This window comes from Ptychodera flava, chromosome 8, assembly GCF_041260155.1.
Source record: "Ptychodera flava strain L36383 chromosome 8, AS_Pfla_20210202, whole genome shotgun sequence".
NCBI lineage: Eukaryota > Metazoa > Hemichordata > Enteropneusta > Ptychoderidae > Ptychodera > Ptychodera flava.
In genome coordinates, this window is record NC_091935.1 from 27,632,359 (window position 1) to 27,758,856 (window position 126,498).

General features: G+C 37.5%; 6 protein-coding genes across 6 annotated transcripts; all 6 read right to left on the reverse strand.

Moving 5' to 3' along the window:
* Positions 1 to 6,981: 6,981 nt before the first annotated feature.
* Positions 6,982 to 8,253, reverse strand: LOC139138058 (probable G-protein coupled receptor No9). Its single transcript, XM_070706280.1, has one exon. The coding sequence runs from the start codon at positions 8,251 to 8,253 to the stop codon at positions 6,982 to 6,984; it is 1,272 nt and encodes a 423-aa protein (XP_070562381.1).
* Positions 8,254 to 21,721: 13,468 nt separating this feature from the next.
* LOC139138934 (receptor-type tyrosine-protein phosphatase mu-like) lies at positions 21,722 to 95,034 on the reverse strand. Its single transcript, XM_070707556.1, has 11 exons — positions 94,927 to 95,034; positions 94,563 to 94,666; positions 93,707 to 93,885; positions 93,145 to 93,291; positions 26,896 to 26,995; positions 25,140 to 25,219; positions 24,634 to 24,768; positions 24,205 to 24,312; positions 23,777 to 23,925; positions 23,544 to 23,679; positions 21,722 to 23,322 (listed from the first exon to the last, which is right to left on the reverse strand). The coding sequence occupies exons 2-11, from the start codon at positions 94,591 to 94,593 to the stop codon at positions 23,242 to 23,244; spliced, it is 1,146 nt and encodes a 381-aa protein (XP_070563657.1). The 5' UTR covers positions 94,594 to 94,666; positions 94,927 to 95,034; the 3' UTR covers positions 21,722 to 23,241.
* Positions 31,656 to 40,770, reverse strand: LOC139139438 (receptor-type tyrosine-protein phosphatase mu-like). Its single transcript, XM_070708352.1, has 12 exons — positions 40,556 to 40,770; positions 37,930 to 38,158; positions 37,542 to 37,611; positions 37,028 to 37,134; positions 36,534 to 36,726; positions 35,588 to 35,717; positions 34,506 to 34,755; positions 33,745 to 33,790; positions 33,302 to 33,416; positions 32,659 to 32,760; positions 32,197 to 32,375; positions 31,656 to 31,795 (listed from the first exon to the last, which is right to left on the reverse strand). Exons 1-10 carry the CDS (start codon positions 40,768 to 40,770, stop codon positions 32,715 to 32,717), a joined length of 1,401 nt encoding a protein of 466 aa, XP_070564453.1. The 3' UTR covers positions 31,656 to 31,795; positions 32,197 to 32,375; positions 32,659 to 32,714.
* On the reverse strand, positions 43,269 to 45,752 carry LOC139139439 (uncharacterized). The gene is made up of 3 exons (XM_070708353.1): positions 45,505 to 45,752; positions 44,004 to 44,282; positions 43,269 to 43,609 (listed from the first exon to the last, which is right to left on the reverse strand). The coding sequence occupies exons 1-3, from the start codon at positions 45,584 to 45,586 to the stop codon at positions 43,269 to 43,271; spliced, it is 702 nt and encodes a 233-aa protein (XP_070564454.1). The 5' UTR covers positions 45,587 to 45,752.
* A 218-nt stretch (positions 95,035 to 95,252) lies between the features above and the next one.
* LOC139137943 (angiopoietin-1 receptor-like) lies at positions 95,253 to 110,104 on the reverse strand. The gene is made up of 14 exons (XM_070706184.1): positions 109,947 to 110,104; positions 109,511 to 109,645; positions 108,628 to 108,783; positions 107,308 to 107,586; positions 106,353 to 106,682; positions 105,809 to 105,879; positions 103,415 to 103,667; positions 102,573 to 102,802; positions 102,199 to 102,268; positions 101,722 to 101,828; positions 101,250 to 101,442; positions 98,667 to 98,796; positions 97,599 to 97,848; positions 95,253 to 95,382 (listed from the first exon to the last, which is right to left on the reverse strand). Exons 1-14 carry the CDS (start codon positions 110,068 to 110,070, stop codon positions 95,308 to 95,310), a joined length of 2,403 nt encoding a protein of 800 aa, XP_070562285.1. The 5' UTR covers positions 110,071 to 110,104; the 3' UTR covers positions 95,253 to 95,307.
* Positions 110,105 to 110,853: 749 nt separating this feature from the next.
* LOC139138059 (uncharacterized) lies at positions 110,854 to 120,358 on the reverse strand. The gene is made up of 4 exons (XM_070706281.1): positions 120,169 to 120,358; positions 114,894 to 115,205; positions 111,234 to 111,485; positions 110,854 to 110,927 (listed from the first exon to the last, which is right to left on the reverse strand). Exons 1-4 carry the CDS (start codon positions 120,239 to 120,241, stop codon positions 110,854 to 110,856), a joined length of 711 nt encoding a protein of 236 aa, XP_070562382.1. The 5' UTR covers positions 120,242 to 120,358.
* Positions 120,359 to 126,498: the final 6,140 nt, after the last annotated feature.

Genomic DNA, 126,498 nt, shown 5'->3' on the forward strand with positions numbered 1-126,498 from the left:
TGGACCCTTAATTAACTTCACACATCTAAATGCTTTACAACACAGTCAGATATCTGTCGCATAAGCATCTGCAGCAGATTTCATCAAATTTGGTGCATTTGTTTCGGAGTTATATGACTAATTACAAAACTTCATAAAATATGCAAATGAGCTATTTATTAACTTGACACTGCCCAATGCTTTTCAATACAATTAGATATTTATCAGCTCAATATCTGTAGCAGGTTTCACCTAATTGGGTGCCGTAATTTCAGAAACGGATTACCTTTTTTTGGCTTAACTCTTAAAAATGTGTCACTTTTAAACCATCTTTACAACATGGCAGCTTTGTGGGCTTTTGGATTCTTCTAAGAGCGCACGCGTTGCGCCTGCTCGGAAACAGAAGAGGAGTTTAGACTGCAAAAAAAGAGTATTTTGAACTTTGACTACATAAGAGGCGTCAATAACTCGCATCTTCCCGACTTTTGTATTTGCATATATCGCAATGGACGTGATATAATCAAAAAGGCGTACTGAATGATAAAAAATCAATCAATTGACAAATCCTTCCCCATTGCTTTGTATCCGAGGAGATACAACTTCATTGTGTTGACTTGTTCAACGTTCATACTTTCATATACGTTGTCATTTGCATTGGAAAAGAAACATATTAGGACAAAGCCGTCACCGTCTTTGTGTTTATATTACAACATTTGCAAGGATAGGAGATAACTAAGGATAAGTGTATTTAGATTCTCTAAAATACTTTCAATATTTTTAAAAGTTGGGAAAGGCGATTCTATCTCACATTTCATTACGATAATACTTAAAATGACATTGGCGCCGCGCATTGTCTTTTCAGAGAAAATATTTGTATAAGTAAGATATATTATTAATGTACACAAAATAGATGCTCTGACAGAACGTTGGAAGTTTTCACAAAAGATTGATTACTGTCAAACTAAGGTAGTTTACCGATTCAAATTTTGCTGGACACAAACAAACCTAATTCTTGCTTGATCCTTCCGATACTGGCGTGAATATGTTTTATGACGTCGTACGGTCTTAAGCGTTTACCACCTTACAAAAACATAAAAATGGAATTCGCTTTCCAGAAGGTTACCATTGGATAACTAGCAGTACAAGTAAAATAATTCTTGAGAAAAGTATGTATCGTAGCCTATACCTGAATGTAACAAATATGAGAAGTCAGCAAAACGTTGTTTGTTGTGCCAATCCCTAGAAGAATCCTTCTAATCCATCGCATTTGTAGGACCATGGCCTTGGCACATTTGAAATTAGTGTCAGCCTTCGCATCGCATTGAACTAGAATTCTACGATAAATTGGCAAGCAGATATAGCAAACAGATCAGAGAGAGAGAGAGAGAGAGAGAGAGAGAGAGAGAGAGAGAGAGAGAGAGAGAGAGAGAGAGATGGCACAAAGTCTCATGTAAAGAGACTGTTGGTGGCGCTAAATCATTTCCGCCAGTATCTTCTGTCCGCCAGGCAAACTACACAATGAACATGGATTGAAGTTCATGCATTCAGGTATAATTAACAGCGAGAAAGGATGAAAGAAATCTACATATTATTAAAAAAATTCATATTTTGGGAAATTTATCGCCGCAAGTATTCAAAGTCTTCTTCTTGGAACAATTATATTTGTACGTCTTTAGAGAGACTCTAGAATGTCAAAGTTAGTCAAATATAGATCTTTTAGGAAGAATTTGCTCACTGTCAGTCCAGTATTTTCTCTGAAACCTAATATTAGATAATAGAGAGCATATTCAATTTATATAATGGTTAATAAAGACATTATCTTTTGCTTTGTCTGAATATGGTATGGCTAGATTAGAGTTACGCTGTCTTTATAGAGTGTGTGCATGAAGGACTCGAAAATGGCACTTAATTTATTACCCAGTATATTGAAAGACATGTGAATGCTTTCATGTCATAAATTCAATATTTTGAGAATGGAATGGAGAAATTCACTTGAAATGATTTCTAAAATTAATCCTTGGTGTCTTAGCCGAAATCCAGTCAAAGCCCTGATGAGGGCGCACGACATAAACGATAATATTCAAAACCGACCTCGAAGTACTCTGACGCAAAACTTATGCAAATCGAGGGTGTATTTATTTGATCCTTATCTTCGCAAAGCAGTGCAATCTTTTATAGGCAAATGTCACTGATATATTGATGCATGACTGTGTGCTTGCTCAAAGGTTATCTATTAATAATATTTTTCTCCAGTAATTTAGTTTGAAGTCTGTTTGAAATGGTCGAATGCATGCAGTAGTACTGCTCTAAATCAAAGAATAAATCTAACATCAAAAGAGATCGGTATTCATACGTTCGAAGTTATTAGCCATATGAAAAACAAACACAGTCCTCGTTTGTCCGATTGCGTCAATTGATGCTTTTCTAGGCACCCGCATTGATCATTATGTTCTTACAGCATTTGTTTTGATATATATATGATATGACAGATTGTCAAATAACCTCAAAGCTTTAAATATGTTTACAGGGCTGTTGGCAAGGCATTTTAGATGGTATTTGAAGTTACGATAAGGAACTCAGTCAGAAAATTATAAGTCACAAAAGGTTACGGCTGATGTAGATTTATTAATTTAAGTCAAATCATTTTTGTTTGGTAATATTTTGTTATACATGTGACCAGCGCAGATTTATTCAATGTCAAAGTCAATTCACCTTGTATTTAGCGTCTAGTTATTAGGTCGCCATGTAAAATACAATAACCGTCGGCAATGTTTATTATCAAACTTCTTGACGTCAATCCTGCAACAACTGCATTTCCATGGAACTTCTGAAAACCAAAACAAACCAAAAGTGCTCGTAAAATATTGCAAAGTAACTTAATTACCTATGTACAATGGTGTCACCAGTACATCTGACATTGATTGCATGTCGCTTGTATAATTGCAAGAAAAAGTCATGTCGGTCTTTAGATGAATACGTCAATCAATAATTTTAGAAGGACACTCCTTTCTCAAAGATAGCAACGTGTATGCTAATCCGATAGTACGCGTATACTAATCAACAGCGGTGTCTCCAACTTCTATGAAATTTCAGAGAAGAGTGGAGATACCATTTCCATACTGTTACTTCACAATCTTTGCAAGTGGCATGAATGTGTTCTTTCCTCCATTTTTGTGGTCCTAATAGCCCATGAGAGATACTTTGAGCATAGTTACCTTCTGAAAATGAATAAGATCGTGTTGTCGTAGAAGATATGTTGGAACGCACGAACGGGGAATATTGTTCGTCCATATTTCTAGAAAACTGCGTGTCTCGGTTCTCTTTTACATTATAATTCTTTTTGAATCACGATGACAGGGGGGAATAACGTGATATATTCAAAGAAGATTAAGATGAATATAAAGGGAAGCAATAAATTAGTCTGAAGGCGATGCCTTGTTCAAGGCAAAATATTTCATACACGATGAAGTGCAAAGTACTAAACTGGTATGCTTACATTGTTTACAGCACAACTAAAAGTTGTACAATTTTATACAAATGTTGCAGATAATGAAAAGAAAGATGTAGATTTCTTTCACCTTTTATCGCTATTAATTATACCCAAATGCATGATTTTAACCCACGTTCATTGTGTAGTTTGGCTGGCGGACAGAAGATACTGGCGGAAACGATTTAGCGCCACCAACAGTCGAATTGAGACAGTTTCGACAAGTCTGTCTGCTGGGGTTTCTTCAATATGCCAGTGGCCTTTCTGCTAACAGTCAACAGGCTATCATCTGTCCGGATAATTGTCCGACTCTAACTGTTTTGTCTGTTTACATGGGTATTTCTCTCTCTCTCTCTCTCTCTCTCTCTCTCTCTCTCTCTCTCTCTCTCTCTCTCTCTCTCTCTCTCTCTCTCTCTCTCTCTCTCTCTCTCTTGTCGATCTCCTTGGTATCTTTGCTTGCCCATTCATTGTTCAAACCAAGTTCAATGCGCAGCAAGGGCTGACAATGATTTCAAATGTATCAAAGCCAGGGTTCTACAAATGCAATGGATGAGTAGGATGCTTCTAGCGATTGGCAGAACAAAGAATGTTTTCCTGATTCTCATAATTGTCACATTTAGGTAGAGGCTACGATAAATATTTTCCCAGGATTCTTTTAATTGCATTAATATCATTATTCATGTCATGATAACCTTCTGGAAAGCGAATTCCATTAACACGTTGTTTGTAAAGTGTTAAACGCTTCCAAAATGAAAAACTGAAATCATTACCTCAAACTTTACTCATGAAACGTTCAACCATGCTCTTACCTAATCGAGATTAAACGTCAAGGGTTACCAGCATAGCTAAGTACTGTACTAGGCAAACAAATTGCTTAACATCATTAGAGATTTGACATTCAAAATGGACGCAATCTCCGTCTTATCTATATGGGTGAAAAATTAAGTTTTCACTTGTCGAGAAACTGAGGCGGTGAAAATGTCGTTTACTGCAAGAGCTTTAAAATGACCCAAAAAAACTGGTAGACTTGAGGAAAACTATTTAAAATAATTGACAGTCTGAAAATCTGGTCCCGATGAGCATTTTGGCTTAATGAAAGTCTCAGTAAATGAAAAAAGTAAACGAATCCTTTTGTACAAAACATACAAAAAGTAAAAAAACACAAAACATAGCTTTAGGCTTAATGGAGAAAGTTAACATGGTAGTGAGCCAATATTACGAAGCGAATGTCAACTTTGAATTTGTTGAATATCTTAAAAGGAAACTTACTAGAAAAGACTGTACAACGTCATTAAAATATTCAGACTATCAAGGAAGAGTATGTTTGTGTCCTGCAATATCTGAAAATTCAAACCACCTTAGTTTGACAGTAATCGACCTTTTGTAAAAACATTCAACGTTCTGTCAAGAGCATCTATTTTGTAAACATTAATAATATATCTTACAAACATTTTCTCGAATACGTCACTCATAAAAATGTTCGAAATGTTGATAGAACAGATGTAATGTACGTATTATGAGCTTATTAAGAAAATACTACAAAAGACTTAAGCGCAGCGTATGGTGCGGCGCGAAGCGGCAGAGGGGAGGGGGATGTGCGTGTCGCCAATGTCATTTGCAGTGTTATCGTAATTTATCTACAATTTAAAATTGCTATTGTGGATGAAAGTAAATGAATGAAATGCAGGACTGTGATTATAAACGTTTTGGTAAGCAAATCAATCTGTGCGCTCGGTCAAATGTTTATGAAAATGTTTCGTTAAACTGAGCAACTGTAGATGAATTATTAGTAACATTCCGTGTGACCACATACGGGTGTAGACTATTCTCCCTATTTTGATAGCGTTGCCTAACTGGGAAGGTTGGGGAGATGGAGGAAGGATAACACTCTTAGTTAGCAGCGTTTCCTAATGACATAAGAACAGGGAAGAAACTTTGCTTTCTCAGACATTTTATCCTCCGCTGTAACGAGCAGTGATTATGACGTGGATAAAACTGATACAGTGGGTGATGCTCTGTACAAGGATGACAAAAGTCCTTGTTCTAACACGTGTATGTCGAAATGCTTTGTGACTCTTACAGCGTGTGAAGAAACCGTCGCTATTGAACCATCTTTGACAAGTGGGGATTTTGTGTAATGACAGATCTTAGTTAGGTATAGAGAAAGACGCAGAACGTTTTTGGCTCGAATCATATCGATAATTTACCGAATATTACTTCCCGACCGCCCTAACATCTCGAAAGAGCATATTTCCCATCCAAAATCACGAGTTCAATGGTCTGTCTATTCATCAGCAATATCCAAGTCATTTTGAAAGCCATTTTCAAGACTTAAAAGGACCACTGTTCATGGTTCAACAAGATTTATTACATGAACAGCAGATGAAGTTACAAGAGCTAACACGAATATTGAGAATGAAGTCGATAATTAATTCGTTATATACAAGTACTAGGCAGTAACAACTATGATCACGGATAGAACAATTCAATCCTAAATTTTTTAGTCATTTGTTGAGAGGAATTGCCTTCCTCCAGACGGAGAATGTTATTAATAATGTAGTCGTGTGATTACATTTACAAATTGAGATAAGTACAAATAAATGAGAAAACTGAAGGAATCAACAGAAGGAAAAATTTCACTGTACAAAGGATTCAATATCCCAATGATGCGCTGGTCGTTTTCTGAGAAAATGTAACATCTCTGACTATCACAATCCGTACTTTAATCTTTATCAAGTATTCTTACGTCTTAATCACGCTGTGAATTATGACCAACTATCATGATCTAAATATAATTTTGCATGATGAAATTATTTTTTTACAGAAAGCTATATATTTACTCTCAGCATATATGATATAATAGCATTTGTAATATTACCTGAGAACGTCACAGTCTGTTATGTTTGACTTTTATACAAACGACTGACCGAAAAACATCAAGAACTTCATACCAGTAAGATTAAACACCAACTATTGCGACAACATGTATGCTGGTCAATATGAGTGTTGTTGAATAGCTTGCTACCATGCATTTATACCTTTGAGCGCCAGAGTCAAGTTTTGTCCCCTTATAAAATGTACCTCAATCAACTTTTATTAGGTTTTTGCCAAAATTTTGATGAAAAGCTGTGGGCAATGAAATGCTGTGTTCATTTGGTTCAAAATTATCAGGTAAATTACAGAAAAGTTCATAAAAATTGTGGAACTTGTACTAAAATTTTGGTGGGAAAAATACAGTAGTCAAAGGGTTAAAACTGTCTGGCAAGAAATGAACGGAAGATGCATTACAGAAACAAATACGAGGAATAAATCAATATTTATAATCATTGTCTAGCCTATCTATTTCTGAAGATATATGATTTTTAATATGGTCTATGATATATACCTATTTATCTTAGAATCGTTCGAATACATGATGTGCACAGTCATTCTTCTGAAGTATTGTCGCCAGCATCTAGCACATGACGCTTTCTTGAGAAATCAGTCTACATTGGATGAATTGAAGAAGAAACTACTTAACAGAAGCAGCAGATCACCTTTTTGTAAGCTTGCCGGAAATCTTTATTTTGGGCATACAGTATCGGATTAACAGCCGAATTAGCAAAGCCTATAGAGACGGTTACTGATAATGTACGCTCAAACTGCAACGGACAGTCGATGCAAATCCCGGCTACTGTAAGTGTTGTGAAGAACGGTGCCCACATGATAAAGAAGGATAAGATGACAAGTCCAACTGTCTTGATTGCTTTCAATTCTGTTTTGCTCACTCGTCGTATGCCGCTTTGAACACTCACCTGCGGTTGATGGTGTGAGTTGGCTCGCTCAGAGTTAAACTCGTTAGCTCTTTTACGGTTCTGCTCCTCGTCAGGTTTCCTTGATGTATCCGTTTGGACATAGTCTGCAGACGTCTCTTGGCGAGTAGGTACCGCACGGTGTTGGTTGGAATCTGGGCCATAGTTTGCTGAATCTTCATTGAACGCCATCTTCACCATTCCTTTTTCAACGGCAACCTTGCCGTCTACTTCGCGTGGAATTTCGACTTCCTCAATAGAAAGGTTTTCCTGGCCGTCCGTGAGATCACAAGAAGTAGTTGGTTCGTTGTGTTGAACACGCCCACGAGGGTTTTGGGATTCTATTTTCTTCAACTGATCTCTGACTACCTGGAGAATATGAAATCCGCAGCGAATGATTATTGTGCCTGGGATGAAAATGAAAAATACAGCAGTTGAGATTACGTAAGTTGGCTTGATCGGAAAGCATAATGGTGGGTAGACGTTCTCCCATGCGTTTTGTTCACGAATTTCGTTCAAGCGAGTGATCGTTGGGAGACCGGCATAGAGAAAAGTACAGACCCATGTGATCACTACAACGATTCTTGCCCGTTGCTCGGTAACAAGCTGGTGGTATCGCAGCGGGTGTATCAAAAATATGTACTTATCTACAGTTACAAGAAACACTCCATACGCAGAGGTCGCTGCGAGTCCGATGTGAAACACTATGTTGAAGTTGCAAAGAGCTTCACCAAAAGTCCATCCTCCCGCCACATGAGCTGCTGCCATCAAAGGTAATGGAACAAAACCACAGAGAAGATCCGCGAATGCTAAGTTAACTATGAAGATATTTGACACTTTATCCCTCAGGTTTCTAACAGTCAAGTATGAAGTGATGACTACGATGTTTTCAATGACGATGATGCATGATACTGCTATTTCAAAGAAAATTAGACCAATGTGCTCCTTTATCGAAGACTTTTCGATGTAGGTATCATTTGATACGTTGTATGCCATCAGTTTAAAGTAGACAATATACTTATGCTGATTTTTTGAAGCTAGGTTATTATATATAGGCGTTCTTAAGTGAATTGAGAAACTGAACTGTCAAAATCTGCGCATTCAGAATGTTCGGGAGAAAACAAGCTTGACACACTTGAAGGATTCTAAGTAAAGCTGTTACAAATTACTGTAAACTGTGAAGATATTACTTGATTGGAGACGTCTTGTTCTGCGGTTCGCCGATCCACTTATGCTTGTCAACTTAACGCAGACTTTGTTGGAGAGTTGAAGAGACTCGACCAGATATGCTGCCGTCCGCTGGCTGAATCTATATGGGTAATTTAAATGAATTTAGGTATTTATCTTAGGAAGTGGAAATTCTAAATCATTTTTGTAATCTTCGATACTATTCGTATCATGCATCCATTGGTTTGCATAGAAAATGACATTGTCCGGTATAAATGGATGGGCGGAGCCGTCATTGTTATGCCTGTCAGGTGTTGTTCAAGGTTTCTAACTGACAATATAGCTATGTCTATAAGGTATTTTCTCTTCAGAGATGCAACGAAAATTCATGATTGTTAATTAAAATTATAAATGCACATGCAGCAGATTACAACGTTTTTGCTAGGATCGGGATTTATAAAATTTCCATGAAACATAATGCATTAATCAACAGATTAAACAGTTAACATGATAAATGCAGGGGAAAAGTCACAAATAGAGAAAACACCAAGACGGGGAATTTTTCAGTCCGATCGATTAAATTAAGGGTGTACATTAGCCTAGAAACTGACATCCTATTAAGACGCAGACTGATTTTAAACAAAGCAAAATCTCCAAGTATGTTGAGGTGATTTACCACCTTTCCGATTAATTTTTTACATATTTTAAAGGATAAAAACGGAGTGGTGGCCTCAATAATAGTCGTCCATACCTGTACAGAAATTAAGGAAAATGTTCTTCAGTGGTTGTAATTTCTGCATGGCCTTTGAAGTCTAGTGTCAGAATCACTGGAAAACTCTGTACAAAGAAAGAAACAGTAAGTTGCACGAACATATTAAGCGACCGCAATTATTGAAACCCTTTCTGCAGCCATATGAATTCATGCCTCCCGACCATGCATATTCTACCAACTTAAACCCATGTTGATGTCACCGAATTCCTTTTCAAATGTGACTTAAATTGTCTATCAAGTCTTCCAAAATACAGACGATAGAGCTTTTCCTAGAACCGATTTTGCAAAAAAAACCAAACAAACTCAAAAAAATCCAAACATGTTTCCCACTCATTCCTTAGTGCTGATCATGACAATACGGCAATTATAGCCAGGCATACATTCAGGAAAACTTGGCTAAACTCTAACGACGATTTCGTAATCTCAACTGCTGAATTTGACCTGCTTTAACGTTTACAAAACCCTTTCAGAGATGTATTTCAAACGCTCGGCAAATATGCAGCAATGTTCGGAAAATGGAAATATATGCCAGTTTTAATAGATTACCAGATGTGAACTGAATGTGCTTACGTATTTTACAACAGGTTAATTACATAGTAGGCTTCACAAAACAACCAGATATCTGTCTGATCATCATGTGTAGCAGGTTTCATCAACTTTCGCACAATACATTCGGTGTTACATCATTAATTACAAAACTTCATTTACTATGCCAATGAGCAATTATTAATTTGACACTGCTCAGTGCTTCATGGGGTAATAACATATCTAGCAGGTCAACATCTGTAGCACGTGTCATCAAATTTAATGCTATAATTATTTTGGAAGTAATAGCAATAATTACAAAATTCATTAAACATGCAAATTATTTGATAATGCTCAGTGCTTCATGCGACAATTAGATATTTATCAAATCAATATCTGTAGCAGGTTTCACTAATATATGCCATAATTTTGGAGTGTATCACTAATCACAAAGTTCATAAATGAACCCTTAGGTAAAATCACTACCAATGCTTCACAACACAGATATCTGTTGGATCAGTACCTGCAGCAGATTTCATCAAATTTGGTACAGTTATTTCGGAGTTATATGATTAATCACAAATCTTCATTAAATATGCAAACGAGCTATTATTAACTTGACACGGCCCAATGCTTCTCCGTACAATTAGATATCGATCAGATCAATATTTGTAGAAGGTATCATCAAACTTAGTGTAGTAATTTCGGAGTTATATCACAAAGTACAAAAATTCATTAAATATGCTAATGAGCGGCTAATTGACATGACACTCAGAGTATCATCAAAGTGTTCTGAGATTGCCATCTGTGGAAAATTACATGAAATTTTATGCAGTCTTCATTGATATATGTCGACACTGTCATTACTGTCTCCATAGGAATTGTATGAAAAAAAATGATAGTTCATAAATTCATTAATATGCAAGCTACACTAACCAAAATCTAACCAGTTCTTGCAACTAGCATACAGTACCTGTCTACCAAATCTGACTTGAACACTTTAGCCGTTTTTGAGTTATCGTGTAAACAGACAGACAGACACACTAACACACACACACAGACACACTAACACACACACACGGGCAGACCTACAGACATCGGTACGACATCAGCTCAGGTGTGTGAACACGTGTGCTGAAAACGGACTTTTTTGAAAAAGTTTTAATACCATGGTGACAAACTTTGCTACCTATTGTTAATTCCTTTCTTTAAGGTGTTCAACTAGCTTGTACGTGCTGTGTTGGCGGTGCTGTCTTATTGATAAATGTCATGAACACACTTTTGAATGCTTTAATTTAATTACATATTTGTCCTTCGAAAATCGTCATCTCAAAAATTCTACAGCAGCACGTTCTGCAGCCAAAAGATCACAGGGTTAAAATAATATGCTTTGTGTAGACGTATTACTTTGTTCAGAAGGCCTCCTATATTGCTCAGCCGAATGACGATTATGGATTGACTGCTGGCAATGATATCTACAGTGTGCAAATACTTGATATTTATCACGTGCATATTAAAATACGATATGAAAGGCTGCACACTTTGCAACAATATGGCATTTCTTCGATACAATTGTGCAAAGCCAATTCATAACATCGGCTCGTGATTTTGACGACTGCAATCTAGAAATCGAAAAAGTAATGAATAGCATAAGTCTTTATTCTGAAATCCTTTCTTGTTTTAATTTATTTTAGCAGATTTTCAGTATTAATTTAAAGTACTGTTTTACGCTGAGTTGGAAGCAGCTAAATGTGCATTCAAGTTTTCATAACGTTTATCAACATCAACAGTGCGCTTTTCTCATAACAGTGTAACTCACAAACAAGGAAATTTTCGATTGAATTTGAACTCACGACCTATGGTGCCTATTCACCTAGCGAAGACATCAGCTATCTCAACTTCTCAAGCTTTTAAAGGTAGTCCAATAACCGTGGTAGGTATAATATTTCTTCCCGCGACCCCTGTACAAGCAGTCTCACTCAGTGGCGCTCTACGAAGCCCTCGCGTATACAAATTGGCATCACATAAAACTCGCCCAAAGCAATGAGTACATCGACAAGATGGGCTTCAGGTAGCCTCGCAAACAACCAAGTCTATTTCCAATAACATAACCACCTACTCAAGGCAAAAATTTCGGTAAATTCTTATTGCTATTCGAACATACAAGCTACGCTTCCAATTCATATTGCGGAGACGTCAACCGTCAGGATCGCCGTGGCTTGTTCGGAACAAGGTAGAAATTTGTTTAAAAGGTGTCAATGCAGTGATCGAGTATAAAGCAGATCGAAATGACAGTCGTTGTGCCCATAAGATGTAAAATGCCAAGTAAAATATTTTTGACATAAACTGTTTGACAAATAATATCCCGAGATATATGAGATGACCACCGTCATACAGAACACTTTGTGTGATGAAGCCATTGAAAGGAAAATGCATGTTCCTTCTATTGTTTTTCCTGCAGTTTTATTTCCTTGCATGGCTTTTGCAGAAACTTTAACATTGGTCTACTAGAATTGATGAACCAGGCAGAAAATGAACAAATAGTTAAATATTATCAGACATACACCAACGCCTATACGTGTATGGTTCAATGCTGGCGACTCTTACCGAAAAACGTCACATCTGATATTTTACATTAAACGCAGCTATGTACACATACTACGTCATCATACTTTGAGTGTTCCAGAACTCTATGTACATGCTCAGCTTGCAAGAAAGCAAAGCAAACAAACAAATGGCTGCCTCACTACGACAACGTTGCAATATTTCCGACATAAAAAGGCGGGCTTTAAGAAATTGAAACTTGTGAATGTTATACTATGTGATGGTACTTCCATTGAAGTTCTTGTTATTTTTTGAAAAAAGCCCAAACGAATATTCTACGGTTCGCGTTTCGCACAATACCGCATGCTTACCTGACTCAAAAATGTCCTGCGGACATACGCCATGTACACTTTGAATATTACCATGTTCCTTGTGTTTCCTTAAATATTGCGAATTGAATGCAAAATAGTTAACTCTTCAAAACGACCTGTGCTCCTAGTGCGTAATTACAATGCCGAATCTTGGTTTTTGTGGCATCTCCATTTTCATACACTTGTAGTTGCAAAAGAGAAAACATGCGCGTCGCAGTTAGACACAAGAACCGTTAAAAAGAGTAAAATTCTTTACTGGTCTAAATTTAAATGTAAAAAGTATTTTTTTTTCAACGTGTTGTTTTCTTGCAACAGAAATGTACTTTGCCCGCAGGGCTAACACGGTTAAGAGCCCCCGCACTGAATTTTAATGATCGACTTATTTGATGATAATTGTTTTGTTGACCATGGAAGAGATTCTACTTAATGCGAGAAAATAGTTTCAAACGGTATAGGCTAAATTTTAAATTTTCCCTCGTGAAAAATTTTCACTTCACGGTCATTCTAATCGCAGGAAGAACAGTGATTTTCTGTAATAGGGATATGACTTGCCAATGCCATCTTAAATTACCAAAACACGTACTAATACCCAGAGGAAAATTTGCTGTCACATTGTATATCAACTATACGTACACATCTGAATGAAGGTATCAAATATTTTTTTGAAACCTATTTTCAATGATTGTTTGCGCCTAATCCAATACTCGAAAGGAGCATAGTTTCGCTCAACGTAAGTGTAGGAAGACTATTAGCTCCCTGTTAAGGGATATAATACGTTCAATGCCATGTAAAATTACCAACAACACGTATCATCGTAGATGTATAGAATGTGATGTATTGTCAAGTTGAAACTCGAGTAAGAGAGAGAATCTTGAATTATGATATAATGATCTCAAGAGCCTCAAGCCATGTGATTTTGCCGACAAAATTTTACAGTCATTGCCTCGCACCACTTATAACACTACGCCACCCTCAATGCAGCACAGCCAAACAACAGATTCTCGTTCAAGGAGAGAGGCTGTTCAATGAATAATAATACTGATAATGAACCTCTATAACGATAACGTGAAATGTTGGTAACGTCCGTTTACAGATATTGGTTTCCTCTGTAAACGTCTCAAATACCTAGCATGTTCATTAGATTATTACTAGCCTGATGCATAATTTGTTTCCAGTGGGCGTTATCATTCACTATGCATACCTATTAAGAACTTGATTAACGTCTTCGCTTTCCCGTTGTCTTATCCAGAGATGATTCTCGCACAACCAATACCTAGCATAGTGCTGTTGATTTCTTTTAGCCCCAGCCTACACCGTTCAACCTCTATCGACATTGTTTCTCATGTATTTAAATAGCCATTATTTGTAACTTTTGACCATTTTTACCTCGAAAAATTCCATGTTGGAGGCTCATATTTGTGGCAAAATGTTGTTTTACGAAGAAACAAACATGATTAGTGATGTTATAGCCACATAAAACTGCTAATTTTTGTTCAAACGTGTTGCCCTTCCGAGCTCGTTTGTTGACGTCGGGCATGCTCAGCGTGCTGGGGAGAATGCAGATATGGTGACGCCGCGATCATGCGAGATGTACAAGTTCACGTTTATTGCGGGATCAAACAACATCGCGTCGTGGATTGCCAGACATCTGGCTACGCAACGTGCTGGGACAATGGACTACGACGTAAGTACCGGGCATAAGTAATGAATATTTATTTTGAAATTGCTATAAATGGCTCGCGCAGGTGCAGAAGAATGCCTACGTTGCAATCCGCGTGTCAACACAGTTTGTATTTCTGTCCGGACAAGAATTGAAATTTTCGTTGTAAAATCACATGTTATTTAGTTGTAGGGCACGTAATGTTTCCGAATAATATGCGATTCTCTGTTATTTGAAAGGCTATTCAACATGAGCCAGTGATCATTTCAATCAAAACCATTCGAAAAATCGCCAGAAGATACAGCTAATGGAACTTTAAATATGCACAATTTCCATCATTACAGCTTTCCTCACACAGATTTCGACGTAGCCAGAAGTGATTGTCAGAACCGAGAGTCAAACTGTCCACGTCCATTGTCAAACTGTACACGTCTATAAGACTTAGTTTACTTTGCTCTGCCATAATACAATTGACACCAAAAAGTCAAAGGATGACTCTTAAATTATATTGGTAACCCCTACATACACCTCTTAGCTGACAACATTTTGAAAATAAACTTGAAATCATTTTTAACTATAAAATAACTGGACTGTCCTTTCCCTAGAAAATTAAACTGCATCCTCATTCCCCGTTACAAGCCACGAGGTAAACAGTATGTCAGCAAAAGTAACTGTTATGACGTGTTTCGTGAAAGATATCAGAAACACTGGGCTGATCTGACATTTGTCGATAAACATTGATTCAAATGCTGTTATCCCAAGCAGACAGTTTCTGTGTGGGGAAAAGTTGGAGTGTATGACGCTCGAGTTTATCGCTACTGAAACTGAAAGCAATGATGTAGTGAGAATCTGAACTTCGCTCTTTTCATGCACGTGGCTTGCACTAGTGTGGCTGATGAACAGATTGAGAATAAGTATCGGCCATTGATTTTCCGCCTCCGCTCGACAAATATTTACTTCATGGGGATTTCCAAGACACTCATTTGGGCGACCGAGCCTGCATGGTTGTGCCTTCATTGCACAGGCAAACGGAGCCCACGGCGGGAGGTCAGTACACTGTTGTGTAAATTTTGCTCAGCTCATAGGTATTCAGAGCAGTCAGCTTGCCATGGCGTCTCCAACGAAACTTTGCAGTAATATAACTACTTTGTTTTGTTGTTTAGAAGTTATTAATGAGTAACAGGATGTCTAACATTAACCTGAACAGTACATAGTCCTAGGGGTTCATACAATATGTACAAAAGGTTAACCTCTTTGACCTACCAGGTTTACATTTTGGAAAAGGTTTCAAAAACATTGTTCAGATATATCTATTGTAGAATGACATCGAGAACAGTAGTATTAGGTGATGTTTCATAATCCAAGCCATGCCAGTTTCTGTGTAGGGAAAGTAGGAATCTATCATAATTTCAACAAGCATATGAGAGCAGTTGGACTGTGAGATTCTCGGAACATAGATGATTTTTTTGTGAGCAAAGATTGCAAAAACAATACGAACTTTTACATCATATTTCAAAGTAATCTAATAAGCGGTTTTAGATTTAAAGAACGGGGAAAATTTACCATAACAATCAAATAAGAACATTCATGCATATTTTTGAAAAAAAATTTACTGAAGTAACCAAATCTTGAAGCAGTCGGTCAGGCGGTTTCAGAGAAGAATGTTTGAAGAATGTTTGTGATTTGCACCAAAAGTGGTAAAATTTGCCCTCAAAAGACAAATATGCATATTTTTCCACAAGTTGAATTACTCTGAGTCAGGTCGCCCCCAGCAACCCGCATACCATATTTAAAAGCAAGTAAACCGGCGGTTTATGAGAAGGAGATGAATGTTGACAGACATAAGACAGACGAACACCGACGGACAATCCATCTATCTGATAGGTTCCGCATCATTGACAATGGAGCAAAAAATATCACCAGCAGAATTCACCAATTTTACATGCTGGCTAGGTTTCATACCATGATTCTCGCGTAGAGCGGTTGGCGGAGTAGCCGGAGAGTGTCTATGTTCATGATGGCGTAGCTGGCTGATTGGCTTGATGTCAGTGCATACTTTGCAAAGCATCGCAGTGGATGTTGAACATACAATGACCCCATGCAGAAGTGGTCCAAAGTTGACCATGATGTCCTGGCAAAGCAGCCTTCTATAATGTCCACCTGTGGTGATGCAGATTCATAACTGCGACTTTGAAACTGATTGATTACTTTTTATGACAACCAGATGTAGCTGTTGCAATATGCAGATTACTTGATCTGTTAGTTCCTCTTCACCTCAACTGCCACACTAGATATGTACAATCTACAACACGACAATGAAAATAAATAAAAACACAATATTGTCACCGACACATGGCAACATACGTCAATGAGTTTCACTGTCACAGAGATTGCACAACATAATGCATTTCTTGACGATGGATCAAATTTTAAACTTTTATGTTTCTAAGAGGCTTAGACATAGAAAAACTTCGTCACTGACTCTCATATTATTCTATATTGAACTTTTAAGTTGCTCTTAAGTCAATGTTCATGAAATTTTTCAATCTTAATGCGATGATTTTTTGTTACACTTTCAGTGCTTATTTAAACATACTTCGGGACTGCTCAAAGTTTGAACTTAATTGGTCAAGTCCTATACCCTGTTGTAACTTTGACAGGTGAACTTTTGACCAGTCTATAGCATTTAAATATGATATGTAAAATCGTTAAAAGGAAAATAGGATCTTTTGAATTCAGTGTCTCCATTGTATAGCTTCAACTGTCAATGAAGAGAAACCATGCAATGGCCATGAATTTCCCACCTCTCTCGTATGGATTCACCCACATATTCGCTAACAATGGTATGCGGTTGGAGGTAGTCACCGTCGCCTATGGCGAGGTAACTATGAAATCGTGTTTTCCACTAATTGCAGTCATCCTTTCCGCGGAGACTTGTGTGCAGTGACGTCAAGACGCCGAATGTATCTCAACACATATCTATCACGTGCAATTTTCATTGGCATAGAAAAAACCGAAAATGACTATTGTTTCGTTGAAGTTCGGTGAAGCTGTACATACAAATCTCGAATTTCTTTGTTGTTTAAGTGTGTGGAAAAAACCATTGAAAATCTTTCAACGCAAATACAGTGCAAATCTAATAACCCCGGAAGTACATATATACATTTTACACCCTTCAGCTTTGAGGCTTTCATGACAAAGAATAAAGAGGCGGTGTGTAACTTTAATCTTTTCCCTCATTATAAGAAACGTGAATTTCGAAGCCGTATCGAAAACTACTTTTAGTGCGCCTAAGTGATGTCGCATTTTATGATTCATAAAGATAATTCTGAAGGTAACATAAAGACTAGATGAGAGTTCGGTCCACTTATTACTTGAGGTAGGCTCAATCTGGCTAAATCAAGCAAATAATGAGGACATCTGAATTCGTAAAAAGTTAAAGAGTGTCATGATATTTCATTCCGCACAAAGGGGGTGTCACCTGATTTTCAAAATGTCGACCAAAACAAGAAGCTTTGCTTCAGTATGTAGATATATAATTTTCAGATAAAAAGAATTCCACTATAACTGTGCAATAACTGTTGCGGTAACCTCATTATAAAGTGGAAAGCAAAACGGGCAAAAAAATAAACATCGCACAACCCATCACTGTTGCTATATAATTATGTTGTTGGCCAGAAACGGAAACCCTTTTTTCTGGACGCACTCTAGAATGTGTCACTTTTGAACCATCTTTACTTGGCCTCGAGATTTTTTAAAGTGTATATGTTACGCCTGCTTGGAAACAGAAGAGAGATTTAGACTCCGTAAAACCGTACTTTGAACTCTGACAAATGAGAGGCAACAATAAATTTCTCCTTTATTTCCCACTTTTATATTTGCACATTTGACAATGGACCATTGGTATCATTTAAAAAGGCGTACCGAATGATAAATCAATCAACTGACAAATGCTACTAACACCATTGTTCAGTATCTGAGAAAACGAAATTTCATATGGTTGACTTGTGCAAAGTTTGTACTTTCAAATATAGAAATTTCGATTTTCAAAAAACTAAGACGGTGAAAGCGTTTCTTTCTTCAAAGGGCTCCAAAATGAGCCCACATAAGTGGTTGATCAGAAAAGAACTGGAAAAGTTTGAGAGTCCAAATATCTGTCCCCGAGGCGCATTCTACCTTAAACAACGATATGCACAACAATGTTTACAGGTGACAAGACACTTTGAATTTGTCAATGAAGTGACCGAAGTAAGTCACACAAACATAAAGTCGCAGCGTAGATTTACAGAAATTAAATATACCTCATCTTTAGCTTCTAGTAATAATAGCGCTTTGTAAATATGATAACTGGGGGTAATTTGTAAAGACAAATTTATTGACGTCAATCCCGCAACAACTGCGTTTCCAAGGAACTCCTGGAAGAAAAACCGAGAGCGCACTTAAAAATTGCGCATGGTATCACTAGTACATCTGGCAAAGAGTGCCTTTTGTTTGCATAATTGCGAAAAATTAATGTCGGTCTTCATGCAGGCAATTTTGTCAATCGGCAATTTTAGAAGAACACTCCGTTCTTCATTAAAGCAACGTGTATACGAATCTGATAGTACTCATGTTATGAAAACTGAAATATAAAATGCAAACTTGGCTTAACTGTAACAAAAATCACGATTGGCAACAGTATCATTGAATTTGACCAGCTGTAACGTTAACAGAGCCCTTTCAGATATATATTTCAAACGCTCGACAAATGTGCAGCAATGGTCAGAAACGGGAAAACTATGTCAATTTACATTAAAACATACTTTTTTGAAAAAGTTTAACTTTGCTATATATTGTTAATTCATTTTAACGGTGTTCCACTACCTTGTACGTGCTGTGTTACCGGTGCCGTCTTATTATTAAAGTCAAGAACGCTCTTTTGACGCTTTCATTTAATTGTGTATATGTACTTCGAAAATCGTCATGTCAAAAACTCTACAGCAGCACGTTCTGCTGCCAAATATCCACAGGGTTAGAATAATATGCTTTGTGTAGATATACTACTACTGTGTGTAGATCTATTACCCGTATTGCTCTGCCGAGTTACAATTATGCATTGACTGCTGGCAAGGATATCTGCAGTGTAAAAGTACTTGATATTTATCACGTGCATATTGAAATACGATACAAAAGGCTGGATACTTTGTAACAATATGGCATGTGTCATTATTTCTTCGATACAGTGTGCAAAGCCCATTCACAACATCGGCTTGTGATTTTGACCACTGCTATCTAGAAATCGACTTAACGATGGATTATTTGAAAAGTGATGAATAGGATAATAGTTATTTGTTCTTTAACCTTTTTCTTGTCCTAATTTATTAAGCAGTTTTCAGAATTAGTTTAAAGCAATGTTTTACACTAATTTGCAAGGATGTCAGTGTGCATTCAGGTTGTCATTAAGTCTATCAACATAAACAGTGCGCTTTTCTCATGACACTATAATTCACAAACGAATAAATTTTCGAATAAAGTCGTACTCGCGACCTATGATGAATATAACATTTACTTTATCTTCAGAAGATAGGTATTTCGCGGGAATGAGGAGTTACAAAGTAAGGAATTTTATCTGACTGCAAACGTGCAGACAACACTATCTGTGGTGGAGGTCAAGATTTTATCAGTCATGCTGATCCTCTGCCCGAGGCTCCAAGCAAGACTAGCATTTCTACCGCTCTACGTCGTGTGAGCTTGAACAACATCCACCTCCCCTCCTTTCCACCGCAGTTGACCATTGATTTTTGTGTGTTTGGGCCACCCCACAGCAAGATTGGAACAACATTAAATGCGTTACCTATGTAGGTGAATTCTTTAATAGACTGCTAATTGGCCCGCTTTGTGCGTTTCACTCTTATGAGTATGTTAATCATTGAACGGAAAAATATTTTGTGAGACACTTTCTTTAATTTGGCACCAGTTTTGTAACCTTCTCGATAAAGTTCACCAGTACAACTTTATCGCAGGTATCAGCAGATTATTTATTGTAAGGGCACACGTTTTGTGCTATGCTTTGTTTGTAACCAATTTTGTGGTCTGCATTTTTCACAGTTACAGTTTTTCATTAAACGGCCACCCATTTTGTGGCCCTTTTACACCAACGAAGACATGAGTTGGATATTCCTTATTTTCATCAGTGTTTGCAGCTGGCCACACCATTGCATTGCAACCAGTGATGTAGGCCTTGGATAGGGGGTTTGGTGTTCAAACTAAGTTATCATACCTTTATCAATAAATAGCTGCACTGCACGTTTTAAATAGCAGTTTTTTTTTCTCAAACAAAAGAACGCTCAGTGAACTATTGCCAGCAACATAACGTTTGCTGTAATACACATATAATTGGGTCTAATTATAAAAAGGTAACTAAACCAATACAGTATTATCCTTGGATGGCTTTTTCAATGATGGAACTTGGTCGCCACGTTTTACGAACCACGCTTTGATCACAAAAAATCCTATTGTGGCAAAATCTCCACACTGATCCCCTTTGTTGGTGGCGCTGTTTGAAGAATGCGCATCATCAAATCATCTAGTTTTCAAGCAGGGTTTCTTATTAACCAACAGTCTTTGGCGATTTCTTTCCAGCTGTCAATATTACATGAAACATGACTTCAAGCCGAACCCGCAGTCTAACACGATCACTACTACTAACAAAACAACATAATCACCATCACCACATCTTTATCACCATCATCATCATCATCATCATCATCATCATCATCATCATCATCATCATCATAGTTTTTCTTTAGCCTTCCTTATATCACCATATGCGGTTGGCCCTCTCTATGAATAAATCGATTAACCACTTTAATTGCGCAGAGGGTTGACTTGGTAATGATAGAATGTCAGGGTGTAAGACCTGATTAGGCGAAAACAAATAAATTATGCCGTTCCTATAACATGGTTTTCAAAAATACGGTAGGTAGGTCGGCAGAAATTTTTTTTCCAAAATATTTTTATTTTTAAAATATGCATTTTCAGGGTTTTACTGCGGTTGAACACTGGCCACAACATTTGAAGAAAAATGTATCACACATATAAAGGAAAAAAACATAAAAGATGTCCTCGTTCAAGCAAAAATCAAATGCCAAGTAACGAACGCGTGATTTTACGGTTTTTTCTCTTTCTGTGTTTTTAACTTCAGTGTTAACGTAGCTCTAAAAAGTTTGGGGTCGGTAGGCAAAAAATAGGGTAGGTCGGGTTATCTGAACGGCACAATTTTTCTTGCTTGGCCTTATCCCGTATAGATTAAAATTTCCTTCAGACACTTGCAGTTGCTGTACTCTTTGGAAAACTTAAACTACCAGCTCAACAATTACTCAAATATATTCCTACTAGAACACACATGAAAAAAATCAAGCAAAGACATCAGAATGGTTCTATTTATTTGTCAAATATATCGATGCTACAGGTCTGTCTGTTGGTTAAATTTGCATACAGTCACTTGCAACAAATATTTTGCGATTTATTGCATAGCGTTGATGCTTCGACATCTGACCTGCTACCGATGTAAAGAATAATTCCAGAAATTGCATGTATCTTATTCAATGGAAATCACGACGAAATTTGTGAGTGAAAACGTTTAAGACCGAGTTTCTAACCGACAGCATTTTTCATACAATTAGGCAGATATATTCCTGAAAGTGTTTGGCACTTTTGCCATGAATCGACATGTCATTCGTATAGACCTTTCACTACATGTACTTACGTTTCCTCACTAAACCAGTTAAAGATAAAAACAAATGGTTAAGTCAATATATAAGTATTTAGTTCTTCTGATGCTTAATTAGCTATTTATTTTATTTATAAGTACATATGTTTGTTTCTCGTCAAAAGAATGGCACGGACAATAAAACTGAATATTATTTTCTTTAGGAATGAATGCTGAAATCATAACTGTGTCGATCTCAAGATTAATGAACTACAAAATCGACATTAAAGTAACTTCGAATATATGACAGAGTTAGAAATATCTAACGAATAGCTATGCCAAAGGGGCACTGCCGAACAAACAATCTGTTGTATTCCTTGCTTACTTTAAAGTAACTGTAGCATATACTTTATACGTCAAGTGAGCATTCAAAGACTCAAGGTTAAACAGATTTAAATCTCTGATGGTGAAATGTTTCTGACACTGCTTCACAATGTCGACTCTACGTGCTTTACTAAAGCTGTTTATGGCACGAGCTCTGAATTGAAAAAAATCTGAATATAAAAGCACATTTTCGTATGACTCCTTTGTTATTAGTATGACATTTTCTTTTTCATATACAATTTTTTTCTTATTGCTATGCTTCGTATAATAGTATACAAGTATGACACTGCAATATAGTAACACTTTTTTGACATTCGACAAATTTCTTGTATCAAATTGTCCTTCTATGAGATAAATACAATACCAGATTATAGAGAAGGACGACTGATTTTTCGGTTATATCCATGTAGTCCTCAAGCAAGTTTGCTCATAAAGTCACTGTTGACATAAAAAGTACCGTCTACAATCACAAGATTAAAATATCAACATACGTATATTCTAAATATACAAGATTTAATTAACTCTCATGATTCAAAGCTATTTATTAAAGTATCTTGTATATGATAAAATTCAACCAGATTGTGAAGCAAAGGTGTTCATATTCAGCCAATAAATCGTTGAACATAAATTTAATGGTTAAAGACTTGTTCAAAATTTTAAACTAACATATGTATCTAGTATAGCGTTGCAGTTATATGTAGAATCAATTCACAGAAACAGTCGTAATGACGTAATTCATTCAAGAGACCCAAACTTGGCCTACACGAGCATCAAAAATTATTATATGGTAATTTTTTGCTCAAACTATCCATGATAAAAAACGGAAATGACAAAGTAATCAAATAGATTGAAGAAGTATATCTTCAAACCATCAGGCCTTGAGATTATAGTATGACGGAATGTTGGTCTCACAATACAGTTTCATCACCTCATAACAAAGTCGATATTGCTCCTGTGAAAATAGAGACATAAAGATATTAAAAGTCGTTTTTAATGAGGTTGCATACAATTAGAGGACAATAAATTACATCAAGAGAAGATGACACACTATATCATTTATGTATGTAGTTTTCTGCGGTCTTTTTTTCTTTTCAGTAACATTCTTTTCGCTTTCAGAGTGCATAAACGCATGATGTGAACTGCATCAAATGGCAGTTTTAGTATTAAACTTACCAGTGTTTCAACCATACGGGGTCGGTTATTTCTCAGAGACCTCACAGCATTGAAAATATCCACCACTTGATCTGCCCTGATTTTTTCACAGGCGTAGAGAATTGCACAGAAGACACCACTTTGGTCAATACCATTGCTGTAAGAATAGTTGCGGAGGGCTCTTTAATTCGTATCACTTTTCGAAAAACACAATTACACAAACGAACCCAAACTACAGTTGTATTACTACTCACAGGCAGTGCACGGTGAATGGCCTCGTTTCGGTCTCTATTTCTTCAGTCTTTGTTATTAACTCCATGATTTTCTTAGCAAGATTTCCATTGGCACTCTCACGTCGCCATCCATGAATTTGGAAGTGATGTATCACAAATGACTCCTTTCCCTATTCACATTGAGAATGAAAGACGGTAAAATGTCAAAAATACTCTAAATATCCTTTATTTAGTTTCAACCTCTAAGAAAATAACGTCAATGGACGAGATTTATCGCATAATTTACCTTTACGGCGTATTGTATATACAATACACTTTGAGAGAGTACCCACACGTGTTCTATAAATCAATTGACGAACACATATTTCAAATAAGGTTATTGGAATTTCAAAACCCCAAAGAATTGTGTCATACAGTGAAGCAGTACTTTACGTAATTTTCAAACTTACCATGGATAGGGTCAATTTTCTTTCAGTGATGCTTCCTTCTGCTTCGACACTCACTAATTTCAAGGCAAATGATCCGCATTGTCTTACGTCATGCGCTGGCGGCAAATACTAGTGAGGATCAACAGGAAACAAAACAAAAAAAATTTCCATTGCAAGGTGCTCATGATGAAAGTCTGTACAACACGGTATGATACCAACATAGTCTCCTCTGCCATGCTCGCTTTGGACTCGAAAAACTCCCGACGAAAAGAACTTAGAAAATACTTTCAATTTTCTCGACAGTTACCGAAAGCTGAACAATCAATCAAATAGTAAGTCGTAAAATTTCGTCTGTGTTATTCATGCTCTGTAACTACAAGAAGTCCCCTGTATTCGATCAAACTTTTCTAGCATGCTAGATTGACGATATCTAATAAAGATGTCACTCACAGAGTCATTTCCACCCTCGTCGTTGAGCATGACAATGACACGTGATTTGTGGTCGTAGACCATTCTCCAGAAATCAACCTCAGTGTGAGGTAACGGCATCTGGGTTACTATGAACGCATTTTTCGTCTTGTAAGACTGCAAATGAAAATAAATAAGTAAATGAAGGAATAAAGTTTAATTTTTAAATGAATTAATACATGCATGCATAAATAAATAATTTTATTTATTCATTCAACAACAACAAAGACAACAACAACGACGACGAAAACAACAATGACAAAAACAACAACGACAACAACAACAACAATATACATGGCTGATACTATCTTGTATTTTGATTTTTGTACAAAAATACCATCTGTTTTACTAATCGTATTGCATAATTAATGCTATATAAGAGTTTAAGAAACAATGATTGTAGACGGTACCTGAAAAAGAAAAAGCTTTGAAAATTACTGCAATGGTTGTTAGGTAATCACATGAATGTTTTGCTGTATAATACTCACATCTACGAAACTTGCGTTAATGTAGCCTGTTGCATCACCATCTTGCATGAAACTTAATAGCTTGGGACGATATTTATCGACTGCAATATTTATCAAAAATCATTCATATAATTATGATAATTATCGTACTTAACTTGCCACGTTTTTCCAGTCGCTCTTCGGACACAACTACGATAATTACAAAGTTACAGACGTAGAAATTTTATAACCTGTATCATTTAGAATTTCGGGTTTGTTTAAACGTCATAGTAAAATATGCGTATTAAAAATATAAATTCATTTATACATATAATACGGTCTTAACACATTTATAAGTTAATTGGATTTCTTTCTAGTAATAAAAGGTGCTGAATTACCAAACTTACTTGGAATGTTTGACTAAAAGTAAATGAATATTTTGAGCCACATTTCATGTAATTTCGTTTAGATGACATATTTTCCGCCATCACAATTTTCCATCGCAGATGACAATCCTATATTCGTTCACAATGCGCGAACGTATGTACAATAGATATAAAGTTAACTTATCAAATTAACAGTTATCCAAACTGTTACATGGCTCAGTAACAATTAAAAACTATTAATCGGTAAATCAAATTGGTCCTTTGATTGTATTAACATAAAAATATGATGCACATGACCGTAGATTGACAAATCGCAACTGGATTTTATGAGGTGTACTACAAACAGAAAGGAAGAACAAAGTTGCATGACATAAGGCGGCGTTTCACCCAATACAGTGTATTTTGCTCAATAATATTTTTTTGCAAATACCAAGATTAAAATATTGGTTGGGTTCACCTTTTAGCTTGTCAAGTAGTCATAAGTGACGTGATAATGAAGTGTTAATCTATGCAAATGTATGCAAATCACCCGATTTTCTGTCTTCTTTCTTCGCCCAATTTCAAGTTTTTCAAAGCACGTAGCTCCACTCTGCCTGGGTCAAATTTTCTTAAATTTTCATATTATGTTTCTTGAATGCTGTATAAAAACGACTATTCGTTTGGCAATAAAGTTCTTATATTTTGAATAAGAGGCATTAATGTTGTTACTCATGATTTTCATCACTTTTTTAAGTGTCAGTCTTTCAACACTTGCCATTTTAGGATGAGGATAGATGATGCATAATAAAATAGTCGTTTCTTTTCTACATATACTCTTCATTCAAGTAAAGTAATACATTTCAGAAAATAGCATCAAGTTTTTGACTTAATTATTTTTTGTCATTAATACCAAAATTGAGGTTTTACCCCAAATATACACCCACTTTATCCTTCGAGTTAACTGCTGCTACCATACTTAACTTTAGAGTCCGCTTTTTGAAAGTATATAGTATGAGGGGTTTCCTTGTCATCTTTAATGAGAAATATTGCTTTAACAAAAACTTTTTTGGCAACATGCAGCTCCACCATAAGTATACAAGATACATTAGCGCAATTGTACAGCATAGTCCTTGATCAAGACCACATAGTGCGTGCTAAACATAAAAAATCAACATCCTCCAGACATGCACAAATCTTTGCATGGTGTCAACTTGAAACTACGTTTTGCAAAGCATTAAAATTTAGATCATATATCCACACCCAAAATACACGTTTGAAAGTTTCGCACCATACAACATACTACTTTTACGGTCACATCCAAATTAACGGATAACAGCCTCTTATACAACGTGGCCTTTGGCAATTTGTATTCATTTTTTCACTTTTGTAAAAACTCTGTCATAAAGATGAAAATGTTAATTTGTGTAACTTACAAGGTAGAACGTCCCTTGATCTATTTTTCTCCCTATTTTCAGGGAGTCGCCCATCTTGACATTCTTCTGGTCTGGGTTTGTAGCTGCTTTCATTCAGTTTCTGTAAATAGGAACACAATTGAATTTCAATCATGAATTGCCAAAGGCAAAATAGTATCTGGAAAAAACCCTTTTAAGATTAATTTCCTGAAACAAATCACAATCACAACAACTGTACACAGAAATCGAAACATGGAAATTTCGCAGTAATTTGAAACATTATTAAAGCCCCAGTATTTGTAACTTTTAACCTTTTTTATGTTCGAAATTACATGTTATTCTCTTACATCCATCGTGAAATGTTGTTCAGTAAAGAAATAAGGGGTGGACCATTTGATATCCTGGGGGGGGGGCTTGGAAGATTTGGGGGAAAAAAAGATGCCAGGTGGAGTTGCTCGAAAAAAAAATCTGGCTTTAGGTGGCTGATGGAAAAAAATTATGGACCATTGCGACTCGGAAAAAAAAATCTTGGCAATTGTTCGATGCACACTGCAGCATCAATAAAAATCAAGCAGTAGCTCTAGAGTTTTATAAAGCATAAACCGTTTCAAGCTTGAGGAACAATAACTGAATATGAACAATTGTACAGTATACATGACCTTCTGATTAGAGGAAGTATTCTGAAATTGAAATTGCTCACCAGTGTTTTTCCAGAAATGTGTAAATCTGAATGTAAGGATTTTGTCAAAATACCACAAGAAGAGAGACAGCCTGCAAACATTTTACTATTATCGTTTGCGCATAGAAAACTCATAACAATGAAAAAATGCGTAGAGACTCAATCCAATGCGTAATATTATTACGCATTGGATCGACTCTCTACACATTTTTTCATTGTTATGAGTTTTCTATATACGCATGTTTTATTCGTAAATGCGAACACTGTTATAGTGAATTATCTTACCAATGTTTTTCTTAACAAAAGCGAATGTGTTTTGATTAGAATTGAATGAGTTTGATGGTTTTGGGGAAACTACTATGTGGTAATGAAGAATGGAAATGGGCAATGAAATGAGCAGACAGCAGGTGATTTAAGATTAAATGTTACATCTTCACTGCAAATAAAACCATAAGTGTGTCATAAATAATACAAACAAAACAAAATCATGTTTGTTTGTTTTGTTGTATGTGAGCCACGTCTAAGACACACAACAAAAGTACTGTTTCAGTCAGTAAATGTCACCTCAGATGCCACCAGAGATAACCATTTCCACTCCAAAATTTCATTTTCGCCTTGCGACAGGGGGACACCCCCCTCTCGCGCTCTCCCCCCCCTCGTTCGCTACGCTCACTCGCCACTCAGTCGCTTCGCTCCCTCGCAGTCCAACCGTCTACTTTCTTAAATTACCCGGCTACTTTCAATGTAAGGACAACAATAACAAGTAAATGCCATAAATGTACATGATTTTACAAATATGTTTTTGTAAAGTGAATCAAAAATGTACATGTATTTACATAACTTCATTTAGTTTCTTGAATATAGTCTGTGTGCGATAGAACAGCATCTTGTTACTGGGTGTGAAAAACCAAGCAAACAAACATTGCACCGAAATTTGGTAAAAAAAAATATATCTCGAAGAAGGAAAGTGAAAAAAAAAGTTGCCAGCATATGCCCTGCAGAAAAAAAATAATTCATGGTGAAGCACGTGGGAAAAAAAATAATGGCTCTCCACCAATCTTCCAAGCCCCCCCAGGATATCAAATGGTCCACCCCTAAGCCAAATTTGTGCTCCTGTAGTGACATACAAACGCTAAATATTGCCCGATCGAGTTGGATTGCCGCGCGGGTTTGTTGACAACTTGTAGGCTGTGCATGTGACCGAGAACGCCGATACTGATGACATCCATCGAACCTGCAACATTCCTGGGGCCATGCCATGCCCCGCCACACTGCCCATGGTCGCCGGCTGAATGACCTGCGAATGGTTTTCTTTTGTTTTTCTCTGTTCAAATACGTACTGCTACTGTGTTTCAGAGGATACAGAACTTTGGCAGAGGAGCTGACATTCTATTCTGGTACAGTGTGCGCTATATACGGATTATTCAAACTGCAAGCGGCAGTGCGCCGATGCACACCCTGCAGTTGGTCACTCAGAACTCCCGGTACCGATTTAAAATCAAGACGACACTATATACACTTGGCTCACTTCTGTAGGCAAATAGCTATCAAAATTGAGTAACTTGAAGTAATAAATTTCAGCTGATTGTTGCTTTAGTGGCAAGGTGATTGCGAAATCGAAGCAACATAGTTTGGCAATGTATGGTAGGCTGTCGAATGCAGTGAACGCGATGGCCTTTGGCAGCAAGTAAGGGAACCGTCAGTATTTACGACCTGGGGGTCATTCAAAAATTGAAAGCTAATAAGGGGGTGCTCAAAATGTTTTTTCTTTGTCTTACTCTGTCCTCAATGACATAATGATTAGTTGATAATATATATTTTACTCTGATACATGTTAAATAAAAAGAAAATAAATACTTTAACAGAACAATAAATATCAACTAGATGAAGCAAGGCAAAAACTACAATACTTATTATGAAAGAGAAGATAGTGACGATGAGAATGATATCGTTGTTCATGTACTCAATGGCACCAGCGACAGTAAAGATGAGGATCGACAGTGGTGATGATGATGTCACACAGTAGTTTTCTACAGTCGTTACCAGAGGTGAAAGGAGAGGCTGGGTCATGGAGAAATGTTCTCGACAGATATCAATATAAGTGCACAGGATCTAGGACAAAACTGAACTGTTGTGAATTCATCCTTTATATTATCATAGAAATGTCAATTTTAATTGACTTGAGTTCAACAACCATTTGGACATTTAACCATACCATAATGACATGCTACCCATCCAAATTTAACAATACTATATGATCGGAGACTGGTTATTAGGTGAGCTTTTTATATCTACATATTGTTACATGGGCTCAGGTAAGCCAAAATTTCTGTTAGAGTGGGGTTACTCAAAGTCATCATGGTTGGCTGGGGCGTGAATCAAATTTCGGAGTTTTTAATGTAATTCCTCCGACCCCAAGGTTGTAAATAATGACGACTCCCTAAACAGCTGTGAACGCCCGAGTCAGAACAACCGGGACCAGTATACGCACGCCTGATATCTCAGCGAAAATTTAGAAAAAACAATGGAGCTACTGCTAAGAAATTTACGGACTCTTGGCTTTTGATGCATCAGTTTTTGAGCTTTTATACTGTTACATGTAAAAAGGCATTCTGAATACAGCGGTAAATTTCCTCCCAAACGCGAAAGGCGAACACGCGGGCATTCTGCAATGGGCGCTGTCAACTTTAGCTTGCTGCAGGCCCCTCGCCAATCCCAGCCCTGCCCCGCTGCACTTGTACAGTCTACTAGTACTACCTCCATGAAAACAGCCTTACAGGACTAGTAGCCAGCCAAACGCAAAAAAACCCAAAAAAACGTCGCAGTGTAATATCCGTAGGTCAGAACCATTGATCATAATTTTCAGAACCAGTGATGTTTAAAAGTTTTGTATTGATCACTTCATTTACGCTTATGTGAATGACTTTCTCATCGAGCTGCGTGTATAATTGTCCCGGGCATTGTCCATGCAAATTTGGGGCCTGCCTTAGCTCCCTCCGATCGTCTGTAGACTACAGCCAAAATCACAGTCCGAAGCAAATTGTACAGTTGTGAAAGTCAGATATATGTATCATGAATTTTATACAAAAAATATGTAAACAATAGAATCAAACCAAGAGGTTAGTTTGCTGTCGGGCCGGGTGCGCAGGGGACGACTTTGCAGTGAGGCCGGGATCTCTCTGGTGTTCGAACTTCTACCATGCCTGGAGCTCCATCGCATCGCAGCTAGCCGATAATTGTACTACTGTAGTCCTTGTGAGGATTAGATACCCGTTACGTTCGATATTATTTGGAAATACTTTTAAATTTAATAAGTAAGACTTTTGTACTGCATTCAAGATATAATTTTTCCTTTCTGAGCGTTTTCAATTACGGCAACGATATGCGAAGTTGATAGGCTGTGTTGCCTGCAGCGTAGCCTGGCTGTACACAAAACTTCGTTTCAGTATCAGTCCCGTCATTTATTTTCAACGAAATTTTCATTATACTCCATAATGGAAGAAACAACTAGTTCAATGATTACAATGGTGAAGTGTTGAATTTTTATTCATATATGTTTTTCTCTCTCAATTCATTCACCAAACTTGATCTCCGTACCGTCGGTCACAACGTGCAATGCAGTGCATGAAGCTCACAATCGACTGCCTCCATCGTTAGTTTAGCTGTTCAAGACGTTTGTTTGCACGGCTCATTATAGTCGGAACAATCTGTGAACACTTACATATTTATATCTTTCCGGTATTTCACCCAACTTTCGCGCGTTTTTAGCTGAGTCTCCAGTTTCGATGGACCAGACCTTTTCGAAGAGCGTAAGTTTCTATGGACGCCACAGTAAACTTGCATAGATGTGGTTGAGCATGCGCGGTGATGTGATTACGTTTCGTTTCGTGTGTCAACAAAGCCTGACTTCTGGTCCGGACAAGAAGTCATTTTTCACTCCTTTTACTGTTAATCGTGAGGCGGGCTGGGCATGCAAACTATGCGATTCAGTATTAATTATGGTCTACTTTCACATACTGAGGATGTCATTTTAATCAAAAATATGAAAAAAATTGTTAAAAGTTACAAATACTGGGGCTTTAAAGAGTAAACTTACCTGCCATTCCAATTCAGGCGTGTTTTATTGTGATCTAGATCTTCCTTCAAAAGGTCATTTAAGACCCTAGTAATATTTGGAACCGGAATAGTCGTATCAGGATACATTGCTTCGGGATCCAAAGACGAATAAATGTTGTCACTTTGCTGTGAAAAGATAAGGTGGTTGTCATTTAGTCTATTGTGTACTACCTATATAGTCTACTGTATAGTATGAACAGGTGAGTAATACGGCGATTCAAACTAATGCCGAAATAATTTATCCGACCCGAGAAATACTTTGTGGTCATGTAATTGACCATGATTCTTTACCAAGAGCTGACTACCCAGTGCTCCTTAAGACTTTATGAGTGTTTGCTATTTAGTGGCAGATTATGAACGTTATAAAGATACCAGCACAGCGATAGTATTAACATCTAGCATTACAAGTTGAAGCAAATTGATGAATGAGCAAAGATTTAAAGGATGACGAAATCATTTTTAAAAACTTCAATCTGAGAACAATCAGAGATAGAGAAAGGAATTGATGTATCGTTATGTACGCTTACCGTTTCCAGCATATTGCAGTACACGTTGTTTTCCCCTGACTTCTTAACATGTCCTGGTTTTGGTTTTACAGCTGGTTTTGTCACTGAGGTTGCAGACTGAGTGACTGCGTACTCATCGCCTTTACCGTGCATTTTTCGTTTTGCTTGATGCTCCGTGTCTGTGAACTTTGATGGAGGAGCTAGTATAGAGTAAACAGGAAAAAGATAAAAAAACATTGATTTGCTGAACACAAGACATTTATTACGAAAAACATTTAGCTTTTGTATAAGAACAGCCAGACCAGATAAAATCAACTACTTAACCTCCTGACAATAGCCACTGCTCATCTATGATGGATAAATTTTTTCATTAGTATTGAAGAAGATTGAAGATATGAAGATGCGTTGTATGTGATATAACATTTGTGTTTGCCGATATAAAGTCATGTTCACAAAGGACGCACAAGGAAAAAATATAATAACCTTGTTCTATCCCAAAAGTCTTATTTCCCGTTTTAATTTGGCTGTCTTCAGTAAGTTCAATTCGTCGTGATCTTGTTCTTCTTTCTTCGTCTTGATTGAATCCTACAGTGGAAAGTAATGAAGTTTAACTTGTTCAGAACATGGCCGACACAATGTAGGCTTGCTTGTCTCTGTCAATTTAAAGATTTTAGCGATGAATTTCTAAAGAGAGGTTTCTGGACAGTATGTCTGAAGAAGTGATCGACCCTTCTTTACGAATGGCCTTCAACATCAAGGTACTGCTTAAAGCAGTGAAGGGTTCCTTTGCAACAAAGTCAGCGTGTCAGACCACATATTTTTAAATTTATCAGTACGCTTCTAAACTAACCACATCGACGCAAGAGAAGGAATAATTTGACTTTTGAAACTGCAGGATTGACGCGATAGTAGAAAAGGGTAAACTTTGTTATCACTGATAATTTGAAGAGAAAGTTAAACTTTTCTTCTAAACTCGTTAACTTGGCTATTTTAAAAATGAGAGTTTGTGGTCTCTTGCGGAGACATTTTTAAATCAGAGTTGATTGATTGGTTTACGTTTACACGCTGACAACGAAAAAGGAACATTTAACTGGTTTCAGCTTCAAAATTGCCGTACACTACTTACCATTTGAAAACAACAACAAAACCACCAATAATCAATACAGATAACACCACAGCCAGAAAACCACCAAGAATGTGTGAAGTACGATGATTGCTCTCAGTAGATGTTGTTCTCCCGGCTGCATATAAAAACAGTATACATGATTTTACAGACAAATGGCATTTGTTTACACATTGCAATAGATAACACGACATAGATACATACATAGATAGATAGATAGATAGATAGATAGATAGATAGATAGATAGATACATACATACATACATACATACATACATACATACATACATACATACATACATACATACATACATAGACAGGCAGACAGAAAGATGATAAACCTACTATATCTAAAATGTCATTTCAATAATTATTTTCCGCTGTTCTCATGTAATTTGTTTTATTTATTTGTAGCGATTAACAGATGTCTGTTGGTAATACGTTACCTAAAAATGACAAAGAAGATTTTTCATCTAGGTAGCATGCAACTTCCTGCAATAAGAATAAATAAAACGTCACATTGTAACTCGCCAGGGTTTTAATTGCTCAGAGGGTCAGTGCTGTTGGTAACGTACCAGTAAAGGTATGGCAGCTTACCTTGCCGTATTAAATAACTGATAGTACAAATCGTAAATAACTTAATGGGTGTTCTAGCTTATACTTATAGGAAATATCACTTCATCAAATGGGTTAGATGCAAGTCGTAACGGCTTCTTATGATTGCAGATGGTAATGGTGATGAAATCTTGATTGTGTGACCATTCTAAATATGACATAAGTATTAAAAGTATTAATATATTTGGCACACGTAGGCCACCGTTACCATATTCAAAACACTTGAAATCACTTCGTGGTTCTCGTCTTGCCAGGTGTTACACATCTTTTCCTCGTAACTTTGACCTTGTTGTGTATTTTGTTTCTGAACTGCTTTTTGTATGCATTACGGTTTTTTGTAGTTTCATCAACTTGGTTAATCTGACTTTTGATATATGGACTTCAAATGCTTGATAGCTATAAAAGTTGTTATATTGTTGTATGAGGCTAAGGCATAACATCCTTTAATAGTATTCACTTTGATTCTTATGTAATAGTCTCCTCCTCTCCACTGTCACCACCTTCTTGGTTTTGCACTATTCAACAAGGGGGGCCTTTGCATTACAAATATGTTGTAATGAAAACAAGATTATAATAATATTAAATATCTCACCCCTGTATAGGAAGTCGCTAGACCATAATATATATTGTATCGTCTTCCACGTTCTAAAGGAGCGTTCAAATAACCACCATAGAGACCGCCACTTCCGACGTTAAAAGTGCTTGGCACATTGTCAGTAGTGAACAAGGCAGTTATATACGGTTCACCACTAGTGTTGTAGCCCTTTAACATACTGGTGTCAATTTCTCTTCGTCTCTTTGTACCTTTACGTTCATCATACTCTACCACTACAATGAAATCTCTGAAAATATATAATTGTCCAATAAAATAACAAAAAACGTAGTTTCGTAATTAGTGTGTGGCGTATGTATGTATGTATGTATGTATGTATGTGTGTATGTATGTATGTATGTATGTATGTATGTATGTATGTATGTATGTATGTATGTATGTATGTATGTATGTATGTATGTATGTATGTATGTATGTATGTATGTATTAATGTATGTATGTATGTAGAAATGTATGTAGACATGTGTGTAGACATGTATGTAGACATGTATGTTTTCATTCAGGCAGGCAAGCAGATAACTATAATGTACGTAGGTACACTGTAGGTAGGTAGAGAGGCATGTAGATACGTTGGGTATGTATGTAGGTAGGTAGGTAGGTAGGTAGGTTTGTTTGTGGTTGGATAGGTAGGTAGGCATACGCACAAGAATCTACACAATCATACATATAATCACGGTCACTCCACAAATCTAAGATGTAATGGATTCTTGAATAAATGTATGTATGTTTTGACATAAGTAATATTTTTTCAGCGTAGTTTTTAACAAGGAACGATTCGTTCCAGAAAGTGTTGATCGAATGATAAAATTATGGTAAAATTACGCTCTTGTTAAAGGTGCCGACACTAATAATTTAATGCAACTACGATTCTGTAACGGTCACACGGTTATGATTCTGCCAACCGATGTTCTCGCTAATTAACCTAGCAATAATCTATGTCATAGACTGTACGTCGGAAAACTTAGTTTTGCTTCTAGGTAGTTTTTGAAATATTATGGTCCAACTGTACTTATGTTTGTTCTTGCAAAAGTACTTGTAAACGTATATATTTATATACTTACAAAAGTTCACTGTCAATTGATATCCTTGCATCCGATGCAAATGCGGGCAACCTTACCAGTACAAGTGTGTCTGACTGTGAAATTGGTTTACTAATGTCTTCATTCACGGGGAGTAATTTTGAGATGTCAACTAGAGCGAGACAAAACGAAGCTTGTTTGCATACTTAAAACAATCGATAGGCACTCCTATACACGTTTGGATCACGATCAACGTCAGTGAATATGTACCATGAATCAAAGAGTTCTATCTGCTCAGAATCAGAATACAAAATGTGTGAGATTTTTACTATTATTTCACAATCAAAACCATGTAAAGCGCATCCAACTATGAACATGTTTTTTTAGTGTGCCGGTTACTAACCATTTTGGACATTATATTTCAAGCAAGGTTATAAAATTTTTTTATTACGATACTGTATCTTATAGTTTGACCATAGACCCTCGTTTTTCTCGAGGGTCTATAGTTTGACACTCAGGGCGCGTTATTTAAAATTTCTCACTATATAACTCCTGTCCAGGTTTTTTTCATAATACCAGTAAGCAATGTATCTTCAATGTTGTACTTAAATTGTAAACGATTTATGGCTAAAATGTAAAAAATTTATTTTAATATATATATATATATATATATATATATATATATATATATAATATATATATATATATATATATATATATATATATATATATATATATATATATATATATTGTCGCATGCGCATCGAATTATGCCCCGTTTTCACCACAAGCAGACTTAATCTCGTTGAGTATCAGATATCACAAAAAATAATTGTAATGGTAAAAAAGGTCCTGACAAATAATTTCTGCCGGGCCACTTTGTGTTTCAGTGCTTCCAATCAAACCATGGTACTACTGATTTATTTATTCTTGTTTTGCAGTTCGTCAAACGTACAAACAGTGTACATACTATAGTAACATAAAATACCTTCGAATGTTGTGCCTGTAAGAAGTATTCTAGGCTCTCCAAATCCAACTAATGTACTTGCATTAACCGATATTTCATATTTAGTTCCTGGCTGTAAATTAACAAGCTCGTAGGTCTTCATTGTTCCAATACGTACTGCACCAGAATCCATCTTCGTTTCCGTGAAAACCGAGTCTGTCGATCTGTATGAAATCTATATCAATAAATAAATTGTAAGGACCTAAAGATTCACAAACGTATAGTGAACTGCGAAATGAAATTACCTCGAAAGAGTTTCGGTATATATGCATGCAAATAGCTAATAGTATATTATACACATCGACTGAACCCTTCTGAAAATGCCATTGTATTATATCTAAGAGAAAATTGGATGACATTTTGTGGCAAACTAGAGATACAAATACAAAATTACATTTATTGTAAAATCGAAGACAGATGTGGTTATCTAAAGCTACGTAAAACGAGTGAACTATGAATTTATTAAACAAACATACTCCATATCCTATTATGTCACCGCTGAATAACACAGGGTCCGTCCACATCAATGTGATACTCCCAGTTGTCACTTCCTTGACGTTGAGAGATCCTGGCATTCCCGGAACTGCAAGAAAATGAGCAAAGCGTACCGTCTTCTGTTTGTATTTGCAGATAACGTGTTTGAGATATACCGTTCTTAAAATAAACTTTTAAGACAAAGCTTATTATACGTTTCGAGGTGTTACATAATATACTTTAAAAGTAATCACAAGTCTCCGCAGACTTATCTGTCCACCACTGTCACTCTCCATTGTTAAAACCACCTACGAGCTCATGAAAAATTATTATCACAAACGCGCTAAACTACACTCTCAAAGTTTCAATATTTGAATTATGTTTGTCGAAAAGTCGGGTAGTTTACAGCTCTCAATGTCTATACGATTTGAAGTCTGTTTCGGTTTAGAGAAATTGTAACATCCATCAGAAAAGCTAAGAGTTTTTTCAAAGAGTTGATAATGAGTAATTTCTTACTTGCAATCGCTGTTCGCACGCTTGCGGCATCGCTTTGGGGTCCCGATCCTGCACTTGTTGCAGCTTTTACCTAAATGGCATTATTGGCGAAAAATTAGCAAAGCTCCATCTTTACCTGACACTGTGTTCGATATTTTCATTAAAGAGGATAACAACTTCATTCTGCTCCATGACGTGACACTTTTGAATATAGATTGTCATCGAGGTATATTTGTGTGATGTTTGGTAATTATCAGCTGTTGAATAAAAGAGATCCTTCTCTGACATGAAACAGGATACTAGTAGCTACTGTTAGTTCTCCGAGATGAACAATCGATGTTACTCATCCTAGAACGTTCTACCTGAAGTTACAAGTCAGTAACGTAAGCGACAAACTTCGAGAACATACCTCGACTGTGTACATGACACCATATTTCAGTCCTGTTATAAGAAACGTGTTAACATCCTTTAGGTTTACTGCAACGATGTCCTCTTTCCTTGTTCTTAAAGGTTCATCTGCTTCCCAATAACTTATTTCATATCTCTTGACGACTCCATTCGTTGGATGAGGAATGGCCCACTCTACTTCCACCGTAAAATACTTGGGCTTCAATACGACATTCCTTGGTTCGATGGTACTTTGAAAAACCAAACCGTTATGAAATTGTTATAGTAACTATATCACTTAATGCACTATCCAGTATTTTTACAGTATTTGGCTAAGACTTTATCATATGGGAGTAGATTTTAGGAGGAAAGGAGAAAACATGTTTAGGGAGATGCAATTCCATATGACTCCTTGTGATATTGAGTATTTTGGATACACTTCAGTTTAGAGCACATTACCGACTTATAATGTTATGTAATTCTTCAAGAATATAAATTTTTGTTTAGCACGATGAGTTTCCGATGCCCGAATTGGTCAATGACAAGGTTTTAACCAATTTTCATGATTTCACAACATTAAACGATATTGTCATATCTACGGAACGCCGTAGCTGTCATAAATGCATTTTAAGCATATTATCTTTTCCAATTTCAGAACATGATTCGCATTTTCATAATATGCTGGACATTACTCCTATGTCACTACGCATTGAGATGAACATTTTGACATTTACAATAACGTTATTGGCATTCAATAAATCATGTTAGGCATTTGCAATACATTTGTACGCATCCAGTTAATCATGCTAGGCATTACTCTTACGGCATTAAGCATTGAGATGGTCATGTAAGGCATTTGCAATGGCATTATTCGCATTCAGTTAATCATGTTAAGCATTTGCAAAAACATCATTCGCATTTAGTTGATTATGTTTGGCATTTTAAGCAACATCATTTGCATTTAGTTAATCATGATAGGCATTCACAATAGCTTTGTAGGCATTCAGTTATTTATATTGGCATTTTCATAAATGTTACAGAAAATTTAGTTTACTGTTAAATGCATTCAGTTTGTTATTTTAGGCATTTCAAACACTGATATAACCATTTTTTTAAAATTGTAAGCATTTTTATTACTGTTATATCCTTGTGACTGATTTTTGAGGCATTTATTTGGTCATTTTACGAACATTTAACAATTTGATAGGCTTTTAATTAATTATTTTACCACTTTACAAACGTTGGAGTCATGTAAGTAATGATTTTAAGAATCAGCGAGATTTTTAAGGCGTTTCATTTATTATGACAGGTATCTGTAATAATGTAAAAGTTACTTTAGACACTTCGCCATTTATCTTAGGCATTAGCAATACAGGCCTTGGCAATAGCTTTGCATACAAGTATGACATCAAGGTTGGTATTTTTAACATTCCGTTGAAGTATCTTTTTTTCAAGGAGGGATGACCTCTAACCTCAAATGATTCTATTTTTTCTATTTTTTTCGCGAAAAATGATCAGATCAACTTACAAAAACGTATGAAATATCTTCTTTTAGGCTTTCACATGGTTGAAACTTTTATTTTGTGACTCTCAGACAGGAATCACCACAATGTAAGTCACATGAAAAGAATATAAATGATTTTCTAACAATGCATTGCTTTCACAGCAAGTGTAAGCTCACTGTACTGACCTAGAACTGAACTGGTACTAATATCTATTCAAAATGAAGACGATGGCGGAGATTCTTGCCTCTCATAACCTTGGGGACGTAATTGATACTTTTGAGGGACATCTTGTGGTATCTCGATCTGTGTGTATACAAAGGTCAACGACATAACAGTGAGAAAATACTGGACATAAGAACACACACGAAAACCACAGATACGTTTCAATTCCTACATAGAACATCATGCCATCCAAAATCTACCTTTAAAGGCCTGATCAAAGGCGAAACACTAAGGTACATCAGAACTTGCAACAATGAGAATGACTTTAGTGCTAAAGTCAATTCATTCAATGCAAGATTAGTTGAACGTGGCTACAAACAGGATGAAATCTCTAGAATTTACATCACAAACAAAGTTCGCCACCAGAATTACGCAATTACAACACCAGCGAACAAAAAACAGAACGAAAAACAACTTGTGTTCACAACAAGATATAGCCCATACATAAAGACAAGTGTAAAAATGGGATCACATAGAAAAGGACGAAACATTAAGGAATTTATTTCCTAAACAACCGATCATCGCTTACAAAGAAATACGAACATAAGCGACACACTGATTAAGGTTAAAAACCATTGCATCAGAAACAAGTCAATGAACGAACGAACACATTACGATCCAAACATAAGCATTCTGGCTTCACTGCTAGAAGCACAGGAGATCAACAATATCGACATGACATAAAACAAAAAAGATATGCACATATCTTGGCGACTGAGGAAGAGACCGCTCTGGTTTCGAAACGTGGGGATAAAAAAGAGTCACCGCTGTCAAGGACACATCTGACTGCGCCCACGTCTCGCCATCGGACTCGTTTGTCAATTTCCACACTAACAGCCAAAACACAACTCAGACACTAAACACACCAAAGCACATACAAGACGAGATGGCTGATGTGTGAAGCCACTTTCCCTTTATTACACGGCGGCGTCACCTTCACTTTCCTGTGTTTCTGCTTGAATATACGCCTGGCATAACTGTTTAAGACGTAGCTGGAGACCCATTGTGCCAACTCCCAGTCGCATGAGTTGGCCCTCACTCATAGATGGAACAAGCGTTGGATCGATTCGCTCAGCTTCAAAATTCGAAGCCAAAGTACTGAGAGACATTTGTTCGAGGATTCGTTTCATGGCCATGGCGAAAAGTTCGAGCTCAATGCGTACAATATCATGCGAATGCCTGTTGGAGACGATAGCAGTAAAAGTGGGTTAAAAGTGCGCGGAATTCGCGTATGCACTCTGTTGTTTCGGACCTATTGCGCAGACTCGGAGTTGAGAACAGCGCCCTCACAAATGGGCTCTACAATGATGAAAATGCCTAAGACGATGAGCTGAATGACTTTGACTGTATTGTGCAAGCCTACCATCGACATGGTAATGAGTTGGTCAATCTAAAATAACAGAACAGCGCCCGCACAGTACTATAACAGTATTGCAAACGCCGAAAGTGAACAATCGAGTGCCTTCAACAATCACCTTAATTGTCTATAACATTGTTTGAAATGCCTAACACGATCGTTTAAATGTCAGTAATGTTATTGCAAATGCCTAAAATGATAATTTCAATGCCTATAACATTGTTTGAAATGCCTTACACGATCAGTTGAATGTCAGTAATGTTATTGCGAATGCCTAAAATGATAATTTCATGCCTATAACATTGTTTGAAATACCTTACACGATCTGTTGAATGTCAGTAATGTTATTGCGAATGCCTAAAATGATAATTTCAATGCCTATAACATTGTTTGAAATGCCTTACACGATCAGTTGAATGTCAGTAATGTTATTGCGAATGCCTAAAATGATAATTTCAATGCCTATAACATTGTTTGAAATACCTTACACGATTGTTTAAATGTCAATAATGTTATTGCGAATGCCTAAAATGATAATTTCAATGCCTATAACATTGTTTGAAATGCCTTACACAATCAGTTGAATGTCAGTAATGTTATTGCGAATGCCTAAAATGATAATTTCAATGCCTATAACATTGTTTGAAATGCCTTACACGATCAGTTGGAAATTGAATGTCAGTAATGTTATTGCAAATGCCTAAAATGATAATCTCAATGCAGAGTGACGTAAGAGTAATGCCTAACATGTTCTAAAAATGCGAAACAAGTTCTGAAAATGGGAAAGAGAACATGTTTAAAATATAGCTACGGCGTTCCATACATATCGACAACACTATGATAGTAGCTCATATATTCATTAGACATGCTGCACATGATTTTTAAAGAAGAGTGTGCAAGTAGAAGGCGTTTTTTGTTTTTATGATATCCCTTGCGGGCGTCGGCATCTTTGCATTGATTCCATTGCTGTACTACTTAGGAGATTTTCAATGTGACACGGACATGGACATATATACATCGACCGACAGCCTGAACAAATTTCACCAAGGTGAGGTTTTTCATGATAAATAAACTAATTCTTTGCATTTCTTACCACCTTCAGCTGTCCTGGTGATGAGTGGTACACTCCAGGGACTTTGCTCATCTTTATTATGGAACGAAATAATAATTTCATACACAGTGTAGGGCTCTAAACCATCGATGACAAGAAAACTCGTAAATCCGCCTGGTCCAGATTTTTCCATGAAACTGTCTTCAGAATGTGATCTCCTGTATTTCGCTGAAACGTTTTCTATGTAGCCGTTAGTGTCATCGTGGTTACATTTTATGCTTGACGGTGATGGTACCTATGTGAACATAGAAGGTAAAATGACACTTCATGACTGTGTTCCTTTATCGAGTTAGATTAAGGTGGATATGAAAGTGACGTTCAAGTAAAAATGCTATCTCATATCCCTTATGTTACAATTGCCGTGTTTCTGTCATGCTTTGTTTGCAAATACAACAACGTTAGGGCAGTCATGAGGTCTGTATGTCTTCCTGTTACTGATTTGCTTTTCTTTTTTACACTATTTTACATTGTCCACTGTCTTCTTTGAAACCATTTTTTCGAGAAAATAATACTGTACAAGTTTTCACAGAATGCTCTTATCTTTGATCTCACTAAATTTTAAGTCTTTTTAGATTTTGAGACAGTCGTATTCAGAATATATGTTTTGCACTTTTGTTTATCGAATTTCACTAACCTCAATTTCAAGCTCTATTTCGTCTGGATGTGTCGATGATGAAGATTTGATTCCAGGTGCTTCGGTGGGTACTGTAAATTAAAGCATTTATATGCCGAGTATAGATTTTAGGAATTCCTATGGTGTCAGCGAAATTTGTTTATATTTTGTATCATAGATTTGATTGACTATGAACTTGTTTTAACTTTGTTAGGTTAAGTATATGGTTCACCAACAGAAAACCAAAAAAGAAAATTCAAAATGTAATATATAAGTCTTTTAAGCACATGTTCAAAGTTTGTCTCTCAAAAATAACCCAGTTCCCCGGTAAAACCTTTGGTATTATTGTTTATTAAATTAATTTTACATCCATGAATGGTAAGATAAGTCGTGTTAATGGAAATTAAAAGAAACGTTTGACCATCGTTTACTCCATTTCCACCATTCCAAAGACATTCAACAAACAAAACCCTTAAGTTGAAAAGGTTGTTACTCGATTATTCTGCATATTCACTTTCACACTAACTTAGCTGATTGGATAAGACTATCCTATTCACCACTTACCGTCACATAATGTAGTAGCTGAGGTAAGAGTCTCTTTGCTACCCTCTCCTCTTGGTCCAGGTCTCTTGACGGTCACTGTGAAATCATAGCTAGAAGACCAGTCTAAACCAGCAATGACTGAATTGTATGTCACCTGATCTGAATTTTTAACAGCAACGCTACGATGGAAATTCCAATTATCAGAATCGGATTGTTTGTAGTAAACTTTGTAAGCTTCAGCAGGTCCATCTCCAATGCCATCTTCAACAGTCCATCGCTGCCATGTTACAGTGACCTGAGTTGCTTCAACTTCGATTTGTGGGGCCTTTAGCTGGTCTAATCTAGGCAAGGCTGCAGAATTATGCTTATGGTTAGTAAAAGTCAGAAATGTGAGACTTTGTTGTCACCCTACTCTGCATTGAAGCAAATATTGGAGTTTCTCCTCGCATTACAACTAAACGCACATATTATTACGTGTTATAATACAGGCGAAATTCTTCTCCGAGGCTAGGGCAGATATCGTTTTGACAACACGCTAACTGTCAGTCCGGATACAGAAACAGTGCATTACCCTTTGGACATGTGTATAAATGCATCAGTTAGCTTCTTTCCAGGGTCATACATAGGTCAGCGTATTAGCGTCTGAGTGGCAGGAATTTACTTCTTCATTTTCATTGAGCATCGCCAAAAAGGTACCAATGAAATTGAACAAGTCAATTAGATATATACGAACACCGCTACGTACCATAAAAACTGAAATTACTCAGTTGTAATGACACTCCACCAGAGACACGACATGTGAATGACATCCCATTATCTACAAATATGCTGCTGAAGTTACCCACGAAGAGATATTTTCGATCGATAAGATATGATGTCAAAGGAAATTGCAATCCACTCTCGTCTAATAGAGCTACATCAGATGAGTCTATGACTGGATTCCCACTGACTTCACAGATAATAGATGATGGTTCACCAGGATTGACTTTCGTGTTGTATAGCAATCTGATCTTGGCATTTCCATCTGTGTAAAAAATAGAAAACACTCATACTAATGATATCAAAATTTCAATTGGCTTTAGTAAAATATTAAATATCACAAAGTACACAAAACCTCAGGAATAGGCAACTCAAACTCTTCTCATGTCATAAATAAACAAATTCAAAGTAAAACTTGCTGTTCTGTATGACCAGTGTCTGCTTTTCTGCTATCATGAAGTCGCTATTGCTTGTCAAACCACTGTGGGGATTAAACAAATGTTGTATGGTTAGCAGGGGTTTAGCGTTGAAATGCTGCAATGAATTGCAAAATGTTTCAAGTAAAGCAATACGGTGTCTTCAATCGGGTTTCGAACCAACAACATACGGGATCCAGTCATCTAGTTGAGAAGCAACAGACAAAACCGCTCGGCCAAATCCCCACACTCAAGAGGGGTTCAATACCATTGCAACATTGAATATTAACATAGGCTATTTAACCCCTGATGAAGGCCTTATCAAAGACAAATACCGAACAACAAACATTCAAATGTAACCAAACACGTCGGTTGTTTTTGCTACCATTGCAAAAGAAATGGGCACTGCTACAATCACAGTGGAGAAGTCATTGTAGACTATTAGACTTTCACAATGTATCTTTTTGTAAGAATATCACAGAACGTCAACGAAATAAAAGGCATGATAATTTTCTGAGTTACAAAATTTTATTTTAGATTTAGAGCAGACACTATTACCGCCAAAGGCATTATAAAAGGAAGGTAACCAAACCAAACAAAAGTTCAAAGTTTTAACTAGATACGTCATTGTTATGGAAACAATTTGTCTACCTACATTTCCTGAAGGGGAAGCCTGTCAGAAAGCGTCCCAATGTGGAAATGATCATGCGTCTACATATTTGTACCAGTAGTGCAGTCTCGCACTCAAAGCAGCAATATCTCCCTGGAATAGGCGTATACCACCAGCAAAGGTGGCTTAAAGGTATACTGTAACCTGTTCCAATTTTGTCACAGTTACCATGGAAAGATAATATCTAACCAATCACAGATTTTTAGCGGGAGGCCGCTTTTTAAAACAGCGCCCTCACATGCGCATTTTGAATACCGAGGAACGCCCCTTTGACCATATACGGATATATTTAGATTATAGGTTACTGTATACCTTTAATATGACAAAAAAGAATCAATGCATCTGGTTCTAATGGACAAAACGGATGAATAGGAATGTGACGTTGTGTTAACCGACCTTACCTTGCTGACAGTCAGTTACATCTACATCAATCCACCCCGAGGCGCATCCTGCATTTGAACTTTTCCAGTTGTTTGATTGCATGCTGCGTTATTTTTACAGTGACAGTTGTAATTACACAGTTCACCGTAGAAGCCATCGGGGCATGAATCTGGGACTGAAATGACATTAAAGTAATATATTAAAATGCCATTGGTGAAACACTGCGGAAATTGCATGACAATTGACCTGTCCTTGGTAATGTTCAAATTATTACCTGTATGCATGAACTTGTCTACATATAATGAAAACCAGTCACAGAATAGATGCTGGGGGACCAGATGGTAAGAGGAGAAAACCTCGCGCTCTGAAGCGAATAAATACCGACGATCCGCCCATGTCATTTGTAGAAGTCTCACGAAAACATGCTATGTGTTTTAAAATACAGTTTGAATTGAGTGTCTTTTCAACAGAAAAATACCGGCAACTTTGTAAACAGTATTTCACTTAATGAGCGGGTGGACATATGTTTGCCCTGTATCACACCCCAGAGAAAACAAATGCTGTCTTGAGCGATCGAAGTAGCTTCTATAACTCTAAAAACCAATGATAATAGACCTACACACTTTTATAACTTATAACTACGTAATTGTACAGCAACTGTAAGTGTTGTAGGCGAATTTCCATGGACGTCTATTAGGAAATACTAAGAAATTGCAAGTATTTACATCTGATGAATGAACGAACATAAGAAAGCGTTAAACTGCCATTGTGAGATTTCATGCCTTCACGTTTCTTTTCAAAGCGAACGTTATTTATAATCAGTGCTCTATCGAAGGGCGTCAAAATATGAAACTGTTTACAAAAACGATAAGAGTTAAGTACCCTCTAAATTTTAACTTCAGACTTACTGTTGCACTTTGGTCCATTCCATCCCATTTGACACAGTGGGTCGCCAGAGGTACATTCACCAGTGGCCTTATTACATCCATTAGAGCAATGACAAGTCTGAGAGCATCCAGGACCATACATTCCATTTGAACAATCTAAGGAGGGTGATTTAGTATCTGTAACAGCTATATACATTTGATCACACTATGATAGGGCTGAATATTAATTTATTACATGTACTTTAACAAGCGACCTAACGGCCGACACAGCTCCGCTATTTTTTATGTAGAGAATAACTATTTTTGACACATGTTGATGAAGAAGGTGGAAATCTTTGAAAGCTGATTTCAATGGCCAGAAAAAAGTGGCTAAAATAGCTGCAAAAATACACAATTGAATATTTCATCATAATTTCAATATTTCACATTGGATCTACCCTGAGAACATGTCAATTACAGCTATCTGACTGGTAGTTTTGAATAAGAAGATTTTTAAAGATTTTTTTACCAAAAACGACAAAAATTGCCTTAAAAATACAAATATGCAAATTTCACCACGATTTGAACAAAGTTAAGTGAGGTTACCCCAAGTGAACTGCATATAAAATTTCAAAGCAATCGGACTTGCGGTTTCAGAGGAGAAGGCAATTGTTGACGGACGACGGACGCCGGACGACGACGGAAAATCAACCTATTTGATAAGCTCCGCGTCGCTGACAGCGGAGCCAAAAGCACGTAAACATAGTTGTATGCTAAACTTCTGATTTAACGAGAACATGTATGTTTTCGATGTGTTTGCATTTTCCGTTGTTGTCATGTATACACGTCCCTAAATATGTTTATTTGCATTTTTCGTTGTTGTCATGCGTACACGTCCCCGAATATGTTTGTTTTATTGCTGTCTGCCTGTTTGATATTTTACCTTGGACAAAATGTCACACCGTCTGCCCCAAAACCTGTTTTGCCATCGTTTATGAATGATTCATTCCTTTATTTTAATCTAATAAACTTAAAGAGGTTTGAATAATTACTAACCACTTGCACAGTGTAGTCCTCCGTAAGATGTACTGCATGAACACCCATAGGGGTCAGCCAAACATATCATTGTGCTGCGACAAGCATCCGTATTACTACTTGAACATACACGACTGCATTCCATTCCAAAAGTATTCTTGCCACAACCTGAAATAGAGAATGGTGTTCATTGCCATGCTTAACCATAGACTTAGTCAAGGAAAACAAAAGTTGTAATGTAACTAGGTGCGATGTCATATGATGATGTAAAATAGCATTTAAAAACTTAGCAAAATGCGCGGAATATTTAAATTTTAAAATAGGCTCATCCATTTATTAAGATCACGCTGTAAATTTTAATATTTTAAAGTATGGGCTAGTACAGCTGTGTTAGATGAAGATTTACAATAAAGATCTACAATGAAAGATAATTGTTCTAGTCGGAGAACATTTTTTGAAAAATTATTTGTCCGCTGCGCTATGTTTCTTCAGTTTTATGGATGCAGCCTTATGGATGAAGGGTGTTTTTTTGTCAATGAAGAATAATAACCTTTTCAAATTTCATCTTTTACTATTGCCTCTACAACACATGTAATCATAGCGACAAACTAAACATGGCTGATCAAAGGTCAAATGCAAAAGTAAGCTTATTGGATTCGATCCGAGGGAATTTGTAAAACTAATTAAAGTAGCGCAATGAAAGAAGATAGATCGTTCGACCATTCATTTTGTCACTTTTCTATTATTACAATCGGAACTGGTTAAAATGATGAAGCCGATGCCGAGTAATTTTCTCCTTTTGGAAGCTTAGCTTGTGTGCCAGGAAACGCACTGCATTGATGTAAACGTGTCATTTTGACACATGTGATGTGAAGAAGGTAGCAATGAACATGGTGATAGCAGGAATAGCATTCTGAATAGAGTGATATTATGTATGATTGTGCTTAAAGCAGACTTGATAACGTAATGTTTAACAAACTCTTGCTAAAACGAAAACCTTCGACTTAACACATCAAAATTACTAGGAATGTCATTGCTTCTTTCAATACATAACATATGCCGTGATAACATACCCTGATGTATAAGTATAAATATTGTTTACTCCCGTCGAGTCACTCACCGACTTCGCAATGTGATCCCTTGAAAACCAGGCGGACAGATACACTCACCAGTGTCTGAGTTACATATTCCTCCGTTGTAACACGTTGGACAGGACAATAACAGTCCGGTAAATGCCATTTTCCGTTTGGGCACTCTGGTTTAACACAAAGCTCGTCAAATTTTCGAAGCAAACAAACTTTTTCAGGCGTTTATTCAAATACTTGAAAACACAATTTTTACAACAGCGTCAGATAAAGGTATGTTATTGTCAGGCATTGTTGTCACTATTTGCTTTCAACAATAAAACGTATGTATATGAAATAGGCCATTAAAATACTACAAATACAATCAGTAATAATTGATAATCTATTAATAATTAAGAGAATGGCTGCATGATGTTCTATTCCAAAATATATTTTTATTAAAAATTACGTTCTTCAATTTGCCTATTGTCACCAGATTCTCAGACTGATTTTTCGTTGAATACCGTTGAATAAAATCTTACCTCTAACAATGAGTCTCATAAACCCATGCTTTCCTTGACTTCGCTGTGTTTCACTGCTGTAACATTCATAAATTCCTGCATCGCTGGACTTTGCAAATGAGATCGTTATACTATTCTGACCATTCCATTCTGATTTCTGAATCCCATTATGTCTCCATTTCAACAAGACTTCTGATATGGACGTCATCATTGTCAGTGTTACATCATCTCCCCAACTTACTGTCTTAGTTGGACTCTCTGGTTTCACTCAGCTTAGAAAAACAACACACGATTGTATTTTATTACTCAAACAATGACCTGATATATCTTGGTCTTTTATTTGTCCGAGGAGAGCAAACTTGATTTATTCGTTATCGACAAGCTTCACAAGCAAAGAAGATGCAGTTATACCCTACATTAGACACCTTGAACAGTTTAAATAATGAAAGACATGGGACAACAACGTATGAGACAGATGGCAAAGTGTATATCAATTAGCAAAAGTCTATAAATTAACAGATATTGTTAGTTTTCACTTTTATATTGGCAAAAAATTGATCACAGTTCTCTGATAGACTACCATGTATAGTGAATCAACATTTCGGTGAAATTCAAAAATCCAATTTCTTACATGACCCTTCGAAAATGCTTGCGCGATAAATTGCTACGCGAACCCTCCCAAAACACCAGCAATCCCCCCTGTAATTTTATGTCAGTAACTTACATAACAATTAAACTTATTTTTATGTAAATTATAGCTAATACTTTTTCAGTTCTTCCTCGGGAGAATACTGTAGTGATGGGGAGGGTCAAGTTTTAGAGTGCCGGAAAAGGGTGAGGGTCACATATTAGACACTAGGATAGGTGGAGGGTCACATTTACAGTAGAGGTGCGCACGGAATTCCGCCGGCTCAGCCCCTGTAATTACTGAAGGCTCCCTTATGTCAGTCTGAAAGAAGAATTTCAAAAACTAACTCCATTGAAGGAATACGAGGCCGTCGATCTACAGATGCTTTGGTAATTACGACATTAGAAGCATTTTTCGAGGATCTATGATGAAGATTACTGCAAATTTAATGTTGAACATTGCATACGTGCGTCCTAACAGACCAAAAACACCAGCTATTTAACCTCTCAGGACAAAGTCGACAGAGGAAAACTATTAATGTTAATGAAAATAATACAAAAATTATATTCGAGGAACAATTTACAGTGCAAAATTATGCTTTTAACCTTGACATTACCTTCATTGGCAACCAACACTGTTTGCAGTCTTTCAGTTTTCCCCGTGTTGGTATTGGCATCACAGTAGTACACTCCTGGTCTGCCAGCACCAGTAGGTAAGTAAAGTCTTCTTGCGTAGACATCGAAGCTTTCATACCAATACCCGGAAGGGAGGTCAGATCCTGTACCTGTGTCCACGATTCTGCCATAAGAGAAACTTGTACCCACAGTTGATATTGTGTCACCAGCTGAGTATCCACCGAAGAAATAATCAGCAAAACTTAAACTCGGTACAGCCTTTGCATTGTAAATTGTAACATCTAATCGTGCAACTGTAGAAAGAAACCGCAACCATAACCATGTTAATTTTAACTTATAGGTTTTGCCTAAGTCTTTTACGTATATCCATCACATAGTATAAATTTGTGGATGATCAATGTACATCCCAACTATTAACTAATTTTTCTCATATTTCAAAAAGTGTTATGTTTTGTTGACTTATAGGTTTTGTGATAAGCAAAGACAGTCATACAAGGCTTTAAAAAAACAATTATATTTTGTCAGTCCGAGAAGTTCAGACTACGAAATGTTACCACTTTTGCAAGTATCCACTAAAGTATGCAAATATGTAAGTCCATTTAAAGAAAATTCTTTGTTTGCCGTCCTTGAGTTTTTTTGAATAACCTACCAACAGCCAGGAAAAAACACAGATAAAAAACAAGTTTATTAACATAAGCTCAGTTTTATTTGTTAGTTTTTTGGGAAAATATCATTTTTATTTGTAATAGTAATAACATCGTTCTTGTTTTCTTGATTTTCTCTGATTACCTACCGGCACGCGGACGACAAACAAAGAATTTCATTTTACGCACTTAAGTGTCCAAAATACTGCCCCAGTTCACTGTCTTGGCCGAATAGGATGTACAGTCAGTCGAACAAGTAGACTTACCTTCTAACACTAAGGCCGAACAAAAAAATTGTGCTGTTCCGATAACCCGACCTACCCTGTTTTTTACCTGCCGACCCTGCACTTTTTAGAGCTACGTAAACACGCAAGTAAAAAAAAAACAAGAAAAAACCTGTAACAATTACTGTGTATTATATTACCATGCCCTGTCCATTGTGTTTTAATTGGTCGAGCTGAACCACGTGACTGCCAACAAATACACAGTAATGGTTTGTTTTCATGCCCGTGAATATGAATAATATCGTAAACACAGTAACTTTACGGCTAAAACGAAAATTGTGATTTGTACAAAGATCATAATCAACCACAAAATAAAATGGAGCATTTGTGGGTCAAGTTTAGACGCTTTTTTTCAAAAAAATCTCCGGATTTGCAAAATTTTTGCAGCGCGCGCGCACTACTCACTGACAGGTTCTGGGGCCCCGTTGTCGTTCGCACGGGAAATTTTCGTAAATTTTGACGGTTTTTCGGGGTTCGTTGATAATATAATTGAAATAACAGACCCCGCGCTGACCATTAACGTTTATTTATGGGCGCGGGCGAGAGGAAAGCCAAATTAACGGGCGAGGCTGTTAATTTTTGGCTTTCCTCTCGCCCTTGCCCATAAATAAACGTTAATGGTCAGCGCGTCGTCCGTTATTTCTATAATATTATATAGATGAAAGGAGTTCACGTACGTACACGACGTCAAACCCTGCAGCAGGGCAGGTACAGATTTTCTGTAGCGTGTAAAAATTTGGACAAAAATTGGCAATTTTTACAACGATAACAGCCTATTGTGATAAACAAGGGACGTATTATGCAATCATTATCATTGCAATGGTAACCGCACTGCCCACCTTCCACTTGCAAGCTGAAAACTATAGCGTTCCATCTAAAAACTGGCAATTTTTGAATTTAATTATTGACACTGGGGGCGCTTTTCTAAAATTCAATCCCAGCACTCTTTGCGTATGCCACCGTTCATATGCACGACAGTTTTCTCCTTTTATCTATATTAACGATATTCTGTATCAACGACAAGGTGCATAATAACATTTACTGGCTAATAAAAGAGGTATATTTTATAAATGGCATGTTATATAATAGTAATTTGTTTCGTTTTTGTTTATTTACGAGTACTCAAAAAAAAACATGGCGGCGCCCATGAAAGAAGGGTACACTTCCGGTTACTCGCATAGTATTATATGAATAAGCGCATGCGTAGTCAGTAAGCCGCTGGCGCGACTATTAGTGGGCAGTCACGTGGTTCAGCTCGACCAATTAAAACGCAATGGACAGGGCATGGTAATATAATCTATGTTAGATATTTTTATTCACAAACTTTAGCAATGACTTTGAAATAATTAAATGAACCAGTCACGCAAGGGGACCATGGCTAATAGAACAAAATTCTTGCGCAAATCAAATCCGTTTGCTCTTTTACTCACTCTTATTTCAATGAATGCGTATAAGTAAACGTATCGCTTCGATTCTGTTATACATACTCCTTCAACACGCAGAATGTGCTGAACAGATTTGTCAAATTCCAATAAAACACTTATGTAGATCATTCTCCCATGACAACATTAGTCTAGAACATTCTAAAGGTCAAATGTGACAATATATTGAGAGACTCCCTAGCACCCGTGTAAAATTTAACGTTGTTCATTTCTGTTTTCCGATTTTGATTTGTGAATTTCAACAACGAATTTTAATTTCGAGATCATAACGACAAAACAACATTCGAATTACGTGTCGACTTCTGAATGGTGAGTACAAAAACATGCAATATCTGAATCAAAACTAACCCCGTAAATTGAAAGTACGATAAAAAATAATTCGTCGATTTCAAGAAATAGTAGAATTTTACTTCGCCGTCATTAGCCTTGGACCTAAGATACATAAACAAGTTCAACCTACCGGTCATGCCACCTTTAGAATGATAGATAGTGACCACAGTCAGCGAGATAGACAATTTTGTTCGTCTCATCGTCATGGCAACCCTAACCTCAAGTTAATTAGCCCATCATCTATCACCTGCAATTTTTGGGCAGTTACGCTGAAGTATGTGTCACCACCACCGCCACAAATGAAAAGAAACTTGGCTCAGTAGTATTCGGCGCGGTCACGCAATACCCAACATTGCGTCTACTGAATTTAGAGATCCCCCTTGATACATCGTGAAAGTTGCACAATGGGGCATCACATCAACTTAAAATGATGCTGTCACGACAGTCGAACCGCATCTTGGCATAAAAACTAAATTATCAGCCAATAATATTACTTTGTCTTTTCGGCTTTGACTTAGGGTTTGAACTGCTTCCGACTTAGAGATCGTAAGATTGGATAGTGTATCCACGTGTCCCATCTGTAGCCAACCTGTCTACCAACACGCTGTGTGCGACTTTCTGGTAATGAAACGAAGACCGACACCCTTTCCAAAATATCACTGTGATTTACCATCAGTTTGTCGCAAAGGTGCGAAGTTTTTGCGACCAAGAGCGACATTTCACCGTTCTTTCAATGCGTATAATGTTTGAAGTTTGAAATTATACACAGACGTAATGCCCTATATTATTATTATTATTATTATTATTATTATTATTATTATATGGTATAATGGACAATAATGATAACGATATATTTAGTTTAGAGCGATAGACTTTGCTTTGTAAAGCGTATACTCTTGAAAGGTCACTGAAAGGTGCACAGGACTAAGATTGTCCGATGTCGCTTCTCGGTAATCACTGAACGCAGGGCAGACCAGGAATGGTTCACTTTAAAAATGGAGACCACCAAGCACCGATCGTCCTAAATTCGATTTCATAAGTTCATTCCTATTCATAATTTAAACTTATTTCACATCAAGCCTACATCACACTTTTTCTGTCAAGTTCACAAGTACAGCAAAAAACAGGATGGTTTGACAGTCTCATATACATTACGTTTACTTTTTTGTACGTTGCACATAAGTTTTGTTGAATACATTGTAACATTGTAGATAACATTGTGGAACCGTCTCATTTGAATGTCTGAATAGAACACACAAGGAACGTGCCAAAATACTTATATTATCATAGGTTTCAACAATAAACTCGATAAGTAATTTAGCACGTCCCTTGTGTGTTCTATCCAGACACTTAAATGAGACGGTTCTACAATGTTATCCACAATGTTACAATGTATTCAACAAAACTTATGTGCAACGTACAAAAAAGTAAACGTATGTATATGAGAGTGCCCAGCCATCCCGTTTTTTGCTGTAATTTGGCTGATATTCTGGTCTACAGTGAAAAAATAAAGATGGACTGCTTAGCTGCAAACTCTATCATTCATAGTATCGCCCAACTCCGTTAGGCGCCGTAGCACGTAACAAAATTATTGCGTCCTTTGGCTCAATGTTGCGTATTGCGCCCTTGCGCCACAGTTCGTCGATTACTAAAACCCGGAACACTGACTCTATTGACTTGCCCCCGACGACTCACATTACAACCGCCTAATATTTCAACCTCTTTTATTGGACTTTATCAGTTTGCATTCCCTTTTTTGTCGCAAACAAACATGCCTCAACTTCTCTACATACGTGTTTCAAAGTTGGTCCCATGACAATGCATATTTAAATTAATGTCTTATGTTGGAGGTTCAGCGATGTTCTGTTATTCTGCGAATGTCCCCAGGTCAAACCAAGTATAATAGATGTCAGTACAAAAAGACATCGGGGTAAATGTACCGAATTGTCAAAATCAGGATCTCCTTCCCTCCCTGGTAAAGAAAGTGCGTGTACTTGCTATCACTGTGACGGTTATACGACACCACGTCGCAAAGGTTAAGGAAAGAAAAGAGTTACCCTTGAAATGTTTTCACGTTTCAAACTTTGGTGACTTTATATACTACAAATATCATTCAATCTGCGTTAGTCCCTAGGTAAATGTTTTTCATTTATTTCTTGGTGCCAATCCTAAGGGTAGGAATTCCAAATATTTTGCAGTCGCGCTGGCTAGCTCGCAAATATTTACAGAAGGAATTTACCAGGCAGCTCGGGGAAGCGTTTTCTTCTTCTCATCGTACCAGGAAATTGCGAGAAATCAAGTGCACCACGACTTCCCCTTTTATTTTCACAAATGTTTATATTAAATACCATGACTATCTGCACTCAAATAGTGGCTCTCGGCGACTGATACCTGCAGTTTTAGGTATCCGCCAAAGACTTGTCAAATTTAAATGCGTCCATTGTAGTCACCACTTAGCCTTAAGTTATAGTGTTGTTTGTGCGGGTTTTACCTCTGTGGGTTGGAGAGAACCTTATTCCAATATGGCTGCTCCACGTTCAATCCGTTCAGGACTTTTAAGTGCTGATCACGTGTTCTTAGGACAAAAACAACTAGTGCGGAGGAATATACGTAAATATATACAACTTACCCGTAATACTGACAGGTAAAATTAAGGTGACCAAATTCAGTAGGACAAACATTTCTGTTCCTCTGATCTAGATTGCTTCACCGCTCAGTCCTTCGACACACCCGTCAATAAGATTTTAGGGTGCGTTCAGTTATTACGGCCGGAGAGGGGCCTGCAAATTCCAGGGATCACCTTAAATTTTAAAACTGCAAAGGGGTCATATATTTTCAAACAGCACAGAGAGGGGGGTCACTTGATTTTCACGAGTATCCATCCAGTGAAAAAGCAGTTTCAATCTTAAAAGAATATTCTGAGAAAAAAATGGTTTCCTGCATGATTTCATTCAATTTCATTGAAGTCATTTCACTTTAATCTGAATAAAAGTATACGTATTATCTGTTACATAAACGTCTTGCCTTTGCAGCTGTATACAGACTTGCCTTCTTGTAAATTGAGCTCGCTGTGGGCATAGAACAATTCCTATCAGCCTTTCCTTGTGGTAAGGCAATCATTATGTGCAAACTATATATTAAACTAAAACCTGGCATACATTGAAAGGTTCCCCGTGTGCTGTTGCATAGCACTACTGTTGACATCTGACCAGTTTTATTTAGGAAAGAGATGTATAAAAACATATCTGGATAAATAAAACACAAAGGCTCGAATATAAATGAAAAGTTTCACTGACTTTGTTTTTTGAGTCAGTTGGCAATAAGGAAGAAATACATTAATATACCTTTTGTATTACAACTTATAAAATAAATATGAAATATATATAGGCCTATATTTCTATAGGCGTATAGTAAAGTACTCTCAGCAGGTAGCATTATGGTGTTGTGACCAGAGTATTCAACTAGGGAGCATGTCCATGATAAGCACTTTCACCGTAGCTTACTTTGCTTCTCCTTACCCACGGAGAAGTGGTTACTAGGCCTGTAAATGGGCTATTTGACCCCTTCATGACCTTATATCCTGGCACTTTTGGTGATATGAGGGAATTCCAAATGCAACATTTCCCTCTATGTTAAAATGCACAATTTCCCTTGGAAGCGAGACCCGGTGGAAATGTGGTTGAATGTTACAAAGTTTGAAATCAACATGGCATAGGCTAGTAAACGTATCTCAACAGAAAAACCAGGCTGTGTGGTCAATGAAAGGATTACGGAAATGGCCGTGTGGGTTTTCGTTCAATGCCTGTTGAGAAGTACACGATATGTACATTATACGCACAAGAACTGAACATATACTAGGCTTGCTCCAAGGCTGTGGGCATATAAATATCAAAACAGAACAGCAGACCGTCACGTTTGAAGTAGGCTGTAGGATAGAGCGTGGGATAAACGCGATGACCCATGCTAGTTACTGCTGCCGATAAAAACCAAGCGACAGGGGGCCAGTCTAAACAATTATTTAATTCATCACAACCTGTCAATCAAAGAGAACAAGAGAGACAAAATCAAGCAGTTACCTGTGATGTACTCAGTAGAGAACAGAAAAGCATGGGGACTGGAGTTTGGGAACTGTTCAAAATATAGATAGTAAGAGTGACAGTGACATATTGGACTCAGAGCTTTTTTGCGGAGGAAGAGTATGAAAATGCAATCCATGAAATTGGAAGCAGCGCAATAGATGAAGATTTTTTAACTTTCCGAGACACAGTGTTGTTACATGATAGACACAGTTTCGTTACGTGACAGTGTATACAAGTTTCGGAGCAGAATTTCGGAAAACAATTCCTTTCTACTGGTGTTATAATTGTATCTATGCCCCGTGATGGTCAGTATTATCATTCCAAATTGGATCTATATTTACTCAGGCAATAAGGGGAGAGGTCCTAAAATTGTTTGTCATCTTAAAGGGATTCGTCATTTAGGGGGGGGGGCAATAGGCAGGGGGTCACTTATTTTGACTGATGCACGGGAAGAATTTGCCGGCCCACGCCGGCTATAATAAGTGAACGCTCCCTTTGTCGTCCCAGAAAAGCAGTGCTCTGATTTCGTCGCTTGACTAATTGGTGTAAATGGTTGGCATGTGTGACACAAAGACTCTCAACAAAAAAGTCGTCAACCGGGCCAAGGGCCGACATAAGGCCATTTAAAGAAAATTCTTTGTTTGCCGCCCTTGTTTTGTTTTAAAAACCTACCAGCCAGCCAGGGGAAAAAACAAACGTTAACACAGGCAAAACAATTGTATGTACATGCTCAATTTTCTTTGGTTTCTTTTGAAAAAATAATATTTTTATTTGTAACAGTGTTAACAGTGTGTTCGTTTTCTTAATTTTCTCTGAAAACCTACCAGCAAGAGGCGGCGAACAAAGAATTTTATTCAAAGTGCCTAACCGTAATCACACAAGCTTGGCTTTTTTGCAATTTTGTGTCTACTCTGAACCCGCTCCTTATACTCTAAAGAAATTAGGCCAACCAAGCGCCGACATAGCACGAAATTTTGTGGTGTGAACATAGCATTCATGACATGCTATACCTATTTGAGGGCAAGGAACATTATATTCTGAAAATAACACCAAATTTCTAGTACATGATGTCTGACTCAAGGAAATGGCTGACTTGTGCAAACTTCGAGTGGCGCACAAAACCTACTTATCTATTTATCAATTAAACACATTTTACATCCTGAAAATCAACGTTGATTAACAGTTAACCTACTTATCGATATGCAATCCCGAGTTATGCTTACAGGGTTGTATAGGGGATCAAGCCTGTGTGAGTGTAAACGGAAGCTCATAGATCTTGACAAACCATTCTAGTTTGCCCTTTAGGTGTCGACTGCTTGGAAGGCACCGAAGGAAAATATCCAAACGAGTCGACTTTTATCAGTATATTTGATGTTTAAATACAGCGGTTCAATATATCGAAACGAACTGTCGGCCCCATGAACGATTGTAACTGTGATACAGTTTACGGCCGTCAAATATATGCATTTCGATCGCTCAAGAAACTCCTAGATTACGACCGATGTACGTGAATTGTTTTCATTCCTGTTACATGTAATATTAAAGAAACTGATAGTTGAAGATGAAACATTTGAAAGGGGTGACACAAACTCAACTCAGACATGAGTATGCCACATTGCACATAATTTTACTTGATAATTCCAATGATATATCATTTCTTGCTCGATAAAGAACACAATCATCCGCTGAAACCCTCCCCGTATGTTGATGATAATAGTGGTATGTAGAGTCGTTTAGAAGGTCACTGTAGGGAACACTATTTTTCCCTGAGGAAACACCGCGTTGAAAATTAACGCCGCTAACGTTTGAGCGGAATTTGCTTATAACTTCGAACGATATTTGCAATTTAAAATGACAGCTGTTCCTCGTGTTAGCTCTATAGGAACATGACTATGAACTTTCAGTTTCCGCACAACACACATGTGAAACACCTCTCAGATTGCACCAGACTGCACACATCAGTTTCTCAAACTTTTCCACCGTGACGCAAGATAGGGACATCCCCTCTGACACTTTCCCTCTCCCCCCGTACTTTCAAATTCTGGCCAGTCCGATATCCTAGTGAAAACCCTGCCATGATACCAATCCAAATTGGACAATAATAATGCTAGTTATAGCGTAAGCTTTTGTATCTGATACCTATTTTGTTGTCACTTTATATTGTTGGTTTCACCTTTTTCAACTATACAATGCAAGAACCGAGGTACATGAATATTCCACATTGATTAAGGGTCATTAGCATAGAATTGTAATACCGAAACAATGCTCATTAATGTAATCTGCATATTTGAATATCATTAAACCTCGCATCTTGCACTAATAGTTTTCAAGTGGGGGGGGGGGTCACTCAAAATTTCTGAGTTAGAAGGGGTGGGTTACTCAAAGTCGTCATGGTAGGCAGGGGGGTTACTCGAAATTTCGGAGTTTCCGACGAAATTCCTCCTACCCCCTTGGGACCCCCTCGGGACCGTAAATAATGACAGCTTCCTAACACAAACGTTCGCTGAACCAACCTGTATATGTTGATGATAATAGCGGTATGTAGATATCCATGTACTACCCCGTCGTTCAAAAGGTCACTATAGAGAACACTGTTTTTACTGAGGAAACACCGCGTTGAAAACTAACGCTGCAAAAGTTTGAGAAGAACTTGCTCATCGAAACTTCAAACGATATTTGTAATTCAAAATGATACCTGTTCTTTGTGTTACCTGCAAGGGAAACATTGCGATTCATTTTTTATTTGCGCACAACACAACTGTGAGAGATAAATTTTATCTACAAGTGTCGAAATGACTCCACAAAAGATTAAGAAATTAGTTGTAAATTTTAAGTGTCTGAAGATCTATTACAGATCATTGTGTTGCCTGGCCAAATCAATAACATCAGCAATATGAACGCAGATCATACCTGAAAATACTCTGACATAGCAAAGGGCAGAAAAGTTTCATATGGACAATGTACTTGTCTTCGGATACAATTACTCTCACATCTATCTTCTTGTGAAAAATGGAACGTGAAAAAAACACATTATAACTGTGTATTGTGACTTATTTCACCTTTAGTGTAGGGTGTCAAAAGACAGTGCCGATTATGATATCATCTACGCTCCTTCTCCAAAATATGGCGTTGTTTTAGAAAAACATACAATTGTTGATTGTCATTCAGAGGTTTACAGATAGTGAAAACAACCTAGAACACTGGTGTCTTTTCGGAAACGGCAACGTAGACATATGAACATACTCCAGTTTGGCTGAATTTGAAATAGGTGAGTTTTTTACGATTATCTGGTGTAAAATGACATTTTAAATGGTTTTGGTATCTTTGTGGGCATTTCTCTTCTGTTCGTGATTGTGCTGTTATACCTCTATATCTGAGAGACAATGAATTGTCAAATTGGTCGTCATATCCGGATCCTCGTATGGAGCTTAAATAGGTACAAAGTATAGCCATGGATGGCCGTTGTTGATAAGAGATACTCACAAGAATCAGACTATAAGTCTGAGCTAAGATATGAAGATGCTCAACACGTCTTATCGAGATACTTTCGTGACCTGTACTTTGTCATCTTACGTGATGCATGATGAATCACAAAGTATTTATGAAAAAATAATGACTAGATCATTCGATCCCGGATGCAAGTGGTCAAAACGCAAGCGAGCATTTTGCATTTCGCTGTCTAAGATTTGATGATTTTTTGTAAATTCCATAATATGAACATTTTGTAGAAAGAAGCAAGGCAAAGCAATTTTCCTTCTGACCAACTTGACTCTGCAGATTTTTCTTTTCCGGTTTTGACCTCCACCTTTCGAGATCTAATGGTCGATACCTCCAGGGTGAGTTGATATCAATGACAGCATTCCTATTAAACAAATAAAACCTAATATTTAACAAAGGCAATCAAACATTTTATCACCATATTTAAGGACAATCAGTAGCAGTTTCGTAAAATTCGAAAAAGCCAAAGAACTTACGATAGGTTACTTTCGATAGATGTGGAAGATACTGAATTTCGAAAGATACATGTTGTAATTCTCAACGTACATCCTACATTACCCACAGAGTTACAGTGCAGGTCTGTAACCTCGTTGATACCACAATGCCAGAGCTTCGTGCGTGCGAGCCACAAGTGATGCATAGATTTTAATATGTTGGTTGAAACTGTAAGTCAAAGGATACAGTATCACAGTAGATGGATTCGATCTTATCCGATTTTATGTTTCGGCATCAAATCTTAAAAAAATACATGGTGAGATCACAATGAACATCAAATAAGATATTTCATTGCAAATTGTTTTTTATTTATACATTGCCAAGATGTAAATTTTGCCGCATTCGGTGATACACAAAGTGATCGCAGTGTAAGAGTTGGTGATCTAGAGACGCGATACATGATTATTCCTAAATTGTTGACGATTTCTTTTTTATATATTAATACACCGGCGTTTATTTTAATATGGGACACATAAAATATACATATGTATACACGTGATTTCCTGATCTTGGTAACTTTATTAGCTATCTGTATGCTGAAATCTTGTCATTAGATACAAATGGAATTTTGTAAGTGACACAGTTGTGTAAAGGCCTCTATACTCCATATAAGTTCGTTTGTTTTTACTCTGGACTGATATTTGACATAGAGTTGCCCATCGTCGAAAATACACCATCCACATCTGAGAGCGATTAAACTTCCATTCCACGTCAGCATTGTCAGGCGTCATCTTTGGTTGTATGGGGTGATTCACCTGTGATGGTGGTGGTGATGGTACACAGAGGGTTTGCTTTAGAGTGACACAGATTCATATGAAGGTGTCCGAATGAAAGTGTCCTGCGGAATTATCAAAGAGCGATGAGCTGCATGATCGGTTGGGTGTGTGAGTGTTTCAGGTTTGCCTGACAATGTTAATGAATCATCGCTACTAGTAATATTTTGGTCCTTGCCAGTCGACAGGAATGCGGCAGAGTTCGGAGAACTCCTGTCTCCATATCTTGGAGTGTACATGTAAAGTTGTTTTAGTCTGCATATTTAGGTTATCACTTACTGAAATACTAGGAATAAAATCGCCATCTTTGTTGAACTGCCGACTGTCGATCACGATGTAACTTTCCATGTGACTAGAACAAGAAGTTGCTGGGTATAGTATAGTTGACGACTGGCTCATTCTTTTCTAAAGCGACCTGAATGATAAATAAATCTACACTTGTTCCACTTTTGCACGTTGTAATGAAAAGACGCCTTCATCTCTCTTTGTTTCGTTAAACACTGCGACAGTAACTGTTATACATTAGTACAAGCTTACTATTTTACGTTATCCACAGTACCCTCCAACAGATAATGAAAAATAACAGGATGCATATGAAAATAAAAACACACCAACTAACTCAGATACAAGCCAAGATCAAAGAATACCCAACAAAATTATTTTCAAAGCGCTATCGGTAAACATATAGAACATAACAACTAAGCTCAAAATTATAATGGTCCTTTGAAATTTTAAAGCAGTACAGGTTGAAAACAAATCATCGTAATATTACACTTTTAGAAAATAGTTACCGTAATTTCACTTTTTTATTTATATTTATTTAAGACCAACTTGAAAAGTAAGTTCAAGTCCTCTGTTCTGATGTCGTCTTTCAAATCCTTCACATAATACGAAACATCTACCCTCGTTCTCAAGATTGTATATATTTCAAAGCAGAATGGCCCACATGACTTTCGTCAAGGTATCTCTACCGTTTGAAGTCGAGCGTGTTTAAGAACAAAGACTTACTTCAAAGAGTACAGCAAGTTTAAAGTGGCAATGTTGGTTACTACTGATTAGCCTGAAGCTTTTTTCCGAATGATATTTGAATGTCAACTTAGTTTGACCAAAAAAAATCCATCAAGATATGAGCCGAAAAGATACACAGCATGTTAAGCATATCGAATAATATTCTTTTAAATTTCGTTTTATCAAGTTGCAAAGCGAATACACGACGTCGATTTTAATATTTTTAAATCATCGGAAATTTGAATTTGTTTGTACTTATACTCTGACAAGTAATTATTATGTATCGATGAGCAACAGACAATGCAGTTTGGTCGTTGGTTGTGAATCGGACTGCTTCAAGTTGGTCGACAATGACGAATCATAAATTATAAAGATTAATTTACCAAATAGGATAATATTGCATGATTTACAATATAGTTTACTCTTTGAAATACTGGAAGGAGAAGACATCTATCCTAATATTCCACTCCACTGGTGAGCACATCTCCTTTAGCGTCAAATATGCTTTCCCTGGTATCCATGTCCTTATCGTCGTCCCCAACTATGGCGGCCGGATCTTCCTTGAGCTCAATCGCCTCTACTATTTTTCCACAAGGCGAATTTCGGGTTTTTCCAAGCGAGGGGGGCTCGGTGAAGGAGGGCGCATTTCAGGGCTCTGTTTTTTTGCTAGTGTTCGCTGATGTGTTTGCTGGTGTGCAGCAACATTGGTAACAGCAGCGCCTTCTGATTTGCTGGTGTCCTCGATATCGCCTTCACTCTGTGTTCCCTCTTCATGACTGTCGGGTCTTTCTGCTCGTTCATATGTCAGAGAACGAGGGCGTGTTTCACGACTCTGTTGTCTTGGAAATGTTTGCGGTGCATAGCAGCATGGCCATCTCTAACAACATTCCATTCTGATTTGCTAGAGTCCCGGACACCATCCTCACCGTGTGGTCTCTCTGCGTCTTCAATAACTTCGATGGCATGGGAAATAATTTCTTCTTGTAATTCAATCGCCACTTCATTATCTTGGCCATCTTCGAACCCGTGATTGACAACACCGAGTTTTTCATTGCCATTGACACCATCCTTTATACTCTCCGTGGTCACCGGCGATGATTGAGGTATTTCGTGCTTCTCAGTCTGAACTGCGATTTCGACCGTCTTTCTAGAAGTGATAGCTCCGAATTTACGAATTTGTCGCAGAAATTGTTGTACAGATGTGGTGTTTTCCTCCTCCTCATTAATCATCCTCTCTCCTAACTCATTGCCAAGTTGTCTACACAAATCGTTGCCCATGCTGCTTCTTGTAGCCCCTGCTTGGTTTCGGAGGAGACGCTCCTGGGTCTCGGAAACCTGTCTTTCGATGCCCAGGAACTTTCGCTTGCTTTGATCGTTTGATATTAACAACTGTTGCTGGAGTGCCTTCATCGATTCACTGACGTGCTCGTGCGTTTTTTGATTTCCTGTAAGCTTTGGTGTGTAGTGTATTCAAGCCTCTGCAGCGTCTCGTATGTTTCATATCTAGAATAGTGTAATCATGATTGTTACAATACATTTACCATTTCGATATTACGATGACAAGATAGTCTGTGTATATATGTATTTCAGCTCCGTATCCATCTATCTATCTATCTATCTATCTATCTATCTATCTCTATCGATCTATCGTATCTATCTATCTATCTATCTATCTATCTATCTATCTATCTATCTATCTATCTATTTGTCTGTCTATCGATCGATCGATCGACCTGTTTTTGTGTGCTTAAATCTCTTAGTAATTAAAATGCTTGAATCGTTAATGAAATATAGATGGTAATATAATACAAGCAAGCATGATGCAAAATAAGTAGTTTCAATGATTCATAACTTTCCGTTTGTTGTAAATTAAGTATTTTATGTCACTGTATTATGATTGTACACGATATCATAAAGTTAAGATAAATACATATTCATGACTGCCCATCTCCAGGAGGGGCACTAAATTAGTCTTCGAGTGTTACTGTGTGCAAATCATCCACAGTCGTCGGTTATATTTAAATGGTAACTCGGAAAATTCGTGTCGTAACTTCCTATGCATTTGTTCCCCTCCCTAAAATTCACTGCCAGCGCAGCTCGTGGCCGTATTTCCTCACCTAAATGATGATATGTTTTGTTTGACATTCATCAAATCACCAGCATAGACGGACTGCTCTTCACGGGTTGTTCTGGCTGTTGTGATATAGCGTTCCAGTAAATTTCTACAGACGTCCTGAAAAGAAATTAAGCGTATGCATCAACATAATGACATACACTACGCAGTATACCTTATTCTACCACACAGGTGTTGTGATGTACATTGTAAGTTCTTTAGTTAAATTTTTCCCAGGTTTTCTCAAAACAGATAGATTCATTGATTTTACAAATCTTTCAGAGGAACACAAAGATCTGGCACATGTGAATAGTTAGTGTCTGCAAAACACTATGTTAGAGCAAGGATTGATACATAAATTTCAGTTCGATGTGTCCTGGATTTGAATGGACTTCATAAAAGCAGACATTTTTAAGGAGAATATTTCAACCATAGATTATTGGATGACAAGTACTTTTATCCACGAAAAGGTGTTCGTCATGGCGAGCCACATTAAGGGGAGAGAGAGAGAGAGAGAGAGAGAGAGAGAGAGAGAGAGAGAGAGAGAGAGAGAGAGAGAGAGAGAGAGAGAGATGCATACATGCGCATTTGTGTTGACATAAATTGACATCCAAATATAAAACAAATACTCGCCTTGTATTCTGGATGTTTTTTCCCCATTTCATCCTTTGAATATAGTATACAAAGTAGATATTTTAATATTTATGTCGGTAAGATCAAAGGGTCAAAAGTAAAGTTTTAGCATTGTTTGTTCTCCAGGCTAATATATATTTGTTATTTACTAAAAAGTATATTAGAATATGTAGTATCAGCGCTACCGATATATCGTAAACAATACGCAATGCTATTGTTTACAAATTTTAATGAATTATATAGACCAGACTGTAGTTCATCATCAGTTAACAGTGACATTACCCCTTACAAGCACACAAACAGTGTTAGCTAGATGAACACTGCACATTTCAAGGTAATTTGAAAAGTTGAAAACAAAAGAAGATAGTCATCAAAACAGTCTGAACCTAAATGATTGAAAATACATCAAAGTTACGTTCAATGGGACTTGTAGCGTAGATTTATGGTAATAGTCGGCCACTCACTTTCACTCACCAGTCATGGGATGACGTATTGCTTAAGTTTTCACTTAGTACATAGAGTACTTATTTGTCACTGCAAGATATTTATCATGATTATCCTATAACTATTTCGGCGACTTTTAATTTGAACACACCTGAAATGCTGTCCTTTCGACAGACACAGTGAACCACCATACTGAAGAATGATTTTCCAAGTAAAAATTCAACTATGGTTGATGGCAGACTGACTGATTTAAATAGATCTATACACTTACCTCTTCCCGCTCTTCGCTCCGCTTATGACAGATGTTGTAGTATACAAACGGAAAAATTTGGCGATGGTTTTGGGACTTGGGATAACATTGAACGGCGCTGGTAGAGTTGCCCCTCGTCTAAAATATGCCATCCACATCTGAGAGCGATAAAACTTCCATTCCACGTCGGCGTTCTCCTGTTAATAAAGAGTGGTTTTCTTCTTTAAGATCAGAACTACTTGTAAAGTAAAAAATACTTGTTTAAAATATTCCATAATTACTACGTAATAAGTGAATATGCATTTGGTGTGCACCGCACGCCGCGGAAACAATGTTAGAAAAAAAGATGTTCAAGTACTAGTTAGAAGCTTTTTGATGTTTGATTTTATTGTGAACCTGTTCCTTCCCGCATAAACTTTACAGTGCACAGAAAGAAAACATTTTACCGTAGTACAGTATTAAAAAGTCAACAATGTTGTGGTAGACTGGATATTGCGACTAATGTCGAATATTGCACCCATTTGGGCGTATACTAATAATAGACATTAGCAGCTACGTACAGTGAAGCGTAAAACTATAGTGAGTGAAAGACAGTGCAATAAGGGCGTGAAGTCCTTGAAGTGTCTTTAGGCTGAAGATGCGAATGTTTCTGATTTTGGAAGGCGAGGTTCCCCGTTAATAAATAAAAGCATTTTTGACAGTAAAAGTCTACGGGTCACGAGAAAGGCACATAGTAAAGTTAATAGACCGTCTTAGTATCTCAGGTTGGTAGCAATAAACAATGATGGCATGCGGTTCCCCTAAGTTAAATCTCAGAAAGAATGTTAAGAGTATCCAGTGAATAAAATATACAAGAATATATTTCCTTATACGCGGGTTGGGATAAATAAATTGACGAAACCTAAATATGGCTGTCTTATTGTATGACAATTAGATATTATTCCCTAATATTTTTCTTCGTTCAGCGAAGGAAAATACGACTGACGTAATGACTGTGTCACCACGAGTCACGGTCATTACGTCACGAGTATTTTCCGAGCTGAACGAAGAAAAATATTAGGAATAATATACTTATCACATGCACTAGCCAATAATTCGTTATTTTTTGCAAAATAAAGTAAGTTTTCCATGACGTTCCCGCGTTTAAACTTTGAACTACTTTAGGAATAATATCAGTGCGCCGTTCACAAGTTGTCAATCATTTCCAGTCGTCCGTCGCGTGCGTGAGCGTTCACGTTCGTTCGTGTGTGGAGCAAATGACAGCTCTCGGTCTACACGTAGGCTACCTTCCGCAAAGTTATACTCTATTTCAAAGATAGCATAGTCCTAGAAATTTATCACAGACGAAGATACGCTATTTTTCGGGAACAAATATCGACTGAATCTCGACGGCGCGAACACTGTAAACGTCGCGCCTGACCCTGTTTGCAATGCTTACGGAACCCACGGTAACGCGACCAGCTTCGAGTTCGTTGTTTCCGCAAATTATTCACGTAATTCCTTCGGAATATACAGGCGGTACACTCTTGTGTTTACATTGTTCGGATTATTAATGTCGTAGTCTGTGAAAATATCGATTTCATTACATGACTTTTGGAGGCATGGACACCGCACTTGACCCCCTTGTTGCAGTGGAAACCGTATGTCTACCGTGGTCTACCACATGAAAGTACACAGTGCGTCGAAAGTTCAGGCGTCGGCGGGGTCCACACGAATACGACCCCCATCCCCATGCATATCGGCGACAAAACTCAAACACGAGGTCTCAAAATTTGTCTTGTTGATGTATTGTCAGACTCTAATAATCATGACTAATGTTTGCGATATTTTCACGTCAGACACAGTTTGATCGTGGGAGAAACATCGGCCGCCATGTTGTTTGCTTACATGTTTACGAGCACACCGAAGATCGACAAAAAAGGTCCGACGCACCAAAATTGATGACATAGACGTGGGTTATCGTGACGTAGAACGACCAGAAATAAATCCCGTATTTTTTGTTCTGAGACGACAAACCTTCATTTTTCAAGGATATTATAAATGCCCTTAGAGGCCACTTGTATTAATGATAAGTTTTTTTGTATTTTGTGCTACGAGCTAAATATTGTAATTATTGAAATTGGCCTATTTTCTGATCAACTATGTGCCATATTGGATATAGAAACGAGTAGCACTGAGAACCCACGAATATGATTGTTGCGAATAGATTCCTAGACTACTACATACCGAAACAGCCTCGTATGTAGAACCCATGAAAGCAATAAGCAGATTCAGTAATATTATGACTGCGGTCAGCTGGAAGAGCGCGAAAAGCAATTCCCCGAAGAATTCGGTTGACGAATGGTCGGGTTCGACTTCAAGAGCATCAAGACCGGCAAACCCTAATAGTGACCAGAATAGCGTCGCCAAGGAATTGAGTAAGCTGAAATAAAAAATACGATACTAGTTAACTTATGGTAGACACAGCAAGAAATGTTATTTGTTGCAGACAACCTGTCGAGTTGTATAGACGGATGAATGAGTGAGTTGGTGCATGCAAATGACAAAGATATGCATGCTTATGCTTACTTCGAATCCACATACATACATACATACATACATACATACATACAAACATACATACATACATACATACATACATACATACATACATACATACATACATACATACATACATACATACATACATACATACCAAGAGTAATCATATAGGCATATATATCAAATTTCCTAATTACCTCTCAACTCCAATATTTAAAAAACAAAAGACAGTTTCTTACGTTCCATATGGCTGCTTGCTGCAGTCACTCTGTGAACCACCTTCCTTTAAACACGTGATCTCCTCGTCAGCGGCGTAAGACCAGTAGATTTGAGTCATGCCGAGTGCAAATGCAACCCACAGCACACTGAACATCATAAGGAACAGGATTACATCAGAAATCATCTTGCTGAAAGATATCTGCATCGGACCAACATGTTCGTTTATCACCATCACACGAAGAAATCTGATGACACTGATGACCGTCGCACATGCCAGGACACAGTCCGCCAGCAGTGTTGGCTCTGACGAGTCCCACTCACTCCTTGGAGACGAGTACGATACGTCATCGTAGGCGGGGTCGGTAGGTTCTAAATCATCAGGGAGGGTTGGCCGAGGCGTCGGGAGCCAGTAATATATTTCGCTGGCGAGGGCATCGATTGTCTGGGAGACGTTTGAAAGCGATTCTTCGCACTCTGATGGAAACTCGAATTCTTGTAAAATCTGGGAAATGTTCCTTAGTACAAATCTCGTCACATTATATGCTAATTCTTCGGCATGTGTGCGGGTTTCATCGTGTTCACCAGATACGTGATCTAGAATCCCTTTGACTACAAGAGAGACATTATTAAGCGGACGAGTATACCCCGGCATCGTTACTTCTGCGTTGACTTGTTTTGTGGTAAATTTCTCTTTGGTGTGAGTTGTTTCTATGCGTTCGGTCTTTACTTTCGTGGTGGGTAGTGTATGAGGTGTTGTTGGTGTTTCGGTGCTTGTGTTCGGAGGATTTCCCCATGGAGGGCCTGATGGCGGAACAACCCCAGGCGCTGTTGGCGAACCACCCACCGGTGGTGTGGGAGGATTACCTCCCGGTGGCGTTGGGGGATTACCCCCAGGTGGCGATGGAGGGGTCATCTTTGGTTGTATGGGTTTATTCACTCCTGATGGTGGTGGTTTTACCAGAGGGCTTACCTGAAGTGGCAAAGATTTCATTGAACGTGTACGATTAACATTCTCCTGTGGAACTTTCGTGGAGCGTTGAGATGCATGACCGAGAGGATGTCTGTGTGTTTCAGTTTTGCCTGATAACGTAATGTAATTACCGCTTCTTATAACATTTTGGTCCTTGCCAGTCGACTGGAAGGCGGCAGAGTTCGGAGGAGAACTCTCTTCATAATCTGGGACTATGAAATTGTCTTTAGACGGCATATTTAGGTTATCGTTTGCTGAAATGTCTTCCCTGAAACGCCGAGTATCGGTCATGATGAAACTATTCGTGTAACTGGAATAAGTAGTTGCCGGTATGGTATCGTTGACAACATGCTCGTTCCTTTCCAAAGCAACCTGGAAAATAATGTACTTAGACTCGTTGCAGTTTCATCTGATGTACCTCAACACGCCTTCATCTCGTTCAGTTCCATAAACACTATGACAGTAAATGATTTAATACATGTATGGCCGTGAAAAGCTTATGTCAAAATGGCCAAGATTGATAAAATGATTCATATGGAAAACAAAACACGCCAAAATACTTCAGCACATCAAGATAGCAAAATAGCAAATCATCTACAAAGCGTTATCGGGTATGGCTAAAACCATAGGACTAAATTTCAATATTACGGTTAGTTGCAAAATGATCATCGAAAACGTACACTGCGAAAATATAACAACATTATAATAGCGATCTAGCTACGTAATGAGTAACAAGTCACAGTAAGAAAATTCTACCAGAACGTTACATGACTCACACGGTTTTCAAACATTTTATGATGCATCTTTTATTAATTAGCATCTGTAAGTTCGTCGGATGATATATATATATATATATATATATATATTATATATATATATATATATATATATATTGACAGTAAGCAACAGAGGACGTTAATATAACGAGCGCGTCTTTGTTCATTTTTGACAATTTTACCCAAGATAACTGTTACCTCTATATAAGCCCAAACTCTAAGTCCTACCCAGCACCAATACAGACACAACTGCACCCAATCGATCCAGTTCCAAGGGTCGTGTATGTAAGTAGTCATTCCTTCATTCCACATTTCTTTGATTTCCCTCCAAGTCATTGCTAACATGAGAGAGGAAGACAGAAATGGTGTTTGAAACCACCCTTGTCGCGATCATGTAGAAACTGGAAATCTGTGACCATACCCAGAATTCCGAAAGTGATAACACAAACGACTTTGTTCTCGTCCTGTAATTACATATTAAAAATAATTCATATAAATCAAAAGCATGTTACATCATGTGAATATATGTATAATTTGCGCACTTTGTGTATATTGTACGCTTCGGAATCATCACATTCTCTTTTTCTCGGGGCAGTCTTTAGCGAAGACCTTTTTGGCCGAACAGTTTTGTTGGTTGCCAGTGTAAGATAATTTAGGCTGACACCAGATGATGGCGACTGAGGGAAATATTTATAATACCATGCTTACCAACAATCCACACAAAAATCAACTTCTCAAGCGCGGAGAATGGCGGCCCACGCTGTTGATTTTCCATTTGCTGGGTGACTAAACGCTGGATGTAGTTACCAATGCCAAGCGTACTGAAGTCTACGGTCGACATGAACAGAAACATCAGGAAAAACAGGTATGATGATGTGTGCATCAAAAACTTGACGTATCTGTAAAAAAGCATGAGAATAAAGTGAAAGAGGTCTCAATTCTAGATACAGATGGTATACTACCAGGCGTAAGCTGATCTTGATGGTACTCGTTCAAGGATACAAATTGCCAAAATTGCCCTATAGATCGGTATACTGAAGGGAGTACACCTGGAGGCTACTGTTTCGGTAGAATCACAATGACAGTTTGTTTCCCAAAATTTCGCGTCGTCTATTCTCAAGGGACATTCAGCCGTACAGCATCATATACTTGTCCGCTACAACTGGCGCCGTAGAACACAGTCCGGACAGATGCGGGCGCGGCTCAGCTGCCACCTTCTGCTTCATTTTAAATCGGGCTGTAGTCAACTCTAGAAAGAGTCTGAGACTGGAGGTGATCACTATTATTGCGGTATAAGCCGTCTGGTCACATCAATAACAGCAGTCCATGTCGCTTGCAATACTACCATACCAATTTCGGAAATAGTGCGCAGGCTGATTGCAACAATGCAGGGAATGCACCTCGAAGACTGGTTTTCAGACTCTGTCATTCTTTTCTGATCTACGGCAACTATCGGTTAATTAGAGATAGGTTGTTTCTCTACTACCGAAATTTGCTAGTGACTCCTGATTTTTATTCTTGTTTGTTAAAAGAATTTATAAAAGTTTCGTTGAGGAAAGTTTGAGGAAAAGTTTAAATCTTTTAATTTCGAGGTGCGTACTACGTGTACCTTAAGGTAGTATGCACCTCGAAAGTGAAAGACTTAAACTTTTGCTCTAACTTTCCTCAAGGAATCTTTCAATCACTCTCTTTCAAAATCAAGAATAAAAACAGGGGGTCACCATGCAAATTTGGTACTATAGAAACAAATTACCCAAGATTTACCAATATTAGAAATTCAAAATGGCCGCCATCCCTGTGTTAACTCTATGGAGAAAAATAAAATTTTCGAATTTCGAAAAACCAAGCCAGTGAAAAGTTTTCTTTCACCAAGAGCTTTGAAATGAATCCCCACATGTGGTATATCAGAAGAGAATTGTAAAAGTTTGAGGGTCCGGATGTCTGTCCCCGAGGTGCGTTCTACCTTAAAATACACTTTTGCATTGTTTCGTAATACAATTTTGCATGCCACACGCCACACGAGTAAACTTAAAGGGAGGGGGTCGTCAGAACTGTGCTTGTGCGACTGTTTTGTTTACAAACAATTTACTTTTTGCATGATATCTAGATGTATACCATAGCTGCAACATTTAAATTTTATGATGTATATTTTGACCAACATGTTCTTACCTTTCATCAATCATCAATTACCGTGGGTATAATATTTGCATTGGTCGTATGGCCCCATCACGACCTTTGACCACTTCCTATCGTACGGAACGCAACTATCTTGACACGTTTTATTTTAACAAGTGGCTCTGAAATAACCTTTCCGAGAAGAACAACTGCAAAATTACAAGAAACTCACGGTGTCCGCATGAACTTCTTCACTTTTCCATAAGGCGCCAAAAAATACACAAGACTGAGTACCGGGAAGCAGATCATGATGGTCAGGGATATCAAGACGTTACAAGATGTAGACTTGTCTCTCCAGTTTTCCAGGGAATCGCTGCCATACCAACGAGTGATCAACTCTTGCTGACAGTGAGGATGGGCGACGAACTACAAAAAGAAAAAAGTAATGGGAATATAAGAGAAAGAAAGAAGCTACCCCAAACGAAAGCAAAGATGGAATATTGGACAACAAGAGTGAAGAAGACAACTGGACGGCGAGGAGAGCAGTAACAGGGCTGAATAATCTTTCAGCTTAACTGTACTTAATGACAATTTGATTAATCGATATAAATAAACAAAATCACATTTGAATGACATTATTGAGTTTTGTTCGAATGTTGAAGTTTTGCAGAATGCTCGTATACGCCACAGCTAGGGACTTTGGGGTACGTAATTTGGTGACAACTGAAATAACAGTCTTCCAACTCGGGATCTTATCTGTTCGTAGAATTGTCGTTTTCTTCGGAGAAACAGATGTATAGAAGGAGGCGACCTATTTTAACATTAAAGTTTCACTTTCTCTAGTATTCACATAAAAGTTTTGAGACTGGTACGTTTCTGACTTGATTTTTTGAAACTAAAAGTCACTGAATAAAATTCCACCGTCATTTTCACAGCTGTCGGCGTTTATTGTACTATAGAACAAGTTGAAACCTTCCTCATTTGAGCATGGTTGTGGCGTGTTTCAATTTTTATTTCAGGTAACCATACAAGAAGCAGATACATACAACTCAAGCACATGACAATCATAATCTGTCGAGCAATGCCAAGACATACCTTTTTTTGTTCCTTTTCAACAGCGTATATGATTTTTGAAGGACGATCTCCACTGACAACATCTTTCTTCAATTTAGAATCATGTGCCAGAATTGTACGCAACTCATCGTCGGTTCGCCGTGTCTCTCCAAGGAGGTCCCCGGCAAATTGTTCACACTGTTCCGACAGTTCTAAGTATTCTTTTCTGAATTCATATTCTTTCATGCTCATGTCTCTCAATGTACATGACAGCTGGTAGAAAATTAAAGGTTTGCGCCAGATACAAAATATTTACACATCTATGTCTTTCTGTCTATCTATATAGATTTATCTATCTATCTATCTATCTATCTATCTATCTATCTATCTATCTATCTATCTACAAATCTGTCTGTCTGTCTGTCTACCTAGCTATATGGCTAGTTAGCTTTTTTACTAACTAACTATCTATCTATCTACCTACCTACCTAGTACCTACCTACCTACCTACCTACCTACCTACCTACCTACCCATCTATCTATCTATCTATCTATCTATCTATCTATCTATCTATCTATCTATCTATCTATCTATCTATCTATCTATCTATCTATCTGTCTGTCTGTCTACTATCTGTCTATCTATCTTGCTATCTTGCTATCTTGCTATCTATCTATAAATCTATCGATCTGTCTATCTGTCTGTCTATGTGTCTACCTGTCTATCTGTATATTTAATGAGCTATCAGCCTCTTCGTGTGCCGTTTCCCTTTGCTGTCTTTCTGTCTCTGCACTTGACCATTATTTTGTTTTGGTCTTTCATCTCTTCCGTACAAACCTGAGAAATAAGCATACGCTTATCTGTCTATGTGAATGGCCTTTCTTTCCATGCAATATAGTCAGTAAGCCAACCATGGAGGTAGCAGACAGTACTTCCATTAGCCAACCAACTAACTCGCTAGATGGCGTAATGTAGCTTGTAATCAAGACTTTTTGCACCTACCTCAAAAGCTCTTCCAAACGGATCGATGATGCTGTCAGAAGAGTCAACACAAACGTTTTCTATAGTTTCTGCATCTGTTTCCTCGACACTTTCACGACAGGAAGTATCATATGTTGCCTGTTTGCTCTCATCGGGCTTTCCTGCCTTACGGCATTTTTCAAGTTCAGTGATAGAGATGTACGCAGGACTGCTCTGTGCTTCGAAGCGGTTAAGCAAACGAAGTGATTTCTCCAATGTGTGCTTTTCCGTTTTTTTCTTTTTCTTGTCACTTTTTCTTCAGCCTTACCCTTACTCTTATTCTCATCGTCATCCTCATCAATTTTCTTTGCTCCGTAATTTAGAAGTGTCTTTCGAGACACCAGGATATAAATAAGCGTTAATGAAATATTAGAAGCACATGTAACGTTCATGTCTGTAATGGTATTTTGAATGCTTCTTTCGTGAGGCGCTGGACTCCCTCTTCAGGAGACTAAAGTGGTGTGAATATACATCGACAAAGGGGTACAAATAGCCATTAACGCAGATGGCGAACTGTTTGTTGGAATTGACATTCGTTGCATAATAACATTTTGCTACTGTTACTGTTATGAATATTCATCTGCAAGTGATTTACATAGCGGAATGTATTTTAAAGTTATTAGTTGTTGCATAACACTGCATTGCATCTATGCCGGCATGAGGACATGTGTCCTCATTGTTATGCAACGACTAACTTTAAAACACATTCCGCAATGTAGATCACGTCTCTCCTTGTAGATGAATACACGTAAAAGTAGGTTATCACACAGACAAATAGAGAAACAGACTAACAACGGGTATTGTTCAAGGAGTGAAGCGGTTACGTAAGCCCTCCATGTTCGCCTCGCCCCAGGTAGCTCTCGCCTTTCTTTTCCGAAGAGTGCCGACCATGCATCCTTCGGTAATTTTCGGATTTTCGCCAATTTTTAAGCGAAAGTATGTTTGGCAAAGTTTGTGTTGTTGTTGTCGCGTGGTGCTGAGCGGAATTGGCGTGCTGGCGAAAACGGGAGTGTTTTGAGCTTCGGGAAAGTGAGTTTTACCATTTTAAAAATTCCTCTTATATTTTTATGAATATATAATGAGTGTGTTTGAACCAAATTTGAAAGTCTTTATCGATACTGTCTGATTTTACTCAATGGTTTACGGTCAGTCACACCGTCTTTTACACGTTCGTCAAGGAAGGACATGTTTATGAAACTGCTGGAGTGTTATGTTTTGATTGGCGTGAAGCAGTGTTTCTGCCCTGAGAGCTCAAAAAGTAACTATGGTTGCTACGCGACTGGCAGCACGATGCCATCTCGTCGTATTTTTCGCATAATCTCGTGCAATTATCAACCACAAACAAAGTCTCCAAAAAGTTTAACACCTTTGAAGCTCATTTTAATATGAAAAGGCCATAGTCTACCGAGACGACCATGGAACAAAAGGCATGCCGCGTTGCTAGTCTGTTTTCTATTTGTCTGTGGTTATCACTACTTCATCTGCTAGACAAGTCTACGTAATAATCCATTTACCTCGATAATTTCATAGCGATTACGGCGGGCTGCCAGTACCAGTGGACACATGTCAATTTTGAAATCTTCATTTTCACGGTCGGCGGTTTTGTTGACAATAATTGGGGATCCACGTTCCTGATATGTTACAGCAGAACGGTTTGCAAATTATCTTTCTTGTACAGTTTCATATAGTCATATCTCAGAGAGATTGATAGGCCTACAAGAAACCTAAGTTCTCAGGAAAAGCCTGCTACCATTTTTAGCAGCTCAGTGCTAGGGTCAAGGAGGCATTCTCGTTGAATGTCTGGTTTCAATCGATAGAATTTTGTGGTTATGTATCCGTAAGGTTAATCAAATCAGCCTCCTGTCAATTTTCTAAATTGACTGTAAGTTCACATTGAGACTGCCATTTCTACTTGAAGTGACCCGTAACATTAATGATAAAGTTACTACCGAACCGTTAATGAGATGCTTGATTTTGTGCAAGAGTCCTTCCGTCCAAGTATTCTTACCTGTTCCTTAGCGTAGCTGAGTATTGCCTCTACTGCCTCGAGGAAATCGTTGTCAATGGCGTACAACAGGCAATCACCCATTTCCACTTTATTTTCTAATAGTAGATCAATTATTGCTGATGATAAAGATCAAAACGTTTGAAATGCTTTAATTGTATGTCCTTAGTGGCTCCAATGTTTGCTTTAGTGCTACATATGGTACTCTTCTGACAGCGAAAAGTTTGATGGTTATATGCAGATACTTATAGAGTTAAGAGTTTCAAATATAGTATATCAACATAATACATTACCTGTGTGGCCATTTTCTATCGCAAGCTGTAGAACACATTTGCCATAGTTGTTTTTTAAATTGATATCTCTATTGGCATTCTTCTGTTCTCCTATGTTCTCTTTCATCAACTGAACGTGTCCCTTCTCAGCCGCAAACAGGATGCTCTTCTACATTCTCTACATTCGTTTTCGCTTCGCGGTGTTTGCCACCTCCACCTGGGGTCGACATCTTAGTCTTGTCTAATTTAATTTTAGACAAAAGAAATTAGAAATCATTAAAAATGCTGCACTGACATTCCCGTGAGGGAACAGCAAGCAAAACAGTAATTCCCCCCGAGCTTTTGTTTCTGTGACCCCTGTGGTATTGCACAACTGTGAGGGCGCTTTCCCACTAAGCGTAACACAGTGACAGGAACGTAGCCCGGTGGTGGCAGTCCCCGGGTTGGTGGTACCCATGCGCGTTACCAAATTCACGGAAAAGGGAGTGTTTTTCTTCAGTCATCTCGGAGATTCTAGGTCCGTGAAATCGAGAAAAAGGGGTACTTTTTCAGAGTAACCTCCGAGATTAGGGGTAGTCCTTTCATAATCTCCCTAGGACACTAAATCTGGTCTAGTCTCACAAAGAAAATGAAAAACAGTACCGTACGTTTGTATGTACATATGACGTATACATGCCCATCACTTAGGGTCCATCCCCCCCCCCTAAACGGATAAGGAAGATGATTGTGTATGAATGTGACTAAAATCAGGTGAGGACAAACATTTGTGATGTATGTACATGTATACAAAGTCAACCTCCAGGGTCAACCCTGGAAGTCAACATACTAACCTCCTAGATTTCGAAAATAAGGGTATGTTTTTTACAGCTAATTTCTCCCAGATTTGCCACAAATAGGGGGTGTTTTTCTCAGAAATATTCTAGGAAAGGGGGTACTTTTCAAACTCGGGTAACAAGCATGGGTACCCACCAACCCGGGGACTGCCACCGCCGGGGAACGTAGCCAGCCGAGTGGCCCTGTACTGACTCGAGATACAGGAAATGACGTGTATCGACCGAATATCCTATTTAATACATACATGTTTTTGGCGACGACCGTTTTCGGTGGGATATTCCAAAATTAGCTGCGAAATCGATAGAAGTCGACTTTGCCTACTTGTCGATGTATTCATTTACTATTGGAGCAAAGGAGCATTGACGACCGCATCAATTTATTCCAAAGAGCCGCGCGGGTTACCTCGCTCGCCTTCATGAGAGGGGTTGTCATAAACTTTCAATGCGAGCAAATTCAATACTAAGGTAGAACGCACTTCGGGGACAGACATTCGGACTCTCAAACTTTTACAGTTTTCTTCTGATATACCACATGTGGGGGTTCATTTTAAAGCTCTTGGTGAAAGAAAACTTTTCACCGCCTTAGTTTTTCGAAATTTGAAAATTTTTATTTTTCGCCATAGAGTTAACACAGGGATGGAGGCCATTTGAATTTCTAATATCGGTAAATCTTGGGTAATTTGTTTCTCTAGTACCAAAATTGTACGGTGACCCCCTATTTTATTCTTGATTTTGAAAGAGAATGATTGAAAGATTCCTTGAGGAAAGTTAGCGCAAAAGTTTAAGTCTTTCACTTTCGAGGTGCATATTCCCTTAAGCAGTCAACCCAGGTTTTTCACAATCTGAAGGACGCTATTGATAAAGTTTAATGCAACAGCTAGAGTCCATTCTCGCAGGCCAGAGCAATAATTTCCGCTCCGCTGACCTACGCAAAAATCAAGCTCTGGCAGATTACGCCGGGAAACTGCGGAAGTATGAATGGGGGTCAATTAATTATTCATGAGAACATATCATCAGAATTAGCCAATCACGAATACGTTTTACAAAGTCATGTCGGATCGTAAGCTCCTTATTGTCTGTGTGTACACAATCGAGCTTTCAGGGCCTGAGATCCTCTGGTTCTGTTGCACCTCTTCCGATATATGTTGCATTAAATCCGACAGCTTTCAAAATTTTGACTGTTTTTCTGTCATGATCGAGAGCAAGGGCGACACCATGTGAATACTATGGCTTCGATAGGTACACAGACTACGGCCATCAACGAACCCTACCCGGTCCCACTGCAAGGTCGTCCCCGTACACTCAGTGTGACTATTTTCGGACGATCTCGGTTCGGACATTCAAAGACATGCTGTTCGTTGTACTCACTTTGCTCCGTATTGATAGCGTTTTACAATTCATGATACCGCATATTAAGTCAGGTGACGCTGCTGTCCCGTTTTGAATAGTTAGTTTTTTTCGGTAGAAGCTATTTCGGGCGCTATAAAACTTCGCGAAGTTAACACACCGTACGATCTAAAGCAACACACAGAGACAGCCCATATCCGATGTAAGCACCATACACGTCGAAATATAGTTGCGTCGTCCATGGGTTGAACGTAACTAATTTATCACAAAATTTTTACAAACAGTTTTCTCAACACATCGAAATTGAAAAACGAGGGTTTGAAGTTTCAAATATCAATATTTAGCCCCTATAATCACATTCCAAATACGACGTCCGATTACTACGCACTCACTATGGAGTCAACAATTTGGCAACTTTGACCCCCCAAATACCACTTCCGTCCTGTTAACAGTTTTAGGATAAACACAATAAAGTTTCGAAGGGTATGGTAATAAGATTTCGTACTGCTCGTTATTTGTGAAACGGCTTTGGGCGAAATTCACTATACCCTGTCCGAAAATTGTCACCAGGTCACACTGAGCGAGTGTACGCATAAGCTTATACGTGTTCGTACCCCGCTGAACTGCAAACCCATGGAACAGACTAAACCTCTCTTGGTTTGATTCCGTTGTAAGCGTAACTTTTGTGATGAATTAATGAAACATAATCGGACTTGAACAACTACGCAATTTCCCGAGATCTGTGATTTCGGCAGTGTTGAGACGATCGGGAGCCTAGCGTACATTTGTGATTTGTATCGCGGAGCACCAGCTCGAATGAAAGGGCCCAATATACCATTCATACGTTTCTAGCTCCATGTATACCCACAGCGCGATAAGAAAGCTTTCAGTGTGAACCTTAATGAAGAGATCGATACATAAACGTTTATACATAACTTGTGGTAAAGTAAATTTATGATCAATAGTTTTGACCAACGGGTTTTTCACAGCGGTGTTGTTCTACGTCTGGGTCGGACACTGTGCATAGCGAGGCGTGGGGCAAGCTGCTCCAGTTATGCAATACCCTTCGATATAACGCCGGTGAAACACGATATCGATGGGCCGGACGGCCTGCCATGCCTGGTAGCATCACAGTCGTTTGGAGAGCTATTCAGCGCTGGGACTATTCGCCCCATAGACGAGTGTGCAGAAGCGAGAAATACCCCAAGTCTGGAAATGAAATGGCTATTTCGTATAGGGATTGTGCCACCATGTCATCTTCGACGTTCGATTTTACCGTGAAAAGTAGCAAGTTCATCTATCATGTAACCGTCGACCGTTCCCTAGCATTCTCAAAATTCATACCTGGTACTTGATTTGCTTCACAAACGCTCGTTTCGTGTGATTTTCGGCCGAATTCGACGGACACGTCGCTAAAACATAAGCGTGAGCAACATTCCGGTCACCTCACAGTGGACGTTGGGCACCTCCACTTTACTGACGTTAGCGCCGCGTACCCATGAGGGGTGACTGGAAGGTTGTTCATGCCGTATGTTTTGGCGACGTGTCTTCTGAACTCGGCCGAAAATCACACGAAAATTCATACCTGATACTTCATCTGCTTACAAAATGCTCATTTCCTGTGATTTTTGGCTGAGTTCGAGATAAACCTGGCCAAAACATAAGCGTGAGCAACATTCCAGTCATCCCTCATGGGTAGGCGGCGCCAACGTCAGTAAAGTGGAGGGACCCAAGAGGTGACCGGAATGTTGCTCACCCCAGGTTTTGGCGAGGTGTCCGTCGAATTCGGCCAAAAATTACACGAAACGAGCGTTTTTGAATCAGATAAAGTATCAGGTATGAAATTTTAGAATGATAGGGAGCGATCGACGGTTGCATGATAGATGAACTTGTTAATTTTCACAGTGAAATCGGACACGGAATGTGACATGGCGTGGTTTTTATAGCCATTCTGTTTCCAGACTTGGGGTATTTCTCGCTTCTGCACACTCGTCTATGGGGCGAATAGTCCCAGCGCTGAATAGCTCTCCAAACGACTGTGGTAGCACACAGACTTGCCACCGCTGGTCCTTGTGCAAAGAAACCCATCTTTTCCTTGTAAAATAATTATCAATGGCGTCTTTTTGGTGTGAATAGAGCGGTTGAGTCCAAAAACATTAAACATTTACACATTGAGCGCTCTTCGTCGACAGTGAACGCTGTGTGGTGGTAAGCACCAAGAGAGGCAGCAAGATCAGCTCTGTAACGGGCAATCTGATTGGCTCGTAGGTTTTTCCTCGACTATCATAGAGCCTTGCAGCAATGCGTGAACATTGTGAACGCTGAACGTGCCAGTGATACCACGGCCTTTTCAGCGTTGGGTGATAAGACTCGCCGAAGAGGGCGTGGTGTACGACGATGCTAGAGTCAAACATAAATGAAATAGAAATAATGAGTGCATTACATTGTCCAGTCTAATTCGATCTGTTTCCGCTTGAAATCAGTCGTTTCTCGGCGGAACAGTTATCGAGCTGACTGTGACGTACCGTTACTTTTTCCAATGCATCAACGAATGCAATCTGCATATGTAGTTTGTCAGCCAGCCTACTCCTCTCAGACTATAACATTGGCGGCGAATGCTAACTAAATTCGAGGACGATTTACTTTTTGTGTATTGCAAATAAATGTACGATACGATAACTTTATCGCAATAATGTACATGATATATTAGGAAAATGGCTTGCTATCGTCATACAAAACAACACAACATGAAATACTGACTCGAAAAACTCTAAAGACGGGCAATAAAACCATAAAAAATAATACCAGTGAGAGACACGAGTAAAATTAAGAGAAAAAATCGCATGTATACAGGTGGTCTGAAATAAAATACAAATGCAAATTAAAAATTGCGATCTGAAATTTTTTGAACAGCAAGTGGACAAATACTGTTGCTAAAACATGTGGTACAGTTTTATTTAATTGTGCTTTCTCTTGCTGGGATAATAATAAGCAAAACAAAATAGTAATAGAAACAAGTTAACAGACTTTCGATAAAAGCAATATTGAATCATAACATTCTCACCGATTCCAAACTTCTTCAACCGCCTCAAAGGAAGAACAAAGGCGTTGCTGAGTCCTATTGTGATATTATCAGTGTTTCTAACTGTGCCATATTAAGTCATTTGAAGGAAAAGCTCCGAGGAACTTACAAAAATCAACAAATTCGATTGGAGTACCATTTATAACAAGCGGTTCGGGGACAGGTTTGTTCTTATGAAAATCGATGACCACTTGTTTGATTTTAGAAACATGAAGTTCAAGATTATTTACCGAGCTCCAACTGACGGGATTGTATACTTGTTTACGATATGAAGTTTCGTCGGAATTGGGTATGAGCCCTCCGTAGCGTCGTCTGAAAATTTAATCAATGAAGTCTTTTCGTGACTAGAAACGCAAGCATAAGTAAACAGGGAGTACACGAATATATTATCTTGTCTGATTTTCGTTTCTGGCTTGCCCATATGGTTGATAAACCATCCAAATGACTTAAACCAAATTTGCTCTTTCAACCTAACATACCTCGTCCCGTAATGTTACCATGGCTACCATTCTGTGGCAGATGTTTTCAGTTAAAATGACTAAAAAAACAATTTCGGGATACCTGAGTACCTGTGATATGATAGGTTATTCCTCTTTTTGACAAACAAAAGTGTTGTTGTTAGTCATGGATTTAGGCATTAGTTGCTGAAGAACACCTGCTTTCAGCCACATGTGCGTATAATTCGATATATACCAATTAAAGCACATTGTTGAATGGTTTTGTTAGTTTTGGCGGTTGTTGATGCTTATTAAGTCCCTTCTACCCCGGGCAAGCGATTTGTCCGTACACTCGGTACCATCGCGTAAACAAATAAAATGATAGAAGTACTTATATCAACCAGAATAATCCGGATCATGTATTATACAGGTATTAGAGTTGATTCTTGTAATGTTTGTCATTTAATGTAATTCTTTAAAAGTAAAGTTCGTCTGAGTAAAAACAAACATTCTACGGTTAGTATAGTACCAGTCTTCCTGGAAACAGATAGGGAGGGCGTGGCGTGACACCGCAACTTCGTGCGAAATCACCTGATATGACGACTCAGTGTATATAGACAACAAAAACAGTCGCCACTCTCAGCACTGACTGAATGACGCGACGATCCTGCGCGATGAAAATGAAAGGATTATAGAGTAGAGAACAATTTGACCATAAAAAATATGTACATGCTGTTCTTCCCGTGCGACTTTTGTTAGGCCAAGATGTCTTTTCTTATTGTTTTCAGTGAGAGGAATCGTCGTGCGAGGTATTTCTGCAGCGGTAACGTCAAAACCTTAATAAATGAAGCCTATTTACATTTTAAATAGTTTAATATCTGGGTGTATGGTGAAATAAAAGGTAGGAAATAATTAGGACTTTCAGTAAGATTGCAAAATTCTTGGCGTGAGACTGTGATAAATCAGTTAAGCCCTATCAGTTATCGGAACTTCGTGTTATTTGTGCTGCGTCAGACACCCGACTTTGTCTCGTGTCTCACGCAATATGAATGGCACCCAGACCGATACGACACAGAAACATGCGATGGAATATTCAGCCAAACCTTATTCAATGAAAATGGGAGTGCTTTACAAATATCACCACATACAAATAGTGGATTGCGAACGAGTTGTTAACCATGTCAATAGGTTCAGTTGAGTTTTGATCTTAGGCCTACGCTAATTTCCTATCAAAAGAAGGCGTCAAAACATACTCCCTACGATAAAGGATCCAGTTTCCTTGAGTATCCGGTAAATGGATACTCGTAGATGAAATATGATGTCAACATTTAACTTGCATGGCTAGAACACTGCCGGTTGTTTAAGAAATTGCTCCTTGGATGTGACGAGGCGATGGTCCCTGCTAACTGGAATAAGTGTACATGTGGAGAAGCCAATTTGCACACACATGTAGCATAGAAAGATATGTCAACTTCTCAACTATTGAAAATAAAGCAAGATATCTGTGTGAACGCTGATCAGTTAACTATATGATTACATACTCACCGGTACCTCTAAATGGCGAGATATTTACAGCTGTATGCAGCGCACTAACACATCTATGCGGTCTCAATCATTAGATGACTATGGTATGGTCTGAGAGAGCGCTGGCTTTTAAGTGTGTTTAGGGAGCTTTCAGCGGGGCCGTACCCTGACCGAACCGCAAAGGGGCAGAACCTAGCTTAGGTAGGATTTGGGTATTTAACATAAATTTATATATTGACAATGCAAACAATTACGGGGGTGGGGGGGGGGGACACAGCCCTGTTTCACGTATTGCAAGGGGTGGGTCGGGGAGATAACGGATATTTCGGTATGTGATGAAATGTAACGCTACCCCAGCATCCCTATCTAAACCGTCACGTGAGCTAATGTCGTAGCGATGCCTGTCTATCTGTCAGTGTGTGTGTATGTGAGTGCATGGGTGTTTGTGTCTGTCTGTCTGTTTACACTATAACTCAAAAACGTCTGAGCGGATTCAAGTCAGATTTGGCAGACAGATACCATACGCTAATGTCAAGAACTGATTAGATTTTGTTTGGTATGGCTTGCATATTAATGAAGTTATGACATATCTTTATTTTTCATATAACAGTTTCCTATGGAGACAGTAATGACAGCGTTGACATATATCAAGAAATACTGCACAAAAACTTTTCACAAATGACAATCTAAGAACATTATGATTATACTGTGAGTGTCATGTCAATTATCTGCTCATTTCCATAAACTACTGTAATTGGTGATGTAACTCGAAAATTCCTGCGCCAAATATGATGATAGCAGCTACAAATATTGATCTGATAAATATCTAATTGTACTGAGAAGCACTGAGCTGTATCAAGTTAAGAAACATCTCATTTGCAAATTTTAATGAAGTTTTGTAATTAGTCATATAACTGCGAAATAACTGCACAAACTTTGATGAAAATCTGCTGCACATACCGACCGACAGATGTCGGACTGTGTTTAGAAGCATTAGGTGGTGTGAAGTTAATTGAGGCCTCATTTGCATATTCGATGAACATTGAAGTTAGTGATATAACTCTGAAATTATGGCACCATAATTTGGTGAAACTTGCTACAGATATTGATCTCATAAATATCTAATTGTTGCGTGAAGCACTGAGCAATTTCAAGTAAGAAATAACTCATTTGCATATTTAATGACGTTTTGTAATCAGTTATATAACTAAAAAATGTTTAGCACCAAATTTGATGAAATCTGCTGCAGATACTGATCCGACAGATATCTGACTTTGTTGTTAAGCATTAGGTAGTTTGACGTTAATAAAGGGTTAATTTGCATATTTAATGAATTTTGCAATTAGTGATATAACTCTGAAATGGTAAAATTTTGTGAACCTGCTGAAGATATTAATCTGATAAATATCTCATTTTCGCATGAAGCACTGTGCGGCATCAAGTTAATTAAGTGTTCATTTGCATATTTAATGAACTTTATAATTATAGATAAAACTCCGAAATTACAGCATTAAATTACATGAAACGTGCAACAGATGATCTGATAGATATCTAATTGTCCCATGAAGCATTGAGCAGTGTCAAGTTAATAAACAACTTATTTGCATATTAAATGAAGTTTTTTAATTAGTCATTTAACTCCCACATTACTGTGTGAAAGTTGATGAAACCTGCAACATATAATGATCAGACAGATATCTGATTGTTCTGTGAAGCATGCTTTTATGTAATGAACCTTTTGTTAACAATGTGAGCACATTCAGTTTCATCTGGTCAATTTGTGAAACATGACCGCCCGCTCCAGTTCCAAAAGCCTTAAATGCCTGTATAACATCAACGAGCTGCTCCGTCCAATAGACTTTTATGTGTACTCTATTGTAACACTCCTTTAAGTCTGACCCTCCCCTTTGCTTATTCTTTGGCAATTGACCTTGTCTTTCAGGTTAGTTTACGAGAACGATACTGCTAAGATTTATAATTAACTCATATGCAGCTCATGCTATCCGAGTAAATTGTATGTATGTATGGCGCCTGCGCTCCCATGAGTAGGAAGGTGAGTGAAACTACAATATTATAATTGTGGTATGTTTTTGCACTTCTAATCACTTTTACCTAGCCATGCACATTCATATCAACTAGTAAACACATGTAAAGGCACGATTGTAGCCAGTTTTGTTTGCGGGAAATTGACATTTCGGATGAAATTTGATAAATAATTTCTGCAGACATGTACACTTTCAAACATCCCTTAATGTTATATTTTAAATTATCTGTGCATGTTGGCTAACATCAAACGTGTCATATAGCCTATATAAACTCAAACTTGGAGTGTTTGAGTGCATATATATGTATTGATGTATATTATATATAATGTATATCATATTGCATAGATGAGATAGAATAGAGTTTTACTTTAGCCCTCCATGCATCACCATATGCGACTGATCCTCTGTACGAATAAATCATCATATTGACGTTCTACTGAGAGGGGATGTAATAGGAGAATTCTGCTTGTTACTGGCTGTTGCCGCCTCGTGCTACGTTATCTTGTACCAACTTAATTAAAAAGCGGATCGCCATGAGTATAATGCGCAGAGGGTGACTTGGTGATGATAAAATGTCTGGGTATGAGACCTGAATATCCCGTATTGATTTAAATTTCGTTCAGACAAATAGCAGTTGCTATACTTTTTGGAAAACTGCAACTAGTTGCTTGATAATTATAGGCATCAGTCAAATATATATGTCCACGTAGAACAGACAGTCATGTAAAAAATCAAACGAAGACATGAGAATGTTTCTATTAATTTCTTAAATATATCGATGCTACGGGTGTGTTGAATACTTTTTGAAAACTGTAACTAGTAGCTTGATAATTATAGGCATCAATTAAATATATATTCCCATGTAGAACAGACAGTCATGAAAAAATCAAACGAAGACATGAGAACCTTTCTATTATTTTGTTAAATATATCGATGCTACGGGTCTGTTGAATACTTTTTGAAAACTGTAACTAGTTGCTTGATAACTATAGGCATCAATTAAATATATATGTCCACGTAGAACAGACAATCATGAAAAAATCAAACGAAGACATGAGAACCTTTCTATTGTTTTGTTAAATATATCGATGCTACGGGTCTGTTGAATACTTTTTGAAAACTGTAACTAGTTGCTTGATAATTATAGGCATCAATTAAATATATATTCCCATGTAGAACAGACAGTCATGAAAAAATCAAACGAAGACATGAGAACCTTTCTATTATTTTGTTAAATATATCGATGCTACGGGTCTGTTGGTTAAATGTACATACAGTCACTTGCAGCAAATATTTTGCGATTTATTGCATCGCAGCAATGCTTTCGACATCTGGCCTTCTAACGATGTGAAGAATGATTCCAGAAATGGCTTGAATCTTTGTTTCACGACGAAACAGGTTAGTGAAAACGTTTTAGACCTGGTTTCTAACCGACAGCAATTTTCATACAGTCAGACAGATATTTCCTTGAAAGTGTTCGGCGTTTTTGCCATTGATCAACATATCATTTTGCGTAGAGACCCTTCACTACATGTATTAACGTTTCCTCACAAAACCAGTTAAAGTGAACAACAAATGATTAAGTCAATATATGTTTATTTAGTTCTTCTGATGGTATAATTAGGTATTTATTTTGTTCTATTTTTAAATACATGGTGTTTGTTTCTTGTCAAACGGATATCATTGACGATAAAATGAATATTAATTATTTAATTAATGAATGTTGAAATCATATTTGTGTCGATGTTAAGATTAATGCATTAATTAAATCGACATTGAAGTTACTGCGAATATACTGTGAAGTTGGAAATATGAAACGAATAGCTACGCCAGACAGGGCGCTGTCGAACAATCAATCTGTTGTGTGCCTTACATAGTAACTGTCGCATGTACTTTATACGTCAAGCGAGCGTTCTCAGACTCAATGTTTCACAAATTCTAATCTTTGATGGTGAAATGATTTCTATGACACGGCATCACAATGTCTACTCTACGCATTTTAATAATCTGTTTGTGGCAGGAGCTGTGAATTAAAAAAATATCTGAAATTATATAAAAGCATTTTTCGTAGTACAACTCCTTTGTTAATCAGTATAACATTTTCTTTTTCAGATTAAAACCGCTTATTGCTATTCTTAGTATAATAATAGTAAGTATGGCACTGTTATATAGTGACACTTCTTTGACACTCGACAAATGTCGTTATCAAATTGTCCTTCTATGAGATAAATACAATACCAGATTATAGAGCAGGACGACTGACTTTTCGATTATGTAAATGTAGTCCTCAAACAAGTCTAATTCAAAGTTCCATTAAAATATCAATATACGTATTCTGAATATGCACGATTTAATTAACTCCCTTGATTCAAAGCTAATTTGTTTAAAATATCTTAGTATATGTTAGAAACCACATTGCGAAGCAAAGGTGTTCATATTTAGCCAATAAATCTTGAACATGAATTTAATGGTTAAAGTCTTGTTCAAATTTGAAACTAACATGTATCTAGTATAGCGTTGCAGTTATATGTAGTATCAATTCACAGAAAAAAGTCGTAATGACGTCATTCAGTCAAGAGACCCAACTTGGCCTACACGAGCATCAAAAATTATTATATGGTAATTTTTTGCCTAAACTATCCATGATAAAAAACGGAAAGAACACAGTAATCAAAATAAAATGAAGAAGTATATTCAAACCATCAGGCCTTGAGATTATAGTATGACGGAATGTTGGTCTCACAATACAGTTTCATCACCTCATAACAAAGTCGATATTGCTCCTGTGAAAATAGAGACATAAAGATATTAAAAGTCGTTTTTAATGAGGTTGCATACAATTAGAGGACAATAAATTACATCAAGAGAAGATGACACACTATATCATTTATGTATGTAGTTTTCTGCGGTCTTTTTTTCTTTTCAGTAACATTCTTTTCGCTTTCAGAGTGCATAAACGCATGATGTGAACTGCATCAAATGGACAGTTTTAGTATTAAACTTACCAGTGTTTCAACCATACGGGGTCGGTTATTTCTCAGAGACCTCACAGCATTGAAAATATCCACCACTTGATCTGCCCTGATTTTTTCACAGGCGTAGAGAATTGCACAGAAGACACCACTTTGGTCAATACCATTGCTGTAAGAATAGTTGCGGAGGGCTCTTTAATTCGTATCACTTTTCGAAAAATGCGATTACACAAACAAACTCAAACTATAATTGCATTACTACTCACAGGCAGTGCACGGTGATTGGCCCCGTTTGGATCTTTATTTCTTCAATCTTTGTTATCAACTTCATGATTTTCTTAGCAAGGTTTCCATTTGCACTTTCACGTCGCCATCCACGAATTTGAAAGTGATGTATCACAAATGCCTCCTTTCCCTATTGAAATTGAGAATGAAAGACGGGAAAATATCAACAATACTTTAAATATTCTTTATTAAGTTTCAACCTCTAAGTAAATAACGGCAATGGACGAGATTTATCATATAATTACCTTTACGGCGTAACATTGTATATACAATACACTTTGAGAGAGTACACAAACGTGTTGTATAAAGGACGTACATGTTTGAAAATAAAGTTATTGGAATTTCAAAACCCCAAAGAATTGTGTCATACAACGAAGAAGTACTTTACTTAATATTCAAACTTACCATGGATAGGGTCAATTTTCTTTCAGTGATGCTTCCTTCTGTTTCAACACTCACTAATTTCAAGGCAAATAATCCGCATTGTCTTACGTCATACGCTGGCGGCAAATACTATTCAGGATCCACAGGAAACAAAACAAATAAATTTTCCATTACAAGGTGCTCATCATTAAAGTCTATACAACATGGTACGATACCCGCATAGTCTTCTCTGCCATGCTCGCTTTGGAGTCGAAAAACTCCCAACAAAAATAACTTAGAAAATACTTTTAAATTTCTCGACAGTTACCGAACTTAGCTTAACTTAGCCGAACTTGACTTAATCAATCAACTAGTAAGTCGTGAAATTTCGTCCATGTTATTCCTGTTCTCTTGCTCCAAGAAGTCCCGTTTATTCGATCATACTAGAATTGGTTAAATCCAATAAAGACATCACTCACGGAGTCATTTCCACCCTCGTCGTTAAGCATGAAAATGACACGTGATTTGTGGTCATGGACCATTCTCCAGAAATCAACCTCAGTGTGAGGTAACGGTAGCTGGGTTACTATGAACGCATTTTTCGTCTTGTAAGACTGCAAATGAAAATAAATAAGTAAATGAAGGAATAAAGTTTAATCTTTTAACAAATTAGTGCATGCATACATGAATAAATAATTTATTTATTTATTCATTCAACAACAACAATAACGACAATAACAACAACCTCAACAACAACAACAACAACAACAACAACAATAATAATAATAATAATAATAATAATAATAATAATAATAATAACTATAGACATGGTTGGTACTATCTTGTATTTTGATTTCTGTAAAGAAATACTATCTGTTTACTAATTAATCGTATTGCATAATTGATGCTATATAAGAGTGTAAGAAACGATGATTGTAGACGGTACCTGAAAAAGAAAAAGCTTTGAAAATTCCTGCAATGGTTGTTAGGTAATCACATGAATGTTTTGCTCTATAATACTCACATCTACGAAACTTGCGTTAATGTAGCCTGTTGCATCACCATCTTGCATGACACTTGATAGCTTGGGACGATATTTATCGACTGCAATATTCATCAAAAATCATTCATATAAGTATGATAATTATCGTACTTAACTTGTCCCGTTTTTTTTCAGTCGCTCTTCGGACAAAACCAGGATATTTACAAAGTAACAGACATAGTAATTTTATTACCTTGTATCATTTAGAGTTTCGGTTTTGTTCAGACGTCATAGTAAGATATGCGTAAAATATAAATTCATTTGTATCATATAATCGGATTGCTTTCCAGTAATAAAATGTGTTTAATAACCAAATTTACTTGAAATGACTAACTTACAGTAAATAAATATTTTGAACCACATTTCATGTAATTTCGTTATTTGAAAGTTGACATATTTTTCCGCCATAACTATTTTCCATCGCAGATGACAATGCTTTATTCGTTCACAATGCGAGAACGCGTGGACAGTCAAGTTTACTTATCAAGTTAAACGTTATCCAAACTGTTACGTGGCTCAGTAACAATTAAACGCTATTAACCGGTTATATGCGCTTTGATTGTATTAGCATAAAAATATGATGCATATGACCGGAAATTTACAAATCGCGACTGGGATTTTATGAGGTGTACTACAAAATGAAAGGAAGAACAAAGTTGCATGACATCAGGGGGGTTGCACCTAACACAGCGTATTTTGCTCAATACTCGTTTTTTTTGCAAATGTGAAAACAATTTTAATGAATTTCTTCGCCAAAGATTAAAATATTGGTTTGGTTCATCTTTTAGCTTGTCAAGCAGTCGTAAGTGACGTGATAAAGACGAGTTAATTTATGCAAATGTATGCAAATCACCCGATTTCCTAGTTTCTTTCTTCTCCGAATTTTGAGTTTTCCAAAGATTTTAACTCCACTCTGGCTGGGTCAAATTTTCTGAACTTTTCACATTATGGTTTTCGAATGCTATTTAAAACGACTATTTTTTGGCAATAAAGTTCTGCTATTTTGAATAAGAGGCATTTTAATGTTGCCAATTATGATTTTCATCGCTTTTTTTGAGTGTCAGTCTTTCAACCCATACCATTTTAGAATGAGGATACATAATGCATAATAAAATAGTCGTTTTTTTCTACATATACTCTTCTTTCAAACGAAGTATTACATTTCAGAAAATAGCATCAAATTTTTGACTCAAATAAATTCTTATCATCAATACCAAAATTGAATTTTGTCTCCCAAATATACACCCACTTCATCCTTCAAGTAAACAAATGCTACCATACTAAACTTTAGAGTCTTTGCTTTTTGAACATATATAGTATGAGGGGGTTTCCTCGTCACATTTAATGAGGAATATTTCTTTGAAAAAAATGTGTTGGCAACATGCAGCTCCACCATAAGTATACAAGATACACTAGCGCAATTGCACAGCATAGTCCATGATCAAGACCACGTGTGTGCGGGCTAAACAAAAAAATCAACATCCTCCAGCCATGCACGCATCTTTGCATGGTGTCAACTTGAAACTACGTTTTGCAAAGCATTAAAATTTAGATCATATATCCACATCCAAAATACACGTTTGAAAGTTTCGCACCATACAACATACTACTTTTACGGTCACATCCAAATTAACGGATAACAGCCTCTTATACAACGTGGCCTTTGGCAATTTGTATTCATTTTATCCACTTTTGTAAAAACTCTAGCATAAAGATGAAAATATTAATTTGTGTAACTTACAAGGTAGAACGTCCCTTGATCTATTTTTCTCCCTATTTTCAGGGAGTCGCCCATCTTGACATTCTTCTGGTCTGGGTTTGTAGCTGCTTTCATACAGTTTCTGTAAATAGGAACATGATTGAATGTCAATTGAATTGCCAAGGTAAAATGATATCTGGAAGCACACCTTTTAGGATTATTTTCCTGAAGCACATCACAATCACAACAACTGTACAGAGAAATCGAAGCTTGGAAATTTCGCAGTATTTTGAAACATTATTAAATACTTAACTTACCTGCCATTCCAATTCAAGGCGTGTTTTATTATGATCTACATCTTTCGACATAAGGGCATTTAAGACCCCAGCAATATCTGAAACCGGAATAGTCGTATCGGGATTCACTGTTTCGGGATCCAAAGACGAATAAATACTGTCACTTTGCTGTGAAAAGATAAGGTGGTTGTCATTTAGTCTGTTGTGTACTGTCTATTTAGTCTACTGCATTAACATGAACACGTGAGTAATACAACAATTCAAATTAATTCAGAAATAATTTATCCGACATCGAGGAAAACTTTGTGGTCATGTAATCGACCATGATTCTTGACCAAGAGCTGACTACCCAGTGTTCCTCAAGACTTTATCTGTGTTAGCTATTTAGTGGCAGATTATGAACGTTATCAATATACCAGCACAGCGATACTATTAAAATGCTTGCTTTACAAGTTAAAGCAAATCGATGAATGAGCAAAGATTTAAAGGATGACTAAATCATTTTTATAAACTTTAATCTGACAACAATCAGAGACAGAGAATTCTAGAAGGGAATAGATGTATCGTTGATATGTACGCTTACCGTGTCTAGCATATCGCGGTACATGTTGTTTTCCCCTGACTTCTTAACATGTCCCGGTTTGGGGTTTACAGACGGTTTTGTCACCAAGGTTGCTGATGGAGTGACTGCGTACGCATCGCCTTTATCTTGCATTTTTCGTTTTGCTTGATGCTCCGTGTCTGTGAACTTTGATGGGGGAGCTAGTATAGAATAAACAAAAAATACTTTGCTTTGCTGAACATAAGATATTCATTACAAAAAGAATTAGATTTTGTATGTGAACAGCAAGATCAGATAAAAGCAACCATTTAAAGGTATTCGGTCACCTGTTTTTAATAGCCAATCATAGATTTTGCGTGGGTGGCCCTTTTTAAAACGGGCGCCCACACGACAAGCCATGGCATATTTAGCAGAGTCATCTGCATAACCTTTGACGTATCAAATATGGAGGACCGACAGCTCCCTAGCACCTACAAGTAGACGGGGTTTCTGCGACAGTTGGGTCACACACCGTTACCCCTTCAAGTTCGTCGATCGTACCGGCTTTAATTGCATTAAATAGGGCTATAGCCGACTGTTTGTTACGTCCATGGTCCATCGTATCGACGAAAACATTTAAACTTCGCGCTGAAGAAAATTGGCGTCCTTGACAACAATCAGTCGACGATACGTACGCTAGGCCCCGCTCCCTTTGCCATATATGGAATATACAAATTTACAGTGATCTTGTACCTTTAAGCTCCTGACAGTAGCCACTATTCATCTTTGATTGGGACAATTATGAAGATTTGAAGATGCGTTATGTGTGATGTAACATTATTGTTTGCCGGTATAGAGCCATGCTCACAAAGGACGCAGAAGTTAAAACTATAATAACCTTGTTCTATCCCAAAGGTCCTATTTTCCATTTGAATCTGGGTGTCTTCAGTAAGCTCAATTTCGCCGTGATCTTTGTTCTTCTTTCTTCGTCTTGATTGAGTCCTATATTAAAGATTGATAGCGGAAAATTTGTTCGGAACATAGGCTACAACATGTACGCTTCCTTGTTTCTGTTTCGTAACTTGGCAATTTTAAAAAGTAAGCATTTGTGGTCTCTTGCATAGATTTTAAAAAAAATCAAAGTTGATTGATTGATTGATTGATTGATTGATGTAAAAATGTTATAGCGCTGACGGTCATGTCTTAGTTTGTAGCAAAGGAACTTTTAACTGCTTTCGCATCAAAATTGCGTTGCTACTTACCATTTGAAAACAACCACAAAACCACCAATAATCAATACAGATAACACCACAGCCAGAAAACCACCAAGAATGTATGAAGTACGATGATTGCTATCAGTAGATGTTGTTCTCCCGGCTACATATAAACACAGTATACATAATTTTACAGACAATTTGGCATTTGTTTACACTTCGCATAGATAACACGACAAACATACATACTATACAAACATACATACATACATACATACATACATACATACATACATACATACATAACATATACATACATATAATAGACAGGCAGACAGACTTATGATAAACCTACTATATCTAAAATGCCATTTGAATAATAATTTTCCGCTGTTCTCATGTAATTTTTTAAAAATTTATTTGTAGCGATTAACAGACGTCTGCTGGCAATACATTACCTAAAAATGACAAAGAAGGTTGTTCATCTAGGTAGCATACAACTTCCTGCAATAAGAAAAAATAAAATGTAACATTATAACTCGTCAGGGTTTTAATTGATTAGGGGTTCTGTGCTGTTGGTAACGTACCTGTAACGGAACGGCAGTTTGCCTTGCATTGAGCAGTGTCAAGTTATTAAAAAGCTCATTTGCATATCAAATGAAGATTTGCAATAAATGATTAAACTCTGAAAGTACTGTGTTAAGGGACTGGACATAAATTACAGGGGTGGGGGTGGGCCGGTGATTTTGGGGGTGAGTCGCCATTTTTCGCGCAAGCATTTTTGAAGGCTCATAACATTTTGTGCAAGCCTGTGGGGAGGGTCACCTTTTTTTTCATGCATCAAAGCTAAACTTGCATGTACACGTATTGAAGAATATGGAATACTGAAAATAAGAAAAAATACCTTCTGGCGGTTTCATTTTCTGCCATTTCCACTTTCGGCGCGCCCTTCGGTCGCAAGTTTAAGGGTATATTCAACAGTTTAGGTTGTCATGATTTCTACTTACCCAACTCCTCTGTTGTGCATAATTTTCCCTTATAATGACTAAAACTTTCAACTTAGCCTTTCAAAAACAATTGGGAGATAACTTATTTGATATCATTCTCCCATTGGCAATACAGTGGGTATGTACATTTTTATTTTTTGAGGAATTTGACAGAATTCAAACTATTTAGAATAGTGCATAGTGTCAACAATAACAACTAGAAGCTTCAGGTCAAACAACCTTTGAATAACAACTTGGGAGCAGATAACCTATGTATTATTTGTAGTTTCCTCATAGTCTACAATGTATAGTGAATCAACATTTCGGTGAAATTCCAAAATCCAATTTCTTGCACAAACATGCACTTGTAAACCACCTTAGTCTAATCAAGTACATTAATATCAATAATCAAGCATACATAAATACACAGATTTGCCGAGTTTTGTATTAAAAAAAACTATTCATAGATTCCTCATAGACTACAATGTATAGTGGATCAACATTTCTGTGAAATTCCAAAATCATATTTCTTGCATACACATGGACTTGTAACCAACCACCTTAGTCTAATCAAGTACATTAATATCAATAATCAAGCATACATAATTACACAGATTTAGCTATTTTTGTATTTAAAAAAAATTATGCTTAGTTTCTACATAGACTACAATGTATGGCGGATCAACATTTTAGGCGAAATTCCAAAATCAAATTTCTTGTACACAAATGCACATGAAACCACCTGCTTCTAATCAAGTACAATTATGTCATTTATTCAGGGTCCATATATGCAGAAATAGTGCATGTTTTTAATTGGGAAATAATTATTTACAGTTTTGTTATAGACTCCCATGTATAATGGATCAACATTTTCAGCGAAATTCCAAAATCAAATTTCTTGTTTACATGTGCACTTGTAAACAACCCATGCTAATCAAGTACATTTATATCAGTTATTAAAGTCTATAGATGAACAGATATTGCTAGTTTTATATTGGAAAATACACGTTCATAGTTTTCTCATAGACTACCATGTATAATGAATCAACATGATTGATGAAATCAAAAAATTACATTTTTGTACACGAATGCACTTTTTACCTGCCACTTCAAGCAAAGCACATTTACATGAATTATTACACACATATTATTTGATATTTTTTGGACAAAAGCATTATATCAGCCACATTTTGCCTTCCTTTTTGGAGGAGGGACTTCAAAAGTATAGCAAGTCAGAAGGGGGACTTGCACACATTGCATGTTTGTTAGGGGGTATTGAGTAACAGGGAAGGGTCACTTATTTTCATGCACGGATAAGGGGGGAGGGTCACTAATTTTTGTGCAAGAACTTATGAAGGGTCTCACTATTTTTGATGCCCCCCTTGTAATTTATGTCCAGTCCCTAAAGTTGATGAGCCTGCTACGTATAATGATCTGACAGACATCTGATTGTTCTGTGAAGCGTACTACCATGTACTGAACCTGTTGTAAACCGCGTGAGCACATTCAGTTCACATTTGGTGTTGTATTTGAACTATTTGTTGTATGCATTGCGGTTTTTGTAGTTTTTAATCTGACGTTTGATTGGATGGCTATGAAACTTATTATATTATTGTATGAGGCTAAGGCATAGCATTCCATCAAGGGGCGCCTTTGCATTAAATTATAACGATGACAATGATAATACGGCTAGTTTTCATGAAAACAAGATGGAGATAGCGTTAAATGTCTTACCCCTGTATAGGAAGTAGCTAGACCATAATATATGTTGTATCGTCTTCCACGTTCTAAAGGAGCGTTGTAATAACCACCATAGAGACCGCCACTTCCGATGTTAAAAGTGCTTGGCACATTGCAAATAGCGAACAAGGCAGATATATAGGATTCACCACTAGTGTTGTAGCCCTTTAGCATACTGGTTTCAGTGTCTCTTCGTCTCCTTGTACCAAGACTTTCATCATACTCTACCACTACAATGAAATCCCTGAAAGTATATAATCGTCCAATAAAATTAACGAAAAACGTAGTTTCTTAAGAACTGTGTGGCGTATGTATGTATGTATGTATGTATGTATGTATGTATGTATGTATGTATGTATGTATGTATGTATGTATGTATGTATGTATGTATGTATGTATGTATGTATGTATGTATGTATGTATGTATGTATGTATGTATGTATGTATGTATGTATGTATGTATGTATGTATGTATGTATGTATGTATGTATGTAGCTTGACCGAGTTGTCGTTTGGTAGTGATCGTTCCGCTACCTATATTGTTCGTGGTTGTCGGTGCTACTCTGATTGCTCGTGCACAGGGCCCGATAATAATGCACGTACATAACAGGCGAGTGGTTCGGTTAGTTTGGTCACGATATTTCTACATGGTTATAATATCTAGAAATCTCGGCTGTCTTCAAAGACGTGGACAACCACAGTATAACCGACTGGGCTTCTCACTGAAGTCCATCAATGTCTCAGGGCGTCTACATCTCTGTACAGGAATGCGTCAAGAGGTGCCTCTCTTTATTATGGTAAAGTTACGCTCTGGTTTTTTACAATTAAAGTGCCGACACTCTCAATATGATGCAATACGATTCCTTAATGGTCACACGATTAAGATTCCGCCAACCGATGTTCTCACTTATTTACTTTGCTATAATTTATGCCTTAGACTGTACGTTCACAAACTTTGTACACAGTTTTGCTACTAGGTATTTTTTTGAAAAGTTATGGCCCAACTGTACTCATGTTTGTTCTTTCAAAAGTACTTTTAAATGTTTATATTTACATACTCACAAAAGTTCACTGTCCATTGATATTCTTGCATCCGGTGTAAATGCGGGCAACCTTACCAGTACAAGTGTGTCTGACTGTGAAATGGGTTTACTCAAGTCTTCATTCACGGGGAGTGCTTTTGAGATGTCAACTAGAGAGAGACAAAACGAAGCCTGTTTGCAGACTTAAAGGCACTTCTATACACGTTTGGAACACGCTTGACGTCAGTGAATATGCACCATTTATCATATACCCATGCAAATATTGCTTCATCCTAGTGACGTTCACCGTAAAATATCAGCTGTGATATTTCACGGCAAACGTCGAGATATGCACGAGAAACGTCATCGGTTTTGGAGTTCTCCCGAACTGCATTAGCAGGTTGTTGGTAAACAACGTAAACAAACAAAATGGCTGCCCCTCCAGCGGGTTTTTTTATAATACCAGTAAGCAATGCATCTTCAATGTCATCTTAGTTACTTAAATTGCAAACGATTTATGGCTTATGGGTAAAATGTTCAATATATATATGTATATATATATTATATATATGTCACATGAACTGGCCCGAATCGCCCCCTCTGTGAAGTAGAACAGGACGGATAAGAAATCCGAATCACCCCTGTTGTACGTCATCAACAAGAACTTTTTTCGTGCATAGTACCGTTCATACATGCATATGCAGGCGTCGAGACCAAGACAGATTTGTTGTGATCGATGCCGTGCTACTAGCTCTCACGTTATTTTTACAAAAAGATGACCCGATAAATCCAGACATGGAAGCATAAAAGGCATATTAGTCCAACGAAATTTTGAGTCGCTAAAACTATAGCTTTTCCCGAGAATCGAATGGAGATACCGTCGATCGTTTTATTTTAATGGCTCAGTAACGTCATGGCTCCAGTCGACGTACCTGGCGATCCCGGTTGGCGATAAAACCGAAACCTACACCTCAACGTAAGTTCAACTGAATAAATGAGTACAGTATAATCTTCGGGAAAGCGACATAGGAGGCATAAGCATAAAGTCATTCGACTAACAACGATAAATTTCGCACAAAAATTCCGTAAATTCTCGCTCGGAATCAAACTTAGAGCGCGGCGTAAGGCTGTAGCGAAGACATATAGCTGTCAAGCTGTGTGCAGCGCTGTGGAATCCGATGTACTCGAAAGTTGACTCAGACAACACTCAAAACAGAGTTTCCGTCAAGTAACAAAATTAGGATGTATCCACGGGCGAGATATGTGTCACTGCAAAAATCAAAGTCCGTAGGACGAAAACATTGACGACCGAGATCGGGATTGACGAGTTGACACCGGCAGAGACCGATGACGGCAGCGTTGTGGGCACAACCATGCAATGAGTGTGTCATCGAACGGAATCTTTCGCGCTCGCCAAGGTCGTAGACTTGTGTGATGTTTTAAAAGCCATGGCATCTCTAAGAATAAGAATTACTGTTTCGATTGTGCGTTGCATTTACTTCATAAATCTATTTATGAATATTCTAAATAACTCTGAATACTATGGCTATCCGTAGCTTGCACGGTGCAAGCTATGGCCGACTTGCCTTGGCATCGGTACAGCGCGAGACAACGATTGACACTTTCACTTGACCGAATCCGTATGTCTGATTGGTGGAGATACCATTCGATGTATCAAATTTCAGCTTGATGGGATTTATGAATGAAAGTATCTCCTGGGTGACGGGCCGCTTTACTCTTTAAATGAATGTAATCCGCGTAAGGAAACACAAATCGCGACGAAATTCATGCAATTTGTTACGATAATTTTGATCCATCTACGTCAAAAGAAAAATAAGAAAACTGTTCATGAGATAAATATTCGGCTCGAAGTTGTACGGCTCCGCGAAAAATACGAGTATACGATGACGTTAAACAGAGAAAAATACCATGCAATTATATATGATGATACATATCATATGACACATATCTCGCCCGTTGATACATCCTAATTTTGTTTCTTGACGGAAACTCTGTTTTGAGTGTTGTCTGAGTCAACTTTCGAAGTACATGGGATTCCACAGCGCTGTACACAGCGTGGCAGCTTATGTCTTCGTTACAGCCTTATGCCGCGCTGCAAGTTTGATTCCGAGCTAGCATTACGGATTTTTTGTGCGATGAGGGAAATTTATTGTTGTTGGTTGAATGACTTTATGCTTATGCCTCCTATGTCGCTTTCCTAAAGATTATACTGTACTCATTTATTTAGTTTTACTTACGTTGTGGTGTAGGTTTCGGTTTTATCGCCAACCGGGATCGCCAGGTACGACGTCCACATTGAGCCTACACGACTCGACTGGAGCCACGACGTTACTGAGCTATTAAAATAAAACGATCGTCGGTATATATCTCCATTCGATTCTCGGGAAAGCTATAGTTTTAGCGACTCGAAATTTCATTGACCAAATATGCCTTCTATGTTTCCATAATCGTAATAGTAAGAAATATCCTACCAAATAATTTCTGCGGGCCACTTTGTGTTTCAGTGCTTCCAATCAAACCATAGTACTACTGAATTATTTATTCTCCTCTTGCAGTCCGTCAAACGTACAAACAGTAGACATGCTATAGTCACATAAAATACCTTCGAATGTTGTGCCTGTAAGAAGTGTTCTTGGCTCTCCAAACCCAACCGATGTACTTGCATTAACCAATATTTCATATAGAGTTCCTGGATGTAAATTACCAAGCTCGTAGGTCTTCATTGTTCCGACAAGTACTGCACCAGAATCCATCTTCGTTTCCGTGAAAACCGAGTCTATCGCTCTGTATGAAATCTATATCAATAAATAAATTATAAGGACCTAAACATTAACACATGTATAGTGAAATGCGAAAAGACATTACCTCGAAGAATTTCGGTATATATGCATGTAAACTGGCATATAGTATAGTGTATACATTTTTAAAATTGCCATAGTATTTTATCGAAGAGAAATTGCATAAGTAGAGATACAAATGTTCATTGTTCTTTTCAGCAAGACATTTCTTGTTAAATTGAAGACAGAAGTGATTGTGTTAAACGAGTGAACAATGAATTTATCAAATAAACGTACTCCGTATCCTATTATGTCACCGCTGAATATCACAGGGTCCGTCCACATCAATGTGACACTCCCAGTTGTCACTTCCTTGACGTTGAGAGATCCTAGCATTCCCGGAACTGCAAGAAAATGAGCAAAGCGTACAGTCTTCTGTTTGTATTTGCAGGTTACTTGTTGGAGAGACCCCGTTCACAAAGTAAACTTTTAGACAAAGCTTATTATACGTTGCGAGGTGTTACATACAATACCTTAAAAGTGGCACTAGTAATCCAAATTTTCTGCAGACTCATCTGCCCATCGCTGTTGCTCTAATTGTGTCTACGAGCTCATGAAATGTTATTATCACATACTCGCTAAACTACACACTCGAAGTTTCAGTATTTTAATTATGTTTGTCGAATAGTCGGATATTTTTCTTAGAGAAATTGTAACATCCATCAGAAAAATCTAAGAACTTTTTCAAAGAGCTGATAATGAGTATTTTCATACTTGCAGTCGCTGTTCGTACGCTTGCGGCATCGCTTGGGGGTCCCAATCCTGCACCTGTTGCAGCTTTCACCTAAATTGCAATATGGGCAAAAAATTAGCAAAGCACAATCGTTTCCTGAAATTGTGTTCGATGTTTTCATTAAAGTGGATAATAACTTCATTCTGCTTCATAAGGAGACACCTTTGAATATAGATTGGCATTGTGATGCCTTTGTGTGATATTTGGGAATTAACAGAAGCTGAATAAAAGAGATCCTTCTCTGACATGAAACAGGGTAGTAGTAGCTACTGTAATTCTCCAAAATGAACAATAGATGTTACTCATCCTATAACGTTCTACCTAAAGTTATGAGTCAGTAGCGTAAGCGACATACCTCAACTGTGTACATGACATCATATTTCAATCCTGTGATAAGAAACATGTTAACATCCTTTAGGTTTGCTTTGACGATGTCCACTTTCCTTGTTCTTATGGGTTCGTCTGCTTCCCAGTGACTTATTTCATATCTATTGATGACTCCATTCGTTGGCTGAGGTATGGCCCACTGTACTTCAACCGTGAAATACCTGGGCTTTAACATGACATTCCTTGGTTTCGGTGGTACTTTAAAAAATCAAATCGTTATGAAATTGTTATAGTTACTATATCACTTATTGTAATATCCAGTATTTTTATAGCATTTGGCTAAGACTGATACATATGATTAGAATTAGGGAGAACAGGAAAAAACATGATTGGGGCGATGCATCTCCGTATGATTCCTTGTGATATAGAGTATTTTGGATACACTTCAGCTTAGAGCACATTACCGACTTATAATGTCATGTAAATCTTCAAGGATATACAATTTTTTTAGCACGATTAGTTTCCGATGCCCGAATTGATCAATGACAAGGTTTTAACCAATTCTTAGGATTTCACAACAATAAACGATGTTATCACATTGACAACACTATTATAGTAGCTCACACATTCATTAGACATGCTGCACATGGATTTGTGAAGAAGAGTGTGCACGCTGAAGCCTTGTATGTGTCCAATGATACGCCTTGCGGGCGTCGGCATCTTTGAATTGATTCCATTGCTGAACGACTTTGGGGATTTCCAATTGACACGCATACGGACATATGCATATCGACCGACAGACTGGAAAAAGTTCACCAAGGTGAGGTTTTTTCATGATAAATAAAGTCAATAATTCTTTGCATTTCTTACCACCTTCAGCTGTCCTGGTGATGAGTGGTACACTCCAGGGACTTTGCTCATCTTTATTATGGAACGAAACAATAATTTCATACTCAGTGTAGGGCTCTAAACCATCGATGACGAGAAAACTCGTAGATCCGCCTGATCCAGATTTTTCCATGAAACTGTCTTCAGAATATGATCTCCTGTATTTCGCTGAAAAGTTCTCTATGTAGCCATTAGTGTCATCGTGGTTACATTTTATGCTTGGTGGTGATGGTACCTATGTCATTATAAAAGGTAAAACCAGATATGAACTGAATATGCTCACGTGTTTTACAACAGGTTCATCAATAGTAGTGCGCTTCACAGAACAATGAGATATATGTTATCACTATATGTAGCAGGTTTTTTTAAAACTTCGCACAGTACTCTAAGAGTTTAATCACTAATTACAAAACTTTATTTAATATGCGAATGAGCTGTCAATTAACTTGACACTGCTCAATGCTTTATGGGACAATTAGATATTCATCAGATCAACATTTGTAGCACGTTTTATTTAATTTAATGCTGTAATTTTAGTGCAATGTAACTTATTACAAAGTTCATTAAATATGCAAATAAACCCTACATTAACTTGACACTGTTCAATGATTCATAGCACAATTAAATATTTATCAAATCAATATCTGTAGCACGTTTCATCAAATTTTAGTGTCGAAATTTCAGAGTTATATACCTAATTACAAAGTTTATTAAATATGCAAATGAACCCTTAACTAACTTTATACTACTAAATGCTTTACAACACAGTTATATATCTGTCGTATCAGTATGTGCAGTAGTGTTCATCACATTTGATGCAGTTATTTCTGAGACATATGACTAATTATAAGACTTCATGGAATATGCAAATGAGCTAATTATTAACTTGACACTGCTCAATGCTTCTCAGTGCAATTGAATATTTATCAGATCGTCATCTGTAGCAAGTTTCATCAAATTTAATGCTTTAATTTTGGAGTAATATCACTAATTACAAAGTTCATTATATATGCAAATGAACCCTTAATTAACTTCACACAACTAAATGCTCTACACCACAATTAGATATCTGTCGGATCAGTATCTGCAGCAGATTTCATCACATTTGGTGCAGTTATTTTGGAGTTATATCACTAATTACTAAACTTCATAAAATATGCAAATGACCTATTTGTTAACTTGACACTGCCAAATGCTTCTCAGTGCAATTAGATATTTATCAAAACAATATCTGTACCCAATTTCACTGACTTGGGTGCCGTAATTTCAGAGTTATATACCTAATTACAAAGTTCATTAAATATGCAAATGAACCCTTAATTAATATAACACTACCAAATGCTTTACACTACAGTTAGATATCAGTCGGATCAGTATCTGCAGCAAATTTCATCACATTGGTGAAGGTTTATCGGAGTTATATGACTAATTACAAACCTTCATAAAATATGCAAATGAGCTATTTATTAACCTGACACTGGCTAATGCTTTCAAGTATAATTAGATATATATCAGATCAATATTTGTTGCAAGTATCATCAAGTTGGTGAAGGAATTTCAGAGTTAACTCACTAATAACAAAAGTTAATTAAATATGCAAATGAGAAGATAATTGACATGACACTCAGAGTATCATGATAATGTTCTTAGATTGTCATCTGTGAGAAGTTTCATGAAATTTTGTCCAGTATTTCTTGATATATGTCTACACTGTCATTACCGTCTCCATAGGGAACCATTGTATGGAAAAAAACGATATTGCATAACTTCATTAATATGCAAGCCACACTAACCAAAATCTAATCAGTTCTTGCAAGTAGCACATGGTACCTGTGTACCAAATCTGAACTGCATCCGTTCAGGCGTTTTTGAGTTATCGTGTAAACAGACAGACAGACAGACAGACACACACACACACTAACACACACACACACACACACACACGGACAGACAGACATCGCTATGACAATAGCCCACGTGTTTACACACGTGAGCTAATGACACTTCATGACTGTGTTCCTTTATCGAATGAGATTAAGGTGGATGTCAAAGTGACGGTCAAGTAGAAATGGTACCTCATATCCTTTTTGTTACAATGGCCATGGTTCTGCCTTGTTTTTGTAGGCAAATACAACAACGTTAGGGCAGTCATGAGGTCTGTATGTCTTCCTGTTACTGATTTGCTTTTCTTTTTTACACTATTTTACATTGTCCACTATCTTCTTTGAAACCATTTCTTCGAGAAAATAATATTGTACAAGTTTTCACAGAATGTTCTTATCTTTGATCTTACGAAATTCTAAGTCTTTGTATATTTTCGAGACAGTCCTAATCAGAATATATGTTTTGCATCGTTGTTTATTTAATTTCACTAACCTCAATTTCAATCTCAATTTCGTTTGGATGTGTCGATGATGAAGATGTTATTCCAGGTGCTTCAGAGGGTACTGTAAATTAAAGCATTTATAGTCCAATTATATATTTTTAGGAACTCCTATGGTGTCAGCGAAATATATTTATATTTGTATCATAGATGCCATTTTATTATGAACTCGTTTTACCTTTGTTAAGTTAAGCATATAGTTCACCAACAGGATACACGAACGAAAATTCAAAATTTAATTAAACCTTTTCAGCACACGTTCAAAGTTCGCATCTCCAAAAACCTAGTTCCGCAGTAAAACTTCGGTTATTATTGTTTACGAAATTAATTTTACACCAATGAATGGAAAGACAAGTCGTGTTAATGAAAATTACAAGAAACTTTTGACCAGCGTTTAATGCTTCTTCCATTTCACAATTCCAGAGACATTCAACAAACAAAAATCGTACATCGAAAAAGTTGTTACTCGATCATTCTGCATATTCACTTTAAAACTAACATAGCCTATTGGGTAAGACTATCTTATTCACCACATACCGTCACATAATGTAGTCGCTGAGGTAAAGGTATCTTTACTACCCTCTCCTCTTGGTCCTGTTCTCTTGACGGTCACCGTAAAATAATAAGTAGTTGACCAGTCTAAAGCGGTAATAACTGAGTTGTAAGTCACCTGATCCGAGTCTTGTATAGCAACGCTACGATGGAAATTCCAATTATCAGAATCGTATTGTTTGTAGTAAACTTTGTAAGATTCAACCGGTCCATCTCCAATGTCATCTTCAACAGTCCATCGTTGCCATGTTACAGTGACCTGAGTTGCTTCAACTTCGATTTGTGGGGCCTTAAGCTGGTCTAATCTAGGCAAGGCTGCAGAATTATGCTTATGGTTATATAATGTCAAAAAAGGTGCTCGACAATTGTTGTCACCCTACACTACATTGAAGCAAATATTGGAGTTTCTCTTCACACTAGATTACACCTCAACGCACGTATTATACGGCTAGTTTTCAATCGGGTTCGAATTCACAACATACGGCATCCAGTCGCCTACAAGAGAGGTAACAGACAGAACCGCTAGGCCAAATCCCCACTCTCATAAGAAGAGTGGTCCAATAACCGGGCTAAGTTGTTACATTTTTCTGACTGCGACCGCTCCACACGTTGTAGAGTTCTAAAGTACTCACTTCCCGTACACACATGTCACTGTCACACATCGCACACACAAACTTTATCGATACAGAGGAAATTCTTTTCCGAGGCTTGAGTAGATATCGTTAAGCCAACACGCTAACTGTCAGTCCGGATACAGAAACAGTGCATTACCCTTAGGGCCTCAGTAAAAATACTTCAGTTTGCTATTTCCCAAAGCCGTAGCCAAGTTATTACCGTCTTATTTGTACAAATTTTTTCCTTCAATTTCTTAAAGCATCGTCAAATAGGAAGCAATGAAATTGAACAAGTCAATTAGATATACACTAACACCGCTACGTACCATAAAAACTGATATTGTTCAGTTGTAATGACACTCCACCAGAGACATTACATGTGAACGACATCCCATGATCTACAATTATACTGCTGAAGTTACCCACGAAGAGATATTTTTGATCGATAAGATATGACGTCAAAGGAAACTCCAATCCACTCTCGTCTGATAGAGCTACATCAGATGCTTTTATGACTGGATTCCCACTGACCACACAGATTATAGATGATGGTTCACCAGGATTGACTTTAGTGCTGTACACCAATCTGATCTTGGCATTTCCATCTGCGTAAAATATACAAAACACTAATATTAATGATACCAAAATTCAAATAGGCTTTAGTAAAATACTAAGTATCACAAAGTACACAAAACCTCAGGAATAGACAACTCAAACTCTTCCCATGTAAACAAATTCGAAGTAAAACTTGATCTGCATGATCGGTGTCCGTTTTTTGTGCTATCATGAAGTCGTTATTGCTTGTTAAACCAGTGTGGGGACTAAACAAATGTTGTATGGTTACGAGATATTTAGCGCTGAAATGCTGAAATGTAATGCAAAATGTTTTTAGTAAAGCAAAGCAACTTTGGATATTAGGAAAGGCTATTTAGCCCCGAATGAATGCCTAATAAAAGACAAATACAAAACAAAACATTCAAATGTAACCAAACACGTCGGTTGTTTTTGCTACCTTTGCAAAAGAAATGGGCACTGGTACAACCACAGTAGAAAAATTGGTCTTGACTATTAGACTTTCATAATGTATCTTTTTGTATGAAGACCACAGAACGTCAACGAAATAAAGGGTATGATAATTTTCTGAGTTATAAATTCAGTTTGCCTAGCCTTTATTTTAGACTTAGAGCAGGCGTTACTACCGCCCGAGGGCAGTTATAGAAGGTAGGCAATCAAACCAAACCAAACAAAAGCTCGAAGCTTTAACTCGATACATCATGGTTTGCAACACAATTTATCTTCCTACATTTCCTGAAGGAAAAGCGTGTCAAAAAGTGTCCCAGAAAGGAAATGTTCATGCATCTAGTTATGTCATAGACAGTAGATGGGTGAAGACTTCCCCCTCTACTATCTATGGTTGTGTGTAGCAGTAATGCGGTCTCACACTCCTAGCAGTGATATCGCTGTGGAAAAGCCTTGTACCACCAGCAAAGGTGACTTGATATAACAAAGATGCCGAAATCAATGTATCCGGGTCCTTGTGGACAACAAGGGACATGAATTATTGTAATGTGTCGTTGTGTAAACCGACCTTATCAATTTTTCCTTTTCCAAAAATTAACAGTCAGAATGGATCAGAAAGCTGTTACCTTGCTGACAGTCAGTTACATCTACATCAATCCATCCTGAGGCGCATTCTGCATTTGAACATTTTCCAGTTGTTTGATTGCATGCTGCGTTATTTTTACAGTGGCAGTTGTAATTACACAGTTCACCGTAGAAGCCATCAGGGCATGAATCTGGGACTGAAATGATATTAAAGTAATAAAGTAAAATGCTATTGGTAATCAGCATTACGATGGACCGTCTTGGTAGTGATCAAATTCATATCCACATGCGTGAACTTGTCTATACATCTGAAAGGCACTAACAGAATAAATGCTAGGGGACCAGATTGATAGACGGAGAGCAACTCTGGCGCCTTGAAGCGAATAAACACCAATGATCTGTCCATGTTATTTGTACAAGTCTCACAAAACTATATTACATGTTTTAAAATACTGTTTGAATTGTGTGTCTTTTCAAAAGAAAGGTAAAAATAACGCCAAACTTGTAAACGGTATTTTACTCTATGAGCCGGTGAACACATGTGTGTCCTGTATTGAGTGCACGTGACAGAGAAAGCATCTGCTGCTCTCTTGAGCGATCGAAGTAGATTTTATAACTCTTTAAGAATCAATGATTAATGACCTAGACACTTTTATAACTTTCGACTTCATAATTGTATGGCAACGATAAATGATATCCATCGACGCATATTACGAAATACTAAGTTATTGCATATGTTAATATTTGATGAGTAAATGAACTAGAGAAAGCGTTGACTGCCGCCTGTAATATTGTACACCTTCACGTTTCTTATCAAAGCGAATGTTATCTATAGTCAATGCTCTATCGAAGTCATCAAAACATGCCTCCGTTTACAAATACGATGAGAGTCAAGTACCCTCTAAATTTTAATTGCAGACTTACTGTTGCACTGTGGTCCATTCCATCCTGTTTGACACAGTGGATCTCCAGAGTTGCACTCACCCGTAGCCTTATTACATCCATTAGAGCAATGACAAGTCTGAGAACATCCAGGGCCATACATTCCATTTGAACAATCTAAGAATGAGGGTTATTTTGATCACACTCTGATTGGGCTGAATATGAATTTATAACTTTTATTTAAAAAAGCATGTGAACAAGTTTCATAAATGTTTTCGATATATTTGCATTTTCCGTTACTGTCGTTTGTACACGTTCCCAAATGCGTTTGTTTTGTTGCAGTCAACATTTATGGTATTTTACTCAGGGCAAAGAGTCACATCATCCGCCCTAAAATCTGTTTCGTCATCGTTTATGAATGACTAATTCCCTTATTTTAATCTGTTAAACTTTCCAAGGGTTTTGAATCATAACTAACCACTTGCACAGTGTAGTCCTCCATAGGATGTAGTGCATGAACACCCATAGGGGTCAGCCAAACATATCATTGTGCTGCGACAAGCATCTGTATTGCTACTTGAACATCCACGACTGCATTCCATTCCAAAAGTATTTTTACCGCAACCTGGGATGGAGAATGGTAGTAACTCCAGTTCACTGCCATGCTTAGCGACAGACACGGTAGTCAAGGAGAACATAATTTGTAATGTAACCGTATTCAATATTATGATGATGTAAAATAGCATAACAAAACTCAGCAAAATGCGCAGAATGTTAAGATTTTAAAATCAGCGCAGCCATTTATTAAAATGACGCCGTATTTTTTTAACATTAACGAAGCCATAGGCAAGTACAGCTATGTTAGTTGAAGATTTACAATGAAAATCTACAATGAAAGATAATTGTTCGAGTAGGAGAACATTCTAAAAATAGAGTTGTCTGCTGCGCTGTGTTTCTTTCGTTTTATGGATGCAGCCTTATCGATGAATGGATTTCATCTGTCAGTGAAGAATGAACAAAGCGGTAAACGTAAACTTGGGCGATAAAAAGTCAAATACACAAGCAAGATTATTGGATTTAATCCAAGGGAATGTGTCAGTATTTAAAGTAGCACACGGAAAGAAGAAAAAGATCGTAAATTTTGTCACTTTTCTAACATTGCAATCGGAACTGGCTAAAAGGGTGAATCCAATGTCGAGCGAACTTTTCCTTTCAGAAGCTTAGTTTATGCTAGGAAACGCACTGCATCGATATAAAATGACGTTTAACAAATGTGATGTGAAAAAGGTAGCAATGGGCATGGTTATGGCAGGAATAGCATTCTGAATAGAGTAATGTTATGTATGATTGTACTGAGAGCAGACTTCAAGCTGATAGGGTAATGTTTAGCCAACTCCATTGTAACACGTCGGACAGGACAGGAGACAGTCCGGTAAATGCCATTTTCCGTTTGGACACTCTGGTTTTAAACAAAACCCATCAAATTTTGAAAGCAAGCAAACTTTTCGGTCGTACATGGAAATACTTGCAAACACAATATTTAGAACTTCGACACAGAGGTTCAAGTTATGTTATTGTCAAAAATTGTTGTCACTACTTGCTGAGAACGATAAAAAGTATGTATATGGAATAGGCCACTAAAATACTACAAATATAATCAGTAATGATATTCCACAGTGTCGTTTTATGAAGACGACGTTCTCAATTGGCCTATTGTCATTAGATGCTGAGATGATATTTCGTTGAATACCGTCTAACATCTTACCTCTAACAATCAGTCTCATAAAGCCATGCTTTCCTTGACTTCGTTGTGTTTCACTGCTGTAACACTCATAAATTCCTGCATCGCTAGGCTTTGCAAATGATATCGTAATGCTGCTCTGACCATTCCATTCTGATTTCTCAATCCCGTTGTGTCTCCATTTCAACAAGGCTTCTGATATGGACGTCGTCATGGTCAGTGTTACATCATCTCCCCAACTTACTGTCTTGGTTGGACCCTCTGGTTTCACTTCAGCTTATAAAAACAACAAAAGATTGTATTTAATTACTCAAAAATGAATTTTTATATCTTGGTCTTTTATTTATCTTAGGAGAGCCAAGTTGATTCTTTGTGGTTCAATGAACTGTTGTCGAATTCACTGTTCAGTGCTGAGGGTTCTACACCAAAGTTTGCACGGGACGTGTACGTCCTCTATTATTCTTGTCTGTGCACTTCTTGCAAACATATATTAAAAACTGCTGCTAATGATGTTGAAATTGTCTCAGTCTTGTGTTGCTCCAAAAAGGATTAATAGGTTATTTCACAATGAAGATTATGGTGAATTTGCCTTTTAGTTCTATTGGCCATGTTAAGTAGCCTAGGAGACATAAAACATCTCATCACAGAAATCAATATTCGAGCAAGTATACTACAGGGGACTGCGGTCAAAATATGTCTACTAGAAGCTATTACGTTGACAGTTTAACGACGATTATCTTACAATTATTCAAGATATTCAGATATGAAAACGAGGTAGCCCTAAATCATTTGGTGTGGGGATTTCGCCAAACAATGTCGGCTATGATGTCCTCAATAGGTGGATAGGTGCCATACGTTGTGAGTACGAATCTGACAGAGAATTTTCTCGATTGAACATGAAACAATATGCCGTTGTTTCATAGAATAACGCGAATATCAGCTACAAGCTACAGTCAGGATAATTGATGCTCCTTTCTATATCTAATTTTGCAGCGCTTCAACGAGCTTTTTCATTACTGGCAAACTTCATTCTTCATTTTGAAAATATAATTGAATATCGTAACCCCATGGAAAAAACGATTATGTCCGTCTGATAGAAGAATTTCAAAGGACTGGGAGGCCGTCGAAATACAGAATCTGATGCATCGGTAATTACGACAATAGAAGCATTATTCAACGATCTATGATGAAGATCAATGCATGAAAATTTAATTTTGAATAATGCATTCTGGTGTCCTAACAGACCAGAAATAGCAGCTGTTAAACCTCTCAGGCCAAGGTTGACAGAGGAAAATGTTAATGTGAAGGTAGTATGGGCCTCGGAAGTTAAAGACCGACACTTTTACTCAAGCTTCCTTCAGTGAAACCTTCCACCTTTCTCTCACCATATTAACAATAAATATCAGGGGTCATCGTGCAAAGTTTGTAACTAGGGAAAAGAATTTGCCCACATTTTGTGATATTTGAATTTCAAAATGGCCGCAATCACTGTCTAAACTCTATGGGAAAAATCAGGTGTGAAATGAATGTGCTCACGTGGCTTACAACAAGCTTCATTACTTAGTAGTACGTATCACAGAACAATCAGATATCTGTCAGATCATTATACGAAGCAGGTTTCATCAACTTTAGCACAGTACTTTCGGAGTTAAATCACTTATTACAAAAACTTCATTTAATACTCAAATGAGCTGTTTAGTAACTTGACACTGCGCAAAGCTTCACTGGACAATAAGATATCTGTCTGATCAAATATGTACCACGTTTCATCAAATTTAATGCCGTAATTTCGGAGTAAAATAAAAAATTACAAAGTTCATTAAATATGCAAATGGACATTTAATCAACTTGACACTACTCAGTGTTTCACGCGACAATTAGATATTTATCAGATCAATATCTGTAGCAGGTTTAAGCAAATTTGGTGTCGTATTTTCAGTGTTATATCTCTAATTACAAGGTTAATTAAATATGCAAATGAGCTATTTTTTAACTTGACACTGCTCAGTGCTTCATGTGACAATTAGATATTTATAAGACCAATATCTGTAGCAGATTTCATCAAATTTGTCGCAGGAATTTCAGAGTTATATCACCAATTACAAAGGTCATTGAATATGCAAATAAACACTCAATTAACTTCATACAAGTCAATGCTGCTGAACGCAGTCTGATATCTTGTGTCGTATTTTCAGTGTTATATCTCTAATTACAAGGTTAATTAAATATGCAAATGAACCCATAATTAACTTCACACGACTAGATGCTTCACAACTCAGTCAGATACCTGTCAGTTCAGCATCTGCAGCAGATTTCATCAAATTTTGTGCAGTCATTTCGGAGTTATATGACTAATTAAAAAAAATCACTAAATATGCAAATGAGTTATTTATTGTCTTGTCATTGCCAAAATATAAATCAGATCAATATTTGTTGCTGGTATCATCAAATTTGGTGTAGGAATCTCAGAGCTATATCGCTAGTTACAAAATAATGGCAATCATACCAATCCATAATCCGATAACACTAAAATGTTCATTAAATATTCAAGATAAATGAGCAGATAATTGACATGACAGTCACAGTATCATCATAATGTTCTGAGATTGTCATCAGTGAAAAGTGTCATTAAATTTTGTGCAGTATTTCTTGATATATGTCGATACTGTCATTACTGTCTCCATAGGACACCATTATATGAAAAAAATGATAGTTCATTACTTCATTAAAATGCAAGCTACACTAACAAAAAATCTAATGACTACTTGCAATTAGCATATGGTACCTGTCTACCAAATCTGACTTGAATCCGTTCTGGCGATTTTGAGTTATCGTGTAAACAGACCGACAGACACACTACTTATAACACAGACACACAGACAAACACAAGGGCGGACAGACAGACATCGCTATGACATTAGCTCGCGTGTGTAAACACGTGAGCTAATTAGATTTGTGATTTTCGAAAAACTAAGACGGCAAAAAAGTTTATTTTCTCCAAGAGCTTTAAAATGTGCCCCCATAAGCGGTAGCTTAGAAAAGAATTGTAAAAATTTGAGAGTCCGAATATCTGTCCCCCATGACGAGTTCTACCTTACTGAAAATACTGTAACATTATTATTTTACAGTACAAGATATAACAGAACTGGCAGTGTTGCAGCCAGGACGCGCCTTTGTGACAATTTCCCCAAAACGGAGCCGTCGTCCCACACTCTCGCGTTCTGCGGGTCACCTCCCTCCGGTGCATTCATGAATTGACTGTGTTGGGTATAGTCTGCAAGTATTAAAATATGTGATACTGACGGTGGCCTTTGTTTTGCATGATTATTTTGAGGCTGATGTTTACGTACTTGCGGGTCTGTAACTAGAATTATTTAAAATGGTTCACTCGATATCATCACTTGCTTGTAGATAGACTGAGCTCTGATTGGCGACAGATACGGTATACTGCTAAGCCTACAATTACTGAAATTGAAGCATAGCGAAGCGGGTCCCGATGGCTTGACTTTTGTTTTTTGAAACTAATTTGTTACAAAACTTATACAACATTTGATCGACTACAGACATATGTTGTCCAAAATATGCAAAATGTCCCCAAAAATAAACAGGAGAGGGACGCAGTGTCCCCGGGTTTAAAAATCATGGCTGAAACACTGAGAACCATTCTTTTTACTAAGACGTTACCTTCTTCAACATCCAATACTGTTTGTAGTCGCTCAGTTTCACCCGTGTTAGCATTGGCATCACAGTAGTACACGCCTGGTCTGCTGGCACCATTAGGTAAATAAAGTCTCCTTGCGTAGACACCGAAGCTTTCAGACCGATACCCGGAAGGGAGGTCAGATCCCGTACCTGTGTTTAGGATTCTGCCACAAGAGAAACTTGTACCTACAGTTGTTATGGCGTCACCAGCTGAGTATCCACCGATGAAAAAATCAGCAGAATTTAAACTCGGTACTGCCTTTAAGTTAAAAAATGTCACATCTAATCGTGCAACTGTAGGAGAGAGAAACCGCAATCAAACGACAAATTTACTTTAAAGCTTGTACGCATCGCCTAAGTCTTTTACGTATCCTTATTCGCAAATAAAAAATCATAATGTATGCAGTCCAAATCAAGGAAGATCATAATTCTGGCTGGAGCCACAAAAACAGTTCCTGAGTAACTAGTCGAGCTTGTGGCCCCAAAGAAAAGCTCTGCGTGAAATGCGTTGAATTTGCATCAGGCTGACATTTGAAGTTTAAATACGATAGAAAACGAAAATTGTAAATCTAAATCAAAATGATGAAAGTCAGGTGACAAAACAACATGAATAAGCAGATCAAATAGAAAAAAGATATTGCTTCAATTTTAGCATAAAGATGGTTCTATTTTCAATTTTTTCCAATGAGTCAGGTAACGAATTCCAATGCTTTGTTGCAGCGTATATTAGACTGTGTTATTTTAATATAGAGAGATTTACTTTAGGAATGAAAAAATTGTCGTTCTTTGCAAGCCGTGTTGGGTAATTGTTGGGCAATGTTGAGTTTCTGGAAAAGGGGGACAGTGTCCGTCACATAATATCACTTTTGGGTGATCAGTGTACATCTCAGCTGTCATATGAACCTAGTTTTCCTCATTATTTCAAAAAGTGTGATATTGTGTTTTTTATTGTGATAAATTTTGTTATAAGCAAAGACAGTCATACAAGTCTTTAAGGAATCTATTATATTTTTAGTCATATGAAAGTCAGTCCGAGAAGTCCAAACTATGAAATGTTATCACTCTTACATCTGCGCATTAAAGTAATGCAAATTTGTAAGTGTCAAAAATACTGCCCCTGTACACTTTTTACTGAACAATACAAATCACATGTATGATACAGAGCTCGAAATAAACTTTTTTCCCTGGTAGTCCACTTGGGCTACCATTTTCTGAAGTTGGTAGCCCCCCCCCAAAAAAAAAAATGTTTCTGGTCCCTGACATTCAGTAAAAGTGATCAGGCGACGTGGTTTTCTTTTCTTTGTCTTTTTTCATTCTTAACTATGCTGGTTTCGCACTATTGATGCAACAGTTATTGTCTTTTATCACTAGCTGCATAATACTTCCGTTTTCTTTTTAGCATTTTTGGACATGCTAAAACGGGATATCAAGGATAGCTGTACTGATGAGCATGTAGCCCCCAAAAAATCCATGACGCACAGGTTCTGAAATGAGGCACGCGGTGACCAGAAGCGATCTTTTTGGGAGCCTAATGGACAACTGTGATACTCGAAAGTTTGGTGACCTATTTACAACTCGTTCACTCTCAGAGTTGTACGCAAATTTTGACAGTCGTCATAACAACGACCACGACCTTCTGAGCACGGCAAGACATAAAGTAGCAAGGCTTAAAATGGACCTTGGGCTTTCTTTAGGGAGGAGGCATATTGTCTATGATTGATACATTATGATCAAAATACAATGGAAATGCATTTTCATTGGCCATCATTTCCCGTGCCTGTCATCCAAGTACATCAATTTAGATATTGAAACTTTGTTGCAAAGTTTCACTGCACAGTTGTCTTTGTAATTTGCATACCAAAGGCATAAGCCCTGTTCAGATTGACCACTTTGCGTCAGTGTAGCACCGATGCTTGGCCGGAACCGACGTAAACTAACCAATGTGGACACGCTGCGTCGGCCTTGGGCCGACATAGTTTGGTCCCAGTGAGAAGTGGGGTTCAGGACCGACGCAGGGCCGACGCAAAATTTGGTCCGACGCAAAACGCCTGTGTTGACACGTTACGTCGGCCCTGGTCCCAGCTGACGCCCTCACATGTTCATTTTGAGTAACGCATTGGCGTAGAATATGGCGGTTCGTGGGACTATCTGGAGCACGGAGGAGACATAAAATGACGAGTGGTAGTCATATTTGCCCTTCTTGTGCGTAAAAACCGCCGGAAAATCATGAACAGTAGAAACGGCGCGCCAGTATTCAAATCCGCCATCTTGAACTTGACAGGTCAGAGGTCACAAAGGACGGCAAATTTACGTCGGCCCAAATTCAGGTACCGGTAGGTGCGGACACGGACCAAATCTGTTCCCAAAAGGAGGATTATTTTGCGTCCGCCCAAATTTCAGTTGGGTTGCCAATGTGAACAAGGCTTACGTCTGGCCCTACTGTAATGTCACAGTGTTCCAAGTGGATTTGACTGCAAAGTGACTGACCGGACATGGCATGTTAACCAAAGGCCGGGACATAAAATTCAGTCAGTACTTGGCGACATGGCACGCCAAGTACTGACTGAATTTTATGTCGCGGCCTTTGGTAGTCCGTGTTGGCTACGATTTCATGGATTTTGGTAGCCCCAGGGAAATGTTGGTAGTCTGTGGACGCGGGACTACCGCTAATTTCGAGCCCTGTGATAGAAGGTCTGGGACGAATAGGATGTGCAGTCAGTAGAATTACCATATAACACTAATATAGGAAATATGATAATGCGAACTGTTTTTTTTTGAAATTTACACATATATCAAAGTGACTGCATAGGATTACACCCCTCGGTCAGGCGAATAAGCACATGGCCGGTAACTGGAAGGCCCTTACGTTCGTCAAGGCTAATTTTGCACAACAATTTCGATAAAGCAAGATCTTCATGGCATTGACTGGTATAAAGTAAACACACCAGAACAGACGACGAAACGTACTATTACATAATTTTCATTGCAAGCCGACAGTCAGTGAATGTTGCTGACCATAACAACAATTTCGGCGGTTCGGATTTACGAGAAATAATATCATAATTAATAAAACAGAAATTATTAACGACTGTGTCAACTGTCTCAAGATATTGAGAGGAGAACCTACACGACGAATGACTTGGCTCGACAAAGACTGCAATCTCATAGTCCAGGACACTGCTGTAGCCGTACCGCATACATTATTACATCATTGGCTGAAAATACGCCAGTCCTGCATATTTTGCCGAACCTAAGGGAGCGTTCAGTTATTATGGCCGGGGTGGGCTGGCAAAATCTTCCTGCGCGTCAGTCAAAATAAGTGAACCCCCCTACCAATTGCGACAAAAAATTGATGACCCCCCTTTTAAGATGACAAAAATTTCATTAGCCCCCCCCCCCAACATTGCTTGAGTAAAGCTGAACACACATACACCTCTGGAGGGGGAGCGATAGAATCCCCCAAAAAAGATTCTCAGATTTTTTCAAACGACTCTCCTTACAATCTCACAAGGTGTGAAGGTTCAAATTTCCCCTTCTGACTTGCTATAATTTTCAAATTACCCCTCAAAGGGATTGGACAGAAATTACAGGTGGATCGCAATATTTTTGCGCAAGCGTGTGTGTACAAAATGATATTTAGATTTAATTGATAATCAGCTGTTGATAATGTTAATTCACTATACATGGCAGTCTATGAGAAAACTATGTAATTCTTTTTCAATACAAAACTATATCTATACATTTACAGATATCTGATAATTGACATAAAAGTACTCAATTGGAATAGGGTTGTTACAACTGGTATGTGGACAAAAAATTTGACTTACTTTAGAATTTCACCAAATATGTTCATCCACTATACATGGGAGTCTATGATAAAATTGTGCATAATTTTTTTCCAAGGAAAAACTTGCTGTAGTTGTGCATATTCAGACGGTGAATAATTAACATAATTGACATAATTGTACTTTATTAGAATATTATGGTTAAAGGTGCATATTTTGGAATTTCACCGAAAATGTCCAACCACTATACATAGGAGTCTATGAGGAAACTATGAATAATTTTTTTCAAATACAAAAATAGGTAAATCTGTGTATTTATGTACTCTCTATTATTAATATTAATGTACCTGATTAAACAAGGGTGGTTACAAATGGATATGTGTGCAAGAAATTGGATTTTAGAATTTCACTGTAATGTTGACTCACCATACACTTGGTAGTCTATAAGGAAACTATGAATAATTTTTTTCAAATTCAAAACTATCTAAATCTGTGTATTTATGGACGTTTGATAATTCATTTTAAAGTAATAGTTAGATTAGGATGATTAAAGGTTGATATTTGTGCAAGAAATTGGATTTTGAAATTTCACCAAAATGTTGATTCACTATACATTGGAGTCTATGAGAAAACTATGAATAACTTTTTTTCAATGCTAGACTAAATTAATTTGTGCTTTTAAAGGTGTTTGATAATTGTTACAAATGTACTTGATTCAAATAGGGTATTTGAAAGTTCAGATGTTGACCACAACTATGATAATGGAATTTCACCTAAAAGTATAATTTCACTTTTCATGGACTAGTACGTAGTCTACAGGTAACTGTAATAATATCCCTGACAAAACTTGCTATATCTCTAATATGTAATAATAGGAATTGTGCATTGCCCTCAGTGAGCTCGATTTACAATAAGACAAGCCTCAGAGCTGCCTAGTTAAGATGTTCATGTGACAGATAATTATACTTTTGTTCGGATTTACAGTTAAATGACTTCAGAGAATGAAATCAAGCAGCGAATCATTTTCAGATCTCAGAATATTTCTAAACACTGAAAGTGCTTTTTGACGGGACGGATAGTTATGAAAATTAAGTGACCCCCCCTCTGAGGTGTTTGGAAAATGCATGTTCCCTTTGCAGTTTTCGAATTCAAGGTGACCCCCCGGATTTTGCCGGCCCACCCCCGGCCGTAATAACTGAACGCTCCCTGATTACATATTTAAGTACGTGTATGCCTAAATATGGAAACCCGAAAGACGGCAGGTGGTCGGCGATAGCTTGATAATGTTGAAGTGCGCTTATTACCCTTCATTGTAAGTTTTCAAGCGGCAAAGGTTTTAACTCATCAGATAGAATAGAGCATCCTACATAGCTTTACCATTAAGAGTCGCGAAGGCTATTGATATGCAGATCACGTGCTTCTAGACCAAAACGATTAACACAGACAAAGATAGATGAAAGCGTTCAACCTACCTGTCATGCCGCCAAATAAAATGATGGTGACCAAATTCAGTAAGATAGACACTTGTGATCGTCTCATCGACATAGCTAGCCTGACTTCAATTTGCCCATCCAGCTCACTACTGCCTGCAGTTATTGCGCAGTTCTACTGAAGTATATGTCACCTTCACTGCCACAAATGAAAGAACACTGAACCCATCGACACACCCTCAGCAACTTGCGTTACAAGTGCCCGACATTTCAGCCTCGTCTTTTGTTGGACTTTGTCAGCTGACATTCGTTTCTTTGTCAATTGCAAACATAAGCTTGCATGTCACAACCGCTCGACATACTTATTTCAAAGTTGTCCCAAGGACAAAGCTCCTTTCAACGCATGTCTAATGTAGATATGCAATGACCTTCTACAATGCCACAAATGTCCCCAAGTCATATTAAATGTTATAGATGCCGGTACAATAGACATAAGTGAAATATTCAAAGAGACGACAATAAGTATATGCAAGGAACCAGTCTAAATCAGTGTCTCCATTCCCTTCAAGATAAATAATTTATTTATCACTATCACTATTATGCGAGGCTTCGATGCAATTATGCTAATTACCGCTTCAAATCGTTTCACATTTCAAAATTTGGTGACTATATATACTTGAAAATAATCTTCATCTGCTTTTGGCCTTTGTTAGATGTCTTTCATTTATTTCTTAGTGCAAATCTTAAGGGCAGAAATTAGGATGTTTTGCAGTCGCACTCGTAAGCCCCAAATATTATAGACGTGAATTTACTATCATCAGGCAGCTCTGGGTCAAATGAGTTTGCATAGCATTTGCGCATGAGCAACGAATTTACTTGAACAATAATACTTGTTTTATTGTAGTTTAAATTTGTCCGGGTTCGAGGCTGTGAGTGGGACTGGCCTGGGACGAGGCCACTTAACAGTTGATCATAATTGCCTTCGACCTTAGAGCGTTCCCCACTCTCCCTCCCCTATCCTTTAAAGCTAATGCGCATCGCCTAAGTCTTTTACGTATATCTATAAATCCTTATTCGCAAATAAAAACATTCATAATGTATGCTTTTCAAATCAAGGAAGATCATAATTCTGGCTGGAGTCACAAAAATAGTTCCTGAGAAACTAATCGAGCTTGTGGCCAAAAAAAGAAGCTCTGCATGAAATACGTTGAATTTGCACAAGGCTGACATTTGAAGTTTAAATACGACAGAAAACGATAAATGTAGATCTAAATCAAAATGGTGAAAGTCAGGTGACAGAACAAAATGAATAAATAAACAGATCAACTAGAAAGAAGATATTGATTCAATTGTAACTCAGAGATGGTTCTATTTTCAATTTTTCTAATGAGTCAGGTAACGAATTCCAATGCTTGGTTGCAGCATATATTACACTGAGTTAATTTATAGAGAGATTTACTTTAGGAATGAAAAAATTGTCTTTCCTAGCTTGCAAGCCGTATTGGGTAATTGTTGGGCAATGTTGAGTTTTAGAAAAGGGGGACAGTGTCCGTCACATAATATAACTTTTGAATGATCAATGTACATCTCAGCTCTCATGTGAGGTTATTTTCGCATTATTTCAAAAAGTGTGATATTTTGTTTCTTTATTGTAATAAAGTTTGTGATAAGCAAAGACATACAAGGGTTTAAGAAATCTATTATATTTTTAGTCATATGAAAGTCAGTCCGAGAAGTCCAAACTACGAAATGTTACCACTCTTGCATCTATGCATTAAAGAAATGCAAATATGTAAGTGTCCAAAATACTGCCCCAGCACACTTTTTACTGAACAATACAAATCACATGTATGATGGAAGGTCTGAGACAAATAGGATGTGCACTCAGTAGAATTACCGTCTAACACTAATGTAGGGGATATTATAATGCGAACTGTTTTCTTTGAAATGTACACAGATATCAAAGTGACTGCATAGGATTACAGCCCTCGGTCAGGCGAATAAGCACATTCCCCCAGCAACTTGCATTACAAGTGCCCGACATTTCAGCCTCGTCTTTTGTTGGACTTTGTCAGCTGACATTCGTTTCTTTGTCAATTGCAAACATACATGTCACAACCGCTCGACATACTTATTTCAAAGTTGTCCCAAGGACAAAGCAACTTTCAACGCATGTCTAATGTAGATATGCAATGACCTTCTACAATGCCACAAATGTCCCCAAGTCATATTAAATGTTTTAGATGCCGGTACAATAGACATAAGTGAAATATTCAAAGAGACGACAATAGTATACGCAAGGAACCATTCTAAATCAGTGTCTCCATTCCCTTCAAGATAAACAATTTATTTATCACTATCACTATTATGCGAGGCTTCGATGCAATTATGCTGATTACCGCTTCAAATTGTCTCACATTTCAGACTTTGGTGACTCTATATACTTGAAAATAATCTTCATCTGCTTTGGGCGTTTGTAAGATGTTTTCATTTATTTCCTAGTGCAAATCCTATATAAGGGCAGAAATTAGGATGTTTTGCAGTCGCACTCGAAAGCCCCCAAATGTTATAGACGTGAATTTACTATCATCAGGCAGCGCTGGGTCAAATGAGTTTGCATAGCATTTGCGCATGAGTAACGAATTTACGTGAACAATAATACTTGTGTTATTGTAGTTTAAATGGCCGGGTTCGAGGCTATGAGTGGGACGGTCCCGGGTCGAGGCCACTTAACAGTTGATCATAATTGCCTTCGACCTTAGAGCGTTCCCCACCCTACCTCTCTCCCTATCCCACTAGCTTCTGAATTTTATTTATTTGGCTCTGTCGTCTTTAGAATCTGTATCTCAATACTACTAGTGTGGCGGAAATCGGCTTATGGATGATCAACATTGTAACAAAGTTGTTGGCCTTGACCCCCAAACACTTGTGCCATGTTATTAGTATAAGCATCATTTAATTAGCAGCCCTGGCGAAAAGTTGTGCGGCCATAGTGCTCTACGGGCCGGGAAAGTTGTTTGTGAGGTGTTTTATAACACTAAATATGCGCATTCGGTTCTGTGTTGGCGTTTTTCATGTGAACAATACATTATGAAAAGTTTACTTAACGAATCATCATCATAATGTCTATTTCCCCATAAACGGACGAGAAAATGCCCCTTCACCAAATTTCATCCTCAGTTTCACTTTTACCTACGTCACCAATGAGCTCTTGAAGTTCCTACGATGTTGGAATGAAACATCTCGCCCTTTTGTTGTTGCTCGTTGCGGATTAACCACTCGACCGTTTACGAGCTGTTTCCTTAGACAAACTATTTCCCTAGGGAAATAGTCTGTCAAAAATACCATCTGACTTATTTAGACCTTGGTCATTTGTCAGATGAGGGATGACAAATACGCAACTTTACTATAAAGAGCAATGAAGTCATTTAAATACACCTCTTTGGCATATGTAAATGAAACAAAACGCTTTTAAGAATCCTCAAGGAGGCATAGTCCTCATCGAGTTTTACTTAAGTATCAGGAACACCACAGAAATCGAAAACACTATCGTTTGTCGAGGGTCATTTTGCAAAAAAATCGAGTAGGCAAGATCTACACAGATTAAGTCGACGTCGTACAAAATCAATCTTCAGAAGTCTGCAAGGTTATACGGAATCAACGAAATTAGATTGAACAGAACTGGAAGGTTGATCAAACCCATTAATTGTACATATTTGTTAACGTTGAAATCGATTTCAGCGCAAAAAATGCAAATGCAATTGAGTTTTTTATACGTGTATAAGTGTTGAGGCGTAAACATGGGAGTAATCGTATGACTGACAACATCAATGTTAACGTAGTCTTCTTGTGATCCTTTCCTTTCGGTATAAAGAAAATCCAATCTAGCTCACAGGCCAATCGTCGAACTATTTGTAAACCATTTCAGAGCGATGTGAGAGAAACAACGCGCAAAGACACGCACAATATTTGCTCTCCTGTTGAATTGGCGGTTCGGAAATTCATAAAGAGGAGTAAAAATGATAACATTTTAAGGAAATCGAAATGTTTCCACTTCCTCAAGTAAACTTCACGATAAAAATGTTCCTAATTTCGATCTTTTTAGCAGAAAAGAATTGCTAGGTCATGTTTTAAAATAGAAAAGGAAAAACATTTTTAGCTAATGTGTGTAAACACGTGGGCTAATGTCATAGCGATGTCTGTCTGTCTGTCCGTGTGTGTGTGTGTGTGTGTGTCTGTCTGTCTGTTTACACGATAACTCAAAAACGCCTGAACGGATTCAGGTCAGATTTGGTACACAGGTACCATATGCTACTTGCAAGAACTGATTAGATTTTGGTTAGTGTGGCAAATAACACAAAGTTAATACACAGCATTACCCTTTGTATTATGTCTAGGTAAATAATTGGTAGAATTTAGATTAGTTTTGACAGTAATTTGCGACATAAACTTTGGGGTATGGGGTAAACTATGGCCCTATTTCATGAAAACTATAGAAGATATTGCATATTGCTATATACCATTATCAAGAAGAATACATCACCTTTCTAATGATACCCCATAAGCTAGGTCATGTTAAACAGTAAGCTCAGCAGATGACGTACATGAAGACAGGTTTGACAAAAATCCATGTGGGTCACAAAATCGTGATTTTGCGGTACCCTTAAAAACATGACCGTAACAGCTATTGAGTCCCTATATTTTGTCTGTTAAAATCCTATTTCTTATTCTAGGGATCCCAAGGCTTCTGAAAAATACAGGTTTGTTATCCTGTGCGGTTGGGGGGGGGGGAGGTGCACGTAGACGCCCCCTCTAGCCCACGGCCTAATAGATTGTTAGTAATGCTTGCTGTATAAGTAAGACAAGGAGGCATAGACAATTTTCCAAATACGTCTTATCAAAATTATTTTATAAAAAATATTTAAAAAGTAAATTATAAAAATAGACAGTCATCAACAATCTATTTACTTTAAGGAAAATGGCAATATGACTATGTGTGTGCGCTTTAAAGTCTTCTTTTTAAGGCTGTGCATTAGTTCATTGCATAACAATAAAATGCCCATTCACGATATACCAATGTAGCAAAACTTGCAATTTTAGTGAGCAGGGACAATAATGGATTGTAAATACCCAATTTTGACATTTATTTTCTTCTTCAGCACATTGCAATTAGTAAATAACATCCATAAATCTGTTTGATTTGCTTCATTGGAGAAACAATAGTTATCGTATTTTCTTCCGGTTAAAATTGCTGAATTACCAGAAAAAATTATTTTAAAGTTATCCAATTCTATGACGTCATATTTTTTTACTAAAACCTTATGTATTTTAGAAAGACCAGTATCTACGCTTTCTAAAACTATAAGGTATATGGTATTTCAAGCCAGTTTACTTCATCAAGGAAAGAATGTTGTACCCCTACCCCTAGCTTTTGCACATTCCATACAGATACACGCAATTCAAAATTGACGCCAGAGAAGTAGTGTATAGTTAAATATCTGATGTTAACACTTTTTTTCTTGTTTAATATGTCGGAATAAATAATTTAAAGACAAAAACTTGTGAAAATTTTGCTTAATAAAAAGTAGATCACAATTGTTACATGGTATTTGGGTTCAAAATTTCAAAATTGTCAAAAAAATTCATTTTAAAGTCGTCCTATTCTATGTACACAAATTAATTTTGCTAAAGTTGGTATTCCTCAGAAAGAACAGTATCTGAGCTTTATAAAAATGTAAGGTTTGTGCTATTTCATGCTAGTTTACTCAATTTAGGGGAGGATATAGTACCCCCTACCCCTACCCATTTTCGCCATTTTTTGCGGTACATACAAATCAAAAACCAGTGCAGACAGGTAGTGCATCCCAAAATATCCAATGTTAACATCTTTTTTCTAGTTCAGCAGATCCCAAAGAACAAAAAAATACCCATGTAGTAGGTTTATGGAGGGGGGGGGGTGCACGGTGGGCCCCTCCAGCCCACGGACTATTACAGGCATTAGGCAGTGTCAAGTTAGTAAATAGCTTATTTGCATATTTTATGAAGGTTTGTAATTAGTCATATAACTCCGATATCTGCTGCAGATACTGATCCGACTGATATCTAACTGTAGTGTAAAGCATTTAGTAGTGTGAAATTGATTAAGGGTTCATTTGCATATTTAATGAACTTTGTAATTAGGTATATAACTCTGAAATTACGGCACCCAAGTCAGTGAAATCGGGTACAGATATTGTTTTGATAAATATCTAATTGTACTGAGAAGCATTTGGCAGTGTCAAGTTAACAAATAGGTCATTTGCATATTTTATGAAGTTTTGTAATTAGTGATATAACTCAAAAAGAACTGCACCAAATGTGATGAAATCTGCT

Coding starts and splice junctions, on each gene's coding strand:
- LOC139137943 (XM_070706184.1), bottom strand. CDS start 110,070: ATGGAATGCAGTCGTGGATGTTCAAGTAGCAATACAGATGCTTGTCGC. Junction 102,803..103,414: donor CACCAGGACAGCTGAAGGTG/GTAAGAAATGCA, acceptor GATTTTTTAAAG/TACCACCGAAACCAAGGAAT. Junction 101,443..101,721: donor GTGACATAATAGGATACGGA/GTACGTTTATTT, acceptor TTATTGATATAG/ATTTCATACAGAGCGATAGA.
- LOC139138059 (XM_070706281.1), bottom strand. CDS start 120,241: ATGTCGATGAGACGATCACAAGTGTCTATCTTACTGAATTTGGTCACC. Junction 115,206..120,168: donor TTTATTTGGCGGCATGACAG/GTAGGTTGAACG, acceptor TCTCTCCTACAG/TTGCACGATTAGATGTGACA. Junction 110,928..111,233: donor TATGAGACTGATTGTTAGAG/GTAAGATGTTAG, acceptor GTTTAAAACCAG/AGTGTCCAAACGGAAAATGG.
- LOC139138058 (XM_070706280.1), bottom strand. CDS start 8,253: ATGGCATACAACGTATCAAATGATACCTACATCGAAAAGTCTTCGATA.
- LOC139138934 (XM_070707556.1), bottom strand. CDS start 94,593: ATGGAAAATAGGACCTTTGGGATAGAACAAG. Junction 23,680..23,776: donor CCATTCACCGTGCACTGCCT/GTGAGTAGTAAT, acceptor CTATTCTTACAG/CAATGGTATTGACCAAAGTG. Junction 23,323..23,543: donor CCCGTATGGTTGAAACACTG/GTAAGTTTAATA, acceptor CTATTTTCACAG/GAGCAATATCGACTTTGTTA.
- LOC139139439 (XM_070708353.1), bottom strand. CDS start 45,586: ATGCAATCAAACAACTGGAAAAGTTCAAATGCAGGATGCGCCTCGGGG. Junction 44,283..45,504: donor TGTAACTGACTGTCAGCAAG/GTAAGGTCGGTT, acceptor TTTTTTACACAG/ATGGAAATGCCAAGATCAGA. Junction 43,610..44,003: donor GAGTAATTTCAGTTTTTATG/GTACGTAGCGGT, acceptor ATAATTCTGCAG/CCTTGCCTAGATTAGACCAG.
- LOC139139438 (XM_070708352.1), bottom strand. CDS start 40,770: ATGGCCATGAAACGAATCCTCGAACAAATGTCTCTCAGTACTTTGGCT. Junction 34,756..35,587: donor TCAATTGACAGTGAACTTTT/GTAAGTATATAA, acceptor ATATATTTTCAG/AGATTTCATTGTAGTGGTAG. Junction 32,761..33,301: donor TTTGTTGTTGTTTTCAAATG/GTAAGTAGTGTA, acceptor TTTCCACTGTAG/GATTCAATCAAGACGAAGAA.